The following is a 110,459-nucleotide window of genomic DNA, read 5'->3' on the forward strand; positions in this document are numbered from 1 at the left end:
AGAACATTTATGACAGCAAACTTTATTAGTTATATATATATAGAGGGTTAACACTTAACCCCTTCACTCGTAAGATATTTATATACCCAGCGTATAAGACCGACTCTTTCAACTTAGATGCGAGTTATTATAATAACTATAATGATAAAGAAATCTACGTTAAATCTGTCATAATTAGACTTGTTTTTAACCCCCGACAAAAAAGAGGGGTGTTATAAGTTTGACGTGTCTGTCTGTCTGTCTGTCTGTCTGTTTGTCTGTGTGTGTATCTGTCCGTGGCATCGTAGCATCCAAACGGATGGACCGATTTTGATCTAGTTTTTTTGTTTGAAAGCTGACATGATCGAGAGTGTTCTTAGCTATAATTCATCATCATCAGCCTGCTCAGTGCTGGACAATCAGGGTTTATCTGGTTCATGAAAAACCGTTAGCAACTTGTATTCGTTTGATGGGTTTTATTTCATTCTAGTTCGCGATATTTGTGAATATACAATATACGTATATACATATTAATGGAAAGTTGACCTGATGCTGCAGCATCACCTGGTAATCAATAGGATATCCAACTCCTCGCCAACTTAGAGCAGAGGTTTCGTGTTTGGGCTCATTTTAATTGCGACAACCAGTAAGAAGTAGATAGACAGTAAATATTTACATGCTGCTGCTGCAGCATCACCTGGATTCTATATGAACCGAGCTTCGTATGAACCCAAGTTTAGGTTTCATGTTTGGGCTCATATTAACGGCCTCATCGAAAAGGACATTGATAAATGGTAATCATGAGAATATGATTATGTTGATAGGAATTATTCTGCACTATAACCAACACAAGTTTAAAAAGTATGAAATAAAATTAAATTAAGAAATTTAAAAAAAACCCCTGCCAAACAACTTTAAAAAGTAATGAAATAATATTTACTGCCTTTAAGTTCAAATAATTCCTAACTTGTGTAAAGTAATATTTTAGTCCATGATTGTTGTCAAGGTGTGTCGGGGGACCGCTAATGTTGATGGTTGATTTGAGATTTCACATAACATTTCACAGCGAACCTAATGGAGATAATAATCAGCGACTTGGCGGTTGTAGGTTGTAGTTTACTTGGCGGTCCCCCGACACACAATTATGGACTAAAATATTACTTTACACAAGTTAGGAATTATTTGAACTTAAAGGCAGTAAATATTATTTCATTACTTTTTAAAGTTGTTTAGCGGGGGTTTTTTTAAATTTCTTAATTTAATTATTTCAGCAGCTATACTTCTTTTATGGGATCCCGAAATGAAGATCTTTTGAGAAAACATCACAGAAACTTCGATAGCGCGATTCAGCGCTGTTTGGACTTTGGTTCGATACTATAATAAAAGCTCCCACACCGGTTTCGGTGACGGTGGCCAGGTGCCCAAGTTTGTGCGCAATACACAAGAGCACTCTCTATTCCTTTATTATCATAACCCAGTGGGACGGAAGACCGACATGACCTTCGAGGGATCAGGCGCAGGACCGACTTTTTATGATCATCTTACTTGTCAGACAATCAGGTCATCAGCCTAAATTATCCTAACCAAACTTGGCAATTACATGTTTCCAACGCGGGAATCGAACCCACGACCTCCGAGTCAAGAGCCGCGCTCTATACTACTAGACCACGGAGGTTCGATACTATATTAGGTCTTCAAATACATATATTGCAAACCTAATAAATCTACGTCCTATTACTCAATATGTTGAGTCCCTGATCTACATACTGTCAATTGACTATGTCAATTTATCATAGTCTTTGTACTGACTACTGTGACAGTGCGTCAGGCTAATAGCTACTTAGATTAAAGATAACGAGGTTATTAGCATTTTATATGCTCTAAACCAGCTTCGAATAGCTCATATGAGATGTGGCTTGGTGCCAAATTACGGCGATCAGCGTTTAAAACCGGGATACGACATGTGGAACGAAGTGTCTAAGAATGGTATTAGGCTAATGCTAAGATACTCACATACGGTTTTGCTCGATAGTTTTACTCCGAATCGAAGGAAATGACATATTTGACATATTTATGTTATGTGAGTACTTAGCATAACATTGTAAAGGTTTCTTACCCCTTTTCCTTAAAATATTTCCATGTATAATTATATAAGGTTGTCTTTATCTGTCACGTGTCGTTTCCAATATGCTGAACAAAGATACGCAGATCTTGTATATTTTTATTACTTCAGCAGAATTTACCCTTGCCACTGGCCTTGTATGAAACCGGCGTAGCGTGCTAGCATTTTTTTAATAAAATAAGCAAACGAGCAAACGGGTCACCTGATGGACAGCAACTACCGTCGCCCATGGACACTCGCAACATCGGAAGAGCTGAAGGTGCGTAATGCGTTGCCGGCCTTTTAGCATTATGTTTTAGAAATGTCGTCCGAAAAAGGTGAATTTTTCTTCAAAGTAATAGAGATGATTTGACGACCTCTGTGGCTCAGTGGGTGGGCTGTCGGTAGCTCAAGCCGGGGGTCGCGGGTTCGAATCCCGCCGAAGGAACAAAAAGTTTTCAAAGTTCCTGGGTCATGGATGTGTATTAAATATGCGTATTATATTATAAAAATCTTAAATATATGTATAGTATAAAATTATTAAATATATTTCTGTTGTCTGGTACCTGTAACACAAGTCCTTCAGGTACTTAGCACGGGGCCAGACTGACGTGGTGTGAAGCGTCCATAGATATTATAAATTTTCTTAGCTTCCATTGAATTAATTTTAAATAAATATATTTAAACGTAGATACGCCATTAAAACTTCTCAAAGGAAAAGATAAAGCCGGCCGTGAGTATTTGGATGCAAGCTATTTACCAGTATAAGTTATAGTACAGTAGACTATCATCATCCCAACAGAAACGTAACATAAGTGTTATAAGACTTTGCCAATAGCTGTAAAGAAAGATTGCAGGAAGCGGCAGAGTATTTAATTGGTGTAAATACAACACGGTCACATTAATTTGACGCATCGCTGGAATGCAATAACATGCGAGCTCAATAATGACGTCATCAAACCGCGTCTCTAGTTGTCTAGTCGCGTGTGACCGTGTTATAATATATTGTTTTACTTGTTGACAGTGTGGTGTTTCCAGACAACGTATTGTTGCAGTAAAAAGTGAAGTATGTATCACGTTAAAATTGAGTATGAAGTTTGTATAAGAGTTGAGCGAGTTTGATTTTAAGAACACAGCTAAGCAACTCTACTGTTTCATCTTTATATTGTGCTGTTTATTTCTAAAGCAATCAAACTTGTACAGACTTAGATTACATCTGATACAAAATAATATGAAAACATTAATAACTTGGTTATTTAAGATGTCGAACGCTTGAACATTTAATTTGATTATGGCCCGGATTTTGTCGCCGTAGCTAAGCTGTAGCTTAAAGTGCCTATAGATGAAGATTAAAAAAATATATTTTGTACTCCACGTTATCGCTGTCATCCGTGTCTTTGTCTGATATGTTGATAAAGTTGTTTGAAAGACTTGTGACAGCCACGAACAAGCTGTTAATGTTTCAGGATTAATATGGGGGTGAGGGGTTTGTTTCTAAGTACATACTACATATATAAAAATGATTCATAAAATATTATTATGTAGATATGTATAATTAGTACTTCTTACTTAGTAGTAAAAACAAAATCTGATATTGCGTGTTTGTTAAAAAGTATATTCAACGCGACGTATTCCAATAGCTTGAAATTAGCATAAAGCAACAATCTTCTGTTTCGTACTGTTCTGTAATCTCTCCCCAGACAACCTCAAACTCCTAATGTGACTTTTAATTCTTTGCAATACCAACAATAAACTGACGTTTCATAAAAACACTGGCTTTTTTAACTAGTTCAAATAAATGAATATTAATTAAATACCTAGTTAATAAGTAGAGTCACGGGGCGTTTAGGCGTGCGCGTTTGCTGCGGTAGCGTTTAAAGAAACGCGCACGTTTGAACGCGCCTTTAGACTGGCTAACCAGTAGGCAGTAACGAAACAGTAGAAGACAAGACATATATTTCTATAAGGATATAGAAAGAATGAGCACCTCGAAAAGAAAACATTTTCACTCCAACTTAAAAAAGTCATCTAAATAGACTTGCAAAAGTAACATTCTTAATTAGCGATACAATTTGAAGAAATATAATTTGCACTTTGTAAAAGTAATAAAGCCCGAAGCGAAAGAAAAGGGATGGTTTTAAATGAATTACATCAAAAATTTCTTAATCAAACTTTTCGACGACTTTGAATACGATTCTGCAGACTTGTGAATAACTTGACCCTTATAATTATGATATCTTTTTTAATTCGCTATAGATTATAATGGTTAGATTATAATATTATATCTCTCTTAAATCTCTATAGCTTAGTGGTTACATAAACACATTCAAAGCCTAATTAAAAAAGTTTTAGGGTGCATTTGGCCCTTAACGAAGGGCAGGAAACAAATTTTTTCCTATAGCTTGTATTATGTAGTTTAGAATTAAAGCAACACAAAATATTATAATCAGCCTAACCTAACATTATATAATTATATAGTACTAGCTGACCTGGCAAACCTTATTTTGCCATGTACTACTTTCAGGCATGAAACATAAACGTTGGCCAATTTTCAAGCCCATTCTAATAAGTATAAAATTCCGTCAAAATCGATCCAACCACGTCGGAGCAATTTAGTCACAAACAACGCGACATTACAATTTTACGATGACATTTTTTTAATCGAAAATAAATAGTCTAAGAGCCAGTGCCGTCACAAAATTTAAAAGTACGCGCCATAAACTAGACAACATCCCAATTCCGTTATTTACTGCTTCACTTAAAAATTTCAACAACTTTTACTTTATGAATCACTGACATACATAGTTGGCCATGAAACAAAACATTGAACTTTATGTGATGCGTGGTAGACACTGAGTAACGAGTGCGATACACGATAGCCTGAAAATTATTACACAATTGACATAAAATTTTATCTCTTACATACATCGCAGATCGGAATTCGCTATGTAAGGTGAAGCCACAGCAGTTGCGTTGCGATGCGGCGTTGGTATAACGCATTGTATCATATTGTATGCCGCACGCGTTGTTCTAACGCGCGCTAACTCAATACAAGAGTGTAATAGCGCTCATAACCATACATCATCTCTTCTTCTCTATCGTTCCGCGTCGATAATGGCGGAATCACACTGGCGATTAGCGAGCGATTTGAAAGCGACGCGACTGCGCAGCGCACACGCCGCGATGACGCCGCGATTGCACGGCGTGCACGCAGCTTGCCTTCGGCGTTTTGGACACTCAGCAGCAAAATGGATTCTGACGTCACTCCCTAAACGAGTCTACTATATATAATAATAATCTGTGTAGACGAGTGTACAAAATGGCGTCCACTCCACGCCGCGACGACGCTGCGCTGTCGCGGCGTGTGCGCTGCGCAGTCGCGTCGCTTTCAAATCACTCGCTAATCGCCAGTGTGATAAGGCACTAATGAAACGCATCATTATTTTATGTGATAGAGTCAGACATGTCAATATCGTAAAATATTTAGGTAAGTATGTAAAAGTGGACGCGTTGACGCTGCGGCTAGTGGCTACGCACCGCAGTGCATTACGAAGCAATGTAGCTTCGTTCTAAGTAGGTGCAGACAGCAACAAAATCTGCCTTTAGTATTTAACTTATATGATCTAAGAGAGAGCCTGACTCATGCTGTAACTACCACGGGACCCTCAAAGAAATTAACATAAATAGAAACACATAGACGCAAATTATGTACAAACTAGGTGTTGCCCGAGGCCCGCAACTTAATTTCGCCAAAATTCATTTGTATCGCGAGGACGGTATATTTTTTGGGATAAAAATTATCCTGTGTCTTTTGAACTTTCCCGGGACTCAAAGTATCTCCATACCAAATTTCACCAAAATTGATTCAGCGATTTGGGCGTGAAAAGGTAACAGATAGACAGACACACTTTCACATTAATTATAATATTATAGTATGGTTAGGGTAGAACCATCGTAGGCACCCGTTAGTGACATCGAGGGGTACCCTAAAATAAATAATATAGGACATTGCGACTTGACTTCAAATTATTCAAAATCAGTGTCACTGTGACGTACAATCTTCTAACGGCCATTCCCAATATTTGATCTATCTCTGGTTTTGCCCTACTAGAGATAGGAATAGCTCACAATTGACATAAAATATATGTCTCTAATGTCTAATGTGAGCTATTCCTATCTCTAGTAGGGCAAAACCAGAGATAGATCAAATATTGGGAACGGCCATAAGTAGCATAAAACGGTTGCTTATGTTGCGGACTGTACACGAACAGCTTGGTTGTCGATTGTTGTTGTTTGTTGTTGCTGTCGTTCATAACCGTCCCGCGGCTAGATAATGAATGCTCAGTTGTTCTTTGTTGTTCCTCAGTTGCCGATGTCCTTGTTTGATTATCATTTTATCTGCCATCTGCTCTTGTAGAAAAGGAAGAAGTAATTAAGATAAATAAATTAGGTGCGAGCGTTAAATTTTCTAGTATTTCCGTGCTAATTAGAATACTTCGGTATGACAATACAATACATCGGAATGGCGATGACTGTAGTGTATTTAGATTTTTTGAAGTAAGAACTTCTTTAGTTGCAATGTGCACTTTTCTGGGATGGGTTAAAATGTCAAATTTGCATCACACGATACGCAATCTGGAACAGTAGAATGCCAGCGCGGCGTAGTAGAAGAAGTCATATCTTTTAGCGCGTGGCGGAAAAGTTCATGTATATTTTTACCCCTTTTGAACCATAGGAACAACATTTATTCTGTTTTGAACAGAAAAAAATGGCAAGGTATTTTCTGAAAGAGGATGCCATCAACCCTCGATTTCTCGGAGCACGCGCGTTCATCATACTTCCGCAGCACCAAACGTCAAATAGTCAAAGAGCCATAACTCATGAATTAGCAAATGTAAAACGGCGATTACGCAGTACGTACACACCGATGTGGAGCACAGGATATTGGTCTGTCAGTCGCCGCTGATTTGTTGCACGTCACACGTCACACGCCCAATCATAGAAGTCGGTTTGCGCAACTATTTTTCAATCAATTTCGCAAACTATAGCTAACCAAAAAGTAGCACTACCTATTTGACCTATAAGGACTAATGCAAAAAGTATGAAACAAAAAATCTGTGGCTCATTCAACCCTTTTAAAGAGCGATAATAATTATTTGTAACGTTCTTTAATATTTATGCTACCGGTTATAACTGGAATTTTAAAGCCACTAATTAGGCAGGAGCTCCCGGTCTAAGATATGTGAGCAATGGCTGATATTATGTTGGTAAAAATATGCTATCGCAACATTTTACCGCGCGTGTGCCAATCAAGATGTTATGAATTTTGCTGGATATTTCCTAAACCTTTTAAAAATCTTTCGAACTAAAATTTAAATCATCAAATTAATTATTATGGTGCAGCTGTAGTAAGACAAGGTTTATTTTTTTCGTTGGGGGAATGGGCCCCGGGGCCTGGGGAGGACCACCGAGGTATGTGGGACCATAGCTGGGCACCGTTAATCAAATAGTTAACTTCGTTAATCGTTAATCCGTTAAAAAAAATGTTAGCTTCGTTAAACGTTAAAGCGTTACATTTCGCTCGAATTAACACAAGTTAACGTTAATCTTTAATCCGTTAATATGTAATATGGCCTTGTTGTAACTTATATCATTGCGTTAGTGTACATACAAAACCTGTTGGTTTAAGGTTTTGGAAGTTAAAATGTTAGGAAGAAAACAAAATACTAACTTCTATAATTATTGTACTCTACCTAACTAAATTATACTGCACTCTTCTTTATCAACATGCACATGATTTATAATAAACAAATCACTCTCTCTATAAGTACCCGCGCTGAGTAATAAAATCATAAAACGAAACAAATCTCTTCTCACTCGCGCGCACCTGAAAATGTATCTAGTATTGCTTTTGTTTCACTCGCTGCTGCCGTGTCGCGGCGCCGCGCTGCCTGCCCGCCTGGCACTTGTCGTTTATACTATCTGTCTGAACCTGTTTTCGCGCCGCGCCGCGGTGCCGTGCGGTAAATAGTAGGCATTGGATTAACGATTAACGGACTTCTGCATATAACGGAAGTTAACGACTCCGTTAATATTCTTAAAAGTTAACTTAAAAGTTAATCCGTTAACCAAAATGTTAACTTCGTTAATTAACGATTAACGGATTAACGAGTTAATGCCCAGCTATGTGTGGGACTCCCCGGGGTGGACGGAAGATGCACCCGGGACTTCCCACTGAAACCCCAACGGAGTTACTGCTCCTGAAGGTGGGACTAAGGGAGACGCGTGATACACGAACTCAGCCCCACCCCTGCCTCTTCAGGCTCAACTCGTGACACAAACAACATTACTCCGAGACGATGCGCTGGGACACCTAGCGCATCGTGGCCTACCCGGGACAAGTAGGACAAAGTTACTAAAATAATATTATAATAAAATTAATACTAAAAATTCCCAAAATTTCACAAGGTTTTGGACTAAATACACTCATTTATGCTCTAGCTTTTTGGTAAAAATTGCTACGTACTAGGATATACAATAAGGCCTTCTTTTTCTTTCTTTATTGTTAAGCATACAATAAATATTGATAAACATTAGTTTTATGCTAAAGAATTATTTTTTATAATGTTAAAGTCCTTTTTTGTTGTGCTAAGTACTCACATACGGTTTTGCTCGATCGAGCAATAACGTCCGTCGAGCAAAACCCGCGGCTCGGGATTTCGCCCACATATTCAGCATTGCTCGATAGTTTTATTCTAAATATATTTAATTCCATCGAGCCGGCTCGATGCGAGCTTTCAAGCTGTGAGTTTTGCGATCCACACACTAATTATTACTCGATTTAGAGTAAAAACTAAAACTATCGAGCAAAACCGCATGTGAGTACTTAGCATCACAACACTACAAGCGTTATCAAAGCCAACTATTTTCATTAACTCAAAATAGGCCGTAACTTCTAGAATGAAATATGTTAGTGACCGTAGAGTAAACATTTTGCAGTGAGCTATAATTTTGCAATGATAAAATTATGTTGTGGCAACTTTATGTTGGCAATTTCAAAAACATACTTAATTGCCTTGTGTTATAGCGAACGAGTGACATGTAATGTGACCGCATTATTTTTACTTTGGGTAATTATCGTAAATTTTTGGGTAAATGTCAAAGCTGCGACACAAATGTAATAAATTACTGTGTAAATAATTGAATTATAAGCTAAAATGTTACAATAGTATAAAAGCTGCCGATGTAGTTGGCTTAGGCTGTTATGCTTATTTCATAACAGCCTAAGCCAGCTAATAAGCTGACAAACCATCGGTCGCTTTTATAATATTATAAACGAGCTTTTACCCGCGGCTTTGCTCGCGTTAAGAAGTATTATTATATAAGTACAAACTTTCGTCCCCTATTTTAACCCCTTGGAGGTGGAATTGATCAAAATCCTTTCTTAGCAGATGCCTACATCATAATATCTACCCGAATGCAAAATTTCAGCCCGATCGGTCCAGTGGTTTGGGCTGTGCGTCGATAGATATCACCATGTCAGTCAGTCCCTTTGTAATAGATGTACCACATTTTTACATACTTACCTAGTGTAAATTAGCTTAAGCTATTATTTTCCACTTTTTTGGAAAAAGGTGACCCCGTGCGAGTTTCTTACGCCGGTTCTTCTCGCCGGGTTAGTTACCGAACCGGTGGACGGTGGTAGGCACCATGTAAACTTTCTGAGAATATATTTTGTTTGAAATTTATTCAGATATAAAACAATTTTTATTATTTATTTATAATCCATAACAATATAAAATATTATAAATGCGAAAGTGTGTCTGTCTCTATGTCTGTTACCTCTTCACGCCCAGACCGCTGAACCGATTTTGCTGATACTTTGGCAAGGAGATACATTGAGTCCCGGGAAAGGACACATAATACTTTTTATCCACAGATTACTGATAGATAGAGAAACTTTCGTACTTATAATATTAGTAGATAATATGGATTATTATTATCATTCTTTATTTATATTATAGGTTCATGGAACGCGGGACTTTATCACGATAATATTACATTCTGTCTACTCTGTCTATAGGATACAACCCTAGCATGGCCACAGTAGAAATGCAAAGTATAGAAAAACCATAAAGTTGAAAACAATTTCGGTTTCGTTTGACAGCTCGAGATTGTTGCCTATTCCGCTAGGTATAAACTTTATGAGAAAAACCGCGACCGACAAGATATCAAATATAATGCCACTTACTACAATGCCACAACTAGTGTACTGAGTTACCGAATGATCCTTATGTGGTTGGCATAAAAGTCCTCAGAGGTAAGAAAATAATGAATGGTGTGCACGAGTCTACAGTACAAACGTGTCGACTGTTTATTACGTACGCACGACAAAGAATCAATAAAGGGTTCGCAATAGTGTGTCGTAAGTAGATCTAAGTCTTAAAGGTCAACAACCGCGTTTGGCAATGTCCTATCAGAGGAATTGTTTCATAGAACAGATGGTGGCCCTATGAGAGGCCCTACAAATATTGACTTGGTGTAAGCCGACCGTTTAGAATACTTTTCAACGTTATTCATCACAAGATGAAGTCCGCAACTCCGTTGCGCCAAAATTCGCTTAATGCGCGGGAACCGTACATTTTTCCGGGATAAAAAGTATCCTATTTCCTTTCCCGGGACTCAAAGTATCTCGATACCAAAACAAGTTCAGCAAAATCGATTCAGCGTTTTAGGCGTGAAGAGGTAACAGACCGACACACTTTCACGTTTCTAATATTACTAGTAAGTAGTATTATAATATTAGTATGAATAATGGCATACTTCCATTCATCCCTAGAGAGAGAGAGCCGTGCTGTGCAAAGTTCTCTTACTCGGGGTGGTAACAACCCCCGTAGACAAGTGGCAAAACGCTAACGCTAACGCTAGCGCTACAAAATGTATGGATTTGACATTAGTATTCGCTAGCGAAGCGATGACTTATGTCAAATCGCATACATTTTGTAGCGTTAGCGCTAGCTTTAGCGTTAGCGCTTTGCCACTTGTCTACAGGCCCAGGTCTGCTCGACGTGGACGACCTTCTACGAATAGATTTAACGTCTCGGTGGTCCAGTGATTAAGAGCGTGGCTCTTGACTCGGAGGTCGTGGGTTCGATTCCCGCGTTGGAAACATGTTATTTCTAAGTTTGGTTAGGACAATGCAGGCTGATCACCTGATTGTCTGACAAGTAAGATGATCCATGCGTCGGATGGGCATGTAAAAAGTCGGTCCTGCGCCTATTATCTCGCCAGTCGTGTCGGTCTTCCGCCCCACTGAGTTATGAGAGTTTTGGCAGGCATATCACTTTCAAACTTCTTCTACTTTTTATTGTTGGTGTGGTTATTATAATTTTTTCCCAAATTGTGTTACTTGGGTTTTTGATGTTCATTTTTGGTAAAATATTAGCCATTAAATATCCGTTATCTTATAGGAATAGAGAGTGCTCTTGTGGCACTATAAAATTACTCCTGCATATCTGGCCTGGTTTCATAATAGTTATATGGTATTAAGATAGCTTTTTTTATAAAATAAGGGGGAAATCGAGAAAACGGTCATATGATGGAAAGCAACTACCATCGCCCATGGACACTCGCAACATTAGAAGAGCTGCAGGTGCGTCGCCGGCCTTTTAAGAGGGAATTCGCTCTCTTATAGATTTTAGATTCTTCTGGTAGATTCTATCGGAGCCGCAACTCCGCCTTATGCGGAGGCTGAAGCACCATGGGGTTTTATTAGGTTGACCCCTCAGGGTCTACAGAGTCCCACATATCTCGGACGATGACCCCAATCTTCTACATGCATTTCCCCATGTAAAAAAATGGCTTTCATTCAATATAAGTCTGTATAAATAACGTACATTTTGGGAATGTTAACCGTCCATTTAGTTTAATGGACCACTGAAATACTAAGGCGATAAGTTTTCGATTCCCATATTATGCACCAAAAATGCACGTGATGGTTCTAATTCGCTATGTAAGTACATAAGTGTGTTAGCCGGACGAAACGTGACAACTAGGAAGTGTTAATAATAAGATGCGGCATTCGATATTAGAAAATAGAAGGCAGTTTTTACAGATCCAATGCATCAACCAACCTTAATAATAGATTACTGTAATGCTAAGTACTCTCATACGGTTTTGTTCGATCGAGCATTCACGTATAGTAAAACCCACGGCTTGAGCTTTCGTCCACACATTCAGCATTGCTCGATAGTTTTACTCCAAATCGAAGGAAATTAGATATAAATAATTCCACCGAGCCGGATCGATGCTAGCCTTCGAGCTGTGAGTTTTTGATCGATTTGGAGTAAAACTATGGAGTAAACTATTCGGTGTGTGAGTACTTAGCATAATTATTACGAGTAATAAAAAAAACTATTCTGTGAAGTAAAGGTGCATTTGATATACAGGAGCTCGACCATGAGTTTAAAGCTATAGTATTTATCGATACTCGATACCGACTACGTAAATATTTAGTATGGCGATTTTAGTTCCGCAAGTAACCGCTAGAGGCGCTGTAAAATTTGCCATACTAAAAATTAACGTAGGTAGTCGGTATCGAGTACCGTTAATATTTATTTATTTATTTATTTTAAAAACTTTATGCACATATATACAAAGGTGGACTTAATGCCTTATGGCATTATATTCTACCAGTCAACCTTTGGGCGATACAAGGACAAAGTTGTATAGGTGCCAGTCGAATTGAAAGAGGATAAAAGACAGAAAAAAATAATAAATTATATTATACTTATAAAATATATATTGTATAATATGAAACTATACTTACTTATAATATACATATTTATCACACATAAAATTATATATAAATAAAACCAATAACCATACAATATAATATATTAAATAATAGGTATATAATAATAATAATATATAGTTGATCAATCATGATGCTAAAAAAAATTATAAATATTAATTTATGCCAAAAATTATGAAAACTAACAGTCTGCCAACTTAATACTATAGCATTAAACAAAAAAAATGGTAGAGCTACAGGTTACAAGTTACAACAATGTTTTTGTCAATGTTATTGTAGATCAATTTTATTTAACAACGTTATAAGCACTTAATAATAATGAAAGGAAATTTATAATTTCAACTCTTAAATCGACCCGTATACCTTGAGACTTGACGTCTGGTAAACCGCACTGGAATTTCCTGTGCAAAATACTTTTTAAGAACCTAAAGTCAGACAAGACCTTTTCCTTAAAGGCTTTCAAGAACTACTTGTGCTGATTTGGAAATGTAACTTCTGATACGTATTAATTTATGGTTTTCTTATTTAATGCGCTAAATTGTCAAAAATATACCTACATTGTTTTTTTTATATCCATGTATAAAATGAAATAAAGGGTTTATAACTTGACCTACTTACAAAAAAAAACTTTTCTTCACTCAGTTTCTTGATTTTTCCCAAATAACATTGTGACAGTTAACTACAGAAAATAATCGTCAGTGCCATATCCATTAATTGTTACCTCGCGTAGATCCGTGGCGGGCAGATGAGTAAGATCGTCAATAGTTCACGAAGATTATGAGTTTGTAGTTCAAGGTGAAGTTCATCCTCAATTTGAAATTCCAATTCAGAGTTCAATGATCTTTGATATCAACATTTGAAATAGTTTTTAGAGTGATGACTAATGATTATAGAATCGCGAAACTTAATAACTTCAAGACGAATGTATTTACAATTATCAATTTAATATTTCGCTGTTATTGATAAAATTAAACGTATGCTAATTTTTTAGTTATTATTTATTTTCATTCCAGTATCATAATGTACTTAATAATAATAATTAAATAATCGTAAGCCATAACTAAAGTAAAGCTGATCGCACCCCAATAAAGCTCCTTCTTAGAACCTGCCTAGAGTTTTTAATTTATTGATTTTTCATAGCATTGTTGGCAAATATATCTACTTATATACATAATACAATACTTTTACAACTGTGCAAACAAGTTGTATCTATTAATAATCAGGACGAGCGAAGCGAGCCCTAGTTTTATATCCCATAACCTCTACATTTTGTGGTACACTTTACGGAAAAACTATCACGCCTATTGATTTGTGCTTTAACATAGTAATTTTTATTTATATTATGTTGATGTATTATCAGTTATCACAAAGTCAGTCAAGGTTTTTTTACATGTAGATGTGTCATCATCACTCAGTCAAGGTGTGACGACACGAGGCTAAACAAAGCTCGGCTTTTAGTTAGTTAAATTAACATTTCTCCCAATCCCCTTTCCATCTAGGATCCTAAGTCCTAACATACATACTGTATACAGTAACAGCACTAATTACTAGTATTTAGTAACAGTGACGAAAATCGCAATGCCCCATCGTCGGCTAATCTTTATCTCAAGGTCGTTTATCAGTTGTACTCTCAATGTTTGTAATGAATCATATTATAAAGCGTAACGCACACTATTATTAAGTGTTTGTAATATCACGAGCTTTTGCCCGCGGCTTCGCTCGCGTTAAGAAGTATTATTATATACAAACTTTCATACCCTATTTGAACCCCTTGGGGTTGGAATTTATCAAAATCCTTTCTTAGCGGATGCCTACGTCATAACATCTACCTGCATGCCAAATTTCAGCCCGATCCGTCCAGTGGTTTGGGCTGTGCGTTGATAGATCACTATGTCATCAGTCAGGCACCTTTGAGCTTTATATATATAGATTTATATTTAGCACCTGCTTATGCTTACCTTCTATGCTATACCACAAAGAGGTTTCTTTATGAGTAAAAAAGGAGAAGAAGAACTACCCCTTACTTCTTATTCTATCACGCAGCGAAAATGTTCTTCTGCTCCTCCAACTGTGTCAGTATACTGGTGTCGGTTCCTGTTATAGCCCCTCAAAAGCGTCTTGAAGTGTACATTAGCCTTTTTAGGTATAATAAACTATTAAAGAAATGGAGTCTTCCTTATCCCTTACCTCCCAAATTTTCCTTATCTTTCTATGGTACATCGACCGTCGTCAAAAGGCTTTTTAAAGCTTAATACTTTACAATGAATGTCTCGCTAAAGATAGACAAAGATTATACAACAGCTGATGATACAACAGCCGACACTAGAGTTTAGAATAGTCTGTATTAATTCAATTTCTTTATTCTTCTTCGTCCTTCAATAGTGAATAAGAAGTTTAATATTATTAACACATCAATCCCCAAGCGGCAGCCGGCTGTCGCATAACAATTGAAAATCTATTGTGTCAGCGATTCCCACGATCGAGGTATTAATCCGCAACTCTGTCGCTGTCAAAAAAAAAATCGCGCTGGAATGTACATTTTTCCGGGATAAAAAGTATTGTAAGTATTTCCTAATTTCTGTGACTCAAAGTATCTCAATACCAAATTTCAGCAAATCGGTTTTAAAAAATTAAGCGTGAAGAGGTAACAGATAGACCGACAGACAGACAGATTTTCGCATTTATACAATATTAGTATAGATTATTCTGTGCCTGTTATTAAAAAAAGTGCTATTCCCTCGTAAGTCGTAATATACGAATTTAGAGCAATATTTTAAATTCCACATAACTTGATTAAAAGTGAGCGCCTGTCCTTACTATGTCGTAATGTCGCTAAGGCCGCATGAAATGTTAACCGGTATGTATGTGGTGAAACTAGTAATTGTTTTCGTTTACATCTGAGAAGGTTGCATTTCTTCACCTTTCCTATGTTGGTATAGACGCCTTCGTGGTCCAGTGGTTTCGAGCGTGGACTCAGAGGTCGTGGGTTCGATTCTCGCGCTGGGAATATGACGTTATTTCCAAGTTTATTTGGGACAATGCAGACTGATCATCTGACAAGTAAGATGGTCCATGCGTCGGGTAGGGAATGTAAAAAGTCAATCCTGCGCCTGATCTCTCGCCAGTCGTGTCGGTCTTCCGTCCCAGTGGCCAGTGGGCAGTGGGTTATGAGACTGTAAAGAAATATAGAGAGTGCTCTTACGTACTGTGCACATACAAGGGCACTATAAAATTACTCCTGCGTAACTGGCCAGGTTTCAATGTGGGACGGAAGACCGACACCAGGCGCAGGACCGACTTTTTTACGTGCCCATCCGACGCATGGATCATCTTACTTTTCCACCAATCAGGTGATCAGCCTGCATTGTCCTAACCAAACTTGGAAATAACAGGTTTACAACGCGGGAATCGAATCCACGACCACGGAGGCGTTCAATTAAGATGTTATAATATTATTATGAATAAGTAATTTAATTAATCCTTTGTTATTCCTGTCTTTATCACAGGATAGTGTAATTAGTGCCTGGGGGTATCGACAATTTAAATGTTTGCCTAAAGAGTTGTACTTAGATAATTAAATAATTATTACAGTTACAACTATTCAAATATAATATAATTTATTGAGGTTTTTGTCTCAACTTTCACTTAAAGATAATTAGGTACTGTATTATCTTGTATAATATGAAATTCTCGTGTCACAAAATTAAATGTCACAAATCACAATGTTAGCCGCGTACTCCTCCGAAACGGCTTCACTGATTTTAACCAAATTTTATATGCATATTATTCAGTGGATCTGAGAATCGACTACTGGGTACTTGATAAGTGCATTTGTTGAATAAATAATAGTAAATTATTATAACTCCGTTTGTGCGACGGGATAGCGTTGGACGTTGCCATGGTGACATACTTATTTAGTCACTTCAATAAAATAATACGGGCGAAATACTTTAAATGGCAAAGCAACGTTTGCCGTGACAGCTAGTAATTCATATTTAGGTACACAATACTCATTCACAAAAAAGAAAAGATTTTATTGATATTCTTTTATTAGTTTTTTTTTTGGTCGTTATAACGATTTTATAGAGTTAATAGAGAGAGACCATAATAACTCCTTAGCAGAAGCGTAGCGCGCCTTGGTAGGGCCCCGTATAAAAATATGTTTAAGGGACTTTAGGAAAGGTTGCTTCTTTAACTTTTCTCATAAGTAATTGGTTAAATAAGAGGAAATAGAAAGTTTTTGTTCATTTTTATTAGCTCATGTTGGGGGCCCCGTGTAATTATGAATACTGCTTATATGGCAGCGGTAGTTACGCCCCTCCTCAGTCCTTTCCAAAATTGGCCTCGCGTCGATGATAGGCAAAGAACATAACAATTTTATTAGGCTCCAGATAGCATGACGCCATATTTTATTTTATACAGCATCCGTTTCCTTTCTTATTAAGATAGCAGGTAGCATAAAATATGATGTTTACTGCGCGCCTGTTTAGCGTTATGCGCCAAATTTATGACAGAATTTGTCATCGTTTATTACGTTGATCGAATTAGATTTCATGAGCTGATTACAAGGTGGCTAAATATCCCTGATAACTTTTTATTTTTTAATTTAATTTAAAAATATTATAGTGATAATAAGTTTACTATTTTAGTGTGTAGCTCCTTTGTTGATGATGTGTTATAAATTTGCAATTGCTAATATAAGTAAATCCAAAAAACACAATATATAAAAATCGCATGTATGATTGATTTTGCTCAACGCAAACTTGCCAAATACAAAGGAAACTTTTTTCACGAGTTCAGCCTATCGGAAGCAATAGAAAATGTTCACAGAAGACCCGTATTCGATTTTAATCACTACACTTCAAATATTTACATCAATCAGCCACATCACTGATCACACACATTCAAATAAGCTTTGTTTGTCCCGTACCTATATTTGTTTGATTCTGAAAATTGTATAATTACAGAAGTCATTTTAATTTCCATGTAGGAACTTTAATCAAGGGCCAGTCTCAAGGAACCCTAACAAGGATTTAAGCCGACTACAATGTTGTAATTAATTTGAAGTTTCCGACAGTTCCGGAGCACTAATTCAAACAAACTTTAATAACGAAATGATGTTTATTAACTAAGTTTTCAACTCATATTACTAATTAAATTACTGACGTGGTTTTTACAGGAAACTTAACAGGCTTTGGTTTTCCTGTAGACCTAAAATTGCTTGTCGTTACCTTTAAATCTATATATATTATATCGAATCGTCGAGCGGTATAAGAAACTGATTCAATGACTGTGGAATAATATTGCATTCATCCTCCATGATTGTGGGCGTACATTAGGTGCTGAAATAAAGCTGTGATTAACCAGATATCGTCAGATTTGGAGCCGATGGGTTTGGGAGCATCCACCGTACTTCCCGACATTCCTAACAATCTGGGCATTTTTCCGATGATGGTTGTCACCTATCAAAATGTCCATCGTCAGTTAGACAGTGTCACTCAAAACCCCATGCGGTACTGGTCGCTCCAACAGATAACATACATTATGAAACTTATCTCAAAATAAGTTGCCAATAGACAAGTTAATCGCGCACGCCGTTATATATAAAACTCAAAGGTGACTGACTGACATGGTGATCTATCAACGCACAGCCCAAACCCATAGACTTAATATGCCCAAACCACTGGACAGATCGGGCTGCAATTTGGCATGCAGGTAGATGACATGACGTAGGCATCCGCTAAGAAAGTTTGTATAATATAATAATACTTCTTAACGTGAGCGAAGCCGCGGGTAAAAGCTCGTTCGTAATAATTATTATGAAACATAATCTTACGAAGTTAAAGAAGAAGTGAAAGGGTTCACTTTTGCTAATCTAATTTATGATTCGCATTTAAAACATAATTGATAAGAGTAACCATTGTGGACCCCCTGCAAAATATTATATGGAAATGGCGTATCAACTATCGCTAACTAAAATATCATAATTGCATGTAGTCTCTTCATCACAAATGGCAATTTATCTTTACCCATAATCCATAATATTATGACATGTTACATGTACCATAGTAATCTAAATGCCTAAAGTAATCTAATCGCCCATGGTGATTCGTACCATTTTCGCTAGAGTAATTTTCAGGCTGAGACATAAAATGAAGATTCAGATTAATGTACATTATTTATTCCACAATTTTTTTAGTTAATAACTTACATTTTTTATTACTTGAAAACAACATCGAAGCAGAAATTAAGTTACATTGGCTTACTTTTACTGTATTAATAAATATCTATAAATATCTAAAAGGCAGTATTTTTAGTATGACTAGTTTTATTTGACTAGACAGGGCCATAAGCAAATATAACTGGTGACTTATCATTATATAAAGTAAAAATAGCAAAACGTAATATGAATAAAAGAGTACCGTAACAATAAAATAAGAAACAATTAACTGATTCTTAATTTTTTGCCAAAAGGAAAAATAAGAGCTTAAATTCAATTTTTAATTGACAAGATCTTTATCATATTATTAAGGTTGTTACATGTAGCCTGGTATATTTAGTTATCCTATAAATCGAGTCTCAAGAATTATCTGAAATAGAATCATTATCATAAATGAGAAACAAACCCGGTCAAAATTAATATATTGACCGGTCAACCGGGTCGGTTTCTCATTTTTGATTGGTTTAATACGGTTCTTGTAACTTTACGGTTTGTGCTTATAAATACATTTTTAAGTTGATTGATGTCCGTCCCGAGATCACCAGCTATCGTTCCTTGGTGGGGGTGGAGGCCTGAAAAAATAGTTTTATTAAATTTTAGTTTTCATTCATTATTTAAAAAAAAATTTTTTTAGATATTACTACTTGAATGATGTAAGTAACTACTTAATACGAAGGGATTTTCGTAGTCTACAGGGCGTATCAAATCTAAGTGATAATACTTTAGGGTGTACAGTATGAGACCGGGGTATAGTTCACTGTTAAAGTAGCACGTAGCAGCGTCGAAAGAGCAATGTTTTTTTACTTTTGTATAGGAAAACTCGTGAAGCTGCAGGAGCGCTTGCCCATAGATCCATAGAAATTACAAAAAAAATGGTTTTTCAACGCTGCTACTTTTACAGTGGAATTTCTGCAAGGAACACATACACACCCTAAAGTATTATTATCACTTAGTTTTTGTATACCCAGTATATTATATTACGACAGTATGTTTGTTCGTTTGTTCCGCTGTATAATATGTTACGCCATAATAAAAGCTCTAATACATTAATAGCCACATGAATTTCGTACTAAATAGAAAAAAAATCTGTACTTAATTATTTGGTTTAAAATGTCAATGGAAAACTTCAAGTCGGATAATTGAGAGTATTATAATCTATCCTTCTAAAGTACTATTGAAAGGCAGAACTTCTAAAGATTTAAATACGCTAGAGAAAACACGCACAAAGACTTTGGTTACAAACAAAAAAAATACCCATTAGTTACTTATATTTTTAAACAAATATGTTTAACCTTAGTTTGACCTTCAATGGCGTTAAATTAGCAATAAATTCGACCAACGTTACGTTTCGAACTTTTGGTAAGCTTCTCGTATCAGCTTTCACATAATGAGAACTTGCATTTGACGAACCAGCCATTATAAATAAGATTGAAACGAAATTTAAAACTACTGCAGAGGTCAATTGGCCGCCGATGATGACGTCAGAGCGAAACTTTAAAAATTTATTGAGAAAAAACTAGCCAATGCATTTCAAAATTATTTAATTTATATTCTTAAAATACCCTATTTCAACGAAAAAAAATATTAAAAGTACATGTGATTTTTTTTGGACAATGCCCATTATTTGGTTTAAAATATCAATCGAAAACTTCAAGTCGGATAATAATTGTGAGTATATAATCAATCTTTCTGAGTACTATTGAAAGGCAGAACTTCTAAAGATTTAAATACGCCAGAGAAAACACGCACAAAGACTTTGGTTGAATGAGAATCCAGACCCAAATTAGATGTTCTATATTTATCACGTAGGTACGGAATTTTCAATAAGGCCTTTACGGGTAAAAACGGGTTAAAGCTTTTCTATCTTGGGTTCGTATGGGTTTATTGATTTTAGTTGGTCATCTTGAAACAACATTTTTATTTAATTTTATTCTTTATTATCCATAAAATTTAATATGAATTTTCAATTTTGTCTTGCTAAAACTCGAGAACAGCTGCACCGATTTGGCAAATGTTAGTTTTGAAATAACTACGTCTTGTAGTTTTCGACGCAAAAATAAGCGCGTTTCATATTTGACTGTTTTCATGTCTACATTTTTGTTCATTTTAAACAGAAATGTGGATTTGTCATCAGTTGTCATTTTGATGTTAGGATGGTTCCATCAGAGTAGACAGAACGTAAAAAGTACCTCGACATCAAACAAACGGGCGAATATACGTCTTATATACGCGTGTTCTGAGTTGGTTCTGAGTATACGCGAGTTGGGCCCGACTGTCACTTTCAACATTCGCGTCGTAGAAACTCATCATTGAATTTCTACGTGAGTTTCTACGACGCGACGTCGTACGATGTCGTGTCGTAGTTTTTTACGACGCGCGTCGTAGATTCCCACGACAGACGTCGCATCGTGAAACGACGACGCCGCGTCGTGGTACGACACGACCTCGTATCGTGCTTTTGTGTCCCGACTCCCGGCTCTAACGCATTAACTTACGGCGCGCCCCGCATACCTACCTGTTATGTCAAAATTTTAATAAAACAAAAATTATAAATTTCGAGATCTTTCTGAGTCGGCCTACTCGTTAGTTCTCTTCTGGTTTTATTTTATAGACAAACAGACGATACAAATATGAAATAAACTAATGGTCGATATACATACTCGGGTGAGGTCCAGTTGTTGTCGCAAGTGGCTGTGGCGGGAGTCCCCGGTTCGCTGTAACATTTATTTCTGCGAATATATTAAATGTCTATGAATATTTGAACTTATTTCACATGATAGAAAAACACTTGGATGTTTGTATGATTATGTTTAAAAATAAATAAAGTACACGTTATAATAAAATACACTTAAGTACTTATAACAAAATTCTCTCATTCAAAACGTCTATAATAAGTACCAAAAGGATTATATCCAACTGTAGCTTCGTACTTATAAAAAGGGACATACAGTGTGTTTAACTTATGTGCCTTGTTCTTGGCCGAAACCAAAGTAATTAAAGTGCCTGGAAAGGACAAGACATTGTAAAGTTATTATAATATTTTATGTACCTATACAGGATGTAACAACCCACAACTGTATGGATACCCTATATCGAGTTCGCTGTGAAAATAGCAGCGCTGAAAGAGGAACTTTTTTCACTTTTGTATGGGAACATTCATAACGCGCGGGCGCTTTTTTTTTATGAAATAAGGGGGCAAACGAGCAAACGGCTCACCTGATGGAAAGCAACTTCCGTCGCCCATGGACACTCGCACAGCATCAGAAGAGCTGCAAGTGCGTTGCCGGCCTTTTAAGAGGGAATAGGGTAATAGGGGAGGGTAGGGAAGGGAAGGGAATAGTTGAGGGTAGGGAAGGGAATAGGGTAGGGGTTAGGGGATTGGGCCTCCGGTAAACTCACTCACTCGGCGAAACACAGCGCAAGCGCTGTTTCACGCCGGTTTTCTGTGAGAACGTGGTATTTATCCGGTCGAGCCGGCCCATTCGTGCCGAAGCATGGCTCTCCCACGTATGCCCATACAAATCACACAAACAAATATTTTATCTTTCAGCCCTGTTTTTCACAGTGAATTCTATTTAAGGGACACATACACACCCTATTATTTAGTATTATCACTTAGTTTTGTTACATCTTGTATAGCGAAATCGCTTAATTAGTATGGAGCTGCTCTTACAGCTCCTTGGTAGTAAATAGTTAGGATAGCTCACCCGGCGTCAGCAGCCATGGTGAGCGCTTCCAACTCATTGGTGGTCTTCCGTCCGTACGCCCGCCAGAGCTTCACACAGAGCGGCGTGAGGAACGTACACCAGATGAAGCCCAGCAGAAACCCACAGAACCACCAACCGTGCTGGAATGTAAAGTTGGTCTCAGGGACTTACGTACCATCGAAGATTTTGATTTGGCAGCAAAAAATTGCGATTTGCGCAAAGCATTGCGCGCTTTTATCATATTGGACGTGACGGTAATATCGTGAACGTCCGCTGTAAAACGATATCTCAGGGAAGTAAAATGTATGGAGATATAAGCCGATTTTAAATTTCCATCGACGATAACGTGCACGGGCCATGAAGATGTCTACGTGGCCGTGTAGAGGCGCAATTATGTGTAGTTCAGAAGAGTCTGAACTACACATAATTGCGCCTCTACACGATGACCCATCGTAGTGGCCCATCACGATGGCCCTGCGTGTGGAGGACTTGGTCGTGCGGGATGGCGGCGGTGTCGGTTTCTCGGCCACACATCAAAGGGAATAGCCCAGCGATAGCGGTACGCATCTACACGTGGCCCATACTAGTCTGTACCCGAACGCGGTAGACTGAGGACTGAGGAAGTCGTATGTCAATTTACGAATTTCATTCCAAATGACGAGTACGTTGTTATCATGAACTTTCAGCTGAGTTTGACATAAATTTTGGCGATTAAATTGCCATATCTGCAGACTTTAGTGGTTAGTGTTTGGTTTTAGACCTTAATTAAATTGGTTAAGGTTGAGATGCGCGAGTGAAAGAGACAAGTGCTAAATTTCTATGATCTTTGTCAATATTGTGCCTAAATAAATCTATACATCTATACATATAAATAAAATTGGAGTGTCTGTTTATAATATTGAAAGAACCATTTTTTACCAAATGCATATGAATGTATATAGGGCACAGACACCAAAACAATTTTTTTTACAATTTTTGTCTGTATGTCTGTCTGTCTGTCTGTTTGTTCCGGCTAACTTTTTTGGCACATAGCTGATGTAGTAAGGAATAACTTAGGCTACTCTTTAACCGACTTCCGAAAAGGACCTTAAAAAGGGGATTTTTTATAAAGGAACCTTAAAAAGGGAATTTTTTTTCTCTTTTTTATTTTCTTTGTTATCACATTTTATTTATTTTATTTTTTATTTATTTATTTAATTCAGGCATCTTGGCCCATATTATAAATACCTTATAGACTAACATACATACAATTATACTAAAAACTAACACTAACACTAAAACACTAAACGGCCTGTTTTGCTGACGCGGACGAAGTCGCGGGCAACAGATAGTAAATAAATAAATAAATATTACTGCAAAGCAATATTAAAAATGGAAAGAACTTACACGTGTAACTCCTCTCGTTTACAAGTTGCGGTCTTTAAATCCCTACCGGCTACCCGCCTTAGGCCTCTTGTACCCTACCTACTTGACGAAATATAATCAACATGGGCGGCAGATTTTACGGATCCAGACAAGTCGGCATATTCGATCCGAGATGTTAACGAGATTTAACGAATACTTTAAGGCTGGATTTATATTACGCGATCGCCCGACCGCGCGATTTGGCGGATATGCCGCGAGATTACAAGCAAATATATTAAGTAAATGTAAGCGTTAGTGGGTCTCTAGACAATCAATTTTATTATGAAATATCGTTGAACAATATTATTGAACAATTTATTCGACAATAAGATTGAAAGGCGGGCAATATTAAACCTAGACGGTCAATAATATTACACAAAACGTGATATTGCACAGTTAAATTGATCGTCTAGGTCACTCTAGGGGCCCGCTAAATAGGCCTAAACCTTATAAAACTAGCCTAATGAAGATTTTGATATAAAGTCCATTATCCATACATCGTCATCGTTAAATTAAAGTTAAGTAATTATCAAATATCGTAGAGTACGGACATTAAATTTTATACAAAACACAATATCAACATAGCTCGCACACATAATATAAAGTTTGATATGTCAACAAATCACATCGCGGGGAGCAATTTTTCATCTCCGGATCTCGGTGTACCCACTTTACAGTTCCTCAACAACCATCAATCATGACTCAAGCACTACAGAGTTACACGTTTACTCCAGTTTGTGGAAATTAGCCTCGGAGAAATGGCTTTTTAATTCAGACGGATTTCATTTGGACAAATAGAGCGGTCCTTGGAAAGGTTTAATTTATGTTTAATATAAATTGGTTTAGGATAATGGGAAAAGAATGAGTTATTAACAAGGCCCACAATTTATATTTTATTTTTTTGTCCGTGGTAAATAGAAAAATGGGGAAGGCCTTTGCCCAGCAGTGGGATAGCATAGGCTCATAAAAAATATATATAAGCTTTAATTATTATAATTTTCAAATTCAAATTCAAATTCTTTATTAAGCATACAATAATATACAATAGTATAAAAGCTAGGTAGCGTACATCACGTCGTCTAATCCCATGCTAAGTAAAAACTTGTGTTATGGCAATCAGACAACGGATGCACGCCGAACAATTTTATCCTAATATATATTATTTACACATTCACACTACACTTTATCACGTAAAGTCTCTTTCGGCGACGTGATGCGCGCTTCGTTCGGGAGCCTCCCCCGGAACCTCCGGTAAACTACACCGGCGGGCCAGAACTCCTCCACCTCGAAGATGGATAAAACTTGAGTCGGCACTCTCACCATAAAGGAACTGAAATTCACTTTGTGACGAGAGTGCAGACGCTCCACCCTCAAGGTGTAGGTGGTCTTCTCGCGGATGTAGTTTACGACGTCTTCGACCGTCATGTCACCTCGCTCCGCAGGCGCAGCTCGGGCACATAAGGTGCGATGCCGCGGTGGTTGCGGACGGTGGGCTTCCTCTTCTTCCTCCTCTCCACCAGAACGAAGCCCTCCTCATCGCACCTCCTGCTCTCGTCTCTGTCGAGTCGAAGATGTTCAGCCTTGCGGCCCTTCTTTGCACCCCTCGCCTTTGCCCGCGGGGGTGGTGCGGGGCAAGCAGCGACGCTTGCATAGTTTTTCGCTTGAGTCGATGGCCTCAATTTCGTGTCGACGTCATGCGGTGACGCGGACGGCGAGCTGACGGCGGCGGCTGTTGCTGACCCACTTGATTTTGCTGACGTGCAAAACGGCGAGTCGCGTTGAGCTCCGCGACGCATATTTATCGAGTCGATCGGATGCTCGGGTGACCTACATAATGAATTATTACTTTTTAATTGTAATAATTCACTACGCAACTCACTGATGGTGGATTCCGAGGCATCCAATCTACCTCGCATCTCGTCCAGCTCTGCCCTCATGATGTTGAACTTCTGGAGCAGGCTGGAGACGTTGACGTGGTCCGTCGATACCGCCGGCAGTTTGTGGAGCTGCTTGGCCACAAACACTGGCAACTCCGCAGGATTAGTCTGCTTGAGCAGGGAGATGATGTCCTGCAAGCTTCGTTCGCTTCCGTCTCTCCTCCGGGAGGTCATCTGCGCTGTCTTCCCGAGCGCTTCGTACAGCACGAGCCTGCCCTTGCAGATCTCCTCGTTGGTGTAGGTGGACCTGCATAGCTGCACGATGCCGTCTTCGTCCATGGTGTTGACGACGTGTTGTACGAACGCCAGCAGCTCGTTGGATACGAGCGCCATGGTGTCGGTGTAGCGGCTGTGAGCCGCGCGACTCGCGAAATATTAATTACTTTTATTAATATTTGCTACGTGTGTTGCTGAGCGGTGCGCGACCGTTCGCTACCGCGTTCAAAACAACACCCACACAATTTGCAGACTACTTTTAAAATCTTTCAGTACTTTAACACGAAGAATAATAGTTATTTGTAGTAGGTGTTTAGCAAGGGCGTAGAGAAACTTATGCAGTGATTCTGGTAGAAAAGAATCTGTCTCTCTTATGCAGTCAGTGCCTTGGTTCATTTGTAGCAGTTTTGAGATTTACCTTAATATTATGATGTACTAACTGTATATAAGAGAGCGTATAGCCATAGTAGATCCGTTTAATAACCAGTGCAGCTGCTGTATAGCATTGAAACGATGCTGAATGTATTACACATTGAGCATCGTTTCAAACTCTCATCAGAGGCTATTGCCTCCCCCAGTACAGAATTATCAGTACTGGGTGCACTGCAGGGAACGTAGAGCAACGAATAACGTGGAAAGCGGTCCGCAACACCCTGCCTGTCGTTCCGCGGCAGACACTACATGGGTCCAGCCGCAGTTCGCCTCAACTACTCCGCTTAATAATACTGCCTATTTACCAGAAGCAATAATAATATACAGGGTGCAATTAAACCTTCCTGCCAAATTTTGATATATAACAAGAATAACTTGTTAAAAATAAAAATACACGTAATTTTTCTTTTAAAATCACTCAGTACTAAAATGTTGAGAAATAGCTTCCGAAAGTTATCCTAAAAACACTACAATTAATGGACACGACGCGTCGTCCGTGCGTGATGTGACCCCGCGCACGTGCCTCCCCCCGCGTTATCCCCTCTCATTCCCTCGCGCTGCGAGTGACCGTTCTGCAACGATTTTAAATGGGATAAAATATGTCAATAAAAAAAAAAAACACCCAATTTTTTTTTGGTTAATTGACTCTCCTAATAATACCTAAGCCCTGGAAAAAAATTGGCAGGAAGGTTTAATTGCACCCTGTATGTACACACTACACAGCAGGAAACGTAGAACAACGTGTATGGTAAACAGCGGTTCACAGGACCCTGTCATAGCACTGTCACCGCTAATGGGTCCTACATCTAGCAGCGTTTCAGACACTTACCAGGGGTGATATATACTGGGTACACAGCAGGGATCGTAGAGCAGCGAATACAGTGAAGAGCGGTCCACAGCGCCCGGCCTGCCTCTCTGCGGCAGTCAACACAAGGGTCCGCCAGCCAGCCGCGTGGGAGATGAGACGAGAGATGAACATCGCTACTTTCTGGAAGAATATGAGTTAATGTTCTCTCTAGCAGATTCTATAACATCAGGTGTCAAAAAATTACCTATGGGATATTTCTGGTTTAGAGAAGATTTGTGTAGATATTCTGCTGGCAAAATCAAGAATTATATATAAAATTCTCGTATCACAATGTTAGTTACCGTACTCCTCCGAAACGGCTACTGGCTACTTTTTATATTGATAAGTGCATGTGTTGAATAAATAATAGTAAATTATTACAACTCGAGACTGACGGCGACCATTGTTGGTGCGACGGGATAGCGATGGACGTTGGCCATGGTGCCAATAATGCCATTTATTTAGTCACTTCAATAAAATAATAATATGGACGAAATACTTTATATGGCAAAACAACTTTTGCCGGGACAGCTAGTTTAATCATCATAATATTAATACGCAAACGAAAAACTTTGTAACCCTTTTTACGAAAAATGGGGAAACGTAGGTGCATGAAATTTTGCACATTTATAGTATAAATGGTGAAGGAGTGCATCGAACTAATATTATTTTGAAATTATGCTTTTCTCATACATTTTTTTAACAAATAAAACATTACACACACTACAACACACACACATGAGAAATGACAGATTTTTGAGTGACAAGCCTATACATACGAATTATACTCTTTTATATTTTATGGTTGAAGTCTGTTGACAACAAGTTGACAAATTGAAAATGGGTTATAGTTTTTTTTATTGAATCTAAGATACTATTAGATAATGCTTACACGGCCAGTTTGAGATCAGCTATATCCCAGAGACAAGAGTTGAAAAAATAATAATAAAGTCAATATTTTTTACAAAATATAGCCGTAGTAGGCCTAAATATGTCGTTGAAACTAAGGTCGAATTTCGGCCATTGGGCGATCTCTAGTATTTAAAAATACTCGTATATTAATATTATATTGATAAGAAATCTTTTTCATTGTGTCACATAATTAGTTGAAAGGTGGGCACCTTAATTAAAATAGGCGTCACGTAGGGAGCGAATTACCCTATATGTGAGGTATTCAATTTTGGTGAGTGTTACCAGACATAAAAATTTAGATTGCGACTCTTTTCTGCCACATAATATCAAAGAGTTTTCATAATAAAATCCTTTTTAAATTGTTTCATTCATAAAAGACGTGATAACATGTATTTTGGACAAGATAAGCATTATAATATTTTACAAAATATACAATTGTTGCTTGCTTGGACTTCAAATCTATGGACTTGAGATTTTAAAGAAATAAACATAATATTCAAAACCTCAACATATTGCATTTTCGTCATAATGTTGAAATAATATAAGTAGTTTTTCCACTTAAGCAAGGGGAGATATTTATAAAATGGCAACACACAATGTAAGTTCCTCGTATGTGACTGAATAAAGAATGAGATATCTTAATTGTTAATTTTAGCAAATTTTACTGTAAAGGGTTGGAATATTTTAAAGACTGAGGGTAACCTTAAAATAGAATTAAGATCTGATTACATGTCGCTATTTTTAACTGATACTGTTTTAAATTTTAATAGATATGAGAAACCAAAAAAAAAGTCGTTTCTTAGATAAGGTACATTGGTAATAATATTATTAAACATCATAAAAACCCTAGAATTTTTAGAAAAAGGTAACACGCTCCAGGCCGCGTACGTGTAGCCCGCATGACAAGAAAAATAATTATGTGCATGAAAAGAAAAGAGACATAATATTAACGTAATAGTTATCTGAAATTCACCCACTTTTGGGCAGAATCAAGAATTTAGAACTAAGAATGTATTTTTATTAGAGATGTGCCGATGTGTGATGTTGCATACACAACCTAAATGTTAACAACAAGCCCTGACACCGTTGGGGGGATGAGAAATTAATAAAAAAATTAAAAATTCTATATTTAATGGTATTAAATAATAATTGTAGTAAAATTACCTTCTGCGCGATAACATCCCCCTGGTTGTCTATATAGAACTGAGCGGTGTGGATGTGACTCAACGAGATGTTTAATTTTCTTCTAAAAGGGGTCATTTGTAATTCCAGTTCTGTTAATTTAAAAACCAATTCCGTCCTCAACTGCTCTAAAGGCTTGATGCTACTCAAGTGCAGCCTTTGAGTCCTCGTCGCTGGAAAAAACGTTACATTTTAAATATTTTAAAGAAGTAAACTAAGATTGGTGGGGTTCATGTTTAAGTGAAAAAAAGAAAGTTTTATACAAATTATACAGCGTTTCTAATATTAAGCGCCTTTTCGTATTTAATTGACAAAAGTCAAAACCAAGAATTAAAAAAGTTTCTAGTAAAATATAAAGAAAGAAAGTATGGGTCCCAAATCCATATTAATAATATTAATAAAATGCGAAAGTGTGTCTGTCTGCCTGTCTGTCTCCAACCTCCTCACCGATTTTGCTGAAATTTGGCATGGAGATACTTTAAGACCCGGGAAAGGACATAGGATACTTTTTGTCTCGGAAAAATGTACGGTTCCCACGCGCAGAACTAATTTTGGCGCAACGCAGTTGCGGGCGTCAAGTAGTACATTATACAATCCTTCAATGATATTTTTGCACGTGCATGAAATTAGGATTAACTTACAGTTTTATGCAAATATTCTCCTGACAGTGATATTCAAGTATTGTATATATATATTAATATTATAAATGCAAAAGTGTGTGTCTGTCTGTCTGTTACCTCTTCACGCCCAAACCGTTGAACCGATTTCGCTGAAATTTGGTATGGAGATACTTTGAGTTCCGGGAAAAGACATAGAACACGTCTTGTTGTCCCGGAAAAATGTACGGTTCCCGCACGATTAACGAATTTCGGCGAAATAGAGTTGCGGGCTTGATCTAGTTATTAATATAACTATAGTTAGTGTTATTTGTGACATAATCTGTTTACCACGAAAATATCATCCAAGTGCCAAAACATCGTTGTTGATACAGTTAAAGAACTTATTTATGAAGAGTCCCTTACACAATTACGGCAAAGTTACTAAACGCTTTCGATGTTATATCTTGTTTTACAATAACTGCCCTCTCGGGACCTCTTAGGCCCTCTCTTTATTACATTTTTTCTTCCATGTGACGTTATAGATGTTTATAAAATTGCCTGTAACACAGTATACTATATGTTACTCGCGTCTTCACTTATTGTATAGGAACCATACATTTAAAACTATCCCGAATAAAATCTAATAAATAATAATAGCTCCCACACCGGTTTCGGTGACGGTGGCCAGTTTCATTGAAACCAGGCCAGCTACGCAGGAGTAATTTTATAGTGCCCAAGTGTGTGCGCAGTACACAATAGCACTCTCTATTCCTTTACTCTCATAACCCAGTGGGACGGAAGACCTACACGCCCGGCGAGAGATCAGGCGCAGGACCGACTTTTTACATGCCCATCCGATGCATGGATCATCTTACTTGTCAGACAATCAGGTGATCAGCCTGCATTGTCCTAACCAAATTTTGTTCGGCGGATTTCTGCCAATGCGACACTGCCCGACAAAACCCGCTGCAGACCCGCTGCGCCCCGGCAACAATGTGCTATAGCAAGCGACGCGCGGATGTGATGCGATGCGACCCGGCAAGCCTCGGCTCAAAATCCGTCAATGCATTGCACGCTGACCCGCCCTGGCACGCCCCGGCACAGTGAGCGTTAAAAACCGTTAATGCGATGCGACCCGGCCCGGCAAGCATTTTGCGCTGCGCTGAGCCCCGATCCGCCCCGGCACGCCCCGGCACGCGCCGACAAACTGTGCGCGTACAAAGATTACGTGAGCGTGGGGGCGTTTAATCAACCTTTGTGGAATTATAAATCTGGATTACCCAAAGATTCTAATCTTCCCGCCGTCGTTAAGTCTGTCACTTGTATTGCCACGTTCTCCAGCTGATCAACAAAAGAGGGTAAGTCTTTACCCACGACGGGCCCATTGTACTCCATCCTGGGGAAAGAAAATTCATATCCTCATAATATCGTCAAAGATATTTCATACAACAAAGACAAGTTTGAAAGGAGTTATGTAATAATTTGATTATTTTGTATTATAAGTTATAACAACAGTATCTTAGTCTGCGTCAAGCTATCTACAGTAGTAACATGCAAAAACAAAACATTTTATTACGTAACAAAACTAAGAGATAATACGTCTTTAGTTTGTAATTTGTATGTGTCCCTTGTATAGAGTTTGCTGTAAAAGTAGCAGCCCTGAAAGAGCAAACTTTTTTGTGATTTGTATGAGCAGGCGCCCTAGCGTCATGAATTTCCCCATACAAAAGTACCAAAAAAAGTTATTCTTTCAGCGCTGCTACCTTCTTATCCTCACACAGCTAAAGTATTATCACTTAGTTTTGGGACATTCTGTAGATGCAATCTTAAATTGTGGTTATTTTAAAAACTTTTAAAATAACATACCTAATATTTCCTGGGAAAGGAGGCAGATAGAATCTTAAAAACTTCGTATAGCTAGCACAAATCGTAGAAAATACACTCTTACCTGTACTGAGTCAAATTGACGTCTGAAATAACATGAATCCTGTTCAGTAATCTATTGAAGTTCGCCGATATTGTTTTCAGGAACCCCACATCAATGGCCGACGACAATCTTTTCAAATCACTCTGCAGTTCGTCCCATTCGAAATACGAGGTTTCCTTGTTGACATCCAAAATTTTTTCAAGTTGAAACACGTTGTACGCTGGCTGGTTCCTTTCGCATTCTCTGAAATGAGAAATTCTTCATAAAGGAGTCTGAAAGGAGCGCCGGGCGATTGACGGTATCCTTTATTTAACATTCATGATTATTATTTGTATGATAAAATGTAGAACAAGTGGATTGGGGTAGTAGGTTATATTTTAGGGATTGTAGTGTTTATTGTGGCATGAGGGTTAAAGAGTTGGCAGCGTATAATAATTAAGATTCTAGGTACCATCGAGGAATTGATTCCTATGCAATTGACAGACCAACGTTATTTGGTTGAATATGTCAATTCAATGTTAACTGTGATCTGTCAGCTGGGTTTGACGTAACGCAACCAAACTACTTAGGTCCCCGATTTGCATAGGAATCAACTTCTCTGATAGTACCTATAAGTTTTATATTTAAAGCCATGTATAATGTTTATTGTATATAGAAGGTGGCCCTGACTTTACTGAATATAATTAACATATCTATAATATAAAAATGAGTCGCTGAATGTGTTGCTAAGCGCAAAACTCGAGAACGGCTGAACGGATTGGGCTAATTTTAGTCTTAAAATATTCGTAGAAGTCCAGGGAAGGTTTTTAAGTGACACGAAGTTCACCGGGACAGCTAGTTATTAATATATATAATTAATATAATTATGTGAAAACAGACCTTAAAAAATATTAAAAAAAAATTTTTTTTGGAAAAGCTATATAATAAAATTATATCAGTGATAATAATGATGACAGTTTTCAAATACCAATTTATGTAATGTTTATCACGAAAGGGACGTGGACGATCTCAACAAAAGCGATACAAAGAGTATAAAGGATATTTAAATATTTTATATTTCCCAAGGGAGTGGGTAAATATTGTACCAAAAGGCAGTTTTATGAGACGTAAAAGTCGTCTGGAGGGCATAAGCGAAGAAATAGAGGAAAATGTGAAAAAAAACGGGGAAAATTATTTGAAAGGGCTAACTTGAACGCGCTAATCTCAGGAACTACTAGTCCGATTTGAAAAATTCTTTCAGTGTTAGATAGCCCATTTATTGAGGAGGGCTAAAAGTTATATTTTATCACGCTAAGACTAATAGGAGAATGTGGAAAAAACTGGGGAAATTATTTGAAAGGGCTTATATCGCGAACTACTTGAGCAATTTTTGTGTTATTTGGCACAGATAAGAAGTAGACCACGTGAAGGATCGAGGCTATCGATTTTAATAAATTTTTTCAGTGGCTATATATTAAATTTATACCCGTGCGACGCCGCGGCGGGACTCTAGTATTGAATAGATCAAAATTCCATTATAATATGCATAGGCTTAAAAATCATGACTCTTCATTTTGGTCTTCGTCTTCTTCAGCCGAGTAAAACTGACCTGAGAACATCCTTGATGGGTACGTTGATGGTGACATTATCCAGCTCTTTGAACAGTATATCGAAGATCCCTTCTCCGTCAGGTATCAGAGCTGAAGGCTTGTCCAGTAGCGCGGTCAGGGTGCGAAACCGGGGACTGTCCCAGAGCGCTTCACAAGCGAACACCTGGTAAAATTAGGAAGTTAGGAAATATCAGTGTCTAAACACACTATGCCGAAGTTTCGCGGCGGAAATTCCGCATGACTACGTCAGCAATGCCAAACGCATACAATATGACGCGACGGAATTTCGGCATGGTGTGTCATCGGTAATTTAAAATACATTGCAGGCGGAATCAAGCCGAACTTCCGCCGCGGAAATTCGGCATAGTGTGTTTAGACACTTAAATCTTAATGTCATAAAAATTTGAGGGTGTGTCTATCTATTTGTATGTTATACTTCATATCTAAAGCAATGAATAGACTGTGATGACAATTAGTATTGAGTCGCAAGATTAGATATAAGATAGTTTTTTAAGACAAGACACCGTGCCTCATCACTTCTCACTCAGTATACGAATTTTCGCACATTGAAGTTGTTGAGCAACATCTAATCAATATACTTAAAATGTAAGTGTGCCCTGAAATTTCAGCCTTGTGTACCAATACGAGGTCTTGAGCCTCATTGGTTAATAATACAGCAAAGTTAAGGACGCTATCACAAAAATTATGTCAAAAATTAGCAGGTCAGTACGAATATCGACCTTAAGAACATTAAAATAACATTCAATATCAGCGCGCCTTGTACAGTGGCGGTTACGACGCTCGCCGCTTTCTTGATAGGGCGAAAATGTATGAAGAAAATTGAGAGCGTTTCTTATTTTTCTTATAAATGGAAATGTTATTTATTTTTATATAAAATATTTAGCTATTCGTATAGGGGACTAAATAAGCAACATTTTTTTTTGTATATTTATTTTCCTTAGTTCAGTGTATTTAGCTATAATGGTACCTTATCAAACCCCATTTTTTTAATATTTTGCGATTATTGTGATGGTTAAAACGTGTTTATGTAAAAATGTTGTAGGCGGCTATAAAATTTTTATAGTATAGATGTGGAGATGAATATAATATCTTTCATTTGAAACCAAAATATCCTTGCAGTGTGACTCCTAATTCTTTAAAATGGTACCTGAAAATCGCTGATATTTGTGAAAAAATGTGATAGCGTCCTTAAACACTACGACAAAAAAATTAGACCTTCTTGCTAAGAATAGCAACGAATCATATAAAATCATACAAAACCTAGTAAGGCTCCTCATATCAAGCATAATATATTTTTGTATTAAAAAATAAAATATTCCAAAAATAAAATATTATTTTATTACAAAATTTTAATTTAGATTAGCGTATCAAAAACTTTACAAAATCTATAGAGCATTGACCATTGTTCAACTTTACTAAGAATGCAAAGTTCAGAGGCAAACTTTCAAGAACAAAACGTTGCTATTTTAAACGATAAGGCGTTCGATCAATGTCAGAACGTTATTCTGTTATTTGGAATTTAAACTTTCCTCTAAGCTGCTTGACCTTTTATATAACTCTTCCGCATCGTGGTATTATTTTTGCATAGTCATATTAATATATTATCATTACCTAGTATCAAAATCTATATTATTAATACATAATCACTATACAAACAGGTACTATCAGAGAAGTTGATTCTTATGCAAATCGGGGACCTAAGTAGCTTGGTTGCGTTACGTCAAACCCAGCTGACAGATCACAATTAACATTGAATTGACATATTCGACCAAATAACATTGGTCTGTAAATTGCATAGGAATCAACTTCCTCGATGGTACATACATCCCTATCCTCCCCTATTACCCTATTTCCTCTTAAAAGGCCGGCAACGCACATGCAGCTCTTCTGATGCTGCGAGTGTCCATGGGCGACGGAAGTTGATTTCCATCAGGTGACCCGTTTGCTCGTTTGCATGTGTTATTTCATAAAAAAAGATCGTTCTGTGACGAACCTAGCAGCTGCCAGCCTGTGGGGTTGCCAAACCCATGTCCTCCATAGAGTTGCCATGTGTGAAGTGGGAGGGGATGTTATTAGCCATTAGGAGGAACAAGACCCTGTCTGGGCTTACACTTAAATTATAACGTAATATATTGTAAGTATTTTAACCCATCCTCCCAAGCGGCAATCCAATCAATCCCCAAGCGGCACCCGGCTGCCGCATAACAATTGAAAATATATTGTGTCTGCGATTCTCGCGATCGCAGTATGTGTACTAAGTACTTGGTCCTTGTTTAATTCTTATTAGTTTTTTATAGTATTACGAAAATTAGCCATTATTTTGGCTACTTTTCGAAGCAATTTTAATAAATACAGAATTAATCCTTATCCAATTAAATAACTTAAATTGAAACTTAGATTTATATGGCCTTTTACAGCAAATGATTTAAATGAATATTTTCGAAGATATTACAGATTTAAAAATTGCGGGAAGTAGCTTTTGCGGCGGTACCGACCAATGCGGGCCACGGGTATTAATAATGAATACAAGTCAAAACTGCTGAATCGATTTTAATCATTTTTTCAGTGGCTATATATTTTATAAATACCCGATGCGAAGTCGGGGCGGGTCGCTGGTTTAATTATAAACTCATAATATTGTTGTTTCCGTAGATGCTTATTGCTTATTAATTATTATTAATATAATGTTTATGGTATATTCCGGTTTATATAGGAACTAACGATTTAACCTTTATTCGTAGACATATATTTTTTCAATTTATTGAATGTTTTGTTATGGAAATTAGTCGCTTGTATTAAGCGTTGTAATTGTCATATTATAATATGGCCTAGGTAATAGATTCGTTTCCTACTTTTTGATTTAATAAATGTTTTAAGAGAGGTCTTCGTTTTTTGTAAAACAATTTTAGAACTTTTTTTGAAAGAAGACAAAACATTAAAAAAAAATAAGACGCGAAGAAGGCTGTATTATCTAGAGATCAATTCTTGAAAACATATCATCTAGCCATTTTTTTTTATTTACTCACCTCAGCGTGTCCGGCAATCAGGAAAATCATGGACACCGTACACCATAGTATGATTGATATGATACAAAGCCAAAACACCGTCCTAAAAGCAATAATAATATGTTATCACATCCGTGATCATAAATACCAACATGTGGATAGAATTTTAATACAGGTTTGACTCAGACTCAGAGAGCTAGGTACTATAGGTACTTATTTAATATATCTATTTAAATTTTTACCCCGTTTAAGTAATTTTTATTATCATTATTTTATATCTCCTTATTTAAATTGGAATATAATATTATTATTGTTTAATTTTAAAAGACTAAATCTATATATATAAAATTCAAAGGTGACTGACTGACAATGGTGATCTATCAACGCACAGCCCAAACCACTGGACGGATCGGGCTAAAATTTTGCATGCAGGTAGATATTATGACGAAGGCATCCGCTAAGAAAGGATTTTGATAAATTCCAACCCTAAGGGGTTCAAATAGGGGATGAAAGTTTGTATATAATAATACTTCTTAACGCGAGCGAAGCCGCGGGCAAAAGCTCGTTATATATAATATTATTTTGTTAATTTTTTCATAAATAAATACAACTTTGAAGTACCGCGTAGCGCGTTGATGTCTTATTGATTAAATAAAAATTCCATTTTTACCTCGTCAATATCATTTTATTATCATTATATTGTATCGTTTAATTTCAATTGGAGTATAATAATGTTTAAAATATAATAACATTTTATTACATTTTTCTAGCATTTTTCATAATAAATAATGATTATTTTGACGAACAGCGTAGCGCGTTGATGTCTTATTGATTAAATAAAAATATCCATTATTATTTTATCAAATATCCAAAATGTTTCGTTTTGTTGTTTATTGTACCCATCCCAATAAAATAAGCCTATTTGACATTTGTACCGTCGATTCACTGCGAACTTGAATTTATGAAAAACCACGGGCTCACAGAAAAGGGCAATGTGAAACAGCGCTTGCGCTGTATTTCGCCGAGTGAGTGAGTTTACCGGAGGCCCAGTCCCCTACCCTTTTCCCTTCCTTATCCTCCCCTACTCTATTACCCTATTCCCACATAAAAGGCGGGCAACTCTGCTGCAGCTCTTCTGATGCTGCGAGAGTCCATGGTCCACGTAAGTTGCTTTCCATCAGGTGACGCGTTTGCCCCCTTATTTAAAAAAAAAGTAGGTATGCAAAATAGTTGTAGACCTGAACTTACACTTGCAGTGTCTTTGACGCGAAGGTCTTTATGCTTCCACAGCCGCACAGCATTGCCAGCAAAATTAGCAACATGACCACCGCAACGGCAACAGTACAAGCTGAAAAATAACAACGCTTGTAAAATGCAGGCAATACTAACCCATACTTCCATATTCCATACTAATATTGAAAGTGTGTCTATTACCTCTTCACGCTTAAACCACTGAAGACTGAACCGATTTTGCTAAAATTCTGTGCCGTGATACTTTGACTCCCGAGAAAGGTATGTCCTTTTACACTTTTACAATTTTGTCGCAACGGATTTGCAGTCTTCAGCTGCAATATTTGCTACGAATAACATACAAGTTATCTTGCCTTGTTATAGTTGGGGAGGGGAAGAGGAGATTTCGGGAGTAGCTCGAGCGTGTCAAATTAAGCTTGTATAGGCTTCCGACATGTGTGTAGTTATCATGGTATAGAAATCAGATTTCTCACATGTTGGGTTAGATATTTTTTTAAAATATTGAATTGTCACCGGATCTGTCAGATAATTAAGATAGGGGATGTTTAGTATACCCCAAAAAAGCTTCCATATAAAGCACTGACGATTCAAAGGTTAGGCAAGCCTGTAGGGACATTTTAAAATATAAAAAATTAAGCTTTATATTTTCGTAATTAAGCTTCGCAGATATTTTATTTTGCACTAAACTAAATGATTTAGTCCTTGTCGTCTAAAATATATTTATAATTAACCTAAATAAGCAATTTTCTGGATATATTTTCTTTTTCAAAACTTTGAAATGACTGCAGTTTCTGAACCCACCGCTAAAATAAAAAACGCTCATATTATTTTTTTATAAGTTTTACCTAATGTAAAAAACCTACTAGGTTTTCATGGCGCTCGAGTGACTACAAAATTAACACCTTCCTCTCCCCTACTATTAAATGATTTCATAATTTGAGGTTCTTGTCTTTCAAAACTTTTTTCCTTCGACGATTACAAGGAATAAGAGTTTGACAGGTTTGAAGTACGTTTGTCTACGAGTATCTATACGAAGTTCAAAACAAATAAATCAGTTTTAACTTTAACTAGTTTTTGTTTCAAGGCTGTCGTGACTCGTGTCACACGATTTAACGTATTTTGAGCTATAGTTTTTTAAAAGTATTTTGTTTAAGTCTACGACTGCATAGAAATATTTTGTGTCCCAGATTCATATCCAGTTTATTACAGAAAAATTTACGGTTCTTGGGTGACCAGCGGGAACGAAGTCGCTTACAAGTCTTACTGTATCACAAATGGACGCTTTAAGCATTTGTGTACAAAAAATACGTATTGAGTTATGAGTGCAGTTATGTTCATAAGATCATTTAGAACGACACTGCATTCATAATTCAACTAAAAACCATTTGGTGGGTTAGTACACAAATGCTTAACAGCGGCCAAAAATAGGTTTTTGCACTGTCACGATCTAAAAAGTCTTACCTAGGGTAAAAGTCCACCTCCAAAACTCGTATTTCTGTAGCCTGTGTAACGTGCCGTCCATTTGGCGTGAAATCCTTCGCAGTCCATTACCAAGATGTCGGACTATATCGCTCAACACCCTTGAAGAGTTATTCACTATTGTCTTGTGAGATTCTATGCCGCGTAGGACGTCTGAAATTTTAAGAGCAAGATCTCAGCGAACGTCACGCACAACCTTAGGATTATTCAACAGAAATTAGTACTGTAATGAACAATTTTCATTCTTAAACACATGCTCCATTTGCCTTCTCCAGTTTCGCCAAACGAATTCATTTTTATTTGAAAATTTTAGCTAGCAAATATTTACAGTCAAATTGCGGTAATTATGGACAAATTATATTAAAACCAATTCGAAGATTCTCACAAATAGTTTATCACGTTGTTTGTTAGGACCCAGACTAAATCAAACGTGTGATATAAAGCACAATTATTATATTACAGGTTTGATTAGAGGCCAATACCGTTTCTGACTCTCTCAGTCTGTCTGTATATGGCGGAGGGCAGGGTCCGGAACTCTTTCCTCGCAGCCTGAATCTCCTGAGTCAAGTTCTGTACACCCAACGATCGCAGCTGCAACAGTTGATCTTCACGAAGTATCTAGAACATAGATTATAAAATGTGCGAAGCATTTCGCCATGTAGAAAAGGATATAAAACTATAATACTAATGACCATTACTTTATAAACTACTAGCGACCCGCCCCGGCTTCGCACGGGTAAAAATATATAGCCTATGTCACTCACTGAATAAATGATTAAAATCGGTTTAGTAGTTTTTAATCTATACTAATATTATAAAGAGGTAAACTTTGTTTGTTTACTCATAGATCTACTACAACTACTCGACTAAGAGCTGGCGACCAAATCGGTCATGTGGCTTCAGCTGTGTTAAAACTCCGTTAGCTACTTCCCTGAACAACCCTTTCTGATAATCTGCGTGCTGGCTGGCCGTGGCCCGTGGGCGGTGGGTGTGGGAGTAGTGCGGTGGGGGAAAAAAATGTCGGTTCAGCTTTATTAAAACTCCGTTAGCTACTTCCCTGAACAACCATTTCTGATAATCCGGTGGCCGCCACGGCCTGGCCGCCGCGGCTTGGCCGCTAGTGCGCGCCCGGGCTAACAGAAGCTAAAACAACTAGACTACTTTTTATCTAGAAATATTATAAAAATATCAAACTTACAGAATCGAACTTCATCATCAACTGCAGCGAGTTGGTGTTGAGTGTGTCACAGAGCGGCGCGTCCTTCGATACGCAGTGCTTTTTCAGACTGTCCAACTGCTGTGCCAGGTCCGTGATCCGTTCTGCTGCAGCAGCCGCTAGGAGACCAGCTTTGATGCTGTCGTCACGCAGAGAAGATACTTTCGCTGATAGGTCTTCACTTTCTGAAAAATATATGTGTATTTTTAAGGGACATAGCCTTACCTATACTTAATTAGGTATTATTTATTTTAACGTGAAAGTGTGCAAATACTTTTAGTCTTGCGATAGTTCCATCACGAAAAATATTGCTATATTCATAGCAAATATGATTTTTTTAAGACAACAAAGTTGCGTGTAATATCTGGCATTTATATTGTACCATCGAGGAAGTTGATTCCTATACAATTGACAGACCAACGTTATTTGGTCGAATATGTCAATTCAATGTTAATTGTGATCTGTCAGCTGGGTTTGACGTAACGCAACCAAACTACTTAGGTCCCCGATTTGCATAGGAATAAACTTCTCTGATAGTACAATTCAATTAATATGCTATAAGGTTTCAGTTAAAGATTCATAAAATATCTAGCTATTATTATGATTATTTAATAAAAGTGTTATTACAAATAAATTACTACCTTTTATAATATCGTTAAGTGAATCCAAAACTAGATCAATTCCGCTTTCAGAAGCGATCGATTGCTTTATTGGCTCACCAAGAAGGTTTTCTATGTCTGAAAAATAGCGGTAAAGTTTATAACTTAAAAAATTACATCATATAAGATTGTCTATCCCATTATATTAGTCATCCCACAATACTACACTACAATAACAATAAATACAAAATTTCCGTGGGTTCTTACTTCTCAAGTCCTCCTTATAAGCATACAGAACAACATCCATCGGTGGCACTAGACTGTTATGCAGCTCCTGCGCAGCCGTGGACAACCAGGTCGCTAAGTCGGTGCACGCGCAGCTTATTACTGCATAACTGTCATTAACAGCAATACGGGACTGCTCGTTACTTATGAACATCACAGCTATGATGATACTGAAATGAAGAAAGAATGTAAAAAAAAACTATTTATTATTATAATAATAAATAATAATAATATCTATGGACGCTTCACACCACGTCAGTCTGGCCCCGTGCTAAGTACCTACCCGAGGGACTTGTGTCACGGGTACCAGACAACGGAAATATATTTAATACTTTTATACTATGCATATTATATTTAAGATTTTTATTATATCATACACATCCAGGCCCGGGAACATTGAAAACTTTTTGTTCCGTCGGCGGGATTCGAACCCGCGACCCCCGGCTTGAGCTACCAATAGCCCACCAACTGAGCCACATCCGTCGTCATTAGTATCTTGTTTTTGTTGCGAGAGTTAAATAGCCATCGATTCAAATAAAATTCGATGTACGAGAATTAGAATATACCCGAGCTCATTAGATAATATTATGGTAAGGAAAAAACATGAAAACATCCGTGCCCATTGGTGCCAATGACATAAATAGTTTATTTCAATTCGTGAATGTAAACACAAGTCAAAGATAATGTTGTTTGTGAATTGGGCGCTAATTTTAAAAATACTATTTCTATTAATTTTAAAAATAACTTACCAACACAGTATTACAACGAGGAATGTGAAAATTATCAACATTTTGTAGTGGCAGTCCGGCTGCTCTGAGTCTGCGAATAGTGCCCCAGATTCTGTCTCCTCTGTACACTTGGACCTTGCCACCATCGCCAGGATACAGAGTATAATCAGGTAGACCGGGATAATTATAGCCAGGCAGGCGAATGTGATGATGAATATCAGAAAAGTTGACTCCAATTTGATAGACTGAAAAAAAGGGACCATTCTAAGGTGACTGAGTATGGAACAAAACGATACTTCTATCTCCTTAATTCTCTACTAATATTGCACAAGCGAAACTTTGCTCACATGATAAGTAAATTCCACCGCTGAAAAACTATCATCTAGATTCTAGCCTATTTGGAATTATTGTATTACTAGATTATACTTTGAAAAAGTTTTAGGTTGGGTTGCACCAGAGGCGTGGTTAAAGTTAAAGCTATGGTTATAGTTAGTTAAATTTGACTTTAACCTTAACTTTGACCGGAGAAATTGACAGATGACAGCTGGCCCAATAAGGTTAATAATGAACGTGGGCGGGAGCGCTGCTGGTAAAGAACTGTCAAAATGGCGTTTTTGTATGATGACAGCGTTAGTTCCTTTTTTCGCCACGTGCATTTAAAACCTTGTCGAGCTCTATGGTTATGGTTAAATATGGCGTCTTGATGGCAGCCATTTTTAGCTTTAACCAAAGATTTGACATTTTGTGGTTAAAGTTACAGTTATTGTTAAAGTTAGTTGGTGCAACCTAACCTAAGTTTTCAAGTTTGCTTGACTGAGTTTTAAAAACATAATAATACATAAAGGCAAATCACAAAACAAAAGCAGTAACGTTGAATGGTCACAAAAATATATTTATGGAATAATACAAACATTCACGTTACATCAAGAACAGATATTTCGCTTTGGGGGAGAAACAATTACGGGATGACCAATGTTGGCGCGAGATTAATAGGCTTTTTGCGAATGAACCGGCCTCATCTCCTTAAGTACACGCTAAGTGAATATTTATTATAATCATAAATTAGAATTATTTGACAAATTAGAATTACTTGACAAATTACAACCTACGGGACATTGGACTTTTCAAGGACAATTTTGGGTCGATAAAATATTTCGGGTCGCTGTGAATTTTGCAATTGGAGTGTCTGGTTCGACTATTTCTGGTTGGCCCATTATGGATTAATACAAGCGATATACACGTTGAGAAAGACATATAATTGTCTATCACTATGGTTACACGGTCAGTCTGGTATCAGTTCAGTCCATCAGTCTCAGACTGACGCTAGAAAGATGGCCGGAAAGTACATAGTAAAAAAATGATTAGTCCATGAATCACAAGGTTACACGATCATTCTTTCGTCTATCTGGATCAGATTGATGAAGTGAACTGATGTCAGACTGACCGTGTAACCCTGGTCTAACATTGCCCTTGTTACAATATATTATTGTATAAGATATTTTATGGTTATTCATGAACAGTGCAAAGGGTCCTTTATGTGCAAGCGAAGAAATTCGTACCATAACGTATGAGGGTCTAACATCTCAATTCTCTGAATACCTGCTTCGTACATGATGTCTAAATTTAAAATTTTCTAATAGCATCAAAGCTATAAAGTAAAATAATTAGTATTCAAATTTCGATATCACAATTAATAAAATTCGAATGATTCGTTCCGGTATGGAATAAATTAAAATTGCTTAGAATAAATTAAAAATACATAGGAAATGTCGCCTACTCTATGTAAATGTCGTCTATACTACTGATATAGGCAGTTCTCATGGTAGGATCCGGATTCATAACTCATAATTCAAATTTTCATAATTCAAACTTTTTTGCTAATTTTTATTTTGTTAAAAAAACTTTTTAAATATTATTCACAGTCATAACTTAACTATAAAACGAAAACAGCTTTGTCATCCATCTAAATAATGTTTATTCATTAAAAAAAAAGTCCTACAGACGTTTAATTTTCCGTGCAACATTTCCAAAACTTGTAGATTGCCGGATAGCCAATGAAATCGATTTAATATTAAGTTGAGACGATACATTCAAGGTAATTCTTCTATTTGTATAGTCAGCAAGATGCTTCGAAGTATCAATGTATCCATTTCAACTTTTTTGGTGACTCTACGTTTGATTTGATTATCTTCTGGGTTGATTAATAAATGCTGAATTTTATTTGTCTGTTTATTGCCTCTTATACCTATAACGGTGAACTGATTTTTATGAACGATAACGTGAAACTTTAAGTCCTGAGAAAGGACTCAGGATAGATTTCAAGGGAAAATAAACACGTACGATAAACGAATGTTTGCACTTTATACAAACAAAATGCGAGCTTGTAGCAAGTCTATACTAATATTATACATGCAAAAATATACTTTTCTGTATGTCTGTCTCTCAGTCTGTTATCTCTTCACGCCCAAAATCGCTGAATCGATTTTGCTGAAATTGGGAATGGAGCTGTACGGTTTAATGAGTTTTGGCACAACGGGCGTCACTTTTAGTCCTGTATATTTTACATACTTTATGATTTATATTTTGAATGTTCTACTAGGCGTATATGCCAGCAAAACTGGACCGATGTAAACGAATACGCTCGAGAATGATTTCGCGATAATGTACGAACTATCTTGAATAAGGAAGGGATCTTTTAAAGTGTCAACGACTTAATGGACATTTCGACATCGTTGTGTATATAGTTTTTAAGCTTGGGATAGTGCCAATATCTAGTGGAGATGACGCATGATATAGATGACTTGACAAATTTCGATCTTATCATCATTCATCAGTGTTAAAATCGGTTCTCAAATTCTTCAGTTTTTGACTAGTTTTTGGTGATGATCTGATCGTTCTAAGTACCTATATAGGGGTCATAAACAGAAAAACTTTCAGCTGTTATAAAATATGTTTTTAAGGCTTAAGAGGGTGACTAAAGCAAGAAATGAAACATCGTTCGTCCCTCTTCACACTCACGCCCTTCTTTCATATTATGCCAGGTGAAAAAGGACTCAATGATAGAATTTTATACAATGTGCTAAAATATTAACTTAGTTTAATGCACAGTTATGGCAATATATGAAAAATTCGTAAAAATGAGATACATCTTTGTGATTTTTTTCTATCGAGAAAATTGTACGGTATCGGGTGTGTTTTTACTCAGATCAAATTCCTGGAAATATAATGTAGTATCTAGGTTTAGAAAATGTAATAATACAGGGCTTATTTTCAAGTATAAAATTAACTAGCTGTTTGACCGAGCTTTGCTCGGTATTCGATAAAACACGAATAAAATGACATTTTCTAAAAATGATTCCTAGCTAATCGATTTATCGCCCCCGAAACCCCCTATATACTAAATTTCATTAAATTCGTTGGAGCCGATTCCGAGATTCGAAATATATATTTATATATATACAAGAATTGCTCGTTTAAAGATATAAGATTATAAAATAGGCAATTTTGGGTTAGTCGCCCCCTTAATGAAATTTTGTATGTACATAACTAAAGGTTTATCTACTTTTTATATTGATATCTACTAGAAATTATTTATATGGCAAAAAAGCGTTTTCCGGGTCAGCTAGTATAATAATCATTTCTTAGTAATATTATTACCATTTAGACGTTATAATGATAATAATATCAAATAATAAATTATAGTACGTATAATTAAGATGCAAAACAAAAATTCACAATTGAAATGATAATTATTCCAAGCGCTGGTAAATAAATGTTACCTTACATGTCCTATTAAAACGCAAAAAGCTGAATTGGTCGTCACCCTATCCAGTTTTATGCTCTATTTTTTGTTATTTACTCATTTAATGTAGAGACTATAGATTAAAGACTATATATTATAGGCCCTTAATATTAAAAATATCAAATATCAAAATCTGCTTGTTTTAGTTAAAACACTACAACAAAATCTAAAGACAACCTTGAACTAAAAAACTTGAAACAAAAATGAATTTTAGATTTTGTTGGTCTCTCTAAAAATCGAAAACGGCTAAATCGATTTAGCTAATCGTAATCTTAGAACACTCCTGGAAGTCCAGGGAAGATTTATATTAGGAGAGAGAAGTGATACTTCAAAGTGAAGTTTACCGGTAGAGTTTGGACTCAAACGGGCCGCGAACCACAGGTTCCCAACCTCTGACCTTATTGACTGCCAAAAAACATATTTTTGGATCGTATTCACGCGTCTGAGAGATTGGTCAAAATACAGCATTATAATTAATAAGACTGGTTTTAACCAACACCGAAATTGGGTGTTATATTTTTATGATCTTCATTGATCTTTGGTAATCGTTGCCTTTAATGGATATGTATAAGGAAAAGCTGTCCATACACGTCCGTATTTAGCAGTGAAGGTCATTATCAATATCGTTTAAACGATCGTCTTTAGTATTTATAGTTTAATCGCCGAGTCTTTCTTGTACAGTCACAAGTTACAAGTGAAGAACATGATACTATTTAATTAATATTAAAATACAAAATTACTACATGATACCTATTATACTATAATGTTATACAAATATAATATTTCTCTGTCTTTCTGTTCATTCTTAAATATCTGAACCGATTTGATGTAAAGCGGACTTTTCTTTGAGTTCTAAGAAGAGTTCAAAATAGTTTATATTACAGGTAAAATACGATAAATTTATAATTTATATACGAACATCCTAGTTTTCTAATACATAAAGTAAAATATAAAAAAAAATATACAATTAAATAAACATTACCTACTGCAAAATTTTAATTGCACACAAAAATGTATAAAACTAATAAAATATCGACGGGTGCAAAGTAAAAAAAGTCATCTGCAATTTTGAGTTTTTCGTTTTTTTGTAGAAACTAGCTTAAAATATCATGTTCTACAACATACCAAAAACAAAAATTCAAATATCACCTTATTTTTGGTACTTTTGTCACGTAAAAGAAGACATCTACTCTTGTTTTGTGAAATTGCACGATGTAGATGCGGATAACTACCGCTGGTCGTCTATACGCGGGACGCGCGGGGTTAATGTTATGCGGCATAAGCGGCTATCTGCCATATAGCTTTTTCTACGTTGCGATTGTGATTTAGATGTCTCAATTTACTTTTGCAAATTAGTATTGTTTATTATGTTTATGAGTACCTATTTATGTTAATTCTTATTGTTAGCTATATTAATTGACTTCTAATTTGTTACTGTTATTTTTTACTGTTTTTTCATGTTCAGAAAGTCCAAAACGACTTTTTAAAGAAGTTGAAAGTTTCCGGAACATAAGTGATAGATTTATCGAGCAAAATACTGTGTTGCCCGATGAAATTATTGAACATCTTATAGAAAATTCTCCTTGATGTGTCACCGATGAAGACAAATGAATATAAGTTAACTTTGTAAGATAAGTCCCCATGATCTGAATACTCTAGGCCAGTCACACCAGTTCACTCTCAGTCTGAAATATAAAATGATTTTGAAAATTTGTCGATCTCAGCAAATTAACAAATACGCCAACACCCTCAGAATACAGTTCATCACTTCAAGTCCGCCGCGTCCATTATCAGTATTAGATCAAAATATTATATATTCTTTTTTATTAAACAGATACTTTGATCTCATATAATCTATGACCTGCTTGAGTTTATTAACTCAAACAGGCCATCAAGTATATTGTCCCTCTCAAACTTTAAATCTTCTATAGACAACACCATTGATGCTTCTTCGGCAGTGGAGGCATCAAGTGAATGTTCTACGCCTTCCTCGTTAAACGGTAGAAAAAGACGTCAGTTAAATATTGATCTAAAGAAAAGGCGATTGAGAAATAAAGACACGTGTATTGATACGAGACGTAAATTACGACAAAATTTAGGTAAACAATTACATCAGTCCAGAAATGGTAAATTGCAACCTGCGTAACATCATATCCCGGCATTTGCAAGTTCTCGCGAAGTTTTTCTATTAACTTATCTTTAACCAGTTTTGGGATCTCTGTGATCACGAGAAGCAATTGAGAAATCGTTGAAATAAAATTTCATTTTGTGTTCTGAAGAATCGTATGCACCCCTCCGATGGTGTAAAACGTCCGGCGATGCTTATGATGTTATAATGAACCCATCATGCTTACAAGTGCCAAGTACAAAGACTTAAAAAGCCTCTGCCTAAATTATAATAATTTACAACATAGTTCCTGTACTGATAATGATACTGAATAATTTTTAAATTAGTTTAAAATAATTAAAGTATTGACACAGAATTTCATTTTTGTTGTGAGAAAATACGATTTTTACGAAAGTAAATGAATGATTCCTAAGTATATCCATACTAATATTATAAATGGGAAAGTATGTTTATTTATTTATTTGTTTGTTTGTCCTTCCTTCACGCTCTAACGAAGAAACAAATCGTATTGTTTTTTGGCATAAACTTAATTGAAAGGATGAAAAGTAACATAGGCTACTTTTGGTCTTGGAAAAACATCATGTTTCTAAGGGAGCTTACGGGAATATTTGCAATTTACGCGATTTTCAAATTCCACGCGAGCGAAGCCGCGAGCAAAAGCTAGTATTTCATATTTTAACTTCCTTCTAAATCGTGTACCTTGCACCGAATCGACAACGTAGAAAAAGATATCTACGCAATTATGTTCTGAACTTGGTGTGTTTAAGATGTAAAACGTTTAACTACATATTTTAATAATATAACTTACTTTTAATAATAATATAAAGTGTTACACTTTACGTAGTTACTGATAATCGTACTAGTAATCGGTAAAAATACTTTAATAAATATAATTTTTAATTCCCACGTAGAAACGACCAAGTGGTAGTTAACTCAGTTGTCATATTTTCAAGCGCAATGTAGATGCAGACAACTACAATATCTCGTAAATTAAACATAATTAGAAGAAATAAAATATACATGTGGATTCATTAATAAATAATGAAACAATGATGAAAATTTTAATAAATTTGATCGGAAATTGACAAAATGGGAGCATTTTTTCCTATTATGCGCTCTCCTGAAAAGTTGCTGTTTTGTAGATGACTCTTTTTACTTTGCACCCGTCGATATAGTTTTTCCTGATTTCCTTTAACAGCTGCGTTTTTATAGGGGTATAAAATATTATATACTTTATCTAACACGAGTATATTATTATTATATTAATTGCTGTACGAGTAACATAAAGTACATATTACTGCTGGTGTCCTTTTAAAATAAATAAATAATTAGTTGATTCCTTAATCTTAACTGAAACCAGAACCAGCCAAGCGTAAGTTGGAATAGAATTTGAAACATTTTTACGAACGTTTTACTATTGTGTTTCAAAAAAATATTAATGTAAAATATATATCTATTTAATCTAGACTTTGATAAACTAACGCAGTTACTTAATTGTACTTTGCATACAGAATCGTAAAAATCAAAAAGATTAAGAGAAGAGCAATGTATGCACAAGAAGCGGCCTTCGGTAACCTATATAATAAGAAACGCTTCCTCGTCGGCGAATACTGAGTGAAAACCTGTGATTTGGGACGGACAACCGGACAGTTAAAATGGCTAAATATATACTCTTGTGCGTAGTTCTGTGTGTCGGTCATAGCTTTGCTAAAGTTGCACGTATGTATTCTAACTGTATCTAAAAAGAAGGTTCATTTTATTTTAATGGAGGTTTTTGTAGAAATGTAATGGGTGTCACTTTTATAGAATCTTAAAACGTAGCTTGAAACTGTTCTTAAAATCGAATGATTTTTAAAACGAAATAAGAGGGCAAACGAGCAAACGGGCCACCTGATGGAAAGCAACTTCCGTCGGCCATAGACACTCGCAACATCAGAAGACCTGCAGGTGCGTTGCCGCCTGCCGGCCTTTTAAGAGGGAATAGGGTAATAGGGGAGGGTAGGGATGGGAAGGGAAGGGAATAGGGGAGGGTAGGGAAGGGAATAGGGTAGCGGATTGGGCCTCCGGTAAACTCTATGTATTCTAACCGTATCTAAAAAGAAGGTACATTTTATTTTAATGTAGGTTTTTGCAGAAATGTAATGGGTGTCACTTTTATAGAATCTTGAAACTGTTCTTGAAATCGGATGATAATTAATAAGCTTTAAAATATTGCATGCTAGCAGATCATGCCGACAACTCCGTTGAGCCAAAATTGACGTCAATGAACTCACGGTTGATTTCAAAATAATTTCAACACCAATGAAATCAACAAGAATTATTAACCAAGTAAGGTTGCTGACCTAGACGGGACTAGGAACTGAAAAGACACAGAAAAATCGGCCAAGTGCGAGTTAGACTCGCGCACGAAGGGTTTCGTACCACAATAGAGCAAAAATAGGCTGAAAATTGTGTTTTTTGTATGACAGCTACCCTTGATTATTTAATTTATTTAAATTATATTATTAATTATTAAAGTAAAATTACAACTGAGTATTTCGTGAATATTTCAAGTGCCTATATATTGCCGTTATTAATATCGAACAAAGCAAGCAAAAAACACGTTTTTGGTATGGGAGTCCCCCTTAAATATTAATTTTATTTTTGTCGTTATAGCGGCAACAGATATATACACAATCTGTAAAAATTTCAGAACTCTAGCTATAACGGTTCTTGAGATACAGCCTGGAGACAGACAGACGGACAGACAACGAAGTCTTAGTAATAGGTTCCCGTTTTTACCCTTTTAGGTACGGAACACTAAAAAAAAACACGTGTGGCATTCGATGACTGCCGCTGTAAAGCTATTGCATAGCATTTTTTATTAACTTACGCAATTATAATTCGCATACAAGTTAGTATTCGCATACAATTATAATTCGCATACAAGTAGTAAGTGACATGTTCACAAACAGTGTGCCGAAGTCTGCCAAACTGAAACGACGTTAGACGAATGTTAGGTGTTTTTCGTTACGGACTTTCGCCGCGTTCAAAGCCCGTGATAGAAGCTATGCAATATTTTAATAATATTATAAACACTTTACAACTATTTAGGGGATTGCGAATATTATACAACTGTAACGTGGATCACTAAGTAGATATTTCTATAAAATTAATAAATTACGAGCTCTAAAAGCTTACAAAGTTACAAGTTACAAATTATACTTCTTAATATCTCGGTAACTATCATAATTGAAGGCTAATTTCAAGTTCAAAGTTTAAAACTTTGAACTTGAAATTTCAAAGTTTAAAAACTAAATGCTTTTCTTTTCGTATTAATTATTTTAGTTTAACGTGGAATTCGTTGGAGAGCTTTGAAGTACGATAATTTATTTTAAGAGATGGTAAAAGTACAAGATAGGTATTCAAATAGTTTTTAATTTTTGACAGACTTCAATTGCGTGAGACTCAAATCCATAAAAAATTAGAAATGCATCAACGCGTCCCGTTGCGATCTGAATTGACCCTCAATTGTAGGTAACGCGTAGGTCAGCTGTTCAAAAGTGTAAAAAAGGGTAAAAAGGTGAATAATAATATTATAATAAATGCGATAAAGTGTCTCTCTGTCTGTTACCTCTTCACGCACAAACCACTGAACTGATTTTGCTGATATTTGGTATAGATATACTCAGAGTCTTAGGAAAAAGCATATTATGATACTTTTTATCTTGGAAAAATGTACGGTCCGCGATGAACGAATATTGGAGCAACGGGTCATCTAGCTGTTTACAAATTACACTCAGACCGTGTCAAATATATATATATTTTTTTTTATTTATAATTTATTGTGCACAGGAAATATAACAATATAACAGTTTACACAGAAAGACGACACAAAGGATCTGCTTATTTCTAAAAGAAATCTCTTCCAGCAGCCCTACGGAGAGAGATAGGATTAAAACAGCAGATAGGATGTGCACGAATATGATTACAATAAATTTACAATAATAATATATGCTCGTTAAAAGTAAAACTAATACTTACTATAATACTAAAACGACAAATGATAATATATATGAAAATGACAAAACAAATAAATAATAAATATCAATATAATACAAAATGCTATATTTATAAGATATAATAATATAACTATAATAAATAAGTACTATATGTACATATAATAATGGTACTTAAATGGATAGAGATTCAAGGTAGTGCTCTTTCAATCGACGTTTAAAGACAGCAATGGTGGGACTGTCACGGACTATAAATATACGGCAACAAAATAAAGTAATCTACTCTAGATAAAAAGTAGGACATATTCTTCTTTGACTACGGAAAATGTAATGCTTCTGAGGAATTTTGCCTGTGTAAAATTTACTATGTTATGGTGAAGGATATTTGAAGGTTGAAACCTTAACAACAATTCTCTACGATTGTTAAGCATTTTTCTATTTAGAATTTGTACTTGTCTTGTCACTAGATTTGAGATCCGTTACATACACCATGGTCAGCTTTTGTTCATTAATCATGTCCGCTTTTCATAGTTTGTTCTATATGTAATTGATTGTAAAAACTACCTACACTAAGTACATCTGATGATGATTTATTTCGAAACCGGTCTTGTTTAAGTTTTTGTAGTAATTAATGAACATAGTGGAAAAGTGCACATAATATTGTGTTTTATTTGTGTTTATAGTTTGATGTTATGTGAAATTAAGAATGAAACATAGGATTCATAATATCATTGCACAATAAACACCACAGTAAATTTTATAAATCAATGCTTTTTTTTAAATACAATGTGGTAAACGAACAGGTAGTGTAGAGTGATTAGATTTCAATAGTAATTTTTAAAAAACTTTATTTTATCTCTATGCTTTTCAAAGAATTATAATGATGCTCACAAACTTCGTTACACGTAAATTAGCACTACATTTTTTGAGAAAATGTAGTACTAAACGAATTTTGGTGTAAAAAACTACCCCTTGCTATTACTACCTTCCCGGTTAAAACGATAGGATTGTTTTTCATGTTTACTCACAGCATACATATAATTGGTTTGGTACTGAATTTATTAAAAATCTTTGCATTTTTTTTTTATTTAGTCATAAAATAGTTTAAAATTTTCCAGCCGACTACATAAAGCCATGTCCAAAGTCCGACTCGGAATGTCTCAAGAAAACAATACAAGAAGTGTTACCACTCTTCACCCAGGGTATACCGAGCATCGGAGTTAACTCCCTGGATCCAATGGAACAGAAATCAGTGAACATTGAACTACCAGGAGGACTGAAGATCGTTTTCAAAGACGGAGTAGTAAAAGGATTTAAAACTTGCAAAGTCGACTCAGCAAAGTAAGTCTTTTATCAATCAAGAATTGATTTTATTGACGACTTTATATTTTTAAATTCTATTTGTCAAAAAAATTGCTCTAGGATAACGACTTGGCTTAAAGGTCTTGTTACCAGGTCATAAAATCTTATTAAAAAAAGAGATGAGTAAATAATTTAAATAAAAACAATTTTAATATTTAATAGCTTCCCTATTTGAAAATTCAACGTATCTTTATACTAAACAGGAAGAAGTCACAGGTATAATATAATATAGGTCTGAATCTGATGGCAAATTTGAATGGCAGAATTTCAAAAAACATCCTTGATCATTGGATAAATTTTTATATTTGCATGCCAGTCACACTATCAGCCGCTAAAAGGAATAAAAAAGGATCAAAATGTTTTATTCCAATTACCCCGGTATTGCTAGAGTCAATTTCTCTTCTCACTTTTTGCCATCAGATCCTGGTAGACTGGACATATTTTATTTATGTTTTTAACATGAATAACAATATGAATTATAGTAGGTTATATCAAACGGCTTCTGTTATTAAAATAATTTTAGCAACATAATATTTATAATCATGTTTTGGACAAAATCACGAAACTGTAGTATTTTCAGTTTCATTAACATTTCCCTTTTTGTCGCAATAAGCCAGAATTTCGTCTCTCCTGAAAAATTCACTTGGCAATCACAGTGGCCATACAATCAACGTACATTTTCGTATCCGACACTTGTTTAGGTTCTCTTTTCTTTTCTTTACTAGAAATATTCATTTACTAGAAATAGTCATTGACTTATATTATTTAATTAATAATCAGCCAACTCGCGCACGAAGGGTTCCGTACCGTTATAGAGCAAAGGTAGGCCAAAAATATTATTTTTGAATGGGAAATAAAATAAAAAAGGGGGTCTTAATATTTTTTTATTTTAATATTATTATTATTCATTATTAAAGTACACATATAATTAAGGTCTTTGTATAAATTCCAAGTGCCTACCTGTTGCCGTTATTGATAACGAGCAAAAAAAGCCAAAAAACTTAGAATCTGTCAAATATTATAATGTACCAAAATAAAGTAGTCTACTCTAGACAATAAGTAGGACATAGGCTTCTTTGACTACGCAAAATGTAAGGCTTCCGTGGGCTTTCGTCTTGCAAAAAAATACAGTTTTATATTAACCTAAACAAGATGTAAACTTACTGAACAATTTTTCAATCGTTTACTTTTGCTACTATTTCTTGAATAGTTATTAAACTTATGACACAGAAATAATATATTATGCCAATTAGATAATAACTCTAACCAAACTAAGGTAAAGGCACCTATTAACGCGGTATGCAAAATTGGCATCAATTACCGATGTATTCGTATTTTCGTATTTTAATTGAATAGCAATAACTTTAGCACAATATTATTTCGGACATGTTTTAACTTGTAGTATTTTACATCGAACTGATGAGCGCTAGTTGGCATATCACTCTATGAACGGATCAAAAATAATTAGTTTGTGCGACGGCAGCGCAGGAGCAGGTTGTGTGCATACAAACACGTGCCAATTCATCTAAGTGCATACACATTTTTGTTACGTTATTTAAAAGTAATACACTTTATAACTGACTATGGATATTGTTTACTGGTTTTTGTGTTTTTATGGGAGTATTATCTCGTACTTTTCATGGTGAAATTTAGTATAAATACTTAGTTACATTGAGAAATACAATTCGCGGTAATAGATGCTTAAAATTGGGAGTAGCATCTAATACCGAGGGTACCCTCGGTAATGGATATATTGAGGGTTCTATTTTGTTATATATATTTATGATAATTAACTGTCGTTGTAGTAAAAGTTGAAAAATCTGCCTGTCCTTATGAATTCTAAAAACAAAAAATCAATTTCCGATGTATTCAAAATCCATTAAAAGTCATTAATTTTTTGAAAAACAACAGCTACTTAAAGTATAGGTTTTGTACTGGGTGCCAAAAACGTCATAAAAACATTTGCAATATTGAATTGACAAAAGATTGATAATGCGGCATATCTTGTGATTAAAAATTGTATAGTTAAGTATAGTTAACCCGTAAAAACATAAATATTGTTTTTAAGGTAGGTTGAAAGTTACTATATTGCCGCCAATTTTGTTTCTGTGAGTAAATAGTTTACTTAATTAATTAATCATGTTTTTGAAATAAAGTCGATCTCAATGTTTTATGTATTGTTTTAATTTTAATATATTTAATTTTATACAGAACCATCAGGATAAAATAGTATTTTATTTTTCTACACTCGGTATTAGGAGGCGCATACCGCGGTAATAGATAAAGTCATAGGGCATGCCTCGGTAATAGGGGAAATCGTATTCCTGACAAAAAAATATAATAATAAATACAACGCTTTAAAATAAATAAAAAGAAGTTAACAGGGTACCATACAAAATGTCTACTAAACGTTTAAAAAAATCCTAATTTGCGGAGAACCGTCTTGATTACGAAATATTTCACTCTAAAGTCAAATTCGGCGATTTACCACGGTAATAGGTGCTTTTACCTTAAATTGTATTTTTAGCCTCAAAATATTTGTGAATAAAATTAAAATCTATTATATCCGTACTAACTAGTTATAATGTAATGTAACTGATAAGTTTAAGCTCAAACGCAAACAGAAGAATTGCTATGAATTTAGCATTTTAGCTTGTTTTGCATTTTACTAAGCGACAAAACGTTTTTGCAGGTACAACGATTTGAATGTGGATATAAATATGCACTGTGACTTGACAATAAAGGGAAAGTACACGGCCCAAGGCAACATTCTGATTGTGTCGATCAACGGAGACGGAGACGCCAAAATAAAACTGCGTAAGTAAAGATGTAACATAATTATCTTCTTATCCGAAGAATCAGACGTGGGAGAGTCATGCTTCGGCAGGAATGGGCCGGCTCGATCGGAGAAATACCACGTTCTCACAGAAACCGGCGTGAAAAAGCGCTTGCGCTGTGTTTCGCCGAGTGAGTGAGTTTACCGGAGGCCCAATCCTCTACCCTATTCCCTTCCCTACCCTCCCCTATTCCCTTCCCATCCCTACCCTGCCCTATTACCCTATTCCCTCTTAAAAGGCCGGCAACGCACCTGCATTTCTTCTGATGCTGCGAGTGTCCATGGGCGACGGAAGTTGCTTTCCATCAGGTGACCCGTTTGCTCGTTTGAACCCTTATTTCATAGAATTATTGTATTTTTCATGATAATAAATAAATAAATAAAAATAATCAGAACCCGCAATTCAAAGTAAAAATGAATTTAAAATTAATCTATTTTGCTAGATGAAAAAATTTGTAGGTAAATGTGTTCACTTTTATTTCACATTTTGGACCGATAGGTTCACTAATATGACCTCATTCTGGACTAATGCGATTATTAAGAGAGAAAAATTAAAAAGTAGAACGAACAAAAAATTAACTGAATAACAAAGCCTTAATATATTCTTCGATTAATTTTTTATACTATGTGTGTATGTAGGTTTGTATTACTTAAATGAGGTAACTAACTGTAGTGGCACCATAAAGTTAATATACCTAGCGGAATAGAGCAACAATCTCGAGCTGTCAAACGTAACCGAAATTGGTTTCATCTGTGTGTAAAAATATGTGTACGTATACACTTACACAAGCATGATTGAACGTGATTTCTATGAGATTAAACTGTCAACGTGCGGCACGTGCCGACTGGACGTCAAAAAAAAGAGTGCTGCTGTCATGTATCACACGTCTCTTTTTACCACGCAGTGTTACTGATAGTGACATCTCTCTTGCTCAGGCCTTTGTTTTTCTATGCCACTAGGTATATTAACTTTATGAGTGGCACCTAGGCTAATTTAAACAAATGAGGTATTGATGTTTTATTAGTAAGAGCTTTATACCTATTTCAGCAAACCTCGGGTTAAAAATAAAATACGTCTTGGAGGATAAAACTCAAAATGGCGTCGTGTACAGAACTCTGAAGGATCATAAAGTGACGACAAGCTACGACGGCAGGGTTTCGTTCACCTTCACCAATTTGTTTAAGGGGAACCCAGAATTGAGTGAGTATATACAAGTAATTAAAGACGTGAGTAGAAGAACACAATAACTAACAGTAAAAAAAGGTTTCTTTGCATATATGGAGGCTTTAGGGCCGGGAAAATGATTTGAAATAAAAAAAACTGTGCATTTTCTGTGTAGCCAGATATGATAGCCAGGTAATGAAGGAGATAAGTTACAAGGTTTGCTCCAATTATACGGGAAAAATGAGTGAATGTCCGTATGTTACAAAATGTAAGTTATCGTGTTCTTTAATTCACGTCTTCCACTTTTAGGGCCAGTTTCACCACTTTCTGATCAAGTGCCGGACCGGAGGCTATCCACAATTTATTTGACATATACTCCATACTCTGTCAGATAAGTAGCCTATCTGGCATTTATCAGGAAGTAGTGAAACAGCTCCTTAATATTCCATTCTCAAATTATAAAAGCTATTACTCTATGATTCAGTCTGTCTGTCTGTCATAGAGTATGGTCTCATGAACTGAGGTCTTTAGTTTGTGGAAACTTTAAAATTATTCTTTTGACTATTATAAGATAATAGAACAGAATATTTTAAAAATAATATTATGTAGGACCCTCATTTAAAGGTAATACTGGTATGTAATACCTTAATTTTTTTAATCATGGTAAAAATTATAATGTTTTTACGTATCGTGTTAATAATTTGGCTTTGTAGTAAAAAAAGAGTCTGATAGAAAATGTTTCAATTTTTCTTATTAGCAAATTTTTTCAACAGGTCAAGCAGTGTTGACGTTTTTGAACGAAAACTGGAAGCAGCTTGTGGAAGAGTTCGGGAAACCGATCGAAGATGTAATCATTAAAGGCACTATTAGAAACATCAAAAAATTCTTCGAATCCGTACCGAGGGATGAACTTTTTGTTGCATAAAATTAAGATGTTGGTTAGACTAACGACAAAGAACTGTTAACTGTACGTAAATTGTAATATTTTAATGCAATACTATACTGTACTCGGCGAAACATGGCGGTAGCGGTCATTGACTCATAAAGTTAATATACCTAGCGGAATAGAGGAACAATCTCGAGGTGTCAACGAAACCGAAATTGGTTTCATCTGTGTGTAAAAATATGTGTACGTATACACTTACTCCAGCATGATTGAACATGATTTCTATGAACATGACTGGACGTCGAAAAAAGAGTGCTGCTATCATGTATCACACGTTTCTTTTTACCACGCAGTGTTAGTGATAGTGACATCTATCTTGCTCAGGCCTTTGTTTCTTTATTCCGCTAGGTATATTAATTTTATGCATTGACTCTCTGTCAAAAACTTGTCATTTTCTATATAAACAGCGATTGACAGTGAAGTTTCAGATGTTGTCAATTGCGGCTTTGCATAGAAAATGACAAGCTTTTGACAGGAAGTTAATGACCGCTACCGCCATGTTTCGCCGAGTACAGTAATTAATGTAGCCTTATTCCTTGTTCGTTTTCTTCGTAACAAACTTCAAATTGGTATTCTTATGATTTATGAACGTTGTCTTTAAATGCTTTCAATTGATGGAAACTCAAAAATTATTCGTTTGACGATTGATTAACGTATTTATTATGTGAATAATATTGTTATTTTGCTGTTTGACAGGAAATTGACTGGACCAAACAAGAATCCAAGTCATATTGACCTCGCATTAAAATATTATTATGTTGTTTGTAAATATAAACTGAAATAAATTATTAATATAAGTATAAAATAAATAATTTAATACAATGCTATCGTTTCATATACCTACATTTTGGTCCCATTTTAAGCGTGAAATGTATTTTACATTAATTTACTTTAATTAAAATATATTTTACATTTTACTTACAAGATAACACGTACATAATAAACGACTTTATACAATTAATTTTGCTCCTATATTAAGAATACTTCAGAAATAGATTAAATTATTTTAGAGTTCGCTTCGCTTTTGCTCTAATTAAGTAACAATCAGCGACACTTGAGCAAAGTTGCACACAGTCGTAGTCCAACTTATTCTTAGATAAAATATATTTTTCTAGAAGTTATTTTCCACGGGAGACAAAGGGTATTTGTAGTTTCTCTACCTTTCCTTTTAATAGCTCGGATAAACTTTGTAACAGGATTACAACTTCGATTTCCTTTTCTCTAGCGTATGTTGCTAACGCGATTTAGAAAATTGTTTGATTCTATGTCGATGACATGTTTATTGTGTTTTGTAATTTATATCGCATTGAAAAGATTTCTTTAAAATTTATCGTTTTGATAAATAAAGTAGGCAAGAAAGAAATAGAAAACCTACCTGTAAAAATGAATACGGAAAAGAAAATTTTCCTGACACGATGTCCCTCGCAGGACCTGTAAATAAATACAAATTATCGATTTTCAATTCCATTATGATTCCAATGCTTTGGATTTACAAAGTTTTGAAATGCCAAAAAATATATATCTGTACTTTTAAATAATAAACAGAAAATAACTGAAATTTAACACGTGAAATTTCATTAACTTGAAATATTTGTGAACTGAAAATGCATGATGTTAATTAAACAATTAAACTAATTGAAAACTTACCGATTGGGTATTCGAATGGATAAATTACAGAAAAGAATTTAGACATAAACGTGAAAGGATGGAAACCCTCTCCCAGCTTGAATTTCGGTATAAGATACGTTTGAGTTTGCGGCAGCCTACTAAATTTTATTTTACTCTTGTCTTTTGGCTCGACCCTATTTTCGTTGATTCCTTTCACGCTATTATCCGTAACTGTATTATCAAAAGACTGATTAAACGACTCAGCTTTCCTTCCGAAAATAATTTCAGTGATTGGAATTACTCGTACTGTAGTAGAGGGATTCGTTGTAGACCTGTCCGTATTCATTGTATTGTCTATATCAGTAGTTGCTACATCTGCTTTGGGGTACATAAAATTATTATATTTATCTAAAATGGCATTAATAATCGAATAATCCTTTCGTAATGAATCTCTTTTGTTAATATTACTCGGTATAGTGTTACTCGTAATCGTTTCAGCGTTCAAAAAATCGTTATTCGGCTCGGATATCATACTCTCGCTGTATTTAAACATTTTATCGAGACAATTGTCCCAATACAGACTCGATTCAGTAGCGTACTCGAAAGTTTCTTCGTTATGTTCCGTGGGGTGACTTCCGACAGGTGATAGAAGTAATTTTCCGCTTCCATCATCTTGATTGGACTTCATTTTTTCACCGGCGCTCGTTATTGCAATGAAATGAGTTGGCAAGATTGCGCGGAAATTTTCTTTCTGTTCACCAGTGAAGGCGGCGGGAGTAACAGGGTTCGGATTGTTTCCGGTGGTGGCCGCGAGCGTCTTTTCCGTCGTCTGGATTTGCAAAGGGAAAACGGATTCTGTGTCTGATAAACTCTTTATCTCGCTCGGTCGGTCCGTTTGCGAGGAAACAAAATTTCCTATTAATAGAACTGTTACTATGAACGTCGATGGCATTTTTATTGTTCCGAGTACAATTACGCGACGTATTAACGGGAATATCGGTCGAGAACTGACTTATAGGTCCGGGGCATTGGACAGAGGATTTGTAGCACTTATTGGTCTGCTCGACTTCGCTTACTGGATTATAAGAAGTGTAACTCAACACGAATGCCTATTTGTGGTGTACGTTATATTTTTCTATATTTTTCTTGCCACAATCCTTAGTACATAATATTATGAAATTATAAATTCTATCGTGTTTCTGTCCGATAATTAGTCATGCACACATTTCAAAAAAATACATTTAGACAAAAATTTGAAAAATAATTTAATATTTGTATAGGATAAAATGATGTAACATTGAAATCACGGTACGATATAATGGTTACCGTGTGATAGTAGATTAATAGTTGCGTGCATCTAGGCAAAGAAAACTGTAAACACTTAACGAAGCATAACTTAACTAAAATTTCACGTTGAAAACTTTTGTTACACTGAAATGCCCTGAAGTTTATTTCTAGAAGTTTTGTGTTCTTGTATTCTATAAAGCTAGACGCTCTAGCAATATTGGATGTGTTACGTGCACACAGGGATTTTCCTGTCGTAAATTGATTTTGTACAAGGTTTAGTAAAATATTTCATCTTACAGGTTTACTTTAGTTTTTTTCAGAACAGTATGTATGGTAAAAAAAGTAACTTTAGACGTTAATTATCACTTTTGTTTTAATTCATTTCGTTACATATTATAATTCGGCCTTTCCACGTTGGAGCATGATTCACAATTGTATAGGCGATTTCAAACGTGAAATTTGAACATTGACCAATCAAAACAATTAATGTGCCCCGTATTCGTCTACGGTTGCCACATGATTGACATCGATTCAACATGGTGAGTGGTAACCTCGTAATCATGGTTCTAATCAAGGTTATTCATCAATCATCATGGAGCTATCCTTATCAGGGCGAGCGAAGCGAGTCCTAGTATATCCCACATCCTGAGTACTTTTGTGGTATATGTACTTAACGAAAAACTATCACGCCTATTGATTTGTGCTTAAGAGGGCGACTAACCCCAAAAATCAAACATCGTCCTTCTCTCTTCACACTCACGCCCGTCTTTCATATGCCAGGTGAAAAAGGACGACGCGGATTCATCGCCAAATTAGTTTTTTCTCAATAACTCGATAAATATACAACATTTTAAAAATCCGCTAGGTTGATCTCTCAATGATAGAATTTTATACAATGTGTTAAAATATTAACTTAGGTCAATGCACGGTTATGGCAATAAATGCAAAATTCGTGAAAATTAGATGCATCTTTGTGATTTTTTCTATCGAGAAAATTTTAAGATATCGTGTTTTTGCTCAGATCGAATTCTTGGAAATATAATGTAGTATCTAATTTTAGAAAATGAAACAATTCGGGGCTTATTTTCAAGTAAAAAAATGAAATATAAAATCGACAATTTAGGGTTAGTCGCCCACTTAAAGATAGTTATTTTTATATACATGTAGATGTGTTACCATGTGTGTGTGGTTTGGTTACTGTTAAAATATATAATATAAAAAACTGCCTTGAAGATTATCATCACGCAGAAAAACGACGCGAGCCCTCACAATGCTCAGCTTTTAGCTGGTATTAAAGTAAAGCAACTTCCAGTTGGTAGGTTTTGCTCGTCTCTGCCGACACACTACTCTATATTATAGTCGACAATGGAAATGACCGGTCGTTACTATGTGGATCGCTAAGCGTATTATTCGTCAGCCTTCGACGTAATTTAAAAGAACTAGATCAAATCGTCTCTAATCAATGCAAAACTTTAACTTTGGTCTTTCTGGTCTACTTTATTTTTACCTTCCTTTTGTCATTTTATTAACTCTACAATTACTAGCTAATCCGGCAAAGGGTATTTTGCCATCTTCATTAATATTATACAGGCATTATTCGTGTTATACCTATTCTATCTGGGTCTGTGGAGCCCACAGTCATGAATCTGAGTGGATTCCATTTCGACGGTTTGAGCATTACACTTCCTACCGATTTCTCTTATTCGCCTTGTTTAAAGCATTACTGTTTTTTTGTTTTGTGAATTTGTTGTTTTTTGTGCTTTCGTTTTTGTCCTGTTACCATAATACGACGTAACAGGACAAAAACAATTTATCGTAAATTGTTGTAAATCTTGATTGTATTTATATTGTGTCGTGTTTCTCTTTTTAAATGTAGTATTGTGTAATGTTAAAAAATTTTAATAAACTTTTATTTGTTTATTTAATATATCAGACATCGTCAAGTGTACTTCAGGTTCTGTAACTATGCTTATGTAGCCAGTGTTGTGAGAATCACTTTCGAGTTGTTCAGCTAACGAGGTGTCGGAGATATCGATGGACCCTCGTCCCCGCCAGGAAATAATCTCCTTGACAAATGAAATATCTTTTATATCACGTGTTAAGTGTATATTTTTATCAAATGAAAAAAATAAGAGTGTCTGACTGTTGGCGTTCTGATATCATTGTTTTTAAACGAAGAAACTGAGTTTGAGCCAGTATAGATAAGTACTAATAATATAAATGCGAAAATGTGTCTGCCTGTCTTATTGATATAGACTATAGATAGCCGTATATGATACGTGAAAAGCGTGTCAAATTAGAACCGAGTTACTCGGACAGAACAAAAGAGTCGGTCTGCATATTTCATGTAATAAAAGTGTTAATAAAGGTTTTTAGTGAACATTTCATGCTAGATATTGTTGAAAGAACGGCCAAAGAATGCCTCAAACACAGAGTGGTCCGTAGTGAAAAAACTGGAAATCTGTCTAATATATTAATTAATTCCTGTTTATGGATCCTCTGTTCTACGCATACAATAAGAAAAGTACGCAGTTAACTTTTACAGTGTTTCTGTCCGAACCAATAGAATAATGACGCTCAAATATGACTTAACTGACCTTTTATAAGTATAGCAATAGCGACCCTAAAATCAAACGTTTTGAGCTGTTCAATGTTTATTTTTCCGTGTCATTAGAAACGAGGCTGCGGCCCGTTTAGGTATGTATGTGTGTTAAGTCAACACAGGCTTTTCTTTTGAGGTTCTCTAAGATTTTTAAGGTAGTTTAAAAGTGACTTGTGAAGAAGCAGGTCACCGGGTTTCGATGGCATGTCATGTTCATACGCCACTAGGGACGTATTTAGCCTTTACGTTTTAGGGTTCCGTAACCGAAAGCTAAAACCGCAGGGACTGCAAAGACCTATAAGAGAGTTTTTAATATCTATACGTCTTTCGCCAGGCTGTTTTCCTTATGTAAACCTGTGATGTGTCACTTAGTCTTAGCAAGACAACATGACTAATTTCCTTTTAGCCGTGGAATTGACTTAATGGTTTATAAATAACACACATAAACAACTAGAAGTATTATAATATGATGCTCTAAGATAAAATAGTACTAAATTTTGTTATCTAATGGTTTTCCATCGCTAAACTGTAGCAAACGCCCGTAATTTACAATTTGCTTCTCAAAATGCTAAGGTGTTTTGCATAAAATTTTGATTTTGGTTTCAGCTTCCGTGTATCGTATTTTCCGAATATACTTGATTAAGATAACAAAATTAAACCTTACACCATCGTTGGTACAGTAACGATTAATTAAGCGTTTGCAAATGAGCCTAATTATTATGTTTTCATTCAAGGTACAAGAATCGGGCCCCTGATCGTTAGGAAATTCATTGGTGCCCCGATTTCATCACTTCCAAAGTCCCTAACTCTAATTGAATCTCGCGTCCCAAGTGTTTGACTTCATAATAAGGTTACCGTGCATTCTCAAACGACATCACACTAGCAATAACTAGCAATAGCTTCTTAATGACTTTGCGGAAGAATTATGTGTGGAGCAGAATAATTGACTTGAAATTGGATTGGATGGAATTTTTTAATACGCTTTTATTAGCTGGAGATGTATGTATGTAACGGCATCTGTCAGCACGATTTTTACCTATCTCTAGTAGTCTAATTACTTCGAAACTTTGCAAACGTATTAAGGAGCCAATGACAATGCAATAATTTGTTAAAAATTTAGACTATTATCTAATACCGTATATAAAATTCTCATGCTAAAACTAATTTATATGGCAAAACAACGTTAGCCGGGTCAGCTAGTTTATTATTAAAAATATTGAAACTGATACAATCGTTGCATCAATTCTTCTTCCGCTTCTATAATAATTTCAAAGTCAATTTTAATTGACCATGGCTTTAAATTCATGCGTAACATAAAACTAAGAAATAGATAAAACGGATTTAGAATTTAGGCAGGTTAATAACTAACCAAAAAATGACGTGGGAAATGACGTGGAAGAACCATGCTTCGGCACGAATGGGCCGGCTCGACCGGAGAAATACCACGGGCTCACAGAAAACCGGCGTGAAACACTGCGCAGCGCTGTGTTTCGCCGAGTGAGTAAGTTTACCGGAGGCCCAGTCCCCTACCCTTTTCCCTTCCCTACCCTCTCCCATTTCTTTCCCTACCCTCCCCTATTCTTTTCCCTACCATCCCCTATTGGCTGAACTACCTATACTCGTATTATTGACTAACGCTATTCCCTATTAAAAGGCCTTCTGGTGCTGCGAGTGTCCATGGGCGACGGAAGTTGCTTTCCATCAGTTGACCCGTTTGCTCATTTGCCCCCTTATTTCATAAAAAATATATTTTAATAATTGCTTACTAAGTTTAATAACACAGGCCAACAAAATGGAAAAAATTGGTGGCGGAATATTAAAAGATGTACCTGTAAGAATTTTGTACCCCGATCATATTAATATTATTATTATGACGTTTCTAAGAAATTTCCTTTCTATCAGCTCAAGTTTTTAAGGTATTTCATTCCAAATGTTCAAAAATCTTGCACTTTAGCCCATTTCAGAGATTGGTGCTCAATTCGTACAAAAATGTTTATTTCTCTTTTCAAGCTTTATCCCGACTACGGGTGATAATTGAAGCCAATGGACATCCCAATTGGCTGGGATTGCGGCTTATTTCTGTTATCAGTATTCCGACTGCAAGACCTGTCAATAGCTGTCCAGCGTCGGCCTGTGGCATCGAAATTCAAAGGCTTACACTACTTAATGGCTCAGGCGAAATTAAATGTGCAACTTACATTTAAATCTATATCCAAACTTCCATACTAATGTTATAAAATATGCGAAAGTGCGTCTGTCTGTTCGTGTGTAACGTCTTCACGCCGAAACCATTGAACTGATTTTTCTCAAAGTTATATTTTGATAAAGGACATCTAAGGATACCTTTCATTCCAGAAAACGTTTCCCTGTTAAACGAATTTTGGCGCAACGGAACTGCGAACGTCATCTAGTCTTACTATTATTTTAGATTTAAATTTATTTTCATTGCGCGGTTAATAGTTTACTTTTAAATTTGTAGCTTTTTAATAAACCATACTGGGCTTTGTTTATATTTATTAAGTACCTACAAAAGTAATTCTACTGAAATGCACTTTACAAACTTTACAAAGTAACTCTATTACTGCAGTACAATAATTATTAGGCGGTGAATAATTATCTTATGTCCTTTGTACCTACCACAGTATAATTTATACTCTAATTATAAAATGATGCTAACTGGAAAATCAAGTTATTTAGTTCTAGAAGCTGTTAGCTCGTAAAAATAACACATAATTTTAATAACATTAATAAGCAAGAAATATTGAAAAATATATAATTATTTCAAGTAACAGTATAATTACAATAATAACAGTTACATTGTCATATGGATTTTCTGTGAACCTACGGTAGAAATAACTTGCCTACTACATAAGAGAAGATAAAAATAATTAAGTATGTTACAAATTAATCGTACCTAATTTTAACTATAAAACAACAATAATAATAATAATCTTTGTTTGCAAAAAATATGGTCATTTATGATGATACAATTTTACAGTGTCTCACATATTTTGGTCGATTTTCTCGACATGCAAACATTAAAATATGAACATTGGTCAAGACTCAAGATAGTAACATTAGTTCCATAATAATCATTACATTGTCATAATCACTACACAATTATTAACCAAATTAAAAGTTAAGTCATACCTATATCGTACTCAATTATTATAATACAATTCATTAATACTTAATAGGATCCATAAATGATATGAAACAAAATAATAATATTAAAACCAATTTGTTACTAACAAATTGGTTTTATTGACACCCATCTAAAAGAAAAAGATGGAGGTATACTAAAAATAAAATAAAATCTTATGCTTTACCTGTTTCCAGTTTTTTGCGGAGTTTCAAAAGCGTTTATATATAATTAAAATAATAATTGTTTAAAAGACGTTTATACCTGGTTTGAGAGACTAGAAGGAAGGATTATACATAATATATTATGATTTATTGGCAATTTCTAAAAAATTGCGTGTAGTAGGCGTCGAATGATTTTTAACTAATCTTAGATATTTATCATCATAAATAACAAAAGTGTAATTTCTAGTGTAACTAGAAATTCACAAGAAAACAAAACAGGTCTCAAAGATATTAGAACAAATTTATAAGAACAAAAAAAATATTGCTTGAGGCTATTTTCATTATTTAGTATAGAAACAGGCTCTACAAGTAGAATATTAAAGTTGCAATATAACACTATTTAGGAGTATGAAAATTTACTAAACCAATATTATATCTTATATCTTTAAACGAGCAATTCTTGTATATGTCACCGTAAGATTGTAAAAACCGCGAGATTGTAATATGACGAAGTGATGGATTGTAAACAAACAGTTCCGGTGATTTTAAATTAATTATTTCGTATTCAAAATAATTTCAATACCAAATAGTATGAGATGTATAACATAAAAAAAATTTAGATATATTTAAAGTGCTGTTTGAATGTTCGGTTATTAAAATTAAGCTAATTTATAATTCAAACTGCACTTTAAATATATCTAAATTTTATTCAATGTTATACATCAAATATTCAGGCAATTGAAGTTATTTTAAATACGAAATAATTAATTTAAAATCACCGGAAAACTGATTGTTTACAATCTATCACTTCGTCATATTACAATCTCGCGGTTTTTACAATCTTACGGTGACATATATATATATATAATTGGAATCTCAGAATCGTCTCCAAAGATTTTCATGAAATTTAGTATATAGGGGGTTTCGGGGACGATAAATAGATCTAGCTAGGAATCATTTTTAGAAAATGTCATTTTATTCGTGTTTTATCGAATACCGAGAAAAGCTCGGTCAAATAGCTAGTAAAACATTATACTAAAGCATCAGAAATAAACTCTGGTACATATTTTAGAGAACGATATATTTTTAGGAAGCATTCGAGTTCGCTATCGTTAGATATAGGAATTCGAGAGTTGAGAATGTTCGAGAGAATATTATACTCGATATAATGATGTCAACGATGTGAGATGTCACACGCTACGAGGGGGGTATAACGTAAATAAGAGGGGGTAAAAAATATATAAATGACAATATGGGTCTCTATAGACCATAATATATTATCTAATCTATATACCAGCAGCATACAGTAGCTTAGCTCAAAAAAGAAAATGACTTGGCTTTTCAAGTTTTGTTTTCAGGCCAATATACCTATTAAATATACAGAAATAATTCAGACCGTCCGTTCCGTTAGTGCCGTCTTTAGACTTCGCCTAAACCTCAACTATTTCTGTACTCAATCTCCATGCTTTTGAAGTCGGTACCAGCTTACCTTAGCGTAAGTTCTATGTCAAGGATCTCAGAACTTTTCCGGGCTGGTAGCGACTTCGATTGAGTACAGAAATAGTTGAGGTTTAGGCGAAGTCTGAAGACGGCACTATAATAAGGAATAGGAATTATTTGATTATTTTTAGATTATTTTTAGGAATAATATTACCTTCGTTTTTACCTTGGAAGTCGGTTTTAATTTTTTGTTAAAAAATAATAATTAACATCGTACGTTATATTCACTTATTATATTCACTCACCATTGTGTATACAAACAAAATAATGTTTGATATCTGAAATACGTCACAAAAAATACTTTTATTTTATACTAATAACAAAATGACGTCATCAAAATAATAGTATAATATAGTATTTTGGATTGTGGTCGTAATTTTTAAAACAGGGAACCCTTTGTCTTTTGCGAAAGGTTTAGCAAACAGACATAGTAATATTAACTTCCCTTGTGTTCAAAATAAATGAGCGATTGATCTGCAGTGGATCAACTTGAGAATCATTTATTTAACTTTTATATTTACGTAATAAGCCCTACAACTTGTGGTAAGGCTGCAGCATGAAATAATTAAAATAAAAGCAAAAACAGTGATGCCCCAAAACGCAAGTATTTTCTGAATTTCATTTATTTCTTTTTTATGATTTCAGCACTGAATTTAAACCACCTGCAAGAATTATTACATCGAGATCACATTCATTCATGTTACAGTATTAGAAATCATTTAATTGAGATAGAAGTGCACTAAAGTTTTATAAAATGAAGTTCTTAGTATCGTAAAATATTTTATTTTTATCGTTTTGTTTATTGTTAAACGAGAAGTTTAAAGTCAACAGGAATCAGCTGTTAGTAACACGAAGTTGGCTTATGGAGGTCTACTACTAATTGAAATAATAATATCTAGGTATGAAACCAGTGAGTTAAAAATATTTATTAAAAACTGACCAAGACTAGATATCGTGTGCAATTATATGAAGTTCAAGTAGAGGTTAAAAAATAAATTAATCTTACATTGTATTCAGCAGTCTATATTAGTTTATTAATCCCAGAACCGGATTATAAATCCAAATATTTAGCAGAACGTTTATTATGCAACCACTACACAAGTCAGCGTTTTCGATTGGCATTGCAGTGTTAAAATAAAATGATCTTGAAGGCATTAGTTTTGGCGTTTGTGTTGAATATCTGCCGTATTGGCCATGCTCGACTGGCACGTGAGTATTGTTTGTACTTTATTCAGATTTTTAAGAGAAAAGATTGTAAACAGTTAAACACAAAGATATTCAAGGTTTACATCGTAATTTTCGTTTCAAAGAGAAAATTCCATTCTAAATAACAAAATATCGGACGATATATTATTAACCCCCGACAAAAAAGAGGGGTGTTATAAGTTTGACGTGTCTGTCTGTCTGTCTGTTTGTCTGTTTGTCTGTGTGTGTATCTGTCCGTGGCATAGTAGCATCCAAACGGGTGGACCGATTTTGATCTAGTTTTTTTTGTTTGAAAGCTGACATGATCGAGAGTGTTCTTAGCTATAATTAATCATCATCAGCCTGCTCAGTGCTGGACAATTAGGGTTTATCTGGTTCATGAAAGGCCGTTAGCAACTTGTAGTCGTTTGATGGGTTTTATATTTCATTCTAGTTCGCGACATTTGTGAATATACAATATACGTATACACATAATAATGGAAAGTTGACCTGGTGCTGCAGCATCGCCTGGTAATCAATAGGATATCCAACTCCTCGCCAACTAAGAGGAGAGGTTTCGTGTTTGGGCGCATTTTAATTGCGACAACCAGTAAGAAGTAGATAAAGTATAAACAGTAAATATTTACATGCTGCTGCTGCAGCATCACCTGGATTCTATAGGAATCGAGCTTCGTATGAACCCAAAGTGGAGGTTTCATGTTTGGGCTCATATTAACGGCCTCATCGAAAAGGACATTGATAGATGGTAATCATGAGAATATGATTCTGTTGATAGGAATTATTCTGCACTATAACCAACACAAGTTTAAAAAGTATGAAATAAAATTAAATTAAGAAATTTAAAAAAAACCCCCGCCAAAACAACTTTAAAAAGTAATGAAATAATATTTACTGCCTTTAAGTTCAAATAATTCCTAACTTGTGTAAAGTAATATTTTAGTCCATAATTGTTGTCAAGGTGTGTCGGGGGACCGCTAATGTAGATGTTTAATTTCACATAACAAGTTTAAGGATCAATTCACAGCGATCTGAATCGGGATAGGTAATCAGCGACTTGTAGGTTGTAGTTTACTTGGCGGTCCCCCGACACACCGTGGCAACAATTATGGACTAAAATATTACTTTACACAAGTTAGGAATTATTTGAACTTAAAGGCAGTAAATATTATTTCATTACTTTTTTAAGTTGTTTTGGCGGGGGTTTTTTTAAATTTCTTAATTTAATTTTTATTATGAATGCAACGTCGAGCTTAAAATGTGCCCTTTATTTAGTTTAATTTACAATTTATATTGGTGTATCAAGATTCAAAATTTATTAAAATTACAAAAAATAAGTTAAAAATTGAACCTTTTTTAGGCTGACATCAGCTAGTTTAAATTGAATAGTTAATTATGAAAAAAAAAACACTTGTCCTCTTTATTTAAACGAATGCAAAACCGTGGAAAGCGGTTCGTAGGTTCTGGAGTTATAGCGTCGTGGGTTCTGGCAGGAAAGCCCGACATATATTAAGATATCTTAATTTACTACACAGTACACACTACACACGTTTTAAAGATCTATAATAATAGTAAAGATGGAGCAACAGTGATACTCAACGTTTCTTGTTTCAGGGCTGATATACACAAGAATAACTGTCAAGGGACAATATGAAGCGAAGGGCAGACATACGTTGTTAGAGATTGACGGATCAGGGGACTCTCAAGTTGATCTAAGTATGCTATTAACTTTATTGAACAACTAGAGTCCAGTTGGTTGGTCTAGTCAAGACAATAAATTAATCATAATCATTAAACCGAAATATCAAAAATGTTGTGCATTAATTCATCAATCCCCAAGCGGCAGCCGGCTGCCGCATAACAATTGAAAATCTTTTGTGTCTGCGATGTCCACGATGGAGGTGTTAAAATATCTTCTGACATAATGGAAAAAAAACTTACTCTGAAGGTAAAAAACGTATAATACGGTGTGTAAATTTATACGTGGGAGGTACCATGCTTCGGCACGAATGGGCCGGCTCGACCGGAGAAATACCACGTTCTCACAGAAAGATGAATGAACTATAATATTTTTGAGCCTCTAAAATTCTATATTTTTTCAGCTAACGTCAAAGTGAAGCTACATACAAACACGAAATACTTCAAGGACGAGCAAGGCCTCCAACATTGGGCCATCAGGAACTACACATACGACTTTGACTACGGCGACAACGTTTACTTCTTAATTGAAAACTTGTTCAGAGAAAGCAAAGAGTGGAGTCAGTTTTCTTTCAATTAAATCAGGAAAAAAATTCCACGTCTAAACATCCTTATTAGGTATTCACTTTTTCTGTGTGCTAAATTTCTATTAAGTCCGTTCAGTGGGTAAGAGTAGAAACTACAAATCCAAACAAAACTTTCTTTAATGTTATAATTATTGCTAGATGAAAAAGAAATTGCAGAATAGAATATTCATTGTCTTTTTTCGTGTCTGCCAATACCTTGCTTAAGGGCGAGATTTTGACAGGGTAAAATATATCGTAATCTAGATTTCTAACCCGTTCTTTGTCCTGTTCTCCTGTGCTTTCGTTTATATTATCCGGAGGCGCAATGCCCTAACCTATTCCCTTCCCTTCCCTTCCTTACCCTATTTCCTCTTAAAAGGCCGGCAACGCACTGCAGTTCTTCTGATGCTGCGAGTGCCCATGGGCGATGGAAGTTGCTTTCCATCAGGTGACCCGTTTGCTCGTTTGCCCTTTTATTTCATAAAAAAAAGGTTGAAAATCTAAAGGCTAAAATCATAGCATCATTAGGCTGAGACAACGGCAGTAATTACATGTGTTTTACTGGTGAAAGGGTACTGCAATATCTTAACGAGAATTGGAGGGATGTGACAGGAGAATTAGGTTCACCAGTCATAGAGTATGCAGTAAAGCTGGCAGTGAAGACTGTGATGAAATTCTTCCACGCTGTGCCATGTAACGAACTGATAGAAGCTCCACTACCTGAATTAGAACCTTGGGAACTCAATCAAATCACTAAGGGTGGGTTGCTTCCAGATACGTTGTTATAGTTAGTCAAATATGGCGTCCATTATGGACTTTTACTAGGGATTTGACAGTTCATTTGACATTTTTTTATGGTTAAAGTTAAAGTAAGTTGGTGCAACCCACCCTAATATTCATATACGTTAATATTTCCGTCCGTGCGTTAATCCTTCGTCTTCATGACTTATTTTTGAGGACTAGAGAGAAAACATGATATTTAATCAATGTTTTATAAGGCGTTGGTGAAATTGCCAGTAATAATTACAAAATGTAATAATAATCCCTAGCGTCTATTACTTTAAATACAGGTTACATATAATCTAGATTGTTAACCCCTTCTTATAGTGTCAGTTTAGATTTCGTGTAATAAATATCCTTTCTTTTTTGTAGTTTTCTTCTACTAATTACTTAACTTTAAGAAATCTGTCTTGTGCCAGTATAATATTCAGTGAAATTCATGCCAAGCAGACAGATCACTAGTGACTAAAATTGACTTAACTTAATCCAAGGTGATTAAGTTAATCATTCTGCATATCCTAAAAATTGTGAGCAGCTCTGCCAATAAAATTGACAGAACTTTTTGTCAGGGAGATACAAACTCTGTTTGTGTTTTATGGGACTTATTTCATGATTTAGTTCTTAGAAACATAACTTACAGCAAAACCAAAATGAATGGTTCTAAACTTAATTTCATTAACGAATATCACGTCAACTTTCAAAATAATTGTATTAAGATTATTAAAGAGCATTAGGTATCATGCAATGAAAATTCAAGTGCACCGTTTAATGAAATTAAGTGCTTGGTATCATATATTTTATTTTATCGTTATGTTTATCGTAAAAAAGAAATCCAAAGTCACCAGAAGTGACTTTAGATATACGTAGTCGGATTTTGGAGGTCTACCATAAACTCAAGTAATCATAAAATAACTCGAGTAAAAAATATTAATTAAAAACAGACCGAGACTATAAGGATATCGTGTGTATAATTATGCGTTGTTAAAGTGGAGGTATAAATAAATATGTTATAATGTATTCCTCTTACATAAGATGTGAACCTTCAGCGGTCTATAGATTTAATCTTAGGTAGAGACGTAAATAAAAAAAAAAATACAAAAACCGGATTGAAAAACCAAATATTTAGCAGACCGTTTGCAAATAAAATATATTCTTTTTGCGACCACTATACAAGTTAGTGTCTTCGACTTGGAGGCGCAGTGTTAAAAATGATTACGAAGGCGTTAATTTTGGCATTTGTCTTAAATATCTGCCATATTAGTCATGGTCGATTAACACGTAAGTATTTTTGTTTGTATTTTATTCAGATTAGCGAGCAAAGTTTGTAAACACTTAAAGAGATTCAAGATTTTGTTGTTTCCCTTAAGAGGCAATTTCATTTTCATTTTCAATAACAAATGAAAAAACAATAGTCGGACAAAAGCAAAGGATGAAACCAAAGTGTGATTAACTAAGAACGTATTTCCAAATTTACATGAAAATAAGATTAATTAAATTGATTATCTAGATACGGTTTGCGAACAAGAAAACAATAAATAGAATATTCTTGGTAACCTTTTCAATTCAAATTCTCTTTCAGCGGACTTTATCCATCCCTGTAAGGAGATGTCCAGGGAATGCCTGACGAGAGCAACTCAAGAGGCAATCCCTGAATTCGTAAAAGGCCTGCCTCAATTCGACATCCCCCCTCTAGACCCCTTTACCATCGAGAAGCTCCCGATCCAGCTGAACGGCATAACTGTCACCTTCCACAAGGGTGCCGTGACGGGATTCAGGGACTGCATCGTCGATAATGTTGAGTAAGTAATTACTACTTACTTATTTTTGGTAGGTATATGTTACGCCACCTTAAGATAGATATGCAGCTAGTTTTGATCCATTATGGGCGAATGTGGGGACATTCGCCCATAATGGATCAAAACTAGCTGCATATCTGCCTTGATTTCTCATGATCAACGTTGACTGTACTATAATAATTGACTGCTATAGATAGCACTGCAAATTCAGGTACTTATCATGACTTACCTACCCCACCTGGAGAGGGATTTTTATTCAGATATTATTTGCTTTTGATGTTACTTTGATCATTAAAACAACTGATTTTATTTTAAATAAGTTAATATAGATTTTGATTCAATCGCCGATTAATAAAACGACTGATTTGGAGATCAAAAAATATGATCGGAATATCACGCATGGATCATTTACCCTGTTGGAAAGTCAGACGATTACCCTCGATTCTCCTAACCAGACAAAATATATCCTGTAGTTTCAATGCTTGAATTGAACCACCAAACAGCGAAGTAAAAGGCAAAGCTCTTAGCTACCGACTCCAAAACTCTTATAGATATTATGGTCATTTATATAAACACGTTTACAAAAAAAATTGTAAGAATAGAATGGAAAATCTTTGTAAAGATTTGTTGATTGTTAAAATGTTGATTAATAACAAAAATCGTAGTTAAATACTTATTCAAATTAGGAATATAGTAGAATTTAATTCAGTGGATTATGTAGACTTAAACTGAGATCATAAATTATAGTCTTACTTAATATAGAATGCCAATTTGAATGTCAAGGATATTCTAGATTAATAAAAAGTACCTGGATGACCGAGCTTTGCTCGGTATAGCAAACACTTATTGACTTAGTGTTACTTAATAACGCCATCTGCTGGTCGTTAAAACAATTAGTTGCTAACAAAATAGTATTATTATTCGCCAATAGATGTCAGGAAGAGTCATATTTTTCAGTTTATCGATTATCGATAAAACACGAATAAAAATACATTTTCTGAAAATAATTCCTAGCTAGATCGATTTATCGCCCCCGAAACCCCCTATATACTAAATTTCATGAAAACCGTTGGAGCCGATTCCGAGATTCCAATTATATATATATATATATATATATATATATATATATATATATATATATATATATATATATATATATATATATATATATATATATATATATATATATATATATATATATATATATATATATATATATATATATATATATATATATATATATATATATATACAACCTACAACCGCCAAGTCGCTGATTACCTATCCCGATTCAGATCGCTGTGAATTGATCCTTAAACTTGTTATGTGAAATTAAACATCTACATTAGCGGTCTCCCGACACACCTTGACAACAATTATGGACTAAAATATTACTTTACACAAGTTAGGAATTATTTGAACTTAAAGGCAGTAAATATTATTTCATTACTTTTTAAAGTTGTCTTGGCGGGGGTTTTTTTAAATTTATTAATTTAATTTTATTTCATACTTTTTAAACTTGTGTTGGTTATAGTGCAGAATAATTCCTATCAACAGAATCATATTCTCATGATTACCATCTATCAATGTCCTTTTCGATGAGGCCGTTAATATGAGCCCAAACATGAAACCTCCACTTTGGGTTCATACGAAGCTCGGTTCCTATAGAATCCAGGTGATGCTGCAGCAGCAGCATGTAAATATTTACTGTTTATACTTTATCTACTTCTTAATAGTTGTCGCAATTAAAATGCGCCCAAACACGAAACCTCTCCTCTTAGCGAGGAGTTGGATATCCTATTGATTACCAGGCGATGCTGCAGCACCAGGTCAACTTTCCATTATTATGTGTATACGTATATTGTATATTCACAAATGTCACGAACTAGAATGAAATATAAAACCCATCAAACGACTACAAGTTGCTAACGGCCTTTCATGAACCAGATAAACCCTAATTGTCCAGCACTGAGCAGGCTGATGATGATGAATTATAGCTAAGAACACTCTCGATCATGTCAGCTTTCAAACAAAAAAAACTAGATCAAAATCGGTCCACCCGTTTGGATGCTACGATGCCACGGACAGATACACACACAGACAAACAGACAGACAGACATACAGACAGACAGACAGACAGAAAGACAGACAGACAGACAGACAGACACGTCAAACTTATAACACCCCTCTTTTTTGTCGGGTGTTAAAAAATAATTAAGGAAGATAAATCAAGTTAAAAGCACTTTTTTTTTCAAATTTTATTCCCACACAAATCACGTCATTTATCTTTAATCAAGTCAAGTTTAACCAGATACCATTTCTATTGACTATTGTTATTTTCCTGGTTTAATTACTTTATAGGAAACAAAAAATAAATTGCCTGCTGCCTAAATTGTTTTGCCAAAATTTTATTATGATTGTGGTCTGTGGACAACTAAAGATTTGCTTTTTAAGTGTCTATATTAACTACAAAGTTATAACTTATAACTATTTTATAGACTATAGTACCCATACTGCAGTTATTACTCCATATATTATGAGAGTGCAGTTATTATACATATATGATGTACTATACTACACTCGGGCTAACTTGTCGCTAGCGGTCATTGACTCCCTGTCAAAAAACTTGTAATTTTCCATATAAACCGCGATTGACAATGAAGTGTCAGATATTGTTTATCGTGGTTTTATATGGAAAATGACAAGTTTTTGACAGGGAGGCAATGACCGCTAGCGACAAGTTAGCCCGAGTGGAGTATACTATAGCAGTAACAGTGACACCTCACTTTAATTGCAGGTATGATATACGCAAGAGGAAATTCGATCTCGAGTTTCACTGCAACATTACCGTCAAGGGACAATATGAAGCGAAGGGCAAGCTTCTATTGTTCCAGATTGACGGATCAGGGGACTCTCAAATTGATCTAAGTATGCTATCAGAACACAGCTTTATTAAACTACTAGAACCTGGTTATAGTCTAGAATCTAGACAGTAATCTTGTAACAATAACGGCGAAGAATCATAAACTTATGTAAGCACCAGAATTGGCGTTTTAGATTTAGCTTTAAGATAATTAGCAGCTGACTTCATTTTACTATATATTTTAAGATATAGTAAAATGAAGAACAATATCTTTTAAGATGTTCAATTAAGCCACTAATAAACTCCTTTAAATTGTTTTCAGCTAACATCAGAGTGAAGTTGGATGCGTATACCAAATACTTCAAGGACGAGCAAGGCCTCCAACATTTGGCTATCAAAAACTACACATACGACTTTGACTACGGCGACAACGTTTACTTCCAAATCGAAAACTTGTTCAGAGAAAGCCAGGAGTGGAGTAAGTTTTGGTTATTTTAATTCTTCTCAAAAGTCGAAAGAAAACCTTGTTTTTAAGAGCGTTTACGTCGTACGCATAAATTCAAGTTTCATGTAATTCAGTGCACTTTTATTCACACAGAAGCAAGTGCGACTGTGTGCGTGAGTTGGTTCATTATAGTCAAATCAAAAGATTTTGATCCGTGCGGAATGCGGATGCAATGTCGATGCGAGTCGATTTATTATTATTGATTATGATTTACTATTACATTTTAGCATACTATTACTACCATAGACTTAATAGGTATATACTGTCGTATAGACCACCTGATAACCCGAAAATGCGTGACCATTTTCGATCTGTCAATGTGTGCGTGTGCTAGTGATGTATATTTTACTATCGATAATATAGTATTTTGCTATCGATAGTATAGTCCGTTCGAGTTATTTTACCTGAGTTTCTATAAAAAAAAAATAATATGCAACTTTGACAGTTTTTATATTTCAAATTAGGTATCATAAATTTTAATTGGCAAAAAAAGGTGACGATTGAAAAGTAGATACACATTTTCGTTTGGAATTATTTTTCAATCGTCGGATATGTTATGACATGAGGTTCTTATAGGGGTAAATAATATACACATAACACATTATAAAGTTACTTATTTATTACTCAGGTAAAATCTATCTGGTAAATCAGCCCTTACATTGAAAGTAAACAACACACATAGTATACTTATTATATTTTATTCTTAAATTAAATACATATCATAAAATATCATAATATTTTTTTTACAATTATTTTTAACCGACTTCCAAAAACGAGGAGGTTAGACGTTCGGCTGTGGATATATTTTTTATGTATGTTCAACGATGACTCCGCCGTTTGTGATCCGATTTTCAAATTTTTTCTTTTGTTGCACATTGTATTGTTCCGAGTAGGTACCATGTTCACAAAAGTGGTGGTCTGGTGATGGAAACCATGAGAAATCGAGGTGACTCCTTGATATTCAAATAGGAACATATGGTTATTTTGAATTTATATGATGTATTTTGACAACATTTTTTTGTAAACATTTTTTTAAGCTTTTTGCATTAAATATCAATATAATTAATAATAAGGTTTTAAAATACATTAAAAAAATCAATAATTATTTTTTTCTGAAATACTCAATTACGGGACCAGACTGATGTGTCGTGAAGCATTCATAAATAGCTAGCGACAGCCAGACTTTTGTCATTTAATAAAAGCTGAAAGTTTGCCTGTTTCTGACCACTACAGAGGTAAGAATGACCAGCAACTATGGAGTTTCGGTCGCGACTCGCGGTTACTTAAGGAGGTATCCAGTTCTGAAGGTCTACCTGACCTTCGAGAAAGAGTAAAGCTCAATATCATAGTTTGTATTCTTCGCAGTTAGTTGAGAAATCTCGTCTTCCAGAGCTGGACATCTTTGACAGTTGTTTCCCACGTCCAGACACCCTCATGACTCAAAGTCTAATACTTTAAGAAGGTTTAAGGGTGCCTGGCAGTGGGAAACAACTGTTAATTATTATTTTTAACAAAAAATTAAAACCGACTTCCAAAGTAAAAACAATAATAACATCCATATTATATGAACTAAAAAGTATAAAATAGTTTTTCCTATCTAATAGTGCCTTTTTCCAGATTCGGCTAAAAATCAACTATTTCTGTACTCAATCTTCATTTTGAAGTCGGCATTCATCAGCATCATCATTACTACGACAGTGTAGTAATGATGATGCTGATGATGAATGTAATTTGCATAGTAGCATATGCTTTCAGTTCTTAAAACAACGCCTAAACCCCCAAACTTGTATCTATAAGGGATCCGGAGTTCTCTTTGTATCCTCGGAACCATAGTATACCTCGGTGCAAAATCTTGCGTTTTAGTAGCATATGCTTAGGATGCTTCTTATAAAACCAAAATCACTGTATGTTTTCATATACATTTCGAGGAGTTCCCTTGATTACTCATGGTTTCCATCATCAGGTCACCACTTTTGTGAAAATGGAACCAAATTGGAGTGAAACCTCATACAACAAAACAAAAATTTCAAAAATCGGTTCACAAACGGCGGAGTAATCGTTGAACATACACAAATAAAAATTAAAAAAATATATATATCCACACCCGAACATATAACAACCTCCTTGGAAGTCGGTTAAAAATGTCCGGCACTGAAAGAAGTGATTGCTACACTTACTGTAAATAATATAAGCTATGAAATTCAGCTTTACTCTTCCTCGAAGGTCAGGTAGACCATCAGAACTGGATACCTCCTTAAGTAATCGCGGCCAAAACTCCATAGTTGTTGGTCGTTCTTTTCTCTGTAGAGGTCACAAACAGGCAAACTTTCAGGTTTTCTTATAGCTTTCAGCTTTGCAGATAGATATGATTTAGGCATGAAACTAGCACATATTATTCTATTAACTGTACCTAACTTCGGAAGTCGGTCAAAATACTGCTATTCAAATACGAAAGGTACCTTTTCTGCGTGTTGGTTTTCACATTCATCTTTTTCCGTTATTGTTTCTTCAGTTGATTTACTTTTATATTGCCTGAAATACAAACAGAAAGCACACAAAACATGTTATTTGTAAGACTAAGTAAGTAATTAAATGAAAAAATAAGTTGAAGTAAGGATAACAGTGATAATTATAGCAACATTTTGGCCTCTCTTGCCTTTTCCAAACTTTCCAAATTTTCTACATTTTTGCGTTTTCTTTTCTTTGCTAAAAACATCTTCATTTTGTTTCCCATTAGTTCTGTAATGTAATGTATTTTAATAGTAAAATTATTTTCCGCCATAAAAAATACATACATAAAATATAATATATTACTTACCAACAAAATAAAATATTTTTCTTACCAAAGAACCAAGATTTTTCGATCGCGCTATAAATGTTCACCAGTCTGGTATGCGCGACAAGGGTCAACAAAGGTCATGCGCAGCACGGAGCGATACGTCCTTCCTTCAGCAAGCCTCGCGGCGGACTAATTTGAATTGCTTTGCGCGCAGCGATTTATAGTAGTTTTAAAATATTTATAGAAAAAAAATGACAAAATATTTGTTGATTTTTAAAATGTATGTTTTTAATTAAAGTGTTCTTCTATCATATGAAGCTATTATAATATTGAAATAAGTAAGCTCAATAGGTAAAAATAAGGTTTTAAATTCTTGATATTTCTCATTCTTTGAATTGAAATTTCTTATAGTAATATAACAAAATGAAAAAAATTTTTCTCCTAACTATTTGCTTAAAGATCTTGTCAATAGGTTATTATTTTTTTCTTATTAGATCTGTCGCTGGTTTCGTAAATTAAAAGCTTCGAAACTGATACTAAAACGGAATTTAAGAAAACCTCTGTTAAGGTATCGAGATTTAATGTACAAATACTCTAAAAATCGTATTTTTTTCTCTACTTACTGTAAGGACAGTGAAATTTCCTATAAAAATAAGTAATCAACATTTTTATAAAGATAAGTGGTTGATGACTTATTCAAGTTTTAAAAGTACAGTTTTAAGCCAAATTGAGCGTGAACGGCGTAAACGCTCTTAAGACCTGACTATATGGTACAGACAGATAAACTCTAACAATACCTACAGGGAAACTATGTGACAATCCTCGTCAACTCCTCCATAGCAATAACATCTTTGTATGAGGTTAGATATCAAAACATCCAACAAATCCACATATTTTTGCTTTTATAATATCATTGACTTAAACTACAGAACATTTTAGTGAAAGATTTATTCTATCTATTTATATTGATATCTTGCCGCAGGCGAAGTTTCAATCAGGCAAGATGTCTCGTAAGCCAGATTTTTAGCCTTTCAAAGGGTTGGAACTTGGAAACACGGATCAATCACAAACAACATCAATAATAATAATTATTAATCATGTTTTATTTTTCAGGTGAGAGGGTATTGAAATATTTGAACCAGAACTGGAGGGAAGTGACGGAAGAGTTAGGTTCTCCGGTCATAGAGTATGCCGTGAACCTGGTAGTGAAGACTGTGATGAAATTCTTCCACGCTGTGCCATGCCTTGAGTTGGTGGATGGCGAGATACCTGAATTACACGATTGGAATGACTAATATACTAAGTAACAGTAACTAATGACAGTTTCACTTCTTTTTGTCAAGAATTACCTCCGTTTCGTAAACGCCAAGCTACGAATAATAAAAACTAGGGAAGAGTAAGAGCCTCTTTCATCACTTTCTGATAAATTGCCGAATAGGCTATTTACAACTTTTTTGACATATTCTCGATACTTAATCTGTCAAGTTAATTAGTGGATAGGCTTTTCGTCACTTATCAGGAAGTGATGAAACAGGTCCTAATTGTGTTAAAAAAAAATTGTCCACGAGTCTACAAAATGTGACCCGAATACATGCATACTTAATGCATGTATTCGGTACACAATTTCGTGTAAATATAGAATTAATGTCAACGGCTTTATTTCGTAAATTTGAGTGTTTCGTTACTATTTTCATATTTCAGTGTGCGAAAAGGAACCAAATTCAAAACTGTTGAAGTGGGAGTTACGTTTCCTTAGTTTTTATTATTCGTAGACGGCAAGGGAGAAAACATAACATCTAAAAATGTGGCGTTGGTCGAATTAAAACTTACTGTCCTAAAATATTAACAGCTATAATTACGTATAGTGTTACATTAAATTTGTTTATTTTGGGTAATAAATATTTTTATTTTTATTTTTGTAGTTTCCTTTCAATAATTACTTACCTTTATTATGGAACCTGCTTTTAGTCTTTTAAACCGTTTAAAAACCCACCAACTTGCTTTTTTTATCAGTAAAATTCATAGACAGGATGGATTTACCTGTGAAATTCAGTCGACAGATCGCATAAATGCTCAATTAAAGTCATATTTTTTTTTAATTCTATTTTATTTAAGTATAAGACCTTTATAACAATACATGATTAAAGTCATAATTTCATCGATCCAATATCATATACTAAATTATTCTTCTTAATACTATTATAATCAATTATTCAGAAAGTATAGCAAAGTTGGATAGAAATAGTTACTGTTCCTTTAATAATAATAATTGAACATTTATTTCCTCATAATACTGTACATAAATATACTAAGAAATTTATACAAAACGAGCTTTTGCCCGCGGCTTCACTCGCGTTAAGAAGTATTATTACATACAAAATTTCATCCCCTATTTGAACCCTTTGGGGTCGGAATTTATCAAAATCTTTTCTTAGCGGATGCCGACGTCATAACATCTACCTGCATGCCAAATTTCAGCCCGATCCGTCCAGTGGTTTGGGCTGTGCGCTGATAGATCACTACGTCAATCAGTCAGTCAGTCACCTTTGAGTTTATTATATAGATTGGTGAACGATACGATATTCAAAACTAAAATCATCAAGCGCAAAAAGCACTAAATGAACTCTTGGTCTAAATCAATTTGTGCTTCATAATAAAATTTAAGCAGTACAAATTTGTGAGGGCATCTTCAAAGGTGGGACGAAGGATATTACTGGATCCTCTCCGCGTCACTAAAAGGCAATCGAGTTTTATTATAAAATGCGGTGTGAGAGAGGGCAGGCACTTATCGGGCTTCTACAGGATCGATAGAATCTTCGCTCCAGTAGTACTATCACATGCATATAATAAGGCCCCTAATAGTATTAAATTCAAGAGCATTATTGAATATGTTTAACGATATTTGCTGATGGAATTAAGTTTGAGTATCTAGTTTGAAGTGTTCACTTATTATGGCTAATACTTTTATAAAACTTTTTTAGAAAATTTTATTATGAAATCAAGTTAAGTTAAGCATCAATATTACCAACGCGTGTTAGTGTATGTACGTACTATTATTATTTAGATAGGGTTCTTTTTACAGCACGCCATCCATTTATCTTTTGACAGTAAAATCAAAGCGCAAGGAGTGGACGGCCAAGTTCCAGCAGGCCGCGCGCATATCGTGCACTATTTACACGAACCGTTTCGACGCACTTTTGACCCCCCTGTAGCTCAGTGCCTATTGCCAGTGCAAACATAAAATTATACCTACGTAATTATGTGCTAGTACTAAGGCAGTATACCAAATTTAATAGATATAGCTTCGGTAGATCCTGAAGTATCTCCCTGTGAAAATAGCTAATTTGGCACTCACTCACTGACCGGTAATCAAAACCTCCAATTGTCCTAGCGTTATGAAATTTGGCACACAGGTCGTGTGTATATGAGCGTCCGTGGCCTAATGGGTAGACCTTCCGTTCGCACTCCTAGAGGGTGCAGGTTCGAACCCGGGTGGAGGCGTGTACCAATGAGACATTTTCTGATCTCAAGTACATAATACGGACGCTCGTACGGTGAAGGAAAACATCGTGAGGAAACCCGCACGTAGTTGGTCCCAGACGTATTGACTAGTTCTTTCCTCTGGACTAGGCCGACTAGGATGCGAGAATGCCGTATGCGCTTGGGCAACCATACGGACATTTAAAAATCTTGTCCCAGGCACTACAGTATTTGAGGAGTGGTTACTTCGCTCTGAAAAATACTGTATAGATCATCCACAACGGATACAAAGGCCTAGTTTTTCGTGTGTTATATGTAGATTAACAAAAAATTGAGAAATTTAAGAAATCGGTCAAGTGTGAGTCGGTTCACCTACAAACCTTAGAGGCCACTTCCGATTATCCTAGCCTTATGAAATTTGGCACGCAGGTCATCCATACTAATATAATATTATAAATGCGAAAGTGTGTCTGTCTGTCTGTTACCTCTTCACGCGAAAACCGCTGAACCGATTTTGCTGAAATTTGGTATGGAGATACTTTAAGTCCCGGGAAAGGACATATGATACTTTTTGTCCGCAAAATGTACGGTTCCCGCGCGATAAACGAGTTTTGGCGCAACGGAGTTGCGGGCGTCATCTAGTGTGTTATAAGTAGATTAAAAAAAATTGAGAAATTTGAGAAATCGGTCAAGCGTGAATCGATTCATCTACGAACTTTAGATACCACCTCCAATTTTCCTAACGTAATGAAATTTGACACTCAGGTCGTGTGTTATAATATAAAATATGTAAATTAATAAAAAAATTAAAATAGGTATAATTTCTTGAAAAAAAGTATTGAAATCCCACCAAAAACATACCTGTTAAAAAGGGGCCAAGTTCCTATCGGCAAATTTTTGGTCTAAAAAAAAAGTTGAAATCCAATTCAATGCCAAGTTTAGATGCACTTCATCGATCGTTATCATTTTCATCAACAGCCTGATCCATAATACTTCCAAATTTGAACTTGGCAGGTTTTCGTGCTATACGTAACTCTTGATTTATTCATGATTGTATAATTAAAGATAATAATATAATTAAATTAACTTGCCATGTTCAAATTAGAAGTATTATGGATCAGGCTGTTGATGAAAATGATAACGATCGATGAAGTGTATCTATACTTGGCATTGGATTGGATTTCAACAATTTTTTAGACCAAAAATTTGTCGATAGGAACTTGGCCCCATTTTAACAGGTATGTTTTTGGTGGGTCGTAACTACCGGCCTTAATAATTTTGCCTTCTGTAGCAATCAAAAGAATTAACTTTATTTCCTTAGATTGTTTATGCATTTGTTTGCTTTAACAATGTGAAGTTAAATACTTACTGGGCTTAATTTATTTTTCAATAAATATACAACAGTTCTTAGAGAATGGCCGTCCACTTACACTTGCAATAAAACTTAATAGTACCGTGGCTTTGTGTAACGCTGTGTAACGTAGGTATTACGTAGCAATAATAAAAGTAAATACAAAAATATAATACTATTTATTGAGCATATTCTTTCCTATATTATAGCTTAATTTACGCCAGGCAGTGGGTTAGGCAATGGCACGATTACTAGTTCACTGATTGGCACGGCATGGAAGAACTTGATGATGGTCTTGAGAGCGAGTTCTACAGCGTAGTCCATGATGGGTTTGCCGAATTCCTCTGCTACGGTCTTCCAATTCTCGTTCAAGAAGGTCAACACTGTGTTACCTGGAATAGTATTAAATGATAAGTATTGGTGGATATTGTCCTCAAATTCATTTAAAAGTGAGACTAAATTAGACTGTATAGTTGTGACCAAACAACAGATATTTCCTTGAATTAATTTTTGTGTTTTATGACTATAATGTACTCGGCGAAACATGGCGGTAGCGGTCATTGGCAGTATAGAAATAAAATATTATATTTAATTTGTGTCTGACAAAGGTTCTGAAATACTTCTCAATTTCAGATGACTTGTTAGTCAGAAAATTAGATAGTTACGTTACATCTATTTGTGCATAGAAATAAAAATAGAAACGTATTCTATAAATCCAATTGTTTTCTGTGAGCTTTCTTAATAATCGTAGCTAGGTTCTTAATAATCTTGGTAAATCTATCTTGGTTTTTATAAGAACATTTATCAAGTGTCAACAAAAATCTCTTTTCAACCTTTTTTTCCTAGAATTACACCCCTGTCACTTATTTGTATAAGAATACTTACTCAATTCTTTGCTCTCCTTAAACAGGTTTTGCAAATCAAATGTGACTTTGTCGCCGTACTCGAAATTGTATTTGTAGTTTCTGATGCCGAAGAAAACTTGCCCTTTGTTGTCCTTAATATATTTCGTGTTTATGTCCAATTTCATACGGAGATTTGCTGGAAAAATAAGACCATGACATAAATGTGAGTGAACGGTAGTTATATTTACTTGTTAAAGTTAAACTCAAATGATTATATCTATATTAAAAATATATGCTAATGAAACGGAAAATATTATGTTTAATATTATAAAAGGTTTTGCATCACTGCACACGGAAGAGAGATGTGAAGATAATAATAATAAGTTTATAAAAATGTTACATATAATATTCACAATTATAGCATTTATTCATTAAAACCTAGCATTTATAAAGCAGAAAAAGGAGCTTAAATATATTCCTGTATTCATTAATTAATCACAATTATTAAAAACAATTATTGTTTCTATTATTTTTGCTTTGGCAGTGGCAATCTTTTTGTTGCAATACACTTGAATGCCATTCATTGCCGTCAATGAATTTAAAATTTTGTATTTCTGACATAATCCTTACTAATATAACTAATTTTTGCTTTGGCGGTGGTAATCTTTTTATTGCAATACACTTGAATGACATTCATTGCCATCAATAAATTTAAAATTTTGTATTTCTGACAAAATCCTTACTAATATTATAAATGCAAAAGTTTGTCTGTCTGTATAACCTCGCCAAGCTCAAGCCGCTGAACCGATTTTGCTGAAAGGTATGGGGGTAGTCCCGGGAGAGGACAATATTATGATACTTTTTATCCCAGAAAAATGTACGGTTCCGCGCGATAAACGTGTTTTGAGGCAACGAAGTTGAAATAAATTCTCGAAATCTAGATGTTTAATTAATTGATAGCATTCAAGTTTTGTTGACCTGGTTCTGGGGACCTTGTATTCTATAATTTTACAATCAATGTCAATGCATTGCTCGGAATTCTCGGACTCTTCTTTCTTAATTAATGTGCATTTAATTTAAATACGTTTATGTATAATTTTGTTTATTATTTAAATGATTTACTTATCTTTAAATTATTTAATTATCTGATATGCCATTCATAAATGCCATTGCTAAAAGAATGCAGTTTTGTAAGTGCACACACTTGAATATATTAGGGGGAACTTCATGTTTTAGCATCATTTTTGCTATGGCAATTTTTACTACTTTATGCCTTTGTGTAGACATAATATAGCTAGGACCCGATTATGCATAAATTATTATCTCGACTGAGAACAAGCAGCACGGTGATTGTGATCTTGCGACAGCAATGCAACAGGCGTTAGACAGCAGGCTTTTATAAGCTTGGGCTGTATGTATGTAACGGAATCTTTGAGCGCGATTTTTGCCTATCTCTAGTAGTCTATTTAATTCGAAACTTTGCATACGTATTAAGAGCCAATAATCAATAATTTGTAAAAAAAATTGAAAAAAAAAATAATAATAAAAAAGCGTGTTTTTTTTAGTTTAAACTACATAATATTATTATTGCCATTGAACTATCATCATTAATGATATTATGTAACTAATCCACACAAATCCTTAGATTGTCCTAGTCAAATCAAATCAAATCAAAATATTTTTATTCAGAGTAATTTTTTTACAAAAACTTTACCGAAAGTCGATACTAAGGTGCCTGCCACCGGTTCGGGAACTAACCCGGCGAGAAGAACCGGCGTAAGAAACTCGCAAGTAGTAGTAGCTATAAATTCCGTTTCAAGATATATATATATATATATATATATATATATATATATATATATATATATATATATATATATATATATATATATATATGCAGATGCGTTGCCAGCCTTTTAAGAGGGAATAGGGTAATAGGCGAGGGTAGGGATGGGAAGGGAATAGGGTAGGGGATTGGGCCTCCAGTAAACTCACTTACTCGGCGAAACACAGCGCTAGCGCTGTTTCCGGTTTTCTGTGAGAACGTGGTATTACTCCGGTCGAGCCGGCCCATTCGTGCCGAAGCATGGCTCTCCCACGTATATTAGCAAAGATGTATAATAGCTCTGCTAATAGTAACGTAAGTCGTAACTATAAAAAATAAAGTAGGGTATAGTTTAGTTTACTTACTCAATTCTATCTTGGCATCTCCAGCGCCGTCAATAGGAAAGAGCAACAGCTTGCCCTTAGCCTCATACCGGCCTTTCACAGTGATGTTGCAGTGGAACTCGAATATGAACTTCCTCTTCTCCAGAATTGACCTGGAATTCATGGATTGGCTCGTTATTTCTCCAGTTATTTATTTTTGTATCTATTTAAAAATTTTCAAAATTAACTAAAATGTTGTTGCTGTTATCAGTAAATTCGGTATATTACCATCTAATATTATGACTGTGATTTCCATGAAGTAGCTTTGTTAGTCAAATGCATTCACAAAGTCATTAAAAAAACCGCGGGGCTAAAATGGTCGCTTTGAAGAATCATGATAAGAATCATAGTATGATTAATTTTTCTAAAATCGCAAAATGCAACTGTGCTTGCAATTCATTACTGTATTTTTGTACTGATTTGACATTTGTCAGTTTGACAATTTTGACAATTCATTTGGTGAATTGATTTAGAGGAATCGCTAAATGTGACCATTTTAGCCCCGCTGTTCTACTAATTTTATTGATAAGATGTTAAGTCCTTATCTGACTCGCTGAAAAAGTGGACAGAACATTTTGTAACTAACAACATAACATAACTACAAAATGCAGAGTATTGTGTGTAACAAAACTAAGGGATAATACTTTAGGGTCATGTGTTCCTCATAGAGAGTTTACTGTGAAAGTAGCAGCGCTGAAAGAGCAAGGTTTTTTTTCACTTTTGTAAGAGCAAGCGCCCCAGCGTCATGAGTGTACCCATATAAAAGTGAAAAAAAATGGTCTTGCAGCACTGCTACTTTCACAATGAACTCCCCACAAGGAAAACATACACACTTACTTTTGTTACACCCTGTATATCCTAATCAGCGTTGCCAGACGTCCCGATTCTTTAACCAAAATTAAATGTCCCGCTTTTCGGGGAAAACAAGAACGGACATGCAGCGTGCTGGGGAAGAAAGGTGCGTAATGAAGATAGAGTGTGGGAGATAGAGGGCTCGTTTTCCAACGGCTACTTTTGCTCTATTGTCACATAAACGTTATTTTAAGTCAAATAAAAAGGAAAAGAAAAACATACACACCCTAAAGTATTATCATTTACTTTTGTTACACCCTGTATACTTACACAGAGTCGATTTTAAAATAAACAGAAAGCCTGTGTTCGCATTATTAGTAATAATAATAAGAATTATTTAAGTACATAATATGTTAATTACCCAATATACTTTAAGTATAGATATATTATAATTAAAATTATTTATTATACAATCTTTGTTTTTATAAAGGTAAGGCCAGGTTTTTTTGCAGTATACAATCTACGTGTGAATAGTACATTGTATGCGCCAATATGAGGGCGACTAACCCAAAAAGTCAAACATCGTACTTCTTTCTTCACACTCACGCCCGTCTTTCATATGACAGGTGAAAAAGGACGACGCGGATTCATCGCCAAATTAGTTTTTTCTCAATAACTCGATAAATAAACAAAATTTAAAAAATCCGCTAGGTCGATCTCTCAATGATAGAATTTTATACAATGTGTTAAAATATTAACTCAGTTCAATGCACGGTTATGGCAATAAATGAACAATTCGTGAAAATTAGATGCATCTTTGTGTTTTTTTTCTATCGAGAAAATTTTGAGATATCGTGTTTTTGCTCAGATCGAATTCTCGGAAATATAATGTAGTATCTAATTTTAGAAAATGAAACAATTCGGGGCTTATTTTCAAGTATAAAAATGAATTATAAAATCGACACTTTAGGGTTAGTCGCCCCCCGGTATACCGTGTACTGCAAAAAAAACGTGCATGAATGTGCCGTGTGAACCAAGCCTAACATTTTTAGTTTTATTATGTATTATTAATGAATAGAGATTATAGTATTATACCCTATATTTTAATGTTTATAATTAATATTTGTGACTTGCCTCCTGACTTAGATCATTTTAACCGGAAAGGCTATCGAATAAATGTGTCGATATTTGTTTATGTCTTACTATTCTCATTAGTATTAAAGTGTTACTTTGACAAAAAAAAATTAGGACGTCGCAAATATTTTTTTGTTTCTTTGCATTGTGACAAACTGTAACCTTGAGAAGGACCTGATAATTGCATTAACACTGTCAGAAACAAGCAAAAACAGCAATCATTGTTAATTTTTTGTTTCCATTAAATTGATAATAATATTATTAATGTTTTAAATGACTTATGAGTAAGTTTAACCCAATGTCGGAACAAGGTTAACCAGTTATTGTTATTTTGGGTATTTTAAATTACTCGTTAATAATTGCAAATTTCAAATTTCACTTAACGTGGGAGAGCCATGCTGCGGCACGAATGGGCCGGCTCGACCGGAGAAATACCACGGGCTCACAGAAAACCGGCGTGAAACAGCGCTTGCGCTGTGTTTCGCCGAGTGAGTGAGTTTACCGGAGGCCCAATACCCTACCCTATTCCCTTCCCTTCCCTCCCCTATTCCGTTCCCTTCCCATCCCTACCCTCCCCTATTATCCTATTCCCTCTTAAAAGGCCGGCAACGCATCTGCGGCTCTTCTGATGCTGCGAGTATCCATGGGCGACGGAAGTTGCTCTCCATCAGGTGACCCGTTTGCTCGTTTGCCCCCTTATTTCATAAAAAAAGTAAGCAAAATGATTTGTATGTTCTAGAACTTAGAAGTAGTCGCATGCTGGCTGTATCTTTGTTGGCGCAAAAAACGTTTATTGCACGGGAATGTCCTATGTCTTTTCTTTCTCCAGGAATAAAATTATTCACCGTTCTACAAGAGTAAAGTTAAAGAGTTACAGATAATAAACTTATTCCCATTATCGTAGGTGCGCAACTTACCTATGAATCGGCTACTTTTAATACATAACTTGAAGACGGTTTGTACCGAATATATTCTCTAAAAGATGCTTCTTCTATATTAGTAGCTGTCCCGGAACACGTTGTTTTGCCATATAAAGTATTTCACCCATAATATTTTGTGGAAGTGACTAATGGTTGCCATTCGTCACTTCCATCATTTGTCATTGTTGACAAACATTGTTGTCCATCGCTATCCCGTTGACAATGGTCGCCGTCAGTCTCGAGTTGTAATAATTTACTATTATTTATTCAACAAAATATGCACTTATCAACATTAAAAGTAGATGTTGTCCTATTCTCAAACCTAGCCGAAATGCTCGCTAAGATTAAGGAAAATCGGTCGAGCCGTTTCAGAGGTATTCAACCACGCACCCCGTGGCACGAGAATTTCATATATTATTATTCAGTTTTTATTTGAAAACGTTACTTACACGACATTATCAGCAATGCAAGTCCTAAAGCCAGATACTGCGCCCTGGTGGAAGGTCACCGTCAACCCTTGCAGCGGTATCGACAGCTTCTCGGTCACGAAAGGGTCCAGAACCTCAAGCCCTAGCTCAGGGATGCCCTGCACGAAGTCAGGGATAGCGTCGTTCGTCGCTTTGGTGAGGCATTTTGGATCAACCGTGTCGCATGGATGGATGTAGTCCGCTGAAAGAAAAGAAATTGATGATAAATGATAACTTTTTAAGAGGAGACACTAGGGCTAGAGAAATTAAACAGGTATTTGTAAAATCTATTGCTGTCTCTCTAACCTCAAGCCTCCACCCGCAGAGTGCGATAGAGACAAATGCAGCTGGATCAAATAAAAGAACAGAAAACCAACGATTCGTTGTCCCCTGATTTCTTCTCCAAAAAACCGATTTATATACTTTTTTCATTAAAAATTAAAGCTAGACTTGAGCTGTGTTTCCATGTTTTTTTGTATAATATAGCCAAAATTGTTTTCTGGATGTTTGAACACAGCAGAAAATCTGGCCATTTTTTTGGGTTTTTGAACGTTCATATCTTTTTTAATAAGTACTTAATTACATTATGAAAAGAAATAAAACATAGGGACATGCTAATAGTGGCCATAGATATTCAGGAAAAAAATAATAACTCTCTATGTTCCGCTGTGTATATTTTTTATGTAATCTGAGCGTCTAGAATCTATTTAGATGATTGTGACAGGAACGTAATTGAGATGTTTCAGAAGTTTCGTTCATAGTCACGCCTAATCAGGGCCTTCCTTTGTAGTTAAAGAGCAATACTTTTTGTGGTTTTTTAACCGACTTCCAAAAGACGTGGAGGTTATATATTCGGCTGTGAATATTTTTTTTATTTTTTTTTATTTTTGTATGTTCGACCACTACTCCGCTGTTTGTGAACCGATTTTCAAATTTTTTTTACGAGTAACAGTTAAAACTACTGGAATTTATTTTATTAAATTTAGGGACAGAAGTAAGTTTACTTCTAGACAGACAAAGAATTTTCTGTAAGCTTTTGTTTCATCATAATATACTATATCTATATAAACAACTGTAAATAATTACTTTGTAATAAAAACCGGAGAAGTCTTTGATTTTACGGTAGAGTTTAATAACCGTTTAGTTATTATTAACCTTGAAATAACTTAGTCGAAAAAAATGTTGACAGGTATTTTTAAACGTTTTTCTATCATTGTAATTTGTAATGTCGCAGAAAGGTTATTGAATTCGGTAGTTAACCTTCTAAGTGTCTAAGCACACCATGCCGAAGTTACGCGGCCGAACTTCGGCATGATTACGTCCGCGTCAGCAATGTGCTACGCAATACGCATACTATATAACGCGACTTAATTTCGGCATTGTGTGTCATCAGCAATTAAAAATCATGCCGAACTTCAGCCGCGTATTTTCGGCCAAGTGTTTTAGACACTGTCTTACCACATAAAACTAAATATCTGTTGAACAGTTGTTTTGAGACCATTTTGTACTGAATTTTTCTCTAATCAACTGTTCAACAGGTGTTTAAATATTTTGTAGTAAGACCGTAAGCGTCCACCGTACCGCAGAATTATGGCATATTCATTCGAAGAAAGAAGGCTTATTCCTTGATTAATCTTCAAATTTGAATGAAGCCTTTTCTACATTTCCATTTTTTATTGTCTAGAGAATTCGAAACAAAAGCATGTTGTAGCTGATGCTTTTCAAATAACTTAGGTGCCTATGCATATTAGATCTTCGGGTGTAGTAATAGAACTGTAAATTTCTCAAATCGTTATAAGTATTTGAATAAGCACATACTTCGAAGGGAACCTGAAGGACTTGTGTTACGGGTACCAGACAACGGATAATAATGTATTTAATACTTTTATTACTATACATATATTTAAGATTTTTATTATATGATACACACATTTAATACAACATCCATGACCCAGGAACTTTGAAAAACTTTTTGTTCCGTCGGCGGCTTGAGCTACTGACAACCCACCAACTGAGCCACAGATGTCGTCAAAGACATAATATCATGTTTTGAGATCAAAAAGCTGCCAATCTTATTAACTTAGGTATGTTATTACTTATTTACAACGATTTTTTCCCTCATTCGTTAAAGTTTCTCATAATTATTTACATAGTTGTTTTTAAATAACTAACTATAACTTAATGGTTCGCTGAATTACATATAATTACGTTTTAATATTACATATCTCGAGATCTGATTACTACTACAGCCACAATTAAATGCTCGTTGGTGTATATTTTTACGCCTTCATTATTATTTTCCGCCGTAAGCTAATAATTTCTATTAGCAAGGACAAGCTTAAGAGCCTGTTTCACCACTTCCCGATAAGTGACGAATAGGCTATCCACCAATTAACTTAACAAATCAAGTATGGAGAATCTGTCATAAAAGTTGTTCATAGCATATTCGGAACTTTATCAGAAAGTGGTGAAATAGGCCCTAAGAATAGTTGAGATCTAAGTTGAATTAAGTTTCTAACATTTATTACATTTTATTTTTCATATTATTTTAGGACAGAAATATTAATTCAATTTTGTTGAATTGAATTAAAAGCATATTCATACAACATTTAATGTAACGACGTCTAAAATTGAAATTTGCCATGAAAGTCCAGTTAAAGTTGTCTTATACCTACGCAAGACTTTATCTATACTTAATATTATAAAGCGGAAGAGTTTGTTTGTTTGAATGCGCTAATCTCAGGAACTACTGGTTCGATTTGAAAAATCCTTTTGTGTTAGATAGCCCATTTATCGAAGAAGGCTATATTTTATTACGCTAAGACTAATATGAGCGAAGAATAGAGGAAAATGTGGAAAAACGGGGGGAAATTATTTAAAAGGGCTTATCTCACAAACTACTGGAGCAATTTTTCTGTTATTTGGCACAGATAAAAAGTAAACCACGTGAAGGATCATAGGCTATTTTTGTGGACTAATTTGTCTGTGAAATATCTAATTTAGGCGGGCGAAGCCGCGCGGAACGTCTAGTATTATATACTTTGATAAATATCATGCACTAAGAAAACAAAAATGATACGACGTTCTATAACTCTAGAAATTGGAGAAGTGTTTTCCCCATAACTATTTTTATTATTATTTACAAAAATACGTATATTTCCCTTTTTTTCATGTCATATTCACGCTGCTAAATGTTATTTTGTAATAAAACTATTCAAAGAAATGTAATGGTTGTAAACAGGTAGAAGAAGAAAGTATCTTGGATTTAGTCGCCGTGCGCACGTGAGGTAGCTGATTGCAAGCTTTACTCGTATAAAATTCAATAAAATTCTCAACGAAACGTAACAGTAGTCATATAAAAGTGTTACTCTTTTATTTTTACACCCGACTTTGGCAAAGCTAAAAAATGGTTTCATAATATCTTTCGAGCATTGAAAGTTTTTCCAAAATCGATTGTATAAAAATATAATATTATAATGATCATATTTTTCACAGATTTTCACAAAACATTTGATATTCTATAATATGCAGCTTTGTGCCTCGATTCACTGTTTAAATTTTAGCAATGAAACCTACCAACATACCTCAATAGGATGCCTATAATTTTTTTTCTACAGTGTCAATACCCTATGTGTGAAACACCAATAATTGCTTCCTGTATTGATTTTATTGATTCTCAACAATTTTCGTATAAATGCTAATTATCTAAAGAATATCACAAGTATCCATGTTTTTTTTCTATATTGTTAAGCCTTTATATTATTACTTATAAAGGCTTAACAATATAGAAAAAAAACATGGATACCTATGATATTCTTTAGACAAAGGTAAGCATAAAAAACGTATGTGCAAAATATTGACCGGAAATAAACGACCAAACGACATGAATCCAAAACACCAAACACCAAAAACTACAAAAAAATGGAAACTGTTAAGAAGGCGTAAGCGTATTAGTTGCCTTGCATCGCTGCATTATTGTGCTATAAATATTATGTAGAAACTATATGACGCTCGCAACTCGTTTGTCAGTCGTATATCGCGCGGAAACCGCACATTTTCCGGGATAAAGGTATCCTATGTCCTTTCTTGGGACTCAAAGTATCAGCGTACCAAATTTCAGCAAAGTTCATTAGTGGTTTGGGCGTAAAGAGGTAACAGACAGACAGACAGACCGAGAGAAAGACATAGTTTCGAATTTAAAATATAAGTATCATTTATATGCTACTTTATATGTAACAAAATAAGTATAGATAAAAATAAAACAGTCCAAAAAATCTATGAAGTTAACGCATAACTTTATCCAGAGTTCTTTTTGTTGAGCGATTGTCCTATTTCTACTAAACGGAAGAACTCCATTAAATGACTCAGGGTACTCAGTAGGTACTCAGGTACTTTTAGATTTTTTGTTTTTTGCATAATAATGTAGGTACTGATTTTATCTTGCCCTAGTAGGTACTTAGTTATTATATTCCATGATACGTCGTCTTTTTAGTTGCTTTAACTTATACATAATACAAGGTGTAACAAAACTTAGTGATAATACTTTAGGGTGCGTATAAGTTTACTGTAAAACTGGCAGCGCTGAAAGAGTAACTTTTTGTAAACTTTTGTATGAGAAAAATCATGACGCTGGGGAGCTTGCCCATAAAAAGCGCTTCGCTGCTACTTTCACTCTACATAAGGTGAACAAGGGTTATATCCTAATCCTAAAATATTATCACGAAGTTTCTAGTGGTATAGAGCGCGGCTCTTGACTCGGAGGTCGTGGGTTCGATTCCCGCGTTGGAAACATGTTATTTCCAAGTTTGGTTAGGACAATGCAGGTTGATCACCTGATTGTCTGACAAGTAAGATGATCCATGCGTCGGATGGGCATGTAAAAAGTCGGTCCTGCGCCTGATCTCTCGCCAGTCGTGTCGGTCTTCCGTCCCAATGGGTTATGAGAGTGAAGGAATAGAGAGTGCTCTTGTGTACTGCGCACACACTTGGGCACTATAAAATTACTCCTGCGTTATTTGCGCTGGCCTGGTTTCAATGAAATCGGCCACCGTCACCGAAACCGGTGTGGGAGCTATTATTATTATTATCACGAAGTTTTGTTACATCCTGTATTAAAACGATGTTTAGAGGATTAAAGTTTCTATACTCGCTACATCATGTATTGGAATCGATTGTTAAGTTTCCTTACGCAACGTGAACTAAAAATAACGAGCTGAACTTGACAATATGTAAGGACGTTTCTAAGTATGGCAAGCGGTAGTTACAACAAAATCATTATAATTATGGCTCTGTCTTAGAGATACTTGTTACATGCCAACGTGTGAAATGGTATGTCCAAGGTCCATCTTCGATATAGTATATCAGCTATTGATAAGATTTTGGCACTTTTAATTTTTGTTTTCATCTTATTTTTGATCATTATGATAGTATATAATTTTCATAAAATATACAAATCGTAAGTCTGATATATAAAGACAGTAAAAAGGTAAAAAAAATTATAATATTTCATACACCTAAATTCGTTGATATCTTGGCGCTCTGTGCCCATGAGCTTAGGTCATTTACCCGAGTGTTGAGGATTTGCATTAATGAATTCATTTGAAGTATCTTAAAAAAAGCTTGGGTTTTCCCAAGCTTTTTTAGGTAAAATAAAGTTCTTAGACATAACAAAATTATTTTTGGTAATACCAGAGTAGACAGAACTCTGGTTAGTTCTGTTTACTCTGGTTACGCGGGCTTAATAATTGATCACATACGTGTGACCTCCCCGAAGAGTCAGCAGAATACTGTAAAAAAACTTACAATAAATTGCAGTACATTTATCAGTTTTTTTTACGGTATTTCCGTAAATATTACGTGTTTGTCATTGAAACATTGTTCGGGCCCTAGCACGTATACGAAATTTTGTAAACGGATCATTTCATTTTCATTTTCATTGAGACTCAAACAATCGAACGTGAATGCCGCGTCCTGCTTTAACAACGTCATTTCACGTTATTTAAAAAAAAATAGTCTTAATGCCTCGTGGCAAAGGCCTCCTCCAGTCATTTCCATTCGATTACGTCTAAAGCTGCTCTATGCCAGTTCCTTCCAGCTGCTTGCCGAAAAACATCAGACCAACATTTCAGTTCTCACAAAAAACTAACGGAAAAGCTAGAAACTTGCCAAAGACCCATGGAAAGGACCATACTAAACATTAAACTATATAATAGACAAAACAAAGGTAAAAGATGTTACAGTGCACAGTAATAATCTAAAATGGAGATGGGCCGGACAACTTATACGAGGTAAAGACAAGTGGAGCAAAACAGTAAACCACTGGTACCCAAGAGGCAATAAAAGAAAAAGAGGCAGAAAACTGATATGTTTATTACTTATTTACGCAAAAACTACTAATTTCGTTCATGGAATTTTAGAAGTTTAGGCTGTGGGTTAAGATAGCTAGTCATGATATATAATTTGATAATGAATGGGAAAAGAATGTCAAATTCGTGCCAGGATAACCCGATAGAAAATTCGTAAGACGGAGGTAGAGAGAGGAGTTACTCTATTACGGTGAAGGAGAAGATATTATATTATCTCCCTTTCTTTCTACCGCACGGCCAAAATGTAGACCTACTGTTTCGAATCCACTACCACCGACTATCCTTATTATTCATTATCATAGTAATAGTACCTGAGAATGTGATCTACAGACCTACAACTGTACATTTCGTATAGCACCAGGCGTCGTCTGTTATCCTGTACGCGACCGTGGTATCAATGATCGTCACGTATTGATTTTAATCATTACTTTGTATTTATAATGATTAATGACATTACAGCCACCTTGACCAAGACTGAGGTTTATAATATTAGGCAATCACCGCCATATTGTAAAGGTGCCTCTTCACAATGGTCCTTGCTGGCCCACTACGAGCCATCGCCATTGTGTAGACGGGGGCAATGGTGTATGATGGCGGACGATGGAACTTTCAAGTTTATTGATTAACTCGTGGTCTACAGTTGACGATGGCTTGCAGTGGGCCATCGTGGGCCATTGTGTTGGCTACTTAAAATGGTACTTGATATTAAGTTTCTTTACAGTAATTTCTGGTATTATTTAGAGTTACAACTATGCATTCATAAGCTATAAAGATATTAGCCAAGCTCTTAAGTTCATAGCATCCTTGTAGTTTTGTAATCATTAGCATTTCTAAACTCCCATTTTTTGTTTTCTAACCTATCGTCGTATACTATTTAACCCATCAATCCCCATTCCCCAAGCGGCAGCCTGCTCCCGCATGAAAATCTATTGTGTCTGCGATACCCACGATGGAGGTGTTAAGCAAATGTTACAATACGGCTAGTGCCCGGAATCTAAGTTTTTTGACTTGTGCTTTTCATTGGCTCACGTTTAAATCCTAACCCGTTGTTTTTGAAAACCAAGTATAAGCGCTCCATTGAAAAATAATGAGTCTTAACTGGATATCTGTTTAAAATAGACGATCAGATAAATCGGATGTTAATTAATTAAAGTTATCAAGACGTAGACGAGGTTGTATTTTGAATATTTAATATAGGTCAGACGATTGCAAGACGTGCATTTAAATTAATAAAACATACGATATGCATACAAATTCTAACCATTCGATTTTCCACGTCCAAGGTTTCATAAAAAGTTCTGGAAACAATTCTTTTACCATTGTGTTATCATTGCTGCTACGAGTTAGATTTAATAAAATGACTATGTTTTATTTATTGCTTTGGATTTCTTACTGGTACTAACAATACCTCCTTAATTCGCATTCATCTTTCACAATTATCCTTATCACGAATTCATGATTATTAGATAACATTTCTTCTTATTTTACTTTCCTCATTCATGTAACTTTGACATAAGAATATTTAACTAGGCCAATGCTAAAAATATCTCAGTCATAAATAAACAACATTATAATTAATAAACAATATTGTACGTGGTAGAGTCATGCTTCAGCATGAACGGGCCGGCTTGCCGGAGAAATACCACGGGCTCACAGAAAACCGGCGTGAAACAGCGCTTGCGCTGTGTTTCGCCGAGTAAGTGAGTTTATCGGAGACCTAATCCCCTACCCTATTCCCTTCCCTACCCTTCCCTATTCCCTTCCTTACCCTCTCCTATTCCGTCTTAAAAGGCCGACAACGCACCTGCAGCTCTTCTGATGTTGCGAGTGTCCATGGGCGACCCGTTTGCTCGTTTGCCCCCTTATTTTATAAAAAAAAAATTGACAGTACTTTTTTTCGTCTTACTGTCTGTTACCTCCTCAACCTTAAGCCACTGAACTGATGTTGATAGATTTTTTTATCATGGTAAAGAATACCATGATAAAAAATTATAATGTATAATAACATTAAATAAAAAATTAGCGACCCGCCTCGGCTTCGCACGGGTATATAAAATATATAGCCACTGAAAAAATGATTAAAATCGATTCACTCAGTTTTAATCACAGAAATGGATTGATGTATATTCATTAGTAAGTACTACTGTACTATTATCTATTCTGTGGTACTACTCGTGGCCCGCATTGGTCGGTACGTCCGCTGCAAAAGCTACGTCTCGAATTTTTTAAAATAATATATGTAATATCTTCGAAAATATTAATTTAAATCATATGCTATAAGAGCCATATAGATCTATATTAAATCAACAATGTATTTAAAGTGTTTAATTGAGTAAGGATTAATGGCGTATTGGTTAAAATCGCTTCGAAAATTAGCCATTATTTGTCGTTAAAAGTAAATGACAAAAAACTGTTATTGTGGGATATTCATAAGAAATAGACATACCATCGCGGAGTTTTCTGTAGACCTTTTCATAATGTTACAATATTTAGTATATTATTTTGATAAATCTTGTAGGGTTCAGCCTGCGTTTGCAATGTAAGCGGAAAAAAAATCAATTTTATTACGACATCACATTAAGAACCCCAACAATAACAGCATTTCTCCACTATTTAATGAATGTTATTATACTTATAAACCTTTCTCTTGAATCACTCTATCTATTAAAGATAACCGCATCGAAATCCGTTGCGTAGTTTTAAAGATTAAAGGGAACAAAGGGACATGAGGGAAAAAAGCAACTTTGTTTTATAATAATATAATATGTGATAAGCAAACAGCATAATATGCTTAAGATACTCGTACATGTTTAATATAACGTATGCTTGCTTTTCGAAAGGAGCGAGGAAATTGTTCTTAAAAAAAGTCTGAAATACTGGATGCAACAGCAGTCAGCATACCATCAGGCAGGCAAAGCAGGGTTCATTTTCTAAGACGCAGGTAAAGTGCAAGTAAACGTACATTTACTTGCACTTTGCCTGCGTACGTAAGTAGTTACGTAGTAGTATATAGTTATATTATGTGGTAAAGATAAGAAATATTATAAAAATATTATGCCACAGTTACTTCTTTTCCCTATTATAATTCTATAGTCTATACTCTATAACAGGGGTCACCAATTAGTTTCACTCGCGGTCTATTTCAAGAAATGAAATGAATTACTGAATTCGCGGTCCACACATTTTATAAAAAAATATTTAAGAAACAAAGACAATTACGAAAATTACAAAAATATTAAAAGTGTCAATTTTTTTTGCTTGTTTGGAGTGAAATTGGTGCAAGCTATTGACATTAAATCCTGGAGATGTTCACCAGTAAGTCGAGACTCGAGACCGAAATTTATTTTTAACGAGAACTTCGTTAATACTTGGTCCGCATACAAGGGGTCGGCGCGGCGGTCCGGATGCGGACCGCGGTCCGCCATTTAGTGACCCCTGCTCAATAATATCTTATTTTGTTCCGATGGTATAATTGCAATTTGCACCTAATAATGCCTCCGTGGTCCAGTGGCTTAGAGCGTGGCTCTCGACTTGGAGGTCGTGGGTTCGATTCCCGCGTTGGAAACATGTTAATTCCAAGTTTGGTTAGGACAATGCTGATCACCTGATTGTCTGACAAGTAAGATGATCCAGTCGTCGGATGGGCATGTAAAAAGTCGGTCCTGCGCCTGATCTCTCGCCAGTCATGTCGGTCGTCCGTTGATATCAATGAAACTGGCCACCGTCATCGAAACCAGTGTGGGGAGTATTATTATTAAAAGTATTATTATTACCTAATGTAATATTCAGTTTGATAATACGAATAGTAGTATCAATAAATCCGTCTTTTTGTAATGAAACTAATTAAATGTTTTCCCATAGTCAATGGATAATAACAGATAAATTAATTACATGGACAATTAGTGTTAAATAATAGTCGTCTTCACAGAAGAATAAGCATAAAAAATTATAACTGAACATTTCCGCAAAACGCTACTAGTTACACAAAGTTAAAAAAAAAATACTATTGTTTAATCTAGCGTGACGACGCATCACTTTGCCGCGTATCTCAAAAAACCCCAAAAAAATCTGTTTGAGTTTCTTTTTTTTTTTTACTAAAATTAAAAAAATATATACTTACGTGCAATCTTCGAGTCGCCAAAGCTGTTTAGATTGATCACCAAACAAAATACAGTAATGACAATCGCCCGGAGGATCATCTTTCTATTTGACTGCACCACACAAGGAGTACGCCGTATTCCTCTCCGACGGCTGCGTCAAGAATAACAGATTTGCACACCTACCAGCTCTAGTAATGGACCTTCATATAAACCGACCGGTTCTTTAATATCTTCAAATTAAGCATACAATGTATGTGTTAAAATACAAATAAAAACTCAAGTTGATTACATAATACATAATGCACCACGTTGTTCAGGGTTCCGTAAAAATTTGAAAATTATTGGCCTTATTCCGGTCATAGAGACATTCAACTATGACTTAATATTCTTTTATCCTTTCATCTGTCACGAACTGTCAAACCATTTTCGAAGATTTTCTAATATTTTTCAATTTTCAATAATTACTCTCATTAAACTGAATATTTTTATCTAAAGAAATTACCATGGTGACATACTTATTTCGTCACTTCAATAAAAATATAATATTATGGGCGAAATTATCCGGTGTATGTCAAGTGTATGTATTATAATTATTTCTCTATGGGCAAAATACTATATATGGCAAAGCAACGTTTTCCGGGACAGCTAGTATTTAAATATAGAGTTTGACAGAAAATGTATAGTGTATGGCAAAATCTTCGATAAATTAAAGTGTTTAACCGCCGTACTCAGAAACATTTAATTGTGATTAAGCTTCAATTTAATGAAGAGTTTGACATAATTATAATGTATGGGGCTTACGTCAAAATTTTGAATTAATTACATAATATTTTAAGTAATAATTAATGTTCCACTCTGAGTGCGGCAGTAAGTAATTTTATAATATCTCTAGGTAAGAGTGTTAATATTGTATTCTGTATTAAATCGTATCATCAGAGAAACTATTTTCTTTATAATTTAGTCATCAACAGTTATAGTTTTTCGGCTTATACACATTTTAAATATTAAAATTATTATGTTGCAAAAGAAAAAAATTAGTTAATTTTGATTTTATAACAACATTTTAAATTATTGTTTTATCAAGTCATGGATTTGTTTTAACAAAAAAAATGCTGTTTTATTATAAGAACATGCTGCTAATAAGTTCTAACCAAAGAGTGATTAATGTAAAGGCAGACTAAAATTAATTTAGCGACTGAAATAGTCAGATTTTGCATAAAAAGCTAATAATTAAACTTTTTTGGATTCCGAGTTTAATGTAGAAGTTTAAAAGGTTATTCGACAATAATATAATCTTGAATATTTATTTGACGGCCAAAATTATCACGAACGAATCTAACCTTAACGAAGTATTTTTGACTTTTGTTTATTTTTTAATTAACTGTGGGAAGTTAAATAATTATTAAGGTTAGCATTATTAATAACTACAAAATAACCCGCTTTGGGAAGGACAATATCATGTGGCATGGTATAGAAAACTTTTTATTAAAAAAAATCATTGCACGAATTGGTCTTCCTCGCCGTTTAAAAAAAAATTACAATGTGCAAAAGCAATTTCCGATAAAAAAAGAGTTTTAACATTACAATTTCATTACTTACAATTAATTTTTTTTTCAATCCCCTCCATGGTCGACGATAGTTGTTTAATGTTTTCCATAAGATGACTTTGCTTCTTTGCCCCCTAATCTAATTTTATGAAAAAAACCTAGATACAAGCTTTTTCAATAATTTGCTGGTTCTTTCTTTATTTTGTTGTATAATATTTTATCATACTATTTGCTGTACCCAAAAAGCTTTTTGAATTATTTTGTGACAAAAATACTGAAAAATAGTAAGGTAAATATTGAACACCTAAAAAGCCAAGTTCGGACTTGGGGTAATGTACCTGATACATATTGGATTGTCATTGAAATAGGCTTATGGGATTACGAGAGCTTAGCGAGTTAGTGACTGATACTGTCTTACCTTTGATTCCGTCATGCCTCATCAACTATGGCTAATTAACCTATCAGCCATGTTCATCATGGCACGGCCAACGACTTACGACTAGGGGTGTATTTGTGGAAATGTTTCTTTATGAAAAATAATTTTAAGTCATGTATCAGCTACAGTGTAAATAATCGGCCAAGTGCGAGTCGGACTCGCATACGAAGGGATCCGTACGGTTATAGAGGAAAAATAGGCGAAAATTGTGTTTTTTGAGGAGCCCCCCTAAAATATTTATTTTATTTTAATTTTATTATAAATTATTAGACTACAGATAAAATTAAGGATATTGTGAAAGTTACAAGTGCCTAGCAGCTGTTGTCAGCTGTATTGATTACGATCAAAAAGGGCCAAAAAAATTACGTTTCTTGTATGGGAGCTTCAATTAAATATTAATTCACCTGATGGTAAGCAACTTCCATCACCAAGGGACACTGGCAGCATCAGAAGAGCTGCAGGTGCGTTGCTGGCCTTTTAAAAGGGAATAGGGTAATAGGGGAGGGTAGGAAAGGGAATAGGAGAGGGTAGGGAAGGAAATATGGGAGGGTAGGGAAGGGAAAAGGGTAGGGGATTGGGCCTCCGGTAAACTCACTCACTCGGCGAAACACAGCGCAGTCACTGTTTCACGCCGGTTTTCTGTGAGAACGTGGTATTTCTCCGGTCGAGCCGGTCCATTGGTGCCGAAGCATGGCTCTCCATCAGGACCATCAAATCAAAGTATGAAATCGTTTCTATCTCTGTTAGCTACCACTTTCGAGATATTTCGAAAAAAAAATTGACCGTCTTATCAAAATGAAGCTAGGTTACTCACTAAAAATTAGATTGATAGTATTAAAAAAATGTTCTAGGGCTCCCGTACTATATGATCTCTGATATAGGTATATCATCGTCTGAACCAAACAATTTTTTTATTTATTTTCAAAGATATTTAAATAACACATGAAAAATAACATAGAGAAGATCGGCCCGTCAAAACTACAATTTTATGCTAAGATAAAATGAATCTTATTGCGATGCTTACACGACTTCGGTTGTGTGCAAGGTTATCGTTTTGGAATTGAGGTAAGTGCTCGCCTAGTCGCGGCAAAATACTTGATATTATAATATTAATAAATGTCAGCCGCACGAGAAGAATCTAAAAACTCTAGAGTCTAGACATTAGTCAAATTCGGTGGCCTGCAGCCCTAGCCTGGCCACCAGTAGAAATGCGAAATTATAGACAAACTATGGAGATAAACTTAAGGTGCCGTTCCGATCTTTTTTCGTTCCGAAAAATTCAATTAAAATGCCACTTTATGACAGACTATAGTCCATAAATATTCAAATAATATCCTACTTTATGACATTATATGCTATAGTCGGTCATAAAGTGGCATTTTAATTGAATTTTTGTCGGTCGCGATTAACCGCGGTAAAGATCGGAACGGCACCTTAAGTTTATGTCCACAGTAATTTGTCGACTAGACCTTCGCATTTCTACTGGTGGCCATGCTAGGGCTACTGGTCACTTTGTTACGGTTAATATAAATTAAAATTTCTATGTTCCTACGAGAAATGCCCCATCGCCATGAATTTCTCCTGTTTTTATTTTCTCAGGGCTGCTTCTTTCACAGTGAACTCTACACTATAGGTACGTTCTTATCCTTATATGTATTATGTTATGTAGCTAAATCGCTTTAAGACACTTTAAGATGCTGTGGACACTTTAAGATGCTTGAAGAATAACACTAATGATTATTATCAATAACACTAATGATTATTATCCAACCCTGAAGTTTGGAACTAATTACAATCATAATATGAATCATAGCATGAACTGACTGACTAAAATCAAAGTTATGCTAAAAAAGAAAAACTCTAAAATCGTTCTATTGTTATAAGCGCAAGACAAGTCTAGCAATAACATAAAATATAGATTAAATCTTCTAAAGATACTGATGAAAATAACTACTTATATTAAAATATATTTTAGAACAAGGGTACAATGAATATTCGTATAAAAAGGGAAAATGAAAAACTTTATGTGCTTATTTACCTACTTTTTGTGGCCTAACTGCCGCATTCAGAGTGGAACATTTATTACTTAATTGTAATTAATTCAAAATTTTGATATTATAAGCCCCATTATCTGTCATTATCTGTCAAACTCTTCATAAAATTGAAGGTTAATCGTAATTAAATTTTTGTACAAAAACTACGAAATAGGTATATACTAGTTTTTATTATTCGTAGTATATACATTATACAAGCATAAATTAAGATCGCTAATTATGAATAAAAACTTGCAAGCATTTATTAGGATATATTTTAAAAGGAACTTTTGTATGGTATAATGCATTTTGATTCAATAACTTATTGCCAAGTAGGTATAATTAATTTCCGTGACATTACAATGTGCGTAATTAGAATAGAACTAATGCAAAACATGCATTACGGCTGTAAAATATGTACCATTTTAATAAAACCCAGCTGCCAAATATTAATTTCCCCGACTGTACAATTTTCATAATTTGAAGAAAAAAAACAATGAAATTTTTTCATTTTACCGACTCTACAATATGCAAATTGATAATAAAACCCACTGCTTTATATTATGCATTTGCCCGACTCTACATGGTACAAAATGTAAATAAAATCCAAGTTTCAACAGTACACGTTCTACAGTTTATACGAATGGACACTAGCCTACGCACGTGCGTCAAGCTTCGCTTTGTAAGAAAATATATGTGACTGTTTCCACTGCAACCCACGGACACGCTACGCACGAATTGACTCACGTAGCTAGATCGAATATGGTGCACACGTAGCTCAACGCTGGCCACGCTACGCATGCTATAGATCAATCAACTAAAGCTGGCTCGTTCACAGTGCTCACACTTAAGCAATTTCACTATAAAGTATGTTTAAAAATATAATATGTTTGCATCATGATAAAAATTATCGTATGCTATCGTATGCTTACGATAATAATATCTGATAATATGCTATCGTACATCGTACGTACGCACAAAATTATCGTACTATGTGTACGATAACTATCGTACGGTTCCGAACCCTGGCCGCGCGCCGATTACACGTTACCGACTTGCAACATCACGCTGTATTTATAAACAGTAGTATAAGAAAAACAATAACTGTCCCCTTCACGCTCATAAAATAGACCGCGCGTGAGAGAGACGACGTCACGCCACGCGCTTATTCACAGACACTTCACAAGCGCAATAATTAAATGTGTTGATCGTGCCAGCTCTTGTTAACTGACCTGTATGCACGGGATACACGGAAGCGTGTACATAGGCAGTGGAAACGTTGACCCACGTCGTCAAAGAAATAAATCCGTGCACGTCCATGCGTGCGCCGCGGTGGGTTGGCGCCTTTAATATTTAACTTCTGCTATAAACGCCTGAAAAAAGAAGAAAGCAACAATAAAAAAGTACTGAAAATAGTTTTGCTTTACGTACAATAAAAAATCAGCACACTCCACATAAAACCAACCGCTTAAATATTATAACATAATAGCTTAAAACTACATATCTCTATATTTTATTATTACTTACATGACATTAATTTCATGAAGAGTGTAACTAGTGATATTTCAAAGTGTGGACACAAAACAGATCAGTTAAGAAATATAATATTATAGTACTCACCCATAAAGCTCAGAAAACGCTCAACTACGCGCGTATTTTTCTTCTTGCGTGGATTTATATTGATGTGTTTTATTTGATCCGTTTAATAATAATATAATTAATAGGTCTTCGGATGTAAAAATGCAAATAGTTATTCCAATTGCAAACTTAACTCTCACATTAGCGAAAACTAATAATATTATATTTTATGTCAATCTGAGTGTTTGCTATTTTTGTTTATTAACTGGCTGCTCCTTGCAACTGATACTACCGGAGAAGTTGATTCCTAGGCAGATGGGGGACCTACGTAGTTTGGTCGCGTTACGTCAAACCCAGCCGACAGATCACAATTATTAATATTAAATTGACCTGATCCGAACATTTGTCAGGTCAATTTAATCAGGATTTGGTCTGTCAACTGCCTACTAATCAATTTCCTCGATGGTACATCCAAATGAAATCCTGCAGATATCGTAACTACATTTTTCCATCACTGAAAGTATAGGCTTTTTTTCCTTCGAAGGGAAAGCATTCGTATCGTTCTTTACCAACAAAGAAGGATCCTATTACTAAAACTTCGGTGTCTGTCCGTCTCAATTTTATGTGTACTTTAACAATAAAACTAAAATAAAATTAAATTTTAAGGGGTTTAATTTAATTAAAAAAAACGGCCATTATAGAGAAAAAATAGGCAAAAAGTTGTCTTTTTGTATAGGAGCCTCATACAAAAACACAACTTTTGGCCTATTTTTTCTCCATAATGGCCGATTTTTTAAATTTTACTGCCCGAAAATATTTTTACCTGGCGCATATGCTTGTTGACGTCATAGCTGATTTTTGCAGGTTCACTTCCTGCGAAAATTAATTATGGCCGTAATTAATGGCACACGGTTCCTTGTGGGGCGTCGGCAATTTTACAAGTAAATATTATTTTATTAATTAAATCTAAGAAACTTGTTTTTATGAGACTTTTGATTGGAGGTGGGAAGGTGTTGGGATAACTATAAAAATCTGTATTAATGTGCGCCTGAATAAATAGAAATGCAATCCACAAACTATGTTACTGCTTTTTATTTGTCTAGGGTTGTCCATATTTTGTGTTTCAGTTATACTTCCTGCTCATCAAAGCTAAATATTGTATAGGTATTTATGGTTAATAACCATATTAATATTAATTCCTAAATAATCGCAACACGATTTTATACAAATTTTATTGATTACATATTTTATTTTTATTTAACCATAGCTTTACATATAAGTATGTATTTCTAAACCTAAACATTAAGTTAATACTTTGTTGATACCTTATGACATAAAAGACATTAAAATAAGGTACTTAGAGGTTAAAAAATATACAAAATACCTATTATAATAAACTTATACTTAATCTATTTCTTATTAACAAAGCTGAATTTTGAGTGAAATCTTTTCGTTTTATTATGAATTTGTATGAAAATGAATCTACAACAGCAAATGAAACTAACATATTTTTATTAAAAACTAGCTGTCCCGGTGAACTTCGTGTCACTTAAAAACCTTCCCTGGACTTCTACGAATATTTTAAGACTAAAATTAGCCCAATCCGTTCAGCCGTTCTCGAGTTTTGCGCTTAGCAACACATTCAGCGACTCATTTTTATATTATAGATAAAACAATAGGTAACTAACATGAAAATTTTGGCTCTGCAGTCTATATAAAATGTTTATTTATGTTATTAACAAATCTTTGCGCGTCTTATTAGTTATTACTTACAGACAATTATTTAAGTTGGGCCATGATTGCATCTGATCAAAATATTTCCAATTAGATATTGTCTGTGGATATTGTTAATTATTGTGTATAATCAACGGATACAGATTTTTTGACCTACAGCCTACAGCGGATTGTCTTATTTGACATGCAGACAAAAACATCGATATTTGGATCATACGATGTATCTTTGGAAGCCAGCTAGGCATCTACCGTTATTTTTATACAATTTAAACCGTTTATTTCAGAAAATA

At 35.1% G+C, this 110,459-nt stretch overlaps 5 protein-coding genes and 1 long non-coding RNA gene across 7 annotated transcripts; 3 read left to right on the plus strand and 3 right to left on the minus strand.

Annotated features, from left to right (window-relative positions):
* Positions 1-19,562: 19,562 nt before the first annotated feature.
* LOC121733936 (prominin-1-A) lies at positions 19,563-61,352 on the minus strand. 2 transcript variants are annotated; one of them, XM_042124341.1, is made up of 18 exons: positions 60,334-61,352; positions 60,062-60,117; positions 42,471-42,694; positions 41,704-41,891; positions 41,479-41,574; positions 40,820-41,022; positions 40,104-40,239; positions 39,604-39,774; positions 38,140-38,239; positions 36,913-36,994; positions 33,865-34,028; positions 32,298-32,519; positions 31,630-31,745; positions 29,733-29,923; positions 27,639-27,797; positions 22,821-22,960; positions 21,774-21,827; positions 19,563-19,685 (listed from the first exon to the last, which is right to left on the minus strand). In XM_042124341.1, the coding sequence occupies exons 1-18, from the start codon at positions 61,244-61,246 to the stop codon at positions 19,652-19,654; spliced, it is 3,249 nt and encodes a 1,082-aa protein (XP_041980275.1). In that variant the 5' UTR covers positions 61,247-61,352; the 3' UTR covers positions 19,563-19,651. The 2 variants fall into 2 exon arrangements, with proteins under 2 accessions (XP_041980275.1, XP_041980274.1); XM_042124340.1 differs by having other exon boundaries at positions 21,774-21,842.
* Positions 50,018-58,665, plus strand: LOC121733939 (protein takeout-like). Its single transcript, XM_042124343.1, has 5 exons — positions 50,018-50,098; positions 53,496-53,718; positions 56,432-56,556; positions 57,624-57,776; positions 58,514-58,665. Exons 1-5 carry the CDS (start codon positions 50,035-50,037, stop codon positions 58,663-58,665), a joined length of 717 nt encoding a protein of 238 aa, XP_041980277.1. The 5' UTR covers positions 50,018-50,034.
* Positions 61,353-70,128: 8,776 nt separating the features above from the next.
* On the plus strand, positions 70,129-73,244 carry LOC121733933. The gene is made up of 4 exons (XM_042124335.1): positions 70,129-70,198; positions 71,807-71,908; positions 72,295-72,450; positions 73,069-73,244. The coding sequence occupies exons 1-4, from the start codon at positions 70,129-70,131 to the stop codon at positions 73,242-73,244; spliced, it is 504 nt and encodes a 167-aa protein (XP_041980269.1).
* A 1,037-nt stretch (positions 73,245-74,281) lies between these two features.
* Positions 74,282-82,586, plus strand: LOC121733937 (juvenile hormone-binding protein-like). The gene is made up of 5 exons (XM_042124342.1): positions 74,282-74,514; positions 74,816-75,035; positions 77,830-77,960; positions 78,218-78,373; positions 82,293-82,586. Exons 1-5 carry the CDS (start codon positions 74,445-74,447, stop codon positions 82,472-82,474), a joined length of 759 nt encoding a protein of 252 aa, XP_041980276.1. The 5' UTR covers positions 74,282-74,444; the 3' UTR covers positions 82,475-82,586.
* On the minus strand, positions 80,637-81,396 carry LOC121733942. Its single transcript, XR_006036628.1, has 3 exons — positions 81,219-81,396; positions 80,860-81,139; positions 80,637-80,701 (listed from the first exon to the last, which is right to left on the minus strand). It is a non-coding gene; the product is annotated as an uncharacterized LOC121733942 (long non-coding RNA).
* Positions 82,587-86,170: 3,584 nt separating the features above from the next.
* LOC121733800 (circadian clock-controlled protein daywake-like) lies at positions 86,171-103,022 on the minus strand. The gene is made up of 5 exons (XM_042124155.1): positions 102,862-103,022; positions 92,359-92,578; positions 89,046-89,176; positions 86,896-87,051; positions 86,171-86,402 (listed from the first exon to the last, which is right to left on the minus strand). The coding sequence occupies exons 1-5, from the start codon at positions 102,938-102,940 to the stop codon at positions 86,221-86,223; spliced, it is 768 nt and encodes a 255-aa protein (XP_041980089.1). The 5' UTR covers positions 102,941-103,022; the 3' UTR covers positions 86,171-86,220.
* Between the last annotated feature and the right edge of the window lie 7,437 nt (positions 103,023-110,459).

The sequence above is a fragment of the Aricia agestis genome, chromosome 14 (genome assembly GCF_905147365.1).
Source record: "Aricia agestis chromosome 14, ilAriAges1.1, whole genome shotgun sequence".
NCBI classification, from domain to species: Eukaryota; Metazoa; Arthropoda; class Insecta; order Lepidoptera; family Lycaenidae; genus Aricia; species Aricia agestis.

Coding starts and splice junctions, on each gene's coding strand:
- LOC121733939 (XM_042124343.1), top strand. CDS start 50,035: ATGGCTAAATATATACTCTTGTGCGTAGTTCTGTGTGTCGGTCATAGC. Junction 50,099..53,495: donor TAGCTTTGCTAAAGTTGCAC/GTATGTATTCTA, acceptor AAAATTTTCCAG/CCGACTACATAAAGCCATGT. Junction 53,719..56,431: donor TGCAAAGTCGACTCAGCAAA/GTAAGTCTTTTA, acceptor ACGTTTTTGCAG/GTACAACGATTTGAATGTGG.
- LOC121733936 (XM_042124340.1), bottom strand. CDS start 61,246: ATGCCATCGACGTTCATAGTAACAGTTCTATTAATAGGAAATTTTGTT. Junction 34,029..36,912: donor TGATTGCCGGACACGCTGAG/GTGAGTAAATAA, acceptor TAATTTTACCAG/GTGTTCGCTTGTGAAGCGCT. Junction 32,520..33,864: donor CCCATCAAGGATGTTCTCAG/GTCAGTTTTACT, acceptor TTCTCATTTCAG/AGAATGCGAAAGGAACCAGC.
- LOC121733933 (XM_042124335.1), top strand. CDS start 70,129: ATGATCTTGAAGGCATTAGTTTTGGCGTTTGTGTTGAATATCTGCCGT. Junction 70,199..71,806: donor TGGCCATGCTCGACTGGCAC/GTGAGTATTGTT, acceptor TTCTTGTTTCAG/GGCTGATATACACAAGAATA. Junction 72,451..73,068: donor CAGAGAAAGCAAAGAGTGGA/GTCAGTTTTCTT, acceptor GGGATGTGACAG/GAGAATTAGGTTCACCAGTC.
- LOC121733937 (XM_042124342.1), top strand. CDS start 74,445: ATGATTACGAAGGCGTTAATTTTGGCATTTGTCTTAAATATCTGCCAT. Junction 74,515..74,815: donor TAGTCATGGTCGATTAACAC/GTAAGTATTTTT, acceptor ATTCTCTTTCAG/CGGACTTTATCCATCCCTGT. Junction 78,374..82,292: donor CAGAGAAAGCCAGGAGTGGA/GTAAGTTTTGGT, acceptor TTTATTTTTCAG/GTGAGAGGGTATTGAAATAT.
- LOC121733800 (XM_042124155.1), bottom strand. CDS start 102,940: ATGATCCTCCGGGCGATTGTCATTACTGTATTTTGTTTGGTGATCAAT. Junction 92,579..102,861: donor TGGCGACTCGAAGATTGCAC/GTAAGTATATAT, acceptor CTTTTCTTTCAG/CGGACTACATCCATCCATGC. Junction 86,403..86,895: donor TAAGGAGAGCAAAGAATTGA/GTAAGTATTCTT, acceptor ATACTATTCCAG/GTAACACAGTGTTGACCTTC.